The 126,613-nt window shown below is 45.2% G+C and overlaps 2 protein-coding genes and 2 long non-coding RNA genes across 7 annotated transcripts; 2 read left to right on the top strand and 2 right to left on the bottom strand.

Moving 5' to 3' along the window:
• The first annotated feature begins 5,074 nt into the window (after positions 1-5,074).
• Positions 5,075-40,950, top strand: FDFT1 (farnesyl-diphosphate farnesyltransferase 1). 2 transcript variants are annotated; one of them, XM_025462899.3, is made up of 8 exons: positions 5,075-5,387; positions 13,890-13,987; positions 14,893-15,076; positions 21,127-21,255; positions 24,603-24,794; positions 30,042-30,218; positions 31,671-31,823; positions 37,505-40,950. In XM_025462899.3, exons 1-8 carry the CDS (start codon positions 5,289-5,291, stop codon positions 37,724-37,726), a joined length of 1,254 nt encoding a protein of 417 aa, XP_025318684.1. In that variant the 5' UTR covers positions 5,075-5,288; the 3' UTR covers positions 37,727-40,950. The 2 variants fall into 2 exon arrangements, with proteins under 2 accessions (XP_025318684.1, XP_025318683.2); XM_025462898.3 differs by lacking the exon at positions 5,075-5,387 and having other exon boundaries at positions 13,608-13,987.
• On the bottom strand, positions 12,979-37,506 carry LOC125753661 (uncharacterized). 2 transcript variants are annotated; one of them, XR_007405984.1, is made up of 2 exons: positions 36,404-37,506; positions 12,979-15,152 (listed from the first exon to the last, which is right to left on the bottom strand). It is a non-coding gene; the product is annotated as an uncharacterized LOC125753661 (long non-coding RNA). The 2 variants fall into 2 exon arrangements; XR_007405985.1 differs by lacking the exon at positions 36,404-37,506 and adding an exon at positions 15,246-15,384.
• A 944-nt stretch (positions 40,951-41,894) lies between the features above and the next one.
• Positions 41,895-62,259, bottom strand: CTSB (cathepsin B). 2 transcript variants are annotated; one of them, XM_025462901.3, is made up of 10 exons: positions 62,131-62,259; positions 50,125-50,275; positions 48,704-48,789; positions 47,674-47,788; positions 46,542-46,660; positions 45,636-45,721; positions 45,035-45,178; positions 44,408-44,524; positions 43,270-43,398; positions 41,895-42,892 (listed from the first exon to the last, which is right to left on the bottom strand). In XM_025462901.3, the coding sequence occupies exons 2-10, from the start codon at positions 50,248-50,250 to the stop codon at positions 42,795-42,797; spliced, it is 1,020 nt and encodes a 339-aa protein (XP_025318686.1). In that variant the 5' UTR covers positions 50,251-50,275; positions 62,131-62,259; the 3' UTR covers positions 41,895-42,794. The 2 variants fall into 2 exon arrangements, with proteins under 2 accessions (XP_025318686.1, XP_048957329.1); XM_049101372.1 differs by lacking the exons at positions 46,542-46,660; positions 48,704-48,789; positions 50,125-50,275; positions 62,131-62,259 and having other exon boundaries at positions 47,674-47,747.
• A 3,588-nt stretch (positions 62,260-65,847) lies between these two features.
• Positions 65,848-69,280, top strand: LOC118355710 (uncharacterized). Its single transcript, XR_004818730.2, has 2 exons — positions 65,848-66,165; positions 69,084-69,280. It is a non-coding gene; the product is annotated as an uncharacterized LOC118355710 (long non-coding RNA).
• Positions 69,281-126,613: the final 57,333 nt, after the last annotated feature.

Raw genomic sequence — 126,613 nt, 5'->3', positions numbered from 1 at the left:
TTTAGAGCCACTTTGGGTTTCAGGGGAAGAGTAGTAGAGCCACACTGAAGATCCAGGCTAGGCTGCTCCACCTCCCAACTTTCTCCAGCTGCATCCAGAAGCCGAGGCTCAAGAACAATGAAACGGATTCTATATTAACCCACAGTTGAAGGTGGTCAGGGTAAGAATGGAACAAGGCCAGCGAGGTAAATGAGAATCCTTAATATTTAAAAAAATTTTTTTAAAGATTTTATTTATTTCAAAAGAGTCACAGAGAGGCAGAGACACAGGCAGAGGGAGAAGCAGGGTCCCTGTGGGAAGCCCGATGTGGGGACTCGATCCCAGGACCCTGGGACCATACCCCGAGTAGAAGGCAGACGCTCAACTAACTACTAAGCCATCCAGGTGTCCCTAAAAAAATTTTTTTAATATTTTTTTTATTTATTCATGAGAGACACAGAAAGAGAGACATAGGCAGAAGGAGAAGCCGGCTCTCTGTAGGGAGCTTGATGTGGGACTCGATCCCGGGACCCCGGGATCACGACCTGAGCTGACGGCAGACGCTCAACCACTGAGCCACCCAGGTATCCCTGAAAATTTTTTTATTATCTTTTAAATTACATATATCGGGGATCCCTGGGTGGCGCAGCGGTTTAGCGCCTGCCTTTGGCCCAGGGCGCAATCTTGGAGACCCGGGATCGAATCCCACGTCGGGCTCCCCGTGCATGGAGCCTGCTTCTCCCTCTGCCTGTGTCTCTGCCTCTCTCTCTCTGTGTGTGACTATCATAAATGAATAAAAATTTTTAAAAAATTAAAAAAGAAAGTTTATTTAAAAAATAAAATAAATTACATATATCAAAAGATTCAAGTGATATAAAAGTTTACAGAACATAGAAAAATAATTCTCACACCTGCTGTGTCCTCTCAGGAGCAGACTTCTTCCTCTGACTTCAGTGACTTACTAAAGTCTGTAGAATGAGGGGAAATAGAGTGCACCTAGCGGTTGAGTTGTTGGGGTCGCTGTCAGCACCATCGGAATTATAGCAGAATTACATGGACTTAGTGGAAGAAATGTGAAAGCAGGAACATGGGTAACTGACAGAAACCATAGCTACTGTGCTCCCTTTTAAGATTTTATCCAGCATGGCAGGAGGCACTCGGAAAGTTTTAGTCCTGAAAGGAGGGCAGGTAGGGATGGCATAAGCGGAGTGGATGGCAGCTAGAAAAGAGGTGATGGGGTGGTGTGGAGCAGTGGAAATTACTCATATTGTCCTTATGCTATTAGGATGGAAGGAAAGGTTTTTGCTTGACAGAGTTGCAGGTGAGGGATGGGATACATGGAGAGTCCAGGTTTCACTTAGAAGTAAGGAGAGGTGACACTTGTATTCAGCAGATTCTAGGGGAAAGATTTCTCTATCTCATGAATTAGAGTTTTGTGGTAATTGACACTGTGAAAAACGTGATGTGTAATGTTAGTGGCCCTCGCCATTCAATAAGTATTTCTGACATGCCTCCTAAATGCTGGGTCTGGGAACGCAAGGATAAAAACACAAACCCCTATAGGATAAAACCCCAAGGATAAAAGAAAACCCTTATAGTGATAGGAAGAGACTGGCTTATGACAAAGAATGTTAAGTGTTTCAGTAGGTTATAGAGAAACTGCTCTGTGAGGGTGGGGAGGCTAGAAGTGTGTCTAAAAGTTCCCATACAGTTCTAATTTCAAGCATTGTTACTCCACAGAAAGTAGTGGAGACTTGTTATGGGGCAAGCACTGTGCCAGATTTTATGTTTAAATGAGAGGCTCTGACCTTGAGTTCAGTGAAGACATAGAAAAGAGATCATTGGAATACACCAAGTTCAAGACAAGAGCATCAACTGAACATGATGGAAGTATTGAGGTTTGTGGAAATAAAGACTACTGAAATAAGAACAAATGAGGCTCTTTATTCAGAGCTTGCTAGAGCAAGGGCAGCAGCCATTGTCACTTGTCACTTGCATTTGGCAGAGACTCAGAAACAGGCAGGGGAGTGGGTAAGCTCTATAATGAACAAAAGGGGAGGAACCAGGTATGCATACTCTGGTTGGAAGGTTGGCATGGAGAAGCTGGAAGCAGGCTAACCAGCAGCTGGGTATCTTATGTAATTTGTTTGAAGAGTATATTTGGCTTTCTGTGATTGGTCCTGAGTTGAAAGTAGAGGAAAAATATGGGGAAGTTATTGACCTAGTCCTGACTACTCTGGGCCTGTTGCTGCACAGGTTGTGCATCAGAGTTTTGTCATGGTGTATGGTCTGGTCATTGTCTATCTGTGTATGCCATCTCCAACTGGGCACCTAGGTCAGACTTAGGAAGCTGGATTAGGATCCAACTCTGTCTCTAATAATAGCAACACCATTATATCAGCCATGTCTGTCTCTTCCTACTGTCTGGTGGCCCTGGAAGCTCTTTGAAATCAAACCTCGTCTTGCTTGTTTTTTTGTTTTTTGTTTTTTTAGTGTCTGCCACATGACTGGTGTCAAGTGGATGTTTGTTGAATCTAAAGAACAGATAAAGAAGAAGTCAGGGAACTTCAGAAAAGAATTTCTGAAGGAAGGGTATCCACGTAAGCTGTGATGACCTTAAGGCAGGTAGCTGGGTGAAGAGAAAGGAAGGACATCCTGGGTGTGAATTACTCTGGTGGAGACTGGGATATGTGGTCCTGTGGCCTGTTGGGGAACTGCAAGTGCTGCCAGGGCTGGATCAGGGCTATACAGTACAGAAGTGATGGGATAGAAAACGGCGAAAATCCAAAAAAAGGAAAACGGGTGCCAAACAATGAGGGAGTTTTTATTCAATGCCAGAATCTTTAATTTTATCTTGAAAGGCATTTCTTTTAAGGCATTTAAAATTGAAGAATTGTAGGCAAGAGAGTAATATAATCAAGTGTGTGTGGGTTTTTTTTTTTTTTTAAGATTTTATTTATTTATTTATTCATGAGAGAGAGAGAGAGAGAGGCAGAAAGGCAGAGACACAGGCAGAGGGAGAAGCAGGCTCCATGCAGGGAGCCCGACACGGGACTCGATGCCGGGTCTCCAGGATCAGGCCCTGGGCTGAAAGCGGCACTAAACCACTGAGCCACCCGTCTGCCCACAAGTGTGTGTTTTAAATTACTCAAGCTGTCAAATGGGCATGCATGGAGAGAGAGAGGTGGGAAGTTGACTTGAAAATAGTTGGGAGAGAAGATGAAGCTTAAAACAAGATGAATCAGAGAGGAGAGGTTACAATGAGAGATGTTTGTTTCTTAGGTTCCACAGACTTGATGGAGGGCAGGTGTAGGAAGAGAACGGAGTTAGGGATGACATCAGGATTTGATAATTAGGCAATGCTGCTAGTGCCATTCACCGAAGTGTCAATGGGAGAGAGATTTCAGTTAGGGATGTAATAACTTTGGAGGACATCAAAGAAGAGGAGGTACAGGTCAGTTCAGTAAATGTTCACTGTGCACCCAGTATGTACCAGGAACTGTTCTAAATGCTTGGGGGTGTGTTAGTGAACAAAATAAAGATCTGTCAACCATTGAGCTTAGGTCTAACAAGAAGAAACAGACACTGAACATACAAGTAAACTTAGTATTATATCAGCCTGTTATAAATACTAGGGCAGGGATGGGGGTTGGGGTGAGGGGTGGGTGGTGGTGGTGGTGGTGAACTAGAGCAGGATGGGGATCAGCAGTAATGGTGGGTGGAGGGCGAGCACAGTAAAGCACTGATCAGGAGAGTGGCTGGCTCAGGGTCCTGGATCGAGTCCAGAATTGGGGCTCCCCACGGGGAGCCTGCTTCTCCTTCTGCCCGTGTCTCTGCCTCTGTCTCTCATGAATAAATAAAATCTTAAAAAAATAAAATAGTGACCAGGGCTCATGGCTGGCTTGGTTGCTTAAGCCGCTGACCCTTGATGTGGCCTCAGGTCATGATCTCAGGGTGAGAGAGTGTGGAGGGGAGAGGGTGGGAATTCACATTCAACCTGGAATCTGCTTCTCTCCCTCAGCCCTTGGTGCACTTGTCCCCAATCTCTGTCTCTCCAAAAAAAGAAAAAAATAATAAAGATGGAGCTATAAATTTCTACATCAGCCTTTCATAGGTCGTAGAAACGCTTCTGATGCATTTTGGGGACAAAGTGGACACACAATTTAAAAGATCCTAGAGATGGGCAGCCCGGGTGGGTCAGCGGTTTAGCTCCACCTTCAGCCCAGGGTGTGATCCTAGAGACCAGGGATCGAGTCCCACATCAGGCTCCCTGCATGGAGTGGAGCCTGCTTCTCCCTCTACCTGTGTCTCTCAGGAATAAATAAATAAAATCTTAAAAAAAAAAAAAAAAAAAAAAAAAAAAAAGATCCTAGAGGTGAAATTCTAGGAGTGAGCGACATCATCCCCCGAGAAGTGAAAGGCTCTGCGGGCTGTGCAGCGGGCACGGGGTCACTGCTGGACGGGGTGCCCGGTGTTGCACGGGGCTGCAGGTGTGACTGCCGGCCAGGGTGCCCGGTGTTGCACGGGGCTGCAGGTGTGACTGCCGGCCAGGGTGCCCGGTGTTGCACGGGGCTGCAGGTGTGACTGCCGACCGGGTGCCGGTGTTGCACGGGGCGGTCAGCGCCTCCAAGCCCTCGCTCCCCGGGGCGGACAGTCAGCGCCCGCACCTCCATGGCCCGCCCGCCCGCCCTTTAAAAGTCCCGCGGCCTCGCGCAGACACAGCACGGGGAGGTGCACGCCCCTGAAGAGTCAGTGCGGCCGCAGGACAAACAGGACCCACCACGTGGAATGATGACTGACAAAGTCGTAGCGAACTCGCCCTCTGGGCTCGCACCAAAAACTCAGGACGCGGGAGCGAGAACCCGCCGCAGCCACCTCGCCGCGTCCCAACTCGGGTCTGAGGCCCCGCCCCACCCTCTACGGAGGAGAAGCGCAGGACGAGGCCCACCCCCCACCGAAGCACCAATCCCGCTCACCCGCCCCTTTCTCGTCCTCCAATTAGCTTAGAGGGTACGGTCGTCACGCCAGACTCCTCCTGCAGCCGATTGGCCGGCGTCTCCCTGGTGCGAACGGTTCTGGCCAATCAGAGCTCGTCAGTCCACCCCGCGCGCCCCCGAGAAGTGGCGCGAGAGCTAGAGCCCGTTGAGGTGGGCGGGGAGGTGGGCGTGGCGCCCCGCTCTGGGCCCGCCTCTGCCCCGCCCCGCCCATTGCGATTCCGGGGTTTAATCCTCGGCTGAGCGCCGGCCGGGGTCCACCGGAGGTATCCGGAGTAGAGCGCCAGCCCCGGGAGCCTGCCGCCTGCCGCCAGCATGGAGTTCGTGAAGTGCTTGGGGCGCCCGGAGGAGTTCTACAACCTCCTGCGCTTCCAGATGGGGGGCCGGCGGAAGGTGATACCCAAGATGGACCAGGTGGGCCGAGCATCCTTGCATCCCGGCCGGGCCGGCGGCTGCGCGCGGTGCTTTGGGGCCTGGCGGGCAGGCCCGGCTGCCGCGGGCGGGGAGCGCGGCGAGCGAGTGCCCGACGCCTCCGGCGCCCTCCTTCCCTCGGGATAGCAGACCCCCGCCCCCGCTGGCGGCCCCGCCCGCCCGCCTGCCCTGCCCGGTTCCGCTTCCCTTGCCCCAAATCGGGCCCAGCCGACCCAGGTCTCCTCGGCGGGCCTCGTCTCCCCTCCCCCCACCCTCCCCCGAGTTGTCCTGGTGCTTAAAATGTTTCTGCTCTTTGAAGACATTGGTTGTCAGGTAGGTTCTCTTCATGCTTCTGTCCTTGCGCATTGATGTTTATCTGTGTGTGTTGATGTTGCAAGATTGAGATTATATGGGTAGATTAAGTGGGAGAGGACGTGGGAGAGAATTTCATCAAGGGAATGAACTCTGCAGATGTTGCCACAATTATCTTTTCTGCAATGAAACGTTGCGCATCCTTCCAGTTTTAGGTTACCCTTCTTCCAAAAGCTTCCCTCCCTTCTTGCGGTCTGATCAGTCCCTACTCGTCAGCGCTTCCTCGTTTTGTTTTTTTGTTTTTTTTTTGGTTTTTTTGGTTTTTTTAATAACACATATTTACTCTTCCAAGTTCTCATTTGCTACCTGTATATCTGTCGAGTGGCAGCATTGTTGGCCCGTTGAAGGCCAAACGTGGTTTTATTTACTTGTATTTCATCTGCCTCATTCTTTGCTAAATGAATACTTACGAAGGTATTTATCACAACAAGAAAAATTATTCTTAAGTGGTTATTGAATGAATAAGACACATTCAACAGAATTAGTGGGTTATATCAAAACGTTTAAGTTCTCTTCTCCAGCGGTACATCACAGGTACCGTTCTTTGTTTTAAATGTACTTTTAATTGGTGTTCTTTATCAAAACACTTTCATTTCCATCAGGAAAAAAATTTTTCTCTTTCTTTCATAACTCAGGATCCTTCTCATCCTTCAAGGTATAGCTTCCGCCGTTGCCACCTCTGTTCACCATTCAGTGCACAGGGATGCACGGACACCTGTTCCTTGCTAGGTGTTATGCTTGATGCACCATGGCGGAATGGCATGGATAGACAGTTAAGACGTACAAAGAGCTCACCATCTTATCGGGTCAGTAAAGTAAGATTGTTCATAGAAAATTTGGGAGCACCATAACAAGTAACCTGTGAAACTTCCTCAGCCATTTTATCTGGTACTACTTTATATCAGCCCCATAGTCTTGTGTTGTGGTGATTTGTGTATTGGTTTTATGATCCCCAAATCCCTTTCAGGTTTAAGATTCTATATTTGATTCTGGATTTTTAAGCTATTGGGATATAGGAATCCTATTTGATGTCCCTTTAGTGAATTAATGAATAAAAGGCGGGGGCACAAGTTAAACTTCACGTGTCAGAGTATATAGTAATTGCCATAAGGAAATTTACAGAAGGGAGAACTCACTTCTGGCTGGAATAGAGGATTCATCTTTTGGGGAATGCTTAAATTGCTCACGTGTCTTGCTCAATAAATGTTTAATTAGAGATTCTTGCTAAGAGTTTTTGGAGCTTTCCTGACATTATTTGAAAATATTTATGTTGCACATCTGTGTGTTTTGAGGGGAAACAACGGCCCCTGTCCTCATATTCTGTAATCCGGTTTGTATAGTCTCCTGAACACCTCCTGTGACAGGTAGTTCACTACCCCTGGAGACTTGCCCACTCCATCCCCAGACAGTTTTGGATTTTAGGAAGTGTTACGTTACTCAGTTCTCCTTCTGAAACCAGAGTCAAATCCTTGTTGTGTGATACAGCGCTTGATGTGTTTTAAGAGAACTCTCATGCTCTCTCTGAGAATACTGACATTCCAGCCAAATGTTCTGTGTTTTTCCCTTAGTTATCATTATCTGTAACTCTTTCCAGATCATTTACCAGCCTGATCTTTCTCCTTTTGAAGTCCAAAGTTCAGTGGACCAGTGTTCACAGTTGAACAGTAACTACCCTTTCAGTGTGGTCTGGTCATTTCAGAACTTTAAATTCCTTTCTTATGGACGCTGTATGTCTATGTAACATAGATTAAGACTGCTTTCAGTTTTTTAAAAAAATACATTTTAACTATAAAATATTTTAAGGAAATAGAAAAATATTGAAAATACCATAACCAATTTGTGTCTATTTCCAAGATTAGATGGATAGTGTTTGCTGTATTTGCATCATCTTTTTTTTTCTTTTCCTAAGAAATAAAATGGTGATATATGCAACGAAAGTCCATTTCCCGATCCTACCTCACCAGCACATCAGTGTTCACTATCTTTTTGAAGTAGTCTCATCATGCTGGGGACTTGGAATTGTTGTCATTCAGGTCCCTAACTGTACTTGCTCAGAACCTTTTCTTCCATTTTGATGCTCTGTTGACTTTTTAAACTTAGATTTTCACCCTTTAGATAAAGAGTGTCCTGATAATGGCTAATGTTTATTGAGCTCTTACTATGTTCCAAGCACTATTTTATACACCTCCTGACATCTGTTATTTAAACCTTCCGGTATCCTTATAAGGAAGGTACTAGTTTTCCTGTTTTATAGATGCGTTGTGGCTGGACAGTCTGTTGGTTAGCAGGCTGGACTGTCAAGGGGATCCTGGGCCAATGTGTCTCATCATCCGCAGGCTAGCCCTGAGGTCCCATGTGGCAGCTGGAGTGTTTCAGCCTTGCTTGAATCACATTGGCTACTGTCTTATTGGCCAAAAAAGGGGACCTAGATTTAGGGAGGCAGAGAGAGACCCCCATCCTGTGATGAAAAGAGCCATAAGCTTTTGGGGCCTTTTTGTAACTCATCGCACTTAGTCAATCTTGACAACAACCCTAAAGTGACAAACACTATTATTACTGCTCTTTTATAGGTTAGCAAACAATGGCATAAAGTAATCAGATAATTTGTTCAAGTAGTGATTCCAGAGTGCCAACCCAGGCTAGTCTGAAAACCTCCTTGCCCCCAGTTTGGAGGCTGCCTGCAAGGAAGAGCTCAGGTTTGAAGGCCCCAGACTGCTGATCAGATCCTAGTGCTGTCACATGCGCTCCCACATGTGATACAGATACTCTCTAATTCCTAGTTCTTTTCTTCCTTTCCAAACCTGGTGTATATTAGCTTCCTTCCTTTAACAATTATGTGACCACCAATGTCAAGTACTATTCTAGATGCTAGAGATACAAAAGTAAACAGGATAGGTGAAGACCTTGCTTTAATGAACCTTACATTTTAGAGGAAGACAGAATGAAAAAAAAGCAAGTATGGTTGACCCTTGAACAACATGACTTTGAACTGTATGGATTTACTTATACATGGATTTTTTTCCTGATAAATACAGTCCAATACTGTAAATGTATTTTCTCTTAATATTTTATCAAGCTTACTTTATTGTAAGAATACAGTATATAATACATATAACATACAAAAACCTAAGTGTTGATCACTGTTTATGTTTTGGTAAGACTACTGGTCATAGCAGGCTATGAGTAATTATGTTTTGGGGGAGTCAAAAGTTATAGGCAGATTTTCAGCTGTGGGAGGTGGCCCATGTTCCTTATCCCCACATTGTTCAAGAGTCTAATATATGTAACATTTCAGGTGGAGGTAAACACTACAAAGAAAAATAATAACGGGGCAAAGGATCTATGTGTCTAAAGTCAGGGGACACAATTTATAGGGTTGTGATTTGGGTCCAGAGACTTGAATTCTCTGAGATTCATTTTTCTTTCTATAAAATAAGACCATTGGAGAAAACAGTAGCATTGGTTACACATAGAGAGAAAAGTAGTAAGGGCATAGGAGAAAGATTTCCATGTTATAATCTCTTGATTTTTTTTTTTTTTAAGTGAGACTCTTCTAGCTCTAAGATTTGATGAGCAGTAAGTACAATATTATTTGTTTTGTTGCTTGCAGTTTTTCTGAGTCCTTTTTAAGCCCCCTAGAGCCATTAAAAAAGAGAATAGTTGAATAGAGGAAGCATAGGAACGCATTTTCCTTTGCTTAACATGATCTTAGCTTCTCTCTCTTTTTAAAGATTTTCTTTGAAAGATTGAGAGAGAGAGTGAGAGAGAGAGCACATGAATAGGAGGAAGGGAAGAGGGAGAAGCAGGCTCCCCACTGAGCAGGGAGCCCATGTTCTGCTCAATCCCAGGACCCTGAGATCATGACCTGAGCTGAAGGCAGATGCTTAACTGACTGAGCCACCTAGGCATCCCCATTAGTTTCTCTATCTCTTTCTTCTACTATTTTTTTTTTTAAGATTTTATTTATTCATGAGAGACACAGAGAGGCTGAGACATAGGCAGAGGGAGAAGCAGGGTCCCTGTGGGAAGCTGGATGTGGGACTCTATCCCAAGACCCCGGGATCATGCCCTGAGCCAAAGGTAGACTCTCAACCACTGAGCAACCCAGACATCCCAGTTTCTCTTTTAAGTTAAGTAAAAACTGGGGAGAAATGTGCCTTTAGAAGATATTGATGGTTAGCTGTTTCTATCATGGAAGAACTTGGCTATAAAAATTCAGGGTTCAGTAAACTTGATTTATACTGAATTTTTAGAACTGCCATCTGCAAGTTGTGTGATCAGAGGGCACGTCATGGGCAGCCCTGGTGGCCCAGTGGTTTGGCGCCGCCTTCAGCCTGGGGTGTGATCGAGTCCCACATCGGGCTCCCTACATGGAGCCTGCTTCTCCCTCTGCCTGTGTCTCTGCTTCTCTCTCTCTCTCTCTCTCTCTCTCTCTGTGTGTGTGTGTGTGTCTCTCATGAATAAATAAATAAATAATAAAATCTTAAAAAGAAGGGGGCAGATCACGGTAAAAGGTGTTTTGTAATTGTGCATTTCTGGCTTCTTTCAAGTCTAAATCCTAACTCTTAGCTGAGTAACTTTTGGTAATTTAACCTCCAGGCAACAGTGTCTTCATCTATAAAATAGAGATATTGATCACAGGCCCTTAACCACAATTTCCCAATGCGTAAATGGTCTAAAGATGAGGAATGTTTTCATATCTACCTCAAAGTCATGTGGCAGCAAAGCTACCCTGAACTGAAGTGACCCTGGCTTAGTACAAATATTCAAAGATTTTGCTAAAGAAATACTAACAATTAATTATGGAATATTACTCTATAGAGGTTGGGGCCATATTTACATCTTATTGCCTGTTTTCTAAAACATTAAAAATTCTGAATTCTGCTGTACATCTGGCCATGAAGTTTGAATGAAAGTGGATGTAGGTCTGTAATATCTTCCTTAAAGGATTTTTTAAGGATGAAAGGTAATATTTATATTTTGCTTGGCCTTTAGTAGTTGCCCAGTAAGCGGTAGTTTGTAATTTTATTGTTACATAAAATTGGTTATGTTTGTGGGATTTCTCCCCATTCTGAGGAATCTGTGTTAAAGTCTTAAGGAAAGCTGTGGGAATGGTCAGTAGCCATTCTTTCAATTTGAGGCTAGAGTCCCAGTCCTGGGAGTTGAGTCTTTGTACTTCTAGCCACTGCACACTCTTCCTCCAAATGCCCTCCATCCCTGTTTCTCCCCCACTTGAGGGTTCTCAGGAGCACACTTCATCTCACACACCAGTGGAAAACATCAGAAGGCTCTAGGGACAGGCAAGCAGTTCGCTCCAGTTTTTTTTCTACATCCCCCCTCCCCCACAGCAGCTCATGGGAATCAAGCACTGGAAATTTTCACAGTGAGTGGAGTTTTCCAGTGTTTGATAGTTATACCTTCCTGTATCTTCTTGGTAGTTTGAGGAAATTCTTTGTTGCAGAGTGAGGAACTGAAACAGATAGGTGACAGAAGAAAGAACGATGAGGGAAGAAGGCAAAGGAAGGGATTTATTGACCTTGCTCATTTAAAGAGTGGAGGAGGTGTGTTGGTAAGGAGCCTTTGGTATTCCTTAAAATTGCTGTTCTTCAAAAACCTCACGTCTTTTGTTTCAGTTTATGGTTAGAAATCAGCCCCCAAGCCATTAATTATAGCTGAGGATTAAAACATTTGGTAGTGCAGTGAAAGGAAGCATTCTGGCCTGGTAACAACAGCTTAGGTGAAGACCTGCCATAGAGCTCAGTAGTAGCTGTTATTTTATTTTACTTGACTGCTAAGCCTGGCCTTTCCACACTTGAGAGGGAAGGAGTTAGTGAATGGTTTTTAAATACTCTGAACGTATTCATTTATTCATCAAACCTTCACTCAGTATAGTTATATGCCAGATACTGCATGAAATTATTTTACTAATTTATGGTGCTAAATATTAATTTTTACTAATAATTTTTTATTGACTATGGCAAGGAAATGAAATTCTCATGATTATGTGATTTTTTTTTTTAAAGCCTTACTTTCTTTTTTTTTTTTTTTTTTTTTAAAGCCTTACTTTCTTGATGTAGGATAGGCATCCATGATAAGAAATTCAGGCAATAATACACATATAAAAAGAACACGGGTCCACCAGGGTTCAGAGTTCACTGTTAACATTCCAAAGTGACTATAGTATATTTCCACCAGTGGATATGCCATATAGATATTAACCACTCTCCTGTTAGACATTTCAAATGTTTTCCTTTCCTTTTTTTTTAAATTTTTTTATTTATTTATGATAGTCACAGAGAGAGAGAGAGGCAGAGACATAGGCAGAGGGAGAAGCAGGCTCCATGCACTGAGAGCCCGACGTGGGATTCGATCCCGGGTCTCCAAGATCGCGCCCTGGGCCAAAGGCAGGCGCCAAACCGCTGCGCCACCCAGGGATCCCTGTTTTCCTTTTCTTAAAAAGAGTGAGGGAGACCGAATGGGAGAGGGGTTGGGAGGATATATGGGAACTTTGTATTTTCTAATGTTTTCCTGCTAACGTAAAAGAGCTCTAAAATTAAAGTCTCTATAAAACAAACACAGCCAGCAATTCTTTCAGATATACTTGCTTTGAAAATATGGCACCTTTTTTCCCCCCTGGAAAAATGATTATTGTTTTCCTTAGGGAAGAGTAGAGTTCAGGAAGCTGCTCATTACAGGTCACTCATTTGAAAGAAAAAGACAATTGGGGGACGCCTGGGTGGCTCAGCGATTAAGTGCCTGCCTTCTGCTCAGGGTGTGATCCTGGACTCCTGGTGATCGAGTCCCCCATCGAGCTCCCTACATGGAGCCTGCTTCTCCCTCTGCCTGTGTCTCTGCCTCTCTATCTCTCTCTGTCTCTCATGAATAAATAAAATCTTCTTTTTTTAAAAAAAAAAAAGGCGATTGGAAATGTTAAAAGTAATAGCATTCCAGAGGATAGAAGACGATTAACAGGTGTTAAAGAAAAGCCAGAGGTGAGGGATCCTAGGGTAGCTCATCGGTTTAGCGCCGCCTGCGGCCCAGGGCGATCCTGGGGACCTGGGTGGAGTCCCGCATCGGGCTCCCTGCATGGAGCCTGCTTCTCCCTCTGCCTATGTCTCTGCCCCCCCCTTCTCTATTTCTTTGTGTGTGTCTCTAATGAATAATAATAATAATAATAATAATAATAATAATGATAATAATAATAGAAAGCCAGAGGTGGTAGTTAAAGCAGTAAAAGTAGGTTTTATTCAGAATAGCCACTGCAATAGGGGAAAAGAGAGCTGCGTTTATAGAACTGGGCTCAGTTCCGAATACAAGGACAAGTGGGAATTTCTAGCTAAGGAGCAGAGTGGACGAGTCGGTGGATGGAAAATGACGAAGACGGCATGTCTGGGGTGAGGGATGTTTTCACCAAATGACCTAACCTGGCTGCATTCTTGCTGGAAGCAGACCGGGGCGATGGGATGACGGGGAATGGGGAACTCCGTCGGATAGTCAGGTGATCAGCAGCAGGATTCTTGCTAAAATTGGGCGATGCGGGAATAGACACAGAAGTACAAGAGTGGAGGGTTCAGAGGAGCCAACTCCAGTTTGGTGAAGGAGAGCTCTTGGCACCAGGAGGAAAAGCCAGCTTCCAGGAGAGGGCCGGGCTCCGCCCCCCGCCCGTGCTCGCCGGGAACAAGGGGAGGACGGACGCCGAGAAAGGCTCCGGTGGCCGGGGGCGGGGCTGACCCCGGGAGGGCGGCCCCAAGGGGGGCGGGGCGGGCAGCGGGAGCCGCCGGGGAGCCCGCCCCGCCCCTGGGGGGGCGCCTCCCAGCTCCGCTCGGGTCTATGGAGGAAAAACTGTCCGCGGGCCTTGCGCTCCCCATGGCCGCGGCCGCCTGCGGCACCAAGGCCATGTCCCTGTTCAAGCGGACCCTGGTGCTGAGCCCCGCCTCGGCGCCCCGGGCCACGGGCACCGGCTCCCCGCCGCGCGGCTGCCCCTTGCCCCCCGCCGCCTGGCCCTGCAAGGACCGGGCGCGGGGAGAGGGCGTGTGCGGCCGCCTGCGGAGCCCGCCCGCCGCCGGCCGCCTGCCCCAGTCCCACTCCTGCTCCTCCGCGGCCCCCAGCTCCGTGTGTCTTCTCTGCCCGCAGGACTCGCTCAGCAGCAGCTTGAAAACCTGCTACAAGTATCTCAATCAGACCAGTCGCAGTTTTGCAGCTGTCATCGAGGCGCTGGATGGGGAAATGCGGTGAGTGGCCGGACCGCTTCTTTTCACTTGGGGGGAGGAGGGCTTTTCCAGGGGACTTTGAGCCACTGGAGGCTGCTTTCTGACAGCCCCGAGCATTGCAGCCTCCGTTTGTGCCTCAGCGAGAGCATGCCCTAACAGAGTGGAAATGTCCTAGCTGGAACACCCATGTATTTACTGTAGAATGCTCTTCCGGGCACTTCGCCATCTAATAGCGTCCCTGTGGGCCCAGCTTGCAGGGAAGCGGGGAGGGGCGGGGGGGTGTTTATTAACTTTTTTTAGTCCTGGCAGCTGAACCTGTCTCCGAGTAGGTCATGCCTTTTTCTTGACTTCACTGTGCCTGCCACATTGCAATTCTAGTATATGGGGTCAATTCTAATGAAGTTGTTTTTTTTATTTTTTTACGTTTTATCTAGTTAAGTAATCTCTACAACCCCACGTGAGGCTCAAACTTAGGACTCCTGTGACTGAGCCAGCCCAAGCGGCTTCTGTGCAGATTGCGTACATGAACCTAGACCAATTGCCTTGGTGTATGATAGTATTTACATTGAGAAATTTTTGACTTTATTTTTTATCTACAAAATAATAGTTCCATGTAAACACTTGGTCTGTTGATATTTGTGCTGTTAGTTCTAAGTTAGTTAAATGTAACTCATTCTGTGAGCAGTTGTGACAGCTGGTAGGTTTTTTATTTTGTTTTTTATAAATAAGTCACTGAAGTCCATCGCTCCCATCTAAGACAGGAAAACTAAGATGTTTCGTTAAATACTAAAAGTTTTGGCTGTCCTTTCATAGTTTTTAGAAGTAGGGCTGTAGGAGGGTTTGCATAAATGACATTTTAAAATAAATATTTTGGAATGTTCGTTGCATTATATTAATGCATTTTTACATGAATTCCATTTTTACAGCCATGCGGTATGCATATTTTATCTGGTCCTCCGAGCTCTGGACACTCTGGAAGATGACATGACCATCAGTGTAGAAAAAAAGGTTCCACTGCTACACAACTTTCACTCTTACCTTTATGAACCAGACTGGCGGTATATGGAGAGCAAGGAGAAGGATCGACAAGTGCTAGAGGACTTCCCAACGGTAGTGGAATTACAAATCTCTTCTGTGTATGGTTGTGTTTATAATTGATGATATAGTTGTCAGCCAGCCCTCATACCTGTAGAGAACAATAAAATAAGCAGTCTGAGGGCAGTATGATATGATGTGATGGTTAAGAACTCTGGTAGCCAAAACTCTGAAGCCAGACTACCTGGGTTGGAATCCTCTCTCTCCCACTTATTAACTGGTGCATAGTGATGTGGCCTGTGTAAACCTCAGTTTCTTCATCTCTCTATAGATACCTGACTCATAGTATTGTTCTGAGGTTTAAAAGAGTCACTATAGGGGGATCCCTGGGTGGCGCAGCGGTTTGGCGCCTGCCTTTGGCCCAGGGCGCGATCCTGGAGACCCGGGATCGAATCCCACATCGGGCTTCCGGTGCATGGAGCCTGCTTCTCCCTCTGCCTGTGTCTCTGCCTCTCTCTCTCTGTCTCTCTCTCTGTGACTATCATAAATAAATAAAAATTAAAAAAAAAAAAAAAAAAAAAAGAGTCACTATAGGTTAGAATGGTATTAGCTCCTATTGTTAGCAGTATGTTGCTTAGAAGCCCAGTGTTTCTTCCTTTGGAAAGATACATTCTAATTCTAGTGGTATTAAAGATGGATTCTAGGCTTGCTCACAAAACTCATTGCCTATATAATACAGCTGAAGTATAGGGTGCTACTGGCTCCTGGTACCCTTAGCCTGGTAGCACGGGTATACTGTTCATGATGGGTAGGTAGCTGCTGGGTTGAGGACCAAAAAGCAGAGTGATCCTCTACCACTAACACTACATGATCCAGGACAAGTTCCTAAGTTTCTTTGCCTTAGCTTCCTCATTTGTAAAGTTAGAGCTCTGAGGATTGATAAGTTCATATATATAAAGTACTTAGGAGAGTGCCTGCTATATGCTAATTATTCTATCAGTACTAGGTATTTAGTCCCTTACGTTGGACTTAAGTGGGTTATAATTAAAATCCTGAGTTTTAGAAAGTTGACAAGGTTATGTTTTATATATGTGACTAGATCTTACTTTTCTGGTATTTGCATGTCTCATCACATAAATAAGTGCTTCTTTCATATCTTATAAATAAAAGTTTGCTTTAATGAAGTCTCTTGTTCAGAGACTTTGGTCTAACAGATCAAAGAAGCCCTTCTATTTTGTACTTGCTAGCATTTGAGGGGAAGAATAGTCCTCATGTGGCTGTTGCTACTGGAACAATCAGTATTTCTGAGTGGGGAGGGGAGGAATCCACGCTTTGCAAAAGAATGTTTTGAGGGCACCTAGGTGGCTCAATGATTGAGCATCTGCCTTTGGCTCAGGTCGTGATCCTGGGATCCTGGGCTCGAGCTCTGCATCGAGCTCCCTGCAGGGAGCCTGCTTCTCCATTTGCCTATGTCTCTACCTCTCTGTGTTTCTCATAAATAAGGATAAAATCTTTTAAAAATCAAAAAACAAAAGAATGTTTGAGAGGCTCCTTTTGGAGTAAGGACTATTTCAGATTACTGAGATTATGTCTTTTTTTTTTTTTTTTTTTTTATGATAGTCACAGAGAGAGAGAGAGAGAGAGGCAGAGACACAGGCAGAGGGAGAAGCAGGCTCCATGCACCTGGAGCCCAACGTGGGATTCGATCCCGGGTCTCCAGGATCGCGCCCTGGGCCAAAGGCAGGCGCCAAACCGCTGCGCCACCCAGGGATCCCTGAGATTATGTCTTTATTGTCAAAGACAAAAATAAAATACAATAAAGTTCAAACCAGAAGAAAAAGATCTGTGAGGAATAATTAGGTGGAGCTGATACAGTATAATGCAATTCAAAAGAAGAAAAAGGGAAAATAATTTGTGAAGCATGATTAGGTGAGGAGTTAAAGCACTTACCTAGAGAAGGTACCGGTGATTTGGTTCTCCCAGGACACCTCTCATATGACCAGAGAGGCTGGGTTTCCTCTGACTAGAAATCCATGGCCATTCACTGATGAGCTTGTGAAATTCTGCTAGCACAGGAAGTGCTGAAAGCAGGGTCCCATAGCATTTATAATTGATGTGTATTGTCACTTTAAAAAGTTATATTCTAGGGGCCTCTGGGTGGCTCAGTCTTAAGCATCTGCGTCAGCTCAGGTCATGAGGTGCTGGGATTGAGCCCCACGTCAGGCTCCCTGCTCAGTGTGGAGAGTCTGCTTCTCCCTTTCTCTCTCCCTCTGTGTTCTCTCTCAAATTAATAAATAAAGTCTTTAAAAAAAAAAAAAGTTATATTCTAGCTAGAGCCTCCAAAACCAAAAAACTCTTCCAAACTATTTTCGACTTGTGTAGATTCATAACAATTGAATAATGTCTAGTCCTGGGATAAATGTTATAGGTATTTTAAAAATCAAGGCAGCCCAACCCACTCAGCAAAAATGAAAGAGTATGAAAATATGTGAATGCTAGAATAATTTGGGGGCTATAGCTGATAAATGTTTAGATAATATTTCAATATGCTTAGAAAACCAGTCTTCTTTATAAAGACTGCATTCCAGTGGAAGAAAGTTTGTTCAAGAAAATGTCATCATTAAATCAGTCTTTCCTATGTTGGGTAGTAGGGTGAGAGCAGATAGACACCACCCTTCTGAGAACAAGAGACTGGTCCTGGTAGAGTAGAAGGGAGCAGAGAACACAGGCCAGGCATCACTGTTTTGCTGGTGTTAACCTTTTATATCCTTAAGAATGTGAACCATATGAAGCTATGTGTTTCATGAGGATGTAACTTTGATTGGAGGTCCTTATAGCCTGTCATTCCGATTGAGATAGGAATATATGGAAAGTCATAGTGCCTCATTTTCATAGGGAATGGTTTGTGCACATGCTGATCTATATCCCAGCACCTCCTTGAGAAAAGATGTACAATTTGCAGGGTAAAGCAGTCTCCTTGGGTTAGATGTACTATCAGTTTTGGGCGAGGTCCTGAGACAGAACAGATAACTTGGCCTCACTCACACAGTACTGCTCTTAGACTGAGGTAAGAAGGACCTTCGCCTCCTGGGCCCTCACTTTTGGGGGCCCCACTTAAAGAGATGAGGGGTCCCCAGGGCCATGGGAGTGTGTCTTCCCAGAGTTTATGCAGCTCCCCTTCTAGACTGTGGTCCTGGTTTCTGGAATTTCTTGCCCTCAATTCTCTGAGCCCACTTCCCGGGTTTGCAGTCTGTTTCCTCAGGCCTGTCTTCTCCGGGGGGACAGTGATGGTGCCCCTAGGCCTTCTGGTGCTAGACAGAGCTGGGAGTGGGAAGGGAGGGTGCAGGCTGGGAGATGGGGATCAGCAGTCTCTGCCCTACTGCATTTTGGAACAAAGCCCTGAGGAAAATTTAAATTCACTCCTGAGTCCTTCAGGATGTGGTGAAGGTATCTTTATAAAAGCAGGAGAATAGAGCATACTGTTTAACAAGTTACTAGTATGCCTGGTAATTTTAAGATTGTAAGCCAGTATGGTGTGTAGGCTTCCATTTGTACTCTTGTCCTGGGCCCTACAGACTTCAGGCATAAGCCTAGACAGAGTGTTCTAACCCAGGGAGCCCTTCCTCAATGTGTGTGCATTGAGATAATCTGGTGTTTTATGCTTTAGTGGTCATTAGTGGATATCATTTGAAGTCAGGCTTTCTAGAACTTTCACCGTATGTTATGGATTAGATTAGAGAATATCTTTTTTACCTGGTACTGGTGGAAACTAGTAGTCTTCGAAATCTACCCCTAAACACAACTTGAAGGGGCAGCTGGGTGGCTCAGTTGGTTAGGCTTTTGCCTTTGGCTAAGGTCATAATCCTGGGCTTCTGGGATTGAGCCCCATGTCAGACTTCCTGCTTCTCCCTCTGCCTCTGATCCTCCCTCTGCTCCTGCTCTCTCTTGTTCTCTCTCAAATGAATAAATAAAATATTAAAAAAAATACAACTTAAGGAATAACAGGGCTGTTTTTAAATGCTACTAGTAATAATAACAAACATTTATTGAGCTATGAATTAGTTATGAAATATTTCATTATTCACTTACTATTTGTATTTTATGTTAATATAGTTTTAACATTTAATCACTGGCATACTTTATTACCCTTTTAAAAATTGGTTAAAAACAGAATATTGCATATAAGTGAAGAAGGTAGAATTACCCAGTTGTTTTGATCATAACACCCCAAAGTTTATAGGGAATTTTTATTTATAGGTGAATAGAAGTGTCATGCTACCGTTGACCCCGACTTGGTGTTTGGCCATCCTCCATTATACTAGTGGATTCACCATGATATCCTTCCTCCATGTACTTGAGTCACCAGAAAGTGACTCATGGACCTATAAATCTATTATAGTTGTGAAACAGAATTACCTGGAGGGGCAGTAAAAAGTCACTCAGAGCTTGTTACTCCTACAGAGTATGTGAATCCAGGTACTGAGTGTGGAGGAGTCAGCAGTGTTCTCTCTCCACCCTACTTCTGGTGTCTGGGAAAACATCACTTTTTCCTAGATATTTTTGTTTCCATGTTTTGAATTAGATACTTAGTCCTCCAGAGTTGTTGAAGGAGATGTTTCTCCTTCAGCAGTAATGTGTTTACTTCATTTTGGAGTGCTTGATGTTAAGAATCTAAACCTCCTCTTTCCCTACCTCACTGATCTCTGTGCTTATAAATAGAGTGACCTAGTCAAGGGTCTGTGGAAAGAATGGGGTCTGAAGGCGACTCAGGGATTCAAATACCCTTTGGTAGAGTTGCTCATTTGTTTCAATCCACAAAGGAATGACTTTTTGGCTTTGTCTTGGAACCGCTATTCTGGAAAGATTGGATTGATTTTATAGATTCTAGGGGAGTTTAACAGTTGGTGCTGATCAGAGTAATCCTAAAATTTCTTAGGGTTCTGAATCCCTTTGGGGCTGTGCAATCAGCTGGTTTTCCCTTAGGTCCTTAAATATAGGTATTTCCTGAGGAAGCTTTTCTAAGCTTTCTGTGAACATAGACCAAGTATTTCTCACACTTTTGATGCTTAACAGAGTCTGCTAACTGTCTCCAGTATTGTGTGTTGGCTCTATTAATATTTTGTAGCATTTTAAGAAGTTTCGTGGTGTTTCCATATTGTATTTTGATCATCTATAGACACTTCTTTAAACTTAAACAGGATATTTGTGCAATAGCCATGAATTTAAAAACCACCAATATGACTTCTACATTAGAGCTTGGGCTATGAAAACAAAATGTGGGGTACCATGCCTCAGATTACACTAAATTGAGTTGTGTAAGGAATTAAAATGTGTAGTCTTATATTAGGGGAGACACTAACTTCCTGATAAAAATTTGAGAAGTGATGATAGAAAACAGCTGGCTGATCTTGGTAGAATGTAAACCTGCCAGGGGCTTAAGATTCGGCTCCTTTCCAGACTGTGCATCCCCAGTGTCTAGAACAAAGCTTGTTATGTAGAAAATGCCTAATACATGTTTGTGGGAATGAGTCCTCCCTATCATGAGGTTTGTCTGAAATGGGACATTCTTCCTAAAATTCTTACATTTATGTCCACTTTATGTTGAAGCCCTTATTTATACTGGAAAGATGAGCATAGAGCCAGACATTGAATTTTCTCGGGAGTCTAGAAGCTTTCACATTTTAAGATGCTTCTGTTCTAACAGTAATAAAATTTCTGAGTTTTTTTTTTTAAGATTTTATTTATTTAAAAAAAAAGATTTTATTTATTTATTCATGATAGACATAGAGAGAGAGAGAGAGGCAGAGACACAGGCAGAGGGAGAAGCAGGCTCCATGCCAGGAGCCCGACGTGGGACTTGATCCTGGAACTCCAGGATCGCGTCCTGAGCCAAAGGCAGGCGCTACACCGCTGAGCCACGCAGGGATCCCCAATTTCTGAGTTTATTATTGCATAACAAGCAATATGTAGAAAACTAGCATAACCTAGGTTTTAGGCTTATAGATGAATCATTTGGGAGTCTTAATAAGTTCTACTGCTGCTCTGTTTTATGATCTATACGTACCATGTTGGTTCCCAGTATAAATGCATGTTTCATGTTTTCTGTTTTATGATTTCCATTTCAGATCTCCCTGGAGTTTAGAAATTTGGCTGAGAAATATCAAACAGTGATTGTTGACATTTGCCGGAAAATGGGATTTGGGATGGCGGAGTTTTTGGATAAACACGTAACATCTGAACAGGAGTGGGACAAGGTTAGTGCCTACAAAGCAGTGTCGCATATTCACTGCAAAGTTCAGACTGAGGAATAAAGTTGTCTACGGTTCCAGGTTTTTGGTTTTACAACCCATTAATTTAGCTTGGCTGTCCCCTGATACACCCTTAACATAGGGGCTTATGGTTGAGTACTTGAAATAACCCATGCCCTAGGGAGTTTACCATTCAAGTGGACCAAAGTAGATAGAACCTGCCCAGGGGTACAAACATTAAGCTTCGCAAAGTGTCTGTGACCTGCAATAAAATTTTAGGTAAGTGGCCAGATTACTTCATGTAATATAGAGATATCTGAGGTTTTCAACTCTTAAAAATGTGTTTTTTGTTACTTATTTTTTTCACCACTGAGCATGTGTGTATGTGTACATACCTTAGTATCTGAATCAATCTCCAGTTCCATCTTAACACAAGATGACTTTTAAACTCAGTGCCCGCTTGACCCCATTTGTTGACAAGAAGTAGGTATCAGGGCACCTGGGTGGCTCACTCGGTTAAGTGTCTGCCTTCAGCTCAGATCATGATCCCAGGGTCCTGGGATGGAGCCCCACATGGGGCTTCCTGCTCAGCGAAGAGCCTGTTTCTCCTCCTCCCTCTACCCCTCCCCCTGCTCTAGCTCTCTCTTTCTGTCCCTCTCTGTCTCTGCCTGTCTCTCTCTCTCTCAAAGAAATAAATCTTGAAAAGAAGTAGGTATTACTTAAACTGTTAAGTGGTATATATGTTTTCGTAGAAACAAAAACAAGTTTATGAGAATTCAGAGGTACTAACTTTGGATCGTGGGTGTGTTGTGCTGAGGCGTGAGCGCTTCTCCAATACCTTACTACTTCCTTTCCCATCATCTCCCTACAGAATTAACACAATAGGAGAAGTTCCAAGTTTCTTAACCTCCCCCCCCAATTCATATGGTGGTAATAAGCAAATATGTATGGGGATTAGCAGTGGGAGACCCCACACAGATGAGGTGGTCTTCCTCAGGAGACCTGGAAAGGGATATGAGAGCAGATGATGAGGCAAATAAAATTATAATGGCTTTTATTTGGCCTGAGTTTACTCCTGAGCAGCAGCTGTGTAGGATATTGGCCAGGGTGGAAGTAGGGGGTCAGGGAGAAAGTGCTTATCTAGACAAAGGGACCTAATTGACTATGGCTATGACTAAACTAAACATCAAAATACAGGATAGGAAAGTGGGGTCTTGCCCATTTTCCATAGGAATCTTTGGCAGACTTCTTCATCACCCCAGTGGAAGCAAAGACATTTTAAACATCTGAGCTATGCGTGTATTTTGTATCTTTAGGAGTGTTTAAGTTAAAATCTCAGAAGAGAGGCTACTACATATATATTCCTCAGGTGAGTGTAAGTCCAGAGTCTGACCTCTTAATCCTTCAAGCCTTAGATCTTGCTGGCAACGTCTTTGGAACTGTTGGTTTATGCTCTCCAAGTTAGCATGAGTGTGGCTGCTGCTGAATTATCAGCCTATGAATTTAAAGTTAAAGCTGAAACTCCTCCTGGCCAAGAATCAACCCTGGTTAGCTGCATGGTATCTTCCTTTTCTGCCCTACAGACCTGTGTCTACAGGAAATATAATGTTAGGTTGTTGAATACAAATTCTGATTAGGTGAAATTAAATACAATTCAATTTTAATGATTTTTTTAACCCCCTTCAACTTTGGAGGAAAAGGACTACCTCCATTCTAGGAATATTTCTATCTAAAGAATTCTTCTTAAAATAAAATCTGCCTTTCCTTGGGTAGCACTAAGGAAATACTAATGTATTTTATTTTATTTTTTAAAAGACTTTATTTATTCATGAAAGACAGAGAGAGGCAGAGACATAGGCAGAGGGACAAACAGGCTCCATGCAGGGAGCCCGATATGGGACTTGATCCCGGGACTCCGGGATCATGCCCTAACCCAAAGGCAGAGAGTCAACCGCTAAGCCACCCAGGCATCCCAGTACTAATGTCTTAATGTCTAGTAATTCTTTTTAAATTTCTTGTAGTTGTCCACAGCTCATTTCTCTATCTCATTTAGCATATCTTTATGCTTTCCAGATTCTTCCTTTCCTAGCCATATTTCAAGTACTTTCTTTTTGGTGTTTCATTGGGCCCCTTGATTAGTCTCTGGCTTTATGTTACTTTTCAACCAGAGGCTCTCCTCTTTGGTCTTTCTCGAACTTTTACCCTTCCTAATGTCCACCCCAGAGGGTACCTTCCTTAACTGCTCTCCACTTCTTAAATTGTGTAATGAGCATTCATTTCATAAGAGTGTTGCATTAACTTGTCTTGGGAAACTCTTTTCAGGAGAGGATAGCTTTGACAAACCACTTTTATGGGGAAAAAAATCCTTTGATGATCAAAAATGACATTTACCAAGATCTCTTTTGAGAAGAGGCAATTTCAGCAAAGTTGTTAGAGCCTACCTCCTAAGCCACACTGCCTGGCTTTGAGTCCCTGGCCTCTGACTTTCAGATGAGTCAGATGAGTGATCTTGGGAAATTAATTGACTGACCTCTAGTTGCCCAGTTTATACATTTGTAAAATAGTGATAGTAATGATACGTGCCTCATAAAGGTATTTGTGAGGATTAAATATGCAGAGTGCTTAAAACTGGTAAGGACAGAGCCATAGTACTTTGTTCTTCTATGAAATGAAGATTTTGAGACACTGCAAGATCCTAAAGTATCTTTAAGACAACTCCACTTCGTATTCCAGTTTCTATTAGAATATTCCTCATTCCCTTATTACTATCACTCTCAGTTTTAGGTATCAGAAAGCTTACTGTACTAGTTTATTTTTTCTGTACTTTTTTATTTTTTCTGTATTTACTGTACTTTTTTTTTTTTTAAGATTTTATTTACTTATTCATGAGAGACACAGAGAAAGAGAGAGAGAGGGAGAGGCAGAGACACAGGCAGAGGGAGAAGCAGGCTCCATGCAGGGAGCCTGACAGTGGGACTTGATCCCGGGTCTCCAGGATCAGGTCCCGGGCTGAAGGCGGCGCTAAACCGCTGAGCCACCCGGGCTGCCCCTTTCAATGACTTTTTATTCTAGGAGTAGTACGTTTTCATGCTAGACAGAGAAAAAAACGCAGTTGAAAAAAATAAAACCAGCCAGAGATCAGAGATCACTTTTGTTCAATCTTTTGTGCCCATCCTTCTTGGCTGTTTTTTATTCCTTACATGTACATAGTGTATACTTGTGGTTTTTAATCAAAACAAGATCTTGTCCATTCTGTTTGGAACCTGTTTTTGTTTTTATAGCTAATGATCTCTAATATTCCCATTTTAGTAAATACTGCATTATTAAAGTATTTTAAAAATATTGTTTTACAGTACTGTCACTATGTCGCTGGACTGGTGGGGATTGGCCTTTCCCGACTGTTCTCAGCCTCAGAGTTAGAAGACCCTTTAGTTGGTGAAGACATAGAGTGTGCCAATTCTATGGGCCTGTTTCTGCAGAAAACAAACATCATCCGTGATTATCTGGAAGACCAGCGAGAAGGAAGAGAATTTTGGCCTCAAGAGGTAACAGATTTAGGGGACTTGGGAAAAATAATCTTAAATACTTTTCTGAAAACAAAACAAAACTTTTGGTTGGAAGTGATGGAAATGTCGGTTCAAATAGCTTATCCAAATAAAAGAAAGAGAAATTAAACTACCCTGAACAATGTAAGAGGATTTATAAAACAGGTTATGACTTAGTTTGCTTCAAGGTAGACTGGCTAAGTCCAGGGATTCAGATTATATACATAGTGTTACACAAACATACATACTCTTACACAGAAGCTCTCTTTTTTTGTCACCTCTAGGATAGGCTTTCTCCAAGTGATGGATATAACAACTCATGACTCACAATCTACTGGCTTAATAAAAAAGTTCTTAGGAAGGCCCAGTTGGTGGGGCTTGGATCCTGTGCCCATCCCATAATAAGTTACTATAGCCAGAGGGCTGAGTTCTCTGGCCAGACCTGGATTCTGTCTTCCTAGCACACATAGATTGGATTCTTACCCAAAAAGGATTCTATGGCAGGAGGGAGGAAGATGTTAGATAGGCAAAAACTACAGGATGTTCATTATAAGGGACAGGAGTTGATCTTTGACTTAATTTTAAGAAATGGATAGGGAAGGGCAGGGATTGGACATGGGCTTTATTCAGAAGGAAAGCTAGAAAATCCTATGACTGTTTCCTGATTTTAATAATCCAACATTTGCCTATTGCTTTCCATAAAATGGTTCTCTGAAATCAAGTGCTTTTAATTTTTTTTTGAAATATTGTATTTATTTGAGAGAGAGACAGTATGAGTTGGGGGAAGGGACAGACAGTATCAGTTGGGGGAATCCCAGGTGGATTCCTGTGTGGGCAGGTTAGCAAAAGAGCTTATGACAACCCTTCCTTTGACACCACAGCTCAGTTAAGGGAGGGGATTTGTGTAAGGACCCTCAGTGAGTCAGTGGCCACCTAAAAGGGTCACCTCAGTCTGCTGAGTCTCAGCCAGAGTCTCCCCCATACCACACTGCCTAACACACAGGGGCATCCCTCCAGTGTGGTCGTAAGCACCAGCTCTGTAGTCCTGCACACAATTTACTTCCCTCTTCTCTGAAATTGAATTGTTAGACCACAGGGTGGTGGTGTGAATAAAATGAGCTGAACTTTATCCAGACTGGTTACTAAACGTCAATTCAAATAGCTTGACCAAAACAGAGATTAAAGAGCCCTGAGATACTATTTCTTGCTTAGGATTGGCAAAAAGTCCTAAATTTGATAATCCCTAAATAGGACTGGGGACACGAACACTCTGTTTGAAAAAAAACATTCTGTTTGTGTGCTTGGTGAGAGTCCCCTGGTACAAACAACCCTGAGAGCTGGCCTCTTGGCAAGTGGATAATATGGGAAGTTATTGATCCACCTTTGTTTCTAATAGTTACATTTTATAAACCACTCAGATATTCATCTATACAGGACTGATTGAATGAACTATGGTATATTCACCTGGTGGAGGACAAAAAGAACTATACTACGATGGAGTAATCTCCAGGTTATATTATTAAGTGTAAAAAAGCAAGGTGCACAGCAGTGTAGTTTATTTTATTATTATTATTATTTTTTTTATTTTTAAGATTTTATTTATTTATTCATGATAAACAGAGAGCGAGAGAGAAAGGCAGAGACACAGGCAGAGGGAGAAGCAGGCTCCATGCCGGGAGCCTGATGCGGGACTCGATCCCAGGACTCCAGGATCATGCCCTGGGCCAAAGGCAGGCGCTGAACCACTGAGCCACCCAGGGATCCCCAGCAGTGTAGTTTAAACAATAGGAGAAACCAAAACATAATAAAATGTGATTAATTTACTGTTACTGAAATACTGAAACTATTACAGAAACTTTTGTAACTAATAGCAAATAGACAGTTGTGTTCCTGTCAGTTGAGGAGCCAAGATTTTTAGTCTAAAATAAAAGGTACAAATATAAAACTATGAGTTAAGTTAAACAAAACTCTCATAATCCTAAACTGAATTGGAAATATCAGTCTGAACTCCTGTTACAGATTCTCTTAAAAAAGAAAAAGTTCAGCTCTGTCTATGAAGAGGTATAGAAAGAAACCAGCAGTAGTATGTACTGCTGGTGTATCCGTTTGGTCTTTTAATACCATTTCACTCTATGGAATAGTGGGGGCAGGAAATATACAAAATGAGCTTGGAATACACTGTCATCCCAGGAAAGAAGGTAGCTATCAAAGTGAAGAGTACAGGATCCAATTTAAAGGGGCTTTCACTGGCTGCATATGGAATAGTTTGAGTATCAGAAGGGATAATAACTGCAATGGCTTAAAACACATCAAATGTATTAAAATCTAAAGAAAAATAAGCATGCGCCTCTTGAAAGATATTGGTGTGTTCCCTTATCAGGAGGTACGTAATGTCGATCTTTGCCAACTTTTGGTGTTAGCAGTTGTTAGGCTTCATGCCTAGTTCTGTTAATTTATTGTGATTACAGAACAGTATTTTTAAATCATTACTCTATTGAGACAGTTTACATACTATACAGTTTATCTTTCTAACATTTTTAGTGTTTTTTGTTTTGTTTTGTTTTGTTTTTGTTTTTCAGTATGTTCACTGAGTTGTGCTACTATCACCACAGTTAATTTCAGGACATTTTCATTTTTCCAGAAAGAAACTCCATGCCCACTAGCAGTCACTATTTTCCCCTGGTGTCTACTCCCCAGCCTTCGTTAACCAACCTTCTTCTTCCTGTCTTTGAGATTTGCCTGTTTGGGACCTTTCATGTAAAAAAGAATCATACAATATGCGACTGACTTCTTTCACTTAGCATAATGTTTTCAAGGTGCCATGTGGTAGCATGTATCAGTACTTCATTCCTTGTTATAGTCAAATAATATTCATTTGTATAGGTAGGCCATATTTTATTTATCCATGCATTAGGTGAGGAATATTTGGATTGTTGCCACTTTTTTATTATTAATAGTTCTGTGAACATTTGTATACAAGGTTTTGAGTGGACGTGTTTCCATTTCTCTTCGATATATACCTAGGAGAGGAAATGCTGATTCATATAGCTACCAACCTTTTGAGGAACTGTCAGACTTTTTCCCACAGTGACTGTACCATTTTACCAGTCCTGCCAGCAGTGTGTGAGGGTTCCAGTTTCTCCTCCTCTTTGCCAACACTTACTATCCTTTTTTATGTATGTGTATGACATCTTTTTATTGTGGTAAAGTTTACGTAATATAAAATTTACCATTTAAACTAATAGTTACACAATAACTACCTACTCCTTCTCCCTGTTATCTGTCTTTTTGATTCTACCCATCTTCATGGGTGTCAAGCAGTATCTCATTGTGGTTTTGATTTGCAGTCTCTGATAGCTAATGATGTGGAGCTTTTCATGTGTTGATTGGCCATTTGTATATTTGCTTTGGAAAAATATCTATTTGGGTACTTATCCTGAAAACTACTAAAATACTTTCAGATATTTTCATGATGTTGTTTGTTGTTATTATTGAGTTGTAAGGGTTCTTTCTACTTCTGGATAGAAGTCCCTTTTTTATCAGATACTTGACTTAGAAATATTGTCTCCCATTCTGTGGGCTAACTTTTTTCTTCTTTGATGATGTCCTTTGGAACATAAGAGTTTTTAATTTTGATGTGGTGTAATTGATTTAGTTTTCTCTTTTGTTATTGTGTTTTTGGTGTCATATGTAAGAAACCATTGCCTAATCTAAGGTCATGAAGATTTATGCCTACATTTTCTTCTAAGAGTTTTATAGTTTGAGCTCTTACATTTAGGGCTTTGATCCATTTTGAGTTAATTTTTGTATGTGGTGTGAGGTAGGGGTCCAGTTTCATTTTTTTGTGTGGGTGTCCAGTTGTCCCAGTACTGTTTGTGGAAAAGATTGTTCTTTCTTCATTGAATTATTTCAGCACCTTGTTGAAAATCAGTTGACCCTAAGTGAAGGTTTATTTCAGGACTTCCAATTTTATGCCATAAAGTAATTTTTAATTCTATAATTGTGTCTTCCTTTATTAGCTGGACTGATTTAACTCCCCTCCTTTAATATTTGCTTATTGAATGGTACAGTTGATGTATGGAAGGCAGTATATATATTTGATTCTTTTCTTTACCCAGCTTTTAAGATAATGAATTTTCTCTCATCCTCATAAGGTGACCAATTAGTTATTTTTTGCTATCATTATAAACTCAGGGATTAAAACATACTTGATTTGGTTTAATCTGCCATAATTATTCTCATTACTAAAGTTCAGAATTTCCCTCCTTTGGTCGGGAAGAAGTTCAGGTTGGCTCCTGAGTCCTCATGAGGGGACCCTTTGAGCGCTTCCTTGCCATTTGGTATGTGAAGATGTTCTAAGCTCATTTTGTACATTTCTTGCCTGAGCTCTGGATTCATCCAGCTCTTCAGGAAGCCTAGGTAAGACACCTGGGCTAATAGGAAATAGTAACCAGCACTGCACTTGGCTACTAGGAATAGTCATTGCTCTTGGGGTAGTCATCGTGTGTGTGCGTTTAGTTTTAAAACTAAAATATCTTGTAAGTTGGTACTGATATTTCCAGTTCACACATTCAGGACTGTCAGCTTGTTACATAATCTCCTCTGTATTACATCTCTACTTCATTGCTTCCTCATGGAGATTCAGAGATGCCAGAATTAGTATATGCCATAATTACTCATTTGCTTTTTTTCCCCACATTACAGATCCTGCCATCTCTTAATAGTGATGCTAATGCTACTGCCACCAAATATGATTACTGAAAATAATTGAAAAAATGTTTTTGCACATGCCATACTAATTCCCAATTTCTTATGATTGTGTTCATATCTGAATTGGCAGAGCAAGTAGCTATGGCAACCGTAATAATGTTTAATGTTTAGCTTGCAGTACTGTTATAGCTGATTTTGTATCTATCTGGTTACTTCTTTCAGGAGTAGACTAATGCCTTTCTGAATAACAGGAATCCTCTTTATCTGAAATCATCAAAGTATTGCTTAGTACACACTTACTAAATGTCCCTAAGAGACCATTTCCCAAATACTTAACTGACTCCTAGGCTGTGATCAGACCCTGACAGGTTGTCATAAATAGCTACCGCATGGAGCTTAAAACAGACTTGATCTTGGGGAAGGATGAGTCCGGAGCTAAGAAAAATGTTACTGTGTATCATAGTTCTTACTCATGAATATTCTCTCCTGTTGCTTGTACATCCTTCCCTTATGCACATGCTATAACTTATTTTTAAGGTTTGGAGCAAGTATGTTAAGAAGTTGGGTGATTTTGCTAAGCCACAGAATATTGACTCAGCCGTGCAGTGCCTGAACGAACTTATAACCAACGCGCTACACCACATCCCACATGTCATCACTTACCTCTCAAGACTTAGAAACCAAAGTGTGTTTAACTTCTGCGCTATTCCACAGGTATGCGGTGGAGCTATCTTGTAGATGAGAGGTGGGAGCTAAAAAGAGTGGCATGGGGGTAGTGATGGGGATAGAGAGAATGCATTTACTATTTTGATTTGCTTGCATTTAGGAATATGGTTCCTTGGAAAGATGACTGGTCTATTTTCTTTTGCCGAGGGGGAAGCAGGCAGTGTTTCACCACACCTTTTCTCTGCCCCACAGCCACTACACCCACTCAGCCTCATTAGGTGAAGGTTTGTCATTACAGAGAGTCTTACTTAATCACCTAGTTTTTGCTGTCCTTTTCTCAGACTCAGGATAATGGAACCTGATACTATGGACCTAGCCCCTCAGTCCTCTACACTTTTTAATTGCCTTACCAGTTATTTTATTTTATTTTTTAAAAGATTTTTATTTATTCATTCATGAGAGACACACAGAGAGAGAGACAGAGACACAGGCAGAGGGAGAAGCAGGGTCCATGCAGGGAGCCCAACGCGGGACTGGATCCCGGGTCTCCAGGATCACGCCCCGGGCCAAAGGCAGGCACTAAACCGCTGAGCCACCCGGGCTGCCCTTTACCAGTTATTTTAGTTTTCAACTCAAGTACATGCAAGTCATGAGATTTAACTGATTTAGAAACTTGATTTGAAAAAAAAAGACACTTGATTTGATTTTTTTTTTTTATAAAGATTTTATGTATTTTTTTGAAAGAGAGAGAGTGTGCAGGAGCCTGGGGGGAGCATCAGAGGGGAGAGGGTGAAGCAGACTCCCCACTGAGCAGGGAGCCTAACTTGAGATTTGATTCCAGGACTCTGGGATCATGACCTGAGCCCAAGGCAGATGCTTAACTGACTGAGCCACCCTGGTGCCCCTTGATTTGATCTTTTAAGGACCAATCTTGAGTGGTCATTGGAGCTAAATTCTGCATGCCTGACTTAGGTTCCCATTTACCCTAGAGATAATTTGCCTATGAGCATTGGGGACTATGCCCCCTTCCCATTTCCCCCCCATTCCCTCCATGTTATTTTTCATGTGTAATGGATATGTTCATTGTAGGAAAAATAGAAAATTCTTTGTAAATATTATTTTGAGATACATTTTTTGGCTCATTACTCTAGCATGGAAAATGACTTACAGGCGTAATGCTTGTGTTTTTCCAAATAAAAAGGGGTCCTTGTGGTTAAACCAAAGAATATTTAAGACTTCAAAGACCACTTGATTCTATGTGTAGTTAGAGAAGGGACGAGTGGGAAAGGTCCAAGTTTTGACATGCTTTTTTCTTTGGTATTTTTTCTTGGTTATTTATACCTTAGCCCTTTGGGCATGTTCTTATTCTACAGAAGATTTTTTTCACCTTTTCATAATGGTGATTGTTTAGAGTGCCATTTCATACTTTTTTTCATGAAATTAGTTGAATTAGTGTTTTGTTTTGTTTTTTTTCCTCTCTCTCCCTCCTTCTATCTGTAGGTGATGGCCATTGCCACTCTGGCTGCCTGTTACAATAATCAGCAGGTGTTCAAAGGTATAGTGAAGATCCGAAAAGGGCAAGCAGTAACTCTAATGATGGATGCTACCAATATGCCAGCGGTCAAAGCTATAATATACCAATATATGGAAGAGGTGAGTTTTCGTTTAATTACCTGGAGAATTTGTAGCTATTTTTAGGATTTAAATAATATCACTGTTTAAATAGTTCATATTTGGATGTTAGATCATTGTTAACGACTCACTGTGTTATGATAGACAGGAGTTGGTGTCCTGTATCAGGAAAAAATGTGTACCCAGGTTGCTGATGGTTCTGATCCGTACAGCACGATAGTGGGAGGGTATAAATGCAGTAAACCCTTAGGGTAGAGCCCCTCAGTAGGATCAGATTTTTGGAGGGGGATGATGGTGTTAGAAGCCAACCAGGCTTCTTGGTTTATGGAAGAAGAAGGTGAAGCCGAGGCTTGTGCATGCTAATATAGTATTTGACCGAGTGGATCTCAGACTCCAGGCCACGTTGCCTGACACTCAACCTGGTACTTCCCATTATTTCATGGGCTCTAACTGAGAAACCACAGTAGGAAATTTCAGTGAAGGAAAACCATCATGTTGCAATGATTTCTCAACTTTCTAATGCAAATCTCATTTCAAATGCCAAAACCACACTATAAAACAAAACAAATCTCCTGCTGTGGGAGATACAATATGACTAGGTTCAAAAAACTTTCTTAGAGGCTAAAACTAATCACCAGGCCTTAGAGCAGTAGTTCTTAATTGAAGGTGCACTCTCTCCCCACCAAGGGGCATTTGGCAATATCTGGAGACATTTTTTATGATCGTCACACTAGGGAGGGAGGTGGCTTCTGATGAGTGGAGGCCCTGCGGTCCTTAGGTATGTTCTACTGAAGATTGAACTACTACTACAGAAATACATGAAACCAAAAGACCTTCCACCTTCTCTCCCAGAGATAACCACTGCTGTCAATAGTTTTCTGCCTCCTTCCCATCCTCTGGTTATGCCTTTACAGGGATGTGATTTGTAATAGTGGTTTCCCCTACACAGAATTCTGCAAGACATTGATTTCCTCTGATTTCTATTGCATTTTGCACATTTTCCTTGGAGTTCCTACCTGTCTTCAATCTGACAAGCTTTGGACCTTGCATTTCTACCAGAGGCACCAGAGAAGACATAAGAGAAGATCCCATTTTTTTTTTTAATTCTAAAATTTTTTAGCGACTTCAACACTAGATAAAGTGTTCATTCGGCCAGTGACCAAAAAATTGCTACTATTGAGATTTAGGACAGTCCGGTTCATCGTAAATGGCCAGCATTTCCTCTGAGTTCCCTGTGTGCCTGGCATAGCAACTGAATAGTAGGTGGGTACTATTAATATCAAGGAAACCTGAGGCTGGAGCCATGATTTGGACCGAGATCTGGCTGACTTCAGAGCCTACGCTGTTCACTACAATCCTAAGGGGTTTGGATTACCCTTTCTGAACTGAATGGTGCCATATTAGACACTTTTCCTCCATTTTATATAAATTGGAAACCTTTTGTGTAGTTTGTAGTTCAGAGAAGATTTTAGTTCTGTAGTTTTATACTGACCACTAATTTTAGAGAACGATTTTTTTTTAAATGTTGTAGATAGTTCCATTACTCTCTTAAGATTCAGATTTTATCTGATGTTTTCTTTAACCATTGGAATTAAATCCTAGTTGTGATTCAGTTTGATTTAGGGTACAGGTAGGCAAACTACAGCTGGCTGCCCTACACCCTCATAAATAACATTTTATTAGAACACAGCCACACCTGTTTGCTTATGCACTGTCTACGGGTGCCTCATGATACAGCAGCAGAGTTGAGAGGCTGCAACAGAGGTGGCCCACAAAACTGAAAATATTTTCTGGCCCTTTAAGAATGTTTGCAGACCTCTGATTTAAAGCACCAGTTGTTTAAAAGTACTCCAGTGAAACTCAAGGTAATTTGGGGAAGACATTAATACTTGAGTTGATTTGATTCAGAAAAATCTCTGAAGACTTCCGAATGTGGAGGAATAAAATGTAATAATAGCTTTGATGTCAACATGAATGAAATTTCAAGTTAAAACTTTTTGTGTCAAGTCCACAAGTTGTCTGGCTTTTTTTTTTTTTTTTTTTTTTAAGATTTTATTTATTTGTTTTGAGAGAGAGCACAAGCAATGGGGAGAGGCAAGGGCAGAGGGAGAAGGAGAATGGGGCTCCATCCCAGCACCCCAGGATCATGACCTGAGCCAAAAGCAGACACTTAACAGACTGAGCCACCCAGGCGCCCCAGTTGTCTGGGTTTTTGCTGCTGTCCAAATTTTAACACTGAATCCTACTTCTCCTCACTGATCAAGTTTGTTCTTTATGGGAAGACAGGAAGGCACATTTATTCTCTCAGGTATTGGGGCCTAACTGGTGGTCACAGTAATGCACTTGCAGGGGACTTTAAAGCTTTCCTCACGCAACCTGACTGCTTAAAGGAAGGGTTAGAGTGACAGCCGAACTGGCTGAGTAGGTGGGCACTGCTCCTCAGTGTCCTGCGTCCTCTGGAGCAGCCACAGCTTCAAACCAGTCTGGACACCTGTCAGCTGGCGAGAAGCTCAACCAGCTATTTTGGGACCAAAACAAATGCTCAGGCCAACAGCCAGAAACTATTATTTCCTTCTCTGCCAATCCTCATTCCTTGGCGAGGGCAATATTTTTCAAGTTGACACAGCTTCCTGTTTCACCCTGCACCGTGGTTCATCTGGAGCATTGTCCTGCCCATCAAGCCCTTTCTGTGCTCCTGACTCACAAGTATGGTCCTCCGGTCAGCCACGTCAGTGGCCCCTGGCCACTTGCTAGAATCTCACCCCTACTCAAACCCATTGAATCAGAATCTGCCTTTACCAGGATCCGCAGGTGACACCTGTGAACCCAAAGTCTGGAAAGCACTGTTGTAATCCCCATCCTCTCCTGACCTGGCTCTGCCTTTTCACCATGTGAAGAAGTGTGAGCTAATGTGCTATGAAGCCCCTCCACACCTCTGTGTCCACCTCTGCTGTGGGAGCCTACCCCCTGCATGTCCACGCTCCTGCTCCCCACTGTCGCCCCCTCAGGGTCGGCGGCCTCTTTATCTGCAGCTCCACCAACCGCCCCACTCTAGTCACTCCTCTAGTGTATGTATGCTCAGGCCACTCTGCTTAAAAAGTGGGCACATCACTCTCAAAAAAAAAAAAAAAAAAAAAGTGGGCACATCGTGACCCTGGCCTGGCTTTGTTCTTCTTTACCTGCTCTCCTCCCCCTTCTCCCTCACAGTTAAGCTTCTCAAAAGATACATATACTTCATGTTATTCCTCCTTTTTCAACCCACCTCATGCTAGCTAGCTTTTGTTCCTATCTTGTCATTAGAACTTTCCTTACTGAACTGATTTGATGACCTTCTAATGACCAGTTTTTTAAGTGTCCCTGATCCCATTGTTTGACAATGTGGTTCTTTTTCACCTCGAAAGCCCTTTCCTCTCTTGGCTTTTGTGACACTCATCCCCGGTTTAACCTCTTACCTGTCTGTCTACTCCTTTGCCTTTCTGACTCCTTACACTGTTATTTCCCAGAGTTCTGTCTTAATTTTCATTTTCTCTCACTGAGCAAAAGCTTTCTGGCATTCTCTTTGGTGGCCAGGCTTCTTCCTCCACCACATGCTCATCACTCCTGACTTGATTACTCCAGCTCAGGACTTGGTCATAACCTTTTTTTTTTCTGGTTAATGACATTACCATTTGCCTGATCAAGCAGTCCAGATAACCCAGGGTCCTCTGTTATTCTCTCTAAGCCTGATGTATAGGCATCTCCCTATCCTGCCTGTTGTACCTGTGGACTTTCCTACTCCTCAGAATTTTGCGTGCATTGCCCTCTGACCAAGCAATTCTAGGACTTTACATACAAAATTAACCAGAAAATGTGCAAAGGTGCTTATCGTAGCATTTTGTCCTCAGTCCTCATTGGGAATGAATTGATTAAACTATTAGAGTACATTTGCATTATGCGGCTTGTGTTTAAAACTGGAATGGCATCATTTTCTAGGTTCTGGCATTAAGAGATGTCCATAAAAAAATTATGTAAGTGAAAAAAGTGAAATTGCAGCATAATATATTTATAGTCTATTTTTAAAATAAAATTGTGGGGGCTCATGACCTGAGCTGAAATTAGATGTTTAACTGACTGAGCCACCTAGGGGCCTCTCTATTGCTTGTTTTTAAGAGCATTACTCCATCATCTAAAATTTTTTTAAAAAGACAGTAGAAAGGAAATTGCAGTTTCATCCTTGCTTATGTTTTTCTCTCTAAAGCTACTCTTGGTAGCATAATATTAGGTATTAGATATCATTAGCATATTTCTTTCTTTTTTTTTTTTTTAATGAGCTTTATGCCCATTGTGGGGCCTGAACTCATGACCCCAAGATCAAAAGTTACATGCTGTCTTGATGTAGCAGCCAGCCCCTTGTAGGCATATTCTTTTATTTTCTTGTTATACTAAATTGCAGCTGGGCCTTTTTGGTGGGGAGGTAGGAGGGTGGCAAGAATATGAAATATGTCTGTGAAAAAACATGCCTATTATATAATGGAAATTTATGGAAAAAATTATTTAAAAATATGCCTGCTCTGTTGTCTGCTTCCTCTTTGCCTCTGTCTTGGATCATTCCCACTTCTCACCTCCATCATCTCTTAACTGCTCTGTCAGTTTGAGTCAGTGACGATTTGTGCAGGGCCTCTTGTGTGCCAGGCACAGAACTGGGCAGGAGGCAGAAAGATGAGGCGTGGTGCCTTTGAGTCTTGCAGTCTAGGGAGACACAGAGGATAGCTGAATTCAGTGTTAAGCGATAAGGCGGCACATGGCCCAACTGAGGGGTTCAAGGCAGGTTTTCTAGAAGACCTGATACCTAAGCTGAGACTTGGGCAACAGGTGAGAGTTGGCCGGGTGAAGGAGCATAACAGGGGCATTCTAGGAGGGGGGAATGATGTGAGCGAGGAGCAGAGCATCACACTTGTGAGACAACGGTCGGCAGTTGAAAGTTCAGACACTCAGCAGCTGATTGGGAGCCACTGAAGGTGTCAAGCAGAGGCCTTCAGTTTCTTTGGTGACGGTATGGAGAGCAAGCGAGTGGACTTGAGGGTTCCAGTAGAGTCAGGAGCTCAGTTTGGAGGCTGGTCATAGCTCAGCTGAGAGGCTTGGAGGGCCTAGCCCGCAGCAATAACTGTAAGCATGGAGGTGAGGCCTGGGTTCAGCAAATGCTTTGGAGGTTTGTGGAGGGGTAGGAGGGCAGGGCCCCTGAGAGGACTCTAGGATGACTACTCTCCGGCTTCCAGCTTCTGCTCTGGCCTTTCTGCATCTAGCCTGTGGCCTACACCGTAGATCCGTCTTGTTTGTCTGGCTGCGTTTGCCCAGTCTCTCCGGTATCCTTTCCCCTTTCCCCTCTCCATGTTGCTCTGCTCCAGCACAAACTCTGCGGGCGCAGCCAAGCTCTCCCTCTGTGCCTCGCTCTGTGAGGCGTTGTGGACATGAAGATCAGTGAGGACCTGGGGGCAGGTACTCCCTGGTGCTCCCGAGGACTGGCTGTGGGACGAGGCCAGCCTCATTGGACATCCTGTCTACTTGTCAAGTGGCTTTGGGTTATTCCTTTCATGTCCTCATTGGTAAGATGGACATAAAATACCTACCTGTTGAGGGTTATCATAAGAAGTAAACACAGAAGATGCTTATAAAGTTCCTAGCACCCAATAGTGCCGCTTACTGCTTTTTCCTTTCTTTCACAGATTTATCATAGAATCCCCAGCTCAGACCCATCTTCTGGTAAAACAAGGCAGATCATCTCTACCATCAGGACACAGAATCTTCCCAATTGCCAGCTGATCTCCCGAAGTCACTACTCCCCTATTTACCTGTCGTTTGTCATGCTCTTGGCCGCCTTGAGCTGGCAATATCTGAGCACCCTGTCCCAGGTCACAGAGGACTATGTTCAGACTGGAGAACACTGATGGGTATCAGTCCAGAAGCTACAGTTCATCACAGATCGACCTTTTCTTCAAGAGAAAGGATATCAGTACACCCCCCACCCCTTTTTTTCCCTTCCTGCTTTAATCCCTGAAAGAACTTGGTGGACTTGGGACTTTTAGAAACTGTGACAGGCAGTTGAGAAGCTAAGAATAAAAGGGGTGGATACGTCCCCCTCAGCAAGCAGGCACTTGTGGGCAGCACTCACCTCTGTGCGGTGGCAGCAACGGAGCGCTCCTGGCTGCCCGTCAGGGGAAATGGTTGCTTATGGGGCTGCCGAGAGATATTTAGGGTGAATCCTGGCTAGAATCATAATTAAATGTATTTAATTTGAAGCAACCTTGGAGTACATGTCCTTGTGGAAAGTGAAGTGAATTTTCTCAGTTGGATTCCCGTTTTTCTCATTTTGCTTTCTCCAATCGATCTGAATGTAGTAGGTGTCAGTGTTTGTGGGTCTAGGTAATGGCCTCATGTTTCCTAAGAATGCAGACTGTCTTCTACCCATGAAGACTAAGGACTGATTCTGGGAGGGGTTCTGGAATTGCTTCCTCATTTAAAAGTTTAGCTTTCAGAAAGACTGCAGGACTGCTTTGGGCCCCATCGTAGAAGATCGGCCTCCAGTTAAGGCTGACTTTTTGAGAAGACATCATATATAAAGATGTGTTTATAATAAAGAACTGAATTACTTTGTATTTGTCGAGGGCGGCTTACTCGAAAGCCTGGACATGCATGGCCAATAGGAGCTCAAGAATGGAGTTAGTGATGGAAGGACTGATGGCTGTCTGCTGCCAGCACACAGCCAGCCAGGGTGGTACCAAGGAGAAGGGTCTGGCTGCCTGGCCTCTGCGTGGCTCTGCCTGCAGGAAATGAGCACGGGGCAGCCTTGCTTCACTGGCCAGCTGGCTCTCACTTAGCTGCATGCAGATGTTATCACATCCAGGGATTGTGTTTGTGGGTTTTTTGGTCTTTTGTTTCTTTTTTAAAAGAATCTGTTTCTATACTGAAGCCTCAAGAAAGGCACAAGTGTTTTCAGGCGATGGGCTAGAAAGCCGAATGGCATTTAGCCAAATTCTTCCGGCACCACTGTTTGCCTTGTCTTTAGCCCCACACAGCGGGGCGGGTGTGAGGTGCGCTCACTCGTGACTACTGCAAATCAGCCTGGGCCCCGGAGGACACGGCCCCTCTTTCTACGGTGGTTTGAAAAAGCCCCTCAAGCTGAGGAATCCCCATTGTGGGGGCATTAAAGGACTTAATGGGAGCCGTTATGCTCAGTGTACATAGTCTATAGTCTACTCTCCTGCTGCAGACCTTCATGTATGGTGATTAATCACCAAGCTGAGGGCTTTCTCCAGCAGTAGTGCTGGCCTCGAATTGTACTACACAAACACATTGATTTTCTTCCTGCTGCTGCCACCTGATGCAGTGGCTTAGTTTGGGTCCCTGGAAGCTGCTGTTAACTGGTTCATTTGAAGCTCAGCTCTGGACAAACTGGTCACCACCACGCTGAAGCCAGTCATTTGCCACGTGGAGTACGGCTATGAGCCAGATTCCACAGTAATTTTCCAAGTATTAAGCATCAGAACTTGGTTTGAGATTCCAAGGTAGATTGTTAGAAATTTGTGTTGAGGTGCCAGATGAGTTCTGCTATGGCCCATGTAGGACAGAGGACAACCTGGTGGAGAGTCTTGGTCTGAGGTGGATGTATGGCTCAGTAATGACCTGTGGGACTTTCTGAGCTTCTGTATGGTTTAGAAGATCTCCTAGGTTCCTCCTCGCCATAAAATAACTTTTACTGTCACTGACTTCTGCAAAGTCTAAGCTCTTATGCCCACTCCTGAGTGCTTTAGATGATTTTTCTTCTAAAAATATTTCTCTTAAAATTGCCAGATAAAATACAGGATGCCCAGTTAAGCTTGAATTTTAGACACACTAGGTTTCTTTTTTTTTAGTATAATTATGATCCAAATATTGTAAGGACCTATTCCTCCTAAAAAATTACTTGCTCTAAAATTCAAATCTAATTGAGCATCTGGTTTTTGTTAAATCTGGCAACCCCACCCTCTGCTCCACACTTTAATCAAATGTATAGCATCTCTGGCCTACAGTCTACTTGATTTCTACTTACAGTGGAATATTTTAGCTTTTCCTCAGAGGAGTATTTGACCCATCTGAATCTAGGGCTCTAAATTTAAAACTCCGTTATGTTACAACAGACCGGAGTAGGAGCCCAATCTCCACATATTGGGAGCCTTCTAGAGCTCCAGGTTAAAGCTGCACATGTGCATCCCCATCTCCCTTTTGGAGCATTACCTGGAAGCCCCATTCAATCACAACCATTCCTCTGGGGCTGGCACACCCATGCGTGTAGGGGAGGAGGGGGCTAGCCATTTGTTAATTATCCTTAGTCATTTTGGAAGCAGAGCGCTAAAGCTGTGGTTCTCAAACGTTAAAATCGGAATTGCCTGAAGGCCCCAGATTGCTAGGACCATTTGTCTCTCAGGTCTGGGGAGTACCCCCAAACTGACATTTTTAACAAGTTCTCCGGTGATACAAATGCTGCTGGTTAGGAGCCCAGTTTGAGAACCACTGCTCTAGGCCTTATTTTTCAAGCTTTAACGAACATATGAATCATCAGGAGTCTTGTTAAATTGCAAGGGCAGACTCAGAGGTCTGGCCCAAACTCTACGTTTCTAACAAGCTGCTAGGCGATGCCCACGCTTTTGGTCTGACGCATTTTAGAGTGGAAAGGGTTCAAGTACATGCACAAACTTCTAAGTCTAAACTAAAACCGTGCCCTCCTCCAGATAGTGAAGAAGGCACAGTCCCTTCCATCGATCATCTCATTTGGACAGGCAACCAAGAAAAAGCACCCCACCTGTTGAACTGAGGTGACACGTGATCAATTAGGTAATTTGAGATTTAAGTATTGACATTGATCCCAACCCCAAATAAGCATAACTGGTTTTGTTTTCTAACAAAGAGTCCTAAACTAAGTGTGCAGATGCCCTGTAGTTCCTTTGGGTTCTTGTGGTAGCACGACTCTGCAGGCATCTCTGTGGGCTTCCCGGGTGAGTGCAAGCTGCTGGTGGGCACAGGGTGGAAATGGGATTATCCAACTGTCAGGGAGCAGGTCAAATTTATCAGAACTACACTGAGGTAATGAATGTCTCCTCATTGAAATTTTAAGAATAAAGTCATTGCAAATGTGTGGCTTTGGTAGCCTTTGTTAAGCACTTAAAAATTTGTGAAACCTAACTTCATCCTTAAGTTTTTCATCTTAATTCCAGGTCTCACAGCTTTTCCCTTTCATATTTACCAGGTGTTTAAGAGCTTATCTAATGAGGCAGTTTCTGAGTCCCTCCCCCCCCTTTTAAAGATTTTATGTGTTTATTCATGAGAGACACAGAGGGAGAAGCAGGCTCCCTGTGGGGAGCATGACTCCTGAGCCAAAGGCAGACGCTCAACCAGAGCCACCCAAGTGTCCCCTGATCCCTAACTCCTAATTCCCATCAGAAGTCAAACTTCCCGTGCTTCTGGAGCTAGCCCAACCCTAGGCTGGGAAAGAAAGTCAGGTGCTGACAGGCCAGTGGGATGGATGCAATCCTTCCACTTTCCTCTGTTCCCTCAAGAACTCCTGTACTTCACTGTTCAGGATTCTTAACCAGGACCATGCAGAGCAACCCTTCATAACCAGCATGTAACCCAGAGACAGGGAGCTCAGCATACAACACGCAGGCTCTGCTCCCACCCCATCCCAGCATCGGAGGGGACCAGGGCCACCTGGTGGTCCTCCACTAGGACAGCTGGGCTCCGGCATCATGCATAACCGTGCTTAGGTGAATCCTCACACACGTTACTGCTGGCTTGGAGCCAGTAAAGAACGGACTGCAACTATGTTCTCAGCTTTTTAAATTCAGCAGGAGCAAAGCTAATCGGGGCCTGAGACACGGTTTAGGCGATGAATTTACAGAGCCAGGGCCAATGAAAATGACAGGGAACTGGGAAGAGAGAAACCACGGTTTGAGGCAGGAGACTTCTGGTTAGAGTTTCAAGGACTCTTGGATCCAGGAAAACAGGATTCTGTGGGATAAGGACAGACGGCGCTACAGGCCTACAGATGGCGGGATGTCACCAGAACACAAGACTACAAGGTAAGGGAGAAAACGTTTTATTGGCATAGTCATTCCTTTCCTTGTTGAATTAAGAGAGTGAAGCAGTGACTTTTAAACAGTTAAAGCCGGTTTCTCCCCAAATGAGCTTCCACTGATTATGCTGGTAGGCCAGTCGGGTCAGGACCACCCAGTTTTGTTGTAAGGGGACAGACAGTCCGTAAAGCGAGTACAGCTCTTCCAGCTGTTCCTCTTTCATTCACATGATCAGCAGAGGTGCACAAAAAATAAAACGTATATTGAGAAAGGAATCATGCCAAGGACCAGACCGTTGAGGGTCTTTGAGGCTACTTGACTATAAGCTCAGGAGATGCAGGGGCCCCGGGAGAATGGCTTTCTCCCAAGGGCTGCTCCACTACCTTTCTTTCCAACCTCTTCCAAATCTAGTGAGCTACTTGCTTAGAAGTGCCGCCGCCGGTGGGGACTGGTCTCATTAGGAACTCTACTTTCTATGGCTTTGGAACACCTAACAAACCCTCTAGGGTCTCCGTCTTGCTTGCATGACGTGCATGGAGAGGGGAAGACGTGGAGGGAGCCACAGCAGGAGCTGAACAGGAGGGCACTACTGGCCCAGCACTAGTCTAGGGGGGAGGCCTTGCTTCACTCACGGCAGTGGTTCACGTGGTCTAAGTGTGCACTGGGACTGCAGTCCACCCCACGGGCTGGGGGGCAGCCAGGCCTTGGATGTGTCTCCTTGGAAGACAGCTCTGATGGTAGACACGAGGTTGGGCCCAATACTTCAGGCCCTGTCTAAAACCTCTTGTATCTTATCTGAACTCAAAGAATAAAAGACATTCCTTACCCTCCACCTCCTCACCAGCCCAACTGGCTATATTTAGGGGGAAAACTGCCCAAGGGCTGGCAGGGCCAGTCCCATGGCAGATTAGATCTTTTTCCAGTACTGGTCAGTACATGGGATTCCAGCCACGATTTCAGATTCAATTCCACAGTGATCCCGTCCTCTGAGGATTTTAAAGAAGCCTGGAAAGCAAAAATAATATGCCTTTCAAGTGTGTGGAGATTTGACCCTTGCCCACATACTCAGACTCACCTCAGAAAGACCTAGGAGTAGGAGACGCCAGACTAGCCCCACAGCAGTCACCAAACTAGCAACAACTTGCTCTACCGACTTCTACGCTGTTTGCCCAGAGCCAGACACTGACTTGAGGCCATGTCCCAATCCCTACCACCCTCTATCAGGATCAGATCTGCCCTGCAAGGGAACCCTCAGCTCACGAGCACCCAAGAATCTGGAGGTCACTGCTGAGCTCTAGGCCTAGTGTTTGGAACAGAGGACAGGATGAGCCCTCCGTCCTGGCTCACACACCCCATTAACAGGAAGAGAGAGTTCCGCTCACCATTGTCGCCCCAGTCAGTGTTCCAGGAGTTGCCAACCAGCCAGTAGGGTGTGCCATCCTCCACTCCCCAGCCCAGGATACGGACGGCATGGCCTCCCATCATCTCTCCAGTGACGTGCTGGTACACTCCTGAGAAAAGGACAGCCCATTCAGGTGGAGACCAGGCTGTTGCCCCACTTCCCAGAGCATCCCTCCAACTCAGCTGGCTGCCCTGGCAGGACAGGGTCCAGAGAGCCCACCGAGCCCTCCCAAGAAACTGTTTGCAAACAAGGTTATACAGAGAGAAAATGCTGATGTTCTCTCTGAAGGTTCCAGAAGCTCCCACAACATTTGGGAATTATTTCAATAGGTTTTTGAAAGCCCAACACTCAAATACGTTTAGTAAATATTAAAGTGGAGTCCCAACAAAATGTGCTTGGTTGCCTTTAAAATTAAAGTCATAGATTCTAATTTAAGAAGTGAATTTAACGTTAACATTCAATTCCAGTTATTTGTTCGCCATACTAGGACTCCACGTGAGGATCTCTTCATCAAAAGGGTTTTGTAACTTAAAGAGTTTGACGCTGCTGCCCTGGGATGCCCTCTGCAAAGATGAAGCCTGAGAGAGGCTGGGGTGGCAGCAGCGTTGACCAATGCAGAAAGCTACAGGCCAAGCAGGCCAAGTGCCCTTGGGGCCTGTGGAGCAGGCGATCCCCTCACTGATGAGTCACTTTGTCAAACTGGAAATGCCTCCTTCTAAACTAGAGCTGAGGACTGCTAAAAACTGCCAGCTTTCTAAGTTTTTCTTGCCAGCATCATCTCCCTCAATCCAATGATGTTTCTTAAGAGTCAAGAGCTTTGAAGTTTTCAATGTGGCAGATCATAAAGGAGACAGCACTGGGCAGTCAGAGGCTGTTCATGTAAATGGGGGATTTCTAAGGCAGCTATCGGGCCGGGCGCCTGTCCGATGGCCCGGGGGGAGTCCCCACAGCCTCGCACACAGCCACCTGCCTCCTGTTTCCCCATCCACTGAACCTGAGGCATGGTCTGGGGCGGCTCCAGCACAATGTTATGTCTTCCTCCTCGATCTAGTCCCGGGCCGTGCCCAGAACCCACACCTCCCTAGCCCCCACCGCTGCCCTTGGGAGCCCACACACACCGGACTTGTACAGCAGGAAGTCGGAGTACACGGTGAAGGCCGCCTCCACCGGGCCGTTTTTGTAGATCTCTGCCATGATCTCCTTCTCGTTATCGGACACACTGTAGGAACTGCATCCTGGCAAAAGAACCAGCCAAGCAGGGGGGTGGGGGGGGGGTGGGGTGAGGAGGGTGAGGGGGGTCAGGCAGGCCCCCCCCAGGGTTCCAGCTGTCAACTTATCAATGATTTATGGGGTTCCGCCAAGTGAAGACCACGTCTAGGGGGCTCACCCAGCCCAAGGGTAGGGAAGGCCTCCCCGGGGAGCAATGATGGAGCTGGACCGGGCCGAGAAGTGGGAGCGCACAGCTCTGTGGCGCAGGGGCAGCGAGCACGAAGCCCCGAAGAGTGGTGCCCTGGGTCCTAGGCCTGATCACTCTGCTGTCAAGTGAGACTGACGCAACAGGAATCCTGAGGCCGAATTCGGGAGGGAGGCAGCCAGAAGCAGCAGTGTGCTGCTCCCTGGCAGGACAGTCGTTCATGGCCTTCCTATCTCCAGGGAGAGTCGACTGCCCTGTCCTCTCTCTTCCTCTGGCTCAGAATGGGTGTCTGCGGGGCCCGGGGTGCTGGGGAGCCCAGCTGCCGCTTTACCGTAGTGTTTGTCTTCTTTGTAGGACGGCGAGTAGCCGGGCTCGCAGATCTTGCTGCACTTGGGGGTATCCCCCTCCCCTGTGCATGGGGGCCGGGAGCCGTTCACGTGGTGCTCACAGGGAGGGATGGAGTAGGGTCTGCAGCCTGGGGGGCCAAGTGGAAAGGAAGGGATCAGCTGACAGCCTCCTCAGAAGCCCCTTGTGGCAAGAGGGAAACGCTGGAGCAAGGCAGGGGAGGTGTTGGGAGGGAGGGAGGATCATCACATCTGCAGCAGGGACACTTGACACCGTCGCTAATTCTGCCCCCCCCCCCCCCCCAGGCAGTCCCCTCCCTCGGCAGTCCCGGGCAGTCCCCTCCTTCGGGCAGTCCCCTCCTTCAGGCAGTCCCCTCCTTCGGGCAGTCCCCTCCTTCGGGCAGTCCCCTCCTTCGGGCAGTCCCCTCCTTCGGGCAGTCCCCTCCTTCGGGCAGTCCCCTCCCTCGTATTTCTGTTGGATTCTTCAGTGGCCTGCTCTCAACTCTCAGCCTTCACTTTACAATGCGAGGCCCATTCTTACTGCCTATAAGCTCCATCTAGCCAGAGGGTGTGACGGCAGACACTCACCCACATGAGAGTCATAGAGGCCCCCCGACACCAGGCCTTGCTTTGTCCAGAAGTTCCAAGCTTCAGCAGGAAAGCCTCCATTACAGCTGAGGAAGGAGCCACTTGTTAAGTTCACTGTGAGAGAAACTCTAGCTGCGCCCAGACCATTGCCCATGGCCCCAGGGTCTCTTGGGGACCCCCCCCCCCCCGATAGTCACTTCTTCCAGGGACTCACCCAAGCTCCCAGGCCTGCCTGCCACCACCCTCAACAAGACAGAAGGACCCTCATATCCATGGCTACCCTGAACCAGGCTGTGCCCTTCCCGGAACCCAGATTATCAATCAGCACAGTGCAACTCCCTGGTGTTTTAATGCAGAAAATGTTAATGCCGGGGACTGGTTTAACTGTATGAGGTGAGGCCTGGACACTTTTTTAAAAACTCCCGGGTATTTCTAATCTATAGCCGTATCTGACAACCATGGTTGTAAAACCAAGGCCAGAGTGGGCAGAAAGGCAGGTACCCACGGTGGGAATTTAGTGTTTGGTGATCAAGCTGGGGACCCAACATTCTTCATTACAGAAAATAGGCCCCAAGGTTATTACATTTCCTTGAGCAAAGAAAGGGAACAAGGATGACAAAAACCAGGCCCGAGATCAGAAAGTGAGCCACATATTCTGAGACGGTCTCTGCTGTGCCTGGACCCCAGCCCCCAACCCCCAGCGCTGGGGGGGCGGGGGGGGGGGTCAGCCTGACTCTAGGCAGCTCACAGAAAGCAGCAGTCATACCACGGCCTGCCTCCAGACCGCCCAGTCCCCAAGCTGTCTCGCCAAAGGACCTTATCTGAGCTGGAGTACCAGTCCCATCCTCACAGAGGCCATTCCCAGGGGCCCGGCTCCCGCAGCGGGAGGTGCCGCTTCTGACTCACCCGTCCCCACACTGGTCGCCACAGCAGGTGAGCATGTCCTCGGCAGACACCTCCACGTTGACGTGCCCATTGGTGCGGATGCAGATCCGGTCAGAAATGGCTTCCACGGCCCCAAATGCCTACAGGGACAAGCCCCCCACAGGTGAGCCCCACTCCTGGACGGTGGCCTCTGCCAGCTACCACGTCAGAGGACCACACCTCAGACCTCCTGGGTGGCTACTCTCCCAATGTCAGGGAGGGTCCAGGCCCTCACGTTTGTCTTTGAAGCGAGAGACCAATCTACCCCAAATCTCTACCTGGACACTCGGGTCATTTCTAAAATGTGGTTTTTGTTAACCTAAAACAGCTCACACAAAGAACAAATACTGTATGATTTTACTAAAATGAAGTATCTAGACTGGTCAGTAAAAGAAAGTAGAAGGGTGCTTGCTGGGGTGGGGGAGGGGAAAGGGTCTCCATTCTCACAAGTTGCTAAGAGTTCTGTAGATGGGCGGTGGTGACTGCATTCATGTAATGTGAATGTACTTAGTGCCACTGAACAGTGCCCTTAAAAATGACTAAGGTGGGGCGCCCGGGTGGCTCAGCCGGTTAAGCATCTGCCTTTGGCTCAGGTCATGATCTCAGGGTCCTGGGGTCATCCCTGCTCAGCGAGGAGTCTGCTTCTCCCTCCGCCCCTCTCCCTGCTCATGCTCTCTCTTCTCTCTCTCTCTCAAATAAATAAATAAAATATATTTTTAAAATGACTAACAGACTTAAATTATACCCCATGTACTTTTACCACAGTTAAACAAAATTAAGATAGCGCCTTGATACAGATGGGATATTTCTTCGTGAAGCAGCGGAGGGGTCAGAACTCCTGGTGTTTGCTGATGGCCTGGGGCAGCGTGTAAAACGGGGAAGTAAAAGCAGCTTCACCGCTGCACATGGGCCAGGTCCATACACCACACAGGGCGCTCTGCACATCGGTTCTCCTGCCCAGTCCTGGCAGTAACTCACGACCACAGGGATCTGCATGATTTTTATGTTGATGGAACGGAGACTCAGCAGGTTTATATAACTTGCCTCCACTGGGAAGTCTGACAACACGCCCCACACCCAAGGCTCGGGCCTCTCCCCGCCAGCAGGGCCTCACCCAGCAGGAACCGCAGGAACCCTGGTCTCGGATCTCTTTGATGGTCGGGCAGTTAGGCCACTGTTCGCGGGCATCGAAACTTTCCGGCAGAATCAGGTTCTTGGCAAACTGAACTCTAGATAAAGGAAGGCCTCCGTGACCCGCTTGCCAGTTACCACCCTCCCCCACCCTGGCACCCAGCAGCAACTGCAGGCCGGGCCATCACCTGGGAAGTGAGACCCACGGAGGACAAGCTGAAGATGACATCTGCAGGGCTGCCCCAGGGAATTTATAAAATTAAACCAGGAATTCTACTGTTCAACACATCTTATCATTCCCTATGCTTCTTCCTAGTCTTCCTCTATGAGATATTTTTCAGGAGTTTGGCCACAAGATCCACACAACTGCATTTCTTACTCCCTTCACCCCACCCCGGGTCTGCCCAGGGTCCTCCCCTCATTTTTAACATTTTCACTATGGTGTGACGTCCCATAACTATTCTATCCACCTTGTTACTTTTTTTTTTTTTTAATTTTATCTATTTATTCATGAGACAGAGACACAAGCAGACTCCACACAGGGAGCCCGACACGGGACTCGACCTCGGGTCTACAGGATCAGGCCCTGGGCTGAAGGCGGCGCTAAACTGCTAGGCCACCAGGGCTGCCCTTGTTAGATATTTCTAATGCTTCCTACTAGAATAATAGCCACTTGACAATGCTCACTGTAGAGCTCTCTAGGAAAAAAAAAAAAAAATGAAACCTTAATGGCCAATCAGATGGCTTTTCTTAGATTCTCCTTCAATTATTAAAGACTGGGTCCATCCAGGTCATACAGAAGCAGACCTGGAGCTGAGACACCTGGAGAAGCACAGCAGGACACACATTGCTGGAGGCTGAGCCTGTCAGGTAGAGTCCTTGCTGCTCCGAAGGGCTGAAACCTCTTTCCTTCCTTCCCTCCTTCCCGCATCCCAAACATACACCCACGTGGGCATGGCAGTGGTGTGGGCATAGATGCGGAGCGTACCCACCCCCAGGCAGCAGGCACTCACCTCTGTGGCAGCTTCGGCCCACCCAGGAAGGTGCCACATAGCCTCCTCAGGTAGCTCGGGTCCACGTTATGGAAGTTGTGTCCAGCCTGGAAGAGAGCACCGGCCACAGCAGTCAACGGAGGGGGGATCTAGAGCTGGGAGTAGATGGGAGGCCTGACCAAGCCAGGGGGTGCCATCCAGCCTAGCATAGCAGGAGGTGCTGGGGAACTGCTAGAGAACAAGTGCATCCCCCCAAATTTATGTTGAAACCTAGCCTCCAAGGTGATGGCACCTAGAGGTTGGGCCTTTGGGAAGTGATTAGGTCATTAGGGTGGATACTTTGTGAAGAGGATCAGAATGGGGTTAGTGCCATTTTTTTTTTTTTAAGATTTTATTTATTCATGAGACACACAGAGAGAGGCAGAGACATAGGCAGAGGGAGAAGCAGGCTCCCCATAGGGAGCCTGATGCGGGACTTGATCCAGGACACCAGGAGAGAAGACAGACCTCAATCACTGAGCCACCCAGGTGTCAGATTAGTGCCCTTTTAAAGGTGGTATGAGAGAGCTGGCTGGCCCCTCCAACTAAGTGAGGATACAATGAGAAGTCACTTGTCTGCAACACAAAAAAGTGCCCTCCCTAGAACCCAACCATGCTGGCACCCCAAAAGTGTATTTCCAGCCTCCAGAACTGCAAGCAATACATTTCTATTTGTAAACCACCCAGTCGGGGATCCCTGGGTGGCTCAGCGGTTTGGCGCCTGCCTTTGGCCCAGGGTGTGATCCTGGAGCCCCGGGATCGAGTCTTGCATCGGGCTCCCGGCATGGAGCCTGCTTCTCCCTCTGCCTGTGTCTCTGCCTCTCTTTCTCTGTGTCTATCATGAATAAATAAATAAAATCTTAAAAAAAAAATAACACCCAGTCTGTGGTATTTTGGTATAGCAGCATGATCGGACTAAGACAGGCAGCCTCCAGAGCAAGCAAAGACCCGCCCCCGAGTGAACCACCTGGGCAGCATGCAGCTCCAAGACCGGTGGGTATCTTCTCGGATCTGCTACATTGAGAGGTGAAGACAGACCCTCTGCAGCCCTGAACATGGCCCATTCTTCATTTCTTCACTCCTGCAATCCAGGAGCTGCCTAATGAGCCTTACCAACTACCATGATGGGGGTTCAGGTCTTCCTGGTTGTGAACATTTCCAAAGCTCATTTCTCCCCACTGCACCACCATGCACTCATGCACACATGTACACACATGCACGCGCACACACACAGCACAGAAGCAAAGGAGGATGCTAAGCATAGTCCTGAGTGGCAATGACTCTCAATCAGACCAACTGTCTGAGACAGATTTTCCTACAGCTGCAGTCACCACCCTTCGGAATCGGAATGTACAAACTAAACCCCTAGAGAAGGGACATGCACAATGGTCCCCACAGCTCACCTTCCACGTAGTGTTACGTTTGTTAACATAGTCGACCAGCTCATCCGACAAGGCACGGAAAGGCAGCCTGCTCTGGGCACCGGTCAGCATCACCAGGCAGCTAAGAGTGGTTAAGAGCTGCCACATTTTGGAAGCTGGATCTTGGATTCACCTAGAAAAGACATTAGGACGCTTCAGTTCAAGTGCTTTACACAAGAGTGCCAGCTCCGGCAGCACAGTTTGCGGGCCAGAAACCACCCAGCAGCCGAAAGACCCATGTTCTCTTCCTGGCTCCGCCATTTGCCCCTTTTTTCCCTCATTGTCCTCTTCTGTAAAGCCTGGGTGTGGGTGCACAGAGCCCGCAAGGACCTCCAGCGCCCGTGGGCTCCCAGGCCCCACCTCATCCAAGTCCCAACCTATGCCCATAGCACACAGGGCCATGCTGAGGGCTGAATGTCCATCCACCCCCGTGCCACCATCCCCAACCAGTTCATGTGGAAATCCTAACCCCAGTGTGATGGAATTAGGAGGTGGGGCCTTTGGGGGATGACTAGTCATGAGGATGGAACCATCACGATGGGGCTAGTGTTTTGTTGTTGTTTTTTTTTTTTTAAGATTTTACTTATTTGTTCATGAAACACACAGAAAGAGAGAGGCAGAGACATAGGCAGAGGGAGACAAGCAGGCTCCACGCAGGGAGCCCGATGCGAGACTTGATCCCAGGTCTCCAGGATCATGCCCTGAGCCGAAGGCAGGCGTGCCCAAACGCTGAGCCACCTAAGCGTCCCGGGGCTAGTGTTGTTATAAAAGAGACCCCAGAGAGTGGTCTCACCTCTGCCATGTGAGGACACAGCTAGAAGGGTGTGTCATGTGGAAAGGGACCCTCACCCGGCCAAGCTAGCACCCTGACCTCAGACTGCCACATTTTGTCCCAAAATGAGAAACAAATTTCTGTTTAGAAGCCACCCGGTCTGTAACATGCTGCGGTAGCAGCCCAAATGGGCTAAAGAGGACTCCTCCAGATGCCTTGGAGCCAGGAGACAAAGCTGCAAGCAGTGAGGCCCCTCTGCAGCTGCGGCCTGGTGACTCATGCACACTGCTGGGTCTCCAGGGCTGTTCTCAAGCCGAGGCTGGGCTCCCGGCCTGAGGGGAGCAACTATTCCTTGGATGTTCCGCGGCTACCTCGGGGCCTGTGAGGATGGCACCAGCACCACCCCACTGTCGGTCAGAACCCCAAGGCCCAGGCCACAAGCAGTACCAACGACTCCATCCAAAGCAAATCAATAAACCCAGATCTTGAGGCTAAATGGACTTCGGTGCCCCACCTCCTGCTCTTGCCAAACTGCCTCTCCCTGGGTTTGTCCAACTACGTTTGAGACTCTTCCAAGTGAGCTCTCTGAGAGAGCAAACAGCCTATATGATTAGGTCCCAAATGGAGGACCAATCAGATAAGAAAAATGCAAATGAAAATATATTTTATAAGCCACATTCTGGATATAAAACAAGCAAACATGAGCCAACAAAGCCGAGCATGTGCCAATCTCAGAGCCAGGGCAGCAGAGCTGGTTTAGCCAGTGGCACAAGTCTGGGACTTTCTCTGTTTTTTCCAGCCAGCCAAGGGTTCTGTTTCAAAGATGGGTCTTCCAGGACGGGAAACTGTCACATTACAACCACAGTCCTTAGATCTTAAAATGGCCTGCAAGTCAGGAGACTGGCAGTTTCCAGCTCCGCCTCTGAATCATGCTCCTAGGCAAGCAGCTCCAATGAAAGCAAGAAATGTCCTGGATGCCATAGCACCCGGGGGCCTTGCAGGATACCCATGTGAGGAGTGATGGGTGGTGGCAGGAGGAGGGTTTTCTGTCCTTGACCTCAGGGGCTTCCAGAGTGCCTCAACTCCTCCCAGGTCACAGGGTTATGTGAACATGCTGCCCGCCTTCCACAGTGAATTCTACTTGAGGCAAGATTTAAAGTTGATGGTTGCTAAAGTAATAATTCATCCCGAAGAATAAAGGTGCAACAATAGCAAATGATTCAAGAGCAGGAATGGAGGCCTACCCTCTGGGGCAGTTAAGGAATTAGGAAACCCTGGGGAACACTGGCCCAGGGACAGTCCAACCAACAAAGCAGACCATTCAGAAGCATATCCACGGGGGAATTTAGCATCTGTGGCACAGGTGGGAGAAGCAGCAGTGCATATCAGTGATGGGGGCCGGCACCGCAGGCTCTGCATTTGAAACAAATAGTAAAGTCGAATCTTTACACCTGATTTCTCAGACCCAAGATGCGCTACACGGAACAACGATCTTGAATAAAAAGCTGCATGAAGAAAGTAAAAGCACTTTAAAAACTGTAATGTCAGAGTGAAAACCACTTAGGATTGACAAACAGAGCCTTAAAGGGACAATGTCTGATTACATGAAAATAAAGTCTCTCTTCTAGGGGAAAAAAAAAAGTGGCACACTGACAAAACAGTCCTCACATATACTTCAAGGTTCCTCTCCGTATTATGTAAAAGGTGCTTAAAAATCTAAATAAATTAATTTACAGAAAAAGACTACAAACAGCCAAAGGTATGAAAAGATGCTCAACTCACAGGGAAGTACAGATAAAATGAGGGCCTCGCAAAGGCTGAGTGGCTGGATGGTTCCTGGCAGGGGTTAGATGTGGGGAAGCAGAAAGGCTGTGCTGCTGAACCCTGGTGGCAGGTACAATCATGGAGAGGATGGCCTGGCCATTTCTAGTAACTTTTCGATCTCCACACCCTTTGACTCCGCAATTTGACATTTAGAAATGTATCCTACTGTATTCAAAGATATGGTATACATTTGTTTACAGAATATTCTTTGTATAACAAAAGACCAGAAACAAAGTGTCTAAGGACAGAGTAACTCTTACCTTCCGGTAAATGATTAACAGAATACATTAAGGATGCAGTAAAGTGAATCATACTGTACTGATACAGTCAATATGCCCAAGATTCACGGAAGTGGGGAAAAAGCAAGTAGCAGCAAATGAGTCACGGCACGCGTGTGAGCCCAATAAGCAATATACACGCATATTACCGTTAACACATGTGAAATATCAAGAAAAACACGAAAGTGGTTATGTGTGGCAGGGAGATTTATTTTTCTCCATCCTTTGTAAAAAAAATTAAGTGAACATATTACATTCAAAGTTTTGGTCTTTTAGGAAGAAGCGTAGCTAGGGCTACCAAATCCCTGGACCCCCAAATGCACTTCCAATTGATTCCCAGTCAATTCCCAGTGAGGCCTTCTCCCTAGTGACTTTCTGCTGAAAAGCCCCAACCTTCTCGTTTTCAGTGACTCACGGGCAGGCTGGTGCTCACATGACCACGGCAGGAACCCAGACGGCCTCCAAACCGTTCAGTAAAGGTCTTGCTGGGTCCTCGTGTGGCAGAAGGAACAAGGGGGCTCTGAGGTCTCTCCTAAAACATTTCCTGGGCAGAGAAGCAAAGCACTCGGGCTCCTTTCTTTTTATCCTGCCATCCTCGGACTTACACTTGGCGCCTTCGCATTTTCCCAAGATAGGAGAACCTCGCGTGAGCACCAGAGTGCACGCTGTGGGCACACGGGCGTTCAGACCCATGAACTGGACTCACACCCAGGAGGGCTGCTCTCCCCAGCTTTCACCACCACCTGTCAGGGGTGACGGGGCCGCGGCTGGGTCCCAAGGCAGTCCCAGGTGAATGCTCCCTGTGTGTGTCACAGAGGGGCACCCCAAGCCGACCCCTGGGGGCTCAGCCATCTGCTGAGAGGTCACACCACGAGCGAGTGGAGGATGGGAGCAATCTCAGGGTAACAGACTTTGAACAAGATCTCTCTGGCTTTTCTGGTGGCAGAGAACGCAGGCACCCCCAGGTCCCAGGCAGTTCTCGGTTTCTGTGCCGATGGCCACCAGGGCCATGGCCAGGCCCCCCGTGAGACAGTCATGCACTTTCCCTTCTCATCTCTGTTCCACCGGTCCTCCTCCGTATTTCCTGTCAACGTCATTCTCAGGGAGAACTAGGGGCTCAGTGAACTACAGAGCATAAGCCTGGAGGCCTGAGCTCAGCTGGAACCACTGACTCCAAGGCCCATCACTGAGCACTGGCGAAACTCTTCCTTTCAGCTTGCCACCCCAGGCCCAGGGCTGTGGCATCTGGGAGAAAGTCTGGTTTGGGGTTCAATGAAGAAATAGCTGCTGTGGCCTAAGGCGAAGGCAAGCACTGGACTTGGAGTCGGGACATCTGGATTAGATCTTGCACTAACTGTGCAGCCTTGAGTACCAATCTCCACTGAGCCTCAGTTTCACCACCTGTAAATGGGGCTGATGACCATTTATCCAGGTGGAAGTCAAGAGTGCCGGGATCCCTGGGTGGCGCAGCGGTTTGGCGCCTGCCCTTGGCCCAGGGTGCGATCCTGGAGACCTGGGATCGAATCCCACGTCGGGCTCCCGATGCATGGAGCCTGCTTCTCCCTCTGCCTGTGTCTCTGCCTCTCTCTATCATAAAATAAATAAAAATTAAAAAAAAAAAAAGTGCCATGACAGTGCCTGCTCTATAGTAAGAAAGCCATGAAAGGTTGCTCATTTAGGCATGCTCAATTCCCAGGTCCAACTTACCACCCAATCTTCCCTCTCTGTCCTCTTCCTTTCTGGCTTCTAGCCTGGGCCAGATTAACTCTAGTTCACTCCAGACCTGTCCACAATACCTCTATATCACAAAGAGTCTGAATTAAAATGAATGTTGTTTTGTTTTTTAAAGATTTTATTTATTTATAAAAGACATTCAGAGAGAGAGGCAGAGACACAGGCAGAGGGAAAAGCAGGCTCCCTGTGGGGAGCCTGACATGGGACTTGATCCCAGGACCCTGGGATCATGCCCTGAGCCAAAGGCAGATGCTCAACCACTGAGCCACCAAGTGCCCTAAAATGAGGTTTTAATTTCAATTAACTTCCAGATGGGAAGACTTCCAATGGGAGACTGCTGAGCCCAAAGAACATGAAGTCAGATTTCTCCCTCTAGAGGGGACGGATGCAGATATCCTGAGAGCAGTGGCAGTCTCACTCCAGTGGGCACCAGGAATCTTTCTGGGTCCACACAGATCGTGAACACTGGACCAACCACGACAAATGGCTAACAAAGCTGTATTCTGAACAAGCTGGCCATAGGTCCTTACAGCTTTACTTGAAACAGAACCAGTTTTCACTTCCCCTCTTTTGGGCAAACACTTCCCTTTTTCTCAGTCTTGTGGTTTTTTTTTTTTAAATTACAGGAGAGAATAAACAGAGAGTTCTTACTTATTCTATGAGAAAAGAGGTACCCAAATAGGAACACTTGTAAGTCACCAGACCGCCCTGCATGGTGTGGATGGGTGGGAGAAACAGCTGTGGACAGATTGGTACTTCTAGCCCTCCGTCAGCTGGTCTTCCTGGGTGGACGCAGGGTTCCACTCCACCCCTCCGCCCCTTTGCCAAGCCAACCTCTGGCTAAAAAAAGACAGGCTCTCGCATTTCTCCCATCTCCAAACCCCTACAGCATTTGAGTTTATATGAAAGGACATCCCACTGAAGATCTGTAGAAGGTCATGTGCAAAAGGGGCCTGTGGCCAGCTCAACCAACCCCCCCCACCATAGCATACATTCCCTAGACTACTTTGAAGCCATTCCCAGGACTACTATAGACCTTGGAGCCCTGGAAGGAGATGGAATTAACGCAGGAGAGGAGCTGATGCTAAGTTGCAGAAAGCTTCAGTCCTGATATTCTCTAAAGACATGGATTCGGCTTGGGCTGCCATGGAGTTTTTTTTTTTTTTTTTTTTTTTTTGGAGCTTCATTTTTAAAAAAGTTTTCTTATGTGGTTGTAGAGCCCTTAAGTAGACTGGATTCTAGATCTGTCTCAAATCTAAGGAGACAGGACATGTGTATGTGCGATTTCCAAATATGCCCCGCTGCAATTTTCTGGCCAACGCAGAAAAAGATGAATGCGTGCCCAGCACATCTTCCGTCTGGACTCCGCTCGTCCTTGCCCACTGCTGTTGTTCCTGCACGGCAGGACCGCTTTCACAGCTGGCTCTAAAGAATCAAAAACCGAGTGCCTCAATTTTGCCAAAAGCCACAAAGTAAGTGCCTTATACACCACCAGAGTGCCTACAGCCCAGGAGAAGGTGGACCAGTAGGAGGATCGTGAAGATTAGTGGGATCTAGCTAGAGAACTTGCAGAGACTTTTCTTGCCTCTTGCCATCATTCATGGCAGGTGTTCTTGAAGTTTCAACCACTTCGGTTCCCCACCCACACATCAGAAAGAGGCAGATCTTCATTTCCTCTGACTTGCCCACTTACCCCTCCTAGTTGGGACAACACTGAGGGGGCGGACACAAGTGCCTTTATCATATGCTCCAATCGAACTGAAGGACACCTGGCCTTTGAGTTTGAATCACAGCCTTGATGTTTCCTGTCTTTGTTCGTAATGGAAATATGTTTAACAAAACAAAAAGGGCTTCTGGTCGCCTGTCTCCTTAGAGCTGTGAGGATGAATAGGGCACCAGTTTGCGCTCTCTGTCCTCTAGAGCCAGGCTTCCCCCCCAGCTGAATGCCCCCAGGCAACTCCTTTGTGACCCAGAGAGGGCATCCCCTGCAGCTGGCTACAGCTGTGCAGCTAACAGGAGAAGCAGTGGGGGGCGTGAGGGGGGGCTCAACAGTTAAGCGGCTGCCTCCAGCTCAGGTCATAATCTCAGGGTCCTGGGATGGAACCCTGTGTTGTTCTCCCTGCTTTGTGGAGAGTCTGCTTCTCCCTCTCCCTCTGCCTGCACACACTCTCTCTCAAATGAACTATTAGAAAAAGAAAGAAAAAGAAAAAGAAAAAGAAAAAAAGAAAAAGAAAACTAGAAAAAGAAAAAAGAAGGCCCCACCTGCCTCACCCACCTAAACAGTTGAGGCCACTTAGAGGTACTCCCCCTGTTGCCCACTTGCCAACCATCTGTCCTCAAATCAGGGACTAATTTCCACCAGGTTGAGCAGGGTGGGCCTACACAAACTCATCTCCCGCAGTGCCTGGAAACCATCTAGCTGCTGTGCCCACAAATGGAACAATGCTTAAGATCATCCATAGCAGCCCACATCCTGCAAACAGAAAAAAATTACTACCTTGTCCTTGAAACAATGGACCCCAGGAAGGCCCGAGGCAGGTGAAAATTTTTGTATTGTTGAAAAACAAGAATACGGGAAAAGTTCTGGAAGCTTTTGCTCACCAGCTTTGCTCACTGACTCTGATACTGATTTACTGAGATGCTAAAGGGGGCATAACATTCTCATGTCTCTGTTTCTAAAGTAGGCATACCGCCCAGATTCTGAAGGACCTTAGGACTACTTTATGGAAGCTTTCAGAAATCCTTGGAGATTTAAATGAGATTAGCAGCCCACACCTCCCCAGCTTGCAGGAGCACGGAGGCTCTAATGCAACTGCAGGCCAGATCCCACCTCCCCGCGGGCTGGGTACTCTGGAATGAGATACTGGCAGTGGCAAAAGCAAGCAACAGAAGGGCCTTGCCTCTCCTGCTTACTCCTCGTTCCTCTCTTGAGGCCCTAGGAAGACATCCTCACCTCATGAGGCTGCTGGGAGATGTAAGGAGATGATTTGTCTTTTTTCCTTCTTAAAGATTTTATTTATTTGAGACAGAGACACTGTGCAAGTTGGGGAGGGGGAAGGGAGAAGCAGACTCCCTGTTCAGCAGGGAGCCCACATGATCTCAGGACTCTGAGATCATGACCTAAGCCAAAGGCAGACGCTTAACCGACTGAGCCACCCAGGTACCCTGGAGATGGTCTTTTTCAAAGTGCCTTCCATGCAGCCTGGCTTGGAGCACACAGCCCTTACAATGAACTGCCACCAGGAAATGGTTGTGTACTCACTGGTGAGGTGACTACACATCTCTCTACTCACAAACTAGTTAATGCTTAACATACCAGGCTAATCTTTTTATTCTCAGAAAAATTATGATCACCCTATTTTTATCAACCAAGGCCTCAAAAACTGGTTTATTCTATCTTGACCACCAGAACAAAGCACTCCTAAGCACCCACAGAGTTCAGATGGCTCCCAGCTGATGTACAACAATGCCTCCAACCCCAGAGTGGCCACAGCCCCTGGCTGGCACCACTTTCCCAGGCCTTGCGCAAGCCCAGAAACGTCGTGACTTATGTATGTGTAAGCACATCCTGCCCAAGCCCAGGTCAGAGGGTCACAGAGAAGCCCAGCCCCAGCTGGATCTCTTGGCAGAATAACCCTCACAGTACTTTATACTGGATCAGTTTACTCGTTTGGTGGTATCTAACCCCTCCTCCTCTCCTCATCTTCGCTAGTGACCAGGTTATCCTGAGGGCCAGACTGAAGTGAGTTATGAGCCTGGCAGAGACAGATAACACAGGCACAGGTATCTTCCTCGGCACCCTGCAGTCAACACAGTGACGTTGGAAAAAGACCTTTCGTCTCCTATAAAATGACTATTTTACAGCTGAGGGAAACTGGTTCTCGAGAAGACACCATAAGCAAGCAAGCTTGAAAGAGTGTATCTGAGTAGGTGTGGACAATTAAGAGATCAAACTCGAAAATCCCAATTATTTCAGTGATTCCTGCCATGTCACAAGCTTGCAGGAGCCTCAGTGTCATCTGTAAAGTGGAAGAGTCAAACTCCACTACTCATAACTCACGTGCATTCTGAAAATTAAAAAGTAAAAATAAAAAATTAGAAAAGGTTATTTAATTGCAGAAGCCCAGATACCTGGTAGGATCTAAAGAAACCTCAGTAAGTTCTTGCTGTTCGCAAACACATTAAAACTACAAACACTGGGCAGCTCCGGTGGCTCAGCAGTCTGGTGCCACCTTCAGCCCAGGACGTGATCCTGGAGACCCAGGATTGAGTCCTGCGTCAGGCTCCCTGCATGGAGCCTGCTTCTCCGCCTCGCTCTCTCTGTGTCTCTCATGAATAAATAAATCTTTAAACAAAAACAAAACAAAACAAAAACTATAAACACTGCGATCAACGACAAAAATACAAATCCTCACTAATCAATGACTTCTGAGAGCAAAGAATGACTTGAATTCCCGGTCCTAAAACTTCAAGCAGCAACACCGTTTCAAACGTATCAGGTTGCTAAAAATTGAAATCTGATAATATCTAATGGTGGTAAAGGAGGAATAGGTACCCTCAAGCACCGCTGGTAGTACATATTGGTAAAACTTCACTGGACAGCATTCTGTAAGTATCTAGCAAAACAGAAGATGCACATGTCTTATGACCCAGCAACTAACTGGACTTCTGCTTTTGCCCTGGAGAAACACTCAGGGGTGCCTGAGAGATATAAGGATTTACTGCAGCGCTGCCACAAACAACGAGAAAGTAAAAACCACCTGTCTCTCTGTAAATACTCTACGTTTGGTATGAATGAATGAACAAGACCTTCGTGTATCAACATAAATAATAAAGCTCATGAACAGGCAATGGAAAAGGATACAACCAGCACAATTACAGTTAATAAATTTTAATAGCATTGTTCATGGATTGATACAAAAGTATTAAAAGCACAAAAAAGAAAGACTGAGGGTGGGGCACCTGCAGTGGCTCAGTGGTTGAGTGTCTGCCTTCGTCTCGGGTTGTGATCCTGGGGTCCTGGACTCAAGTGCCGCAATGGGCTCCCTGTAGGGAGCCTGCTTCTCCCTCTGCCTGTCTCTCTCATGAATAAATAAATAAAATCTTAAAAAAAAAAAAAAAAAGGACTCAGGATTTATTGCACACACCCCCTTTCTTAGGCAGCTTCTGGAGTGTGCTCGGAGCTGAAACGAAGAGGTGAGGATATGGGATGGGGTATAAACACTGCTGACTGCCGCCCAGCGTCCACTGAGTACAGTACACAGCTGCACATGCCCCCACTACATTCATCTACTTGTCAACCCCCACCCCTCTCTGCATGTGAAGCTGAACCATAAAGTACCTGATCGCCACCCTTCTTGATCTAGAAAAATTCCCAAATATCATCTTAACATTTTCCTTGTGTCAAACTATCTAAAAAAGGCTGCAGACGTTGAGCCTTTGCTCCGAAATAGTCCAGTCCTTCCCTCCGGAAGAAGGGGATATCCCACACAATCACGAGGCCTTACCACATTTAAGAAAATCACCCAATGGACACTTTCTGACTCCCCTGAATGTGCTCTCTCTTGCTTCCCAGCCCAACAGAGATACAAAACATCTCTTACCCCTAAAATGTGTGCCAACTTACTACCCCAACTCCCAGGTCCTCTAATGGAGGAAAAGAAAGGACCAGTCTCTGAGAAAGGCCTCAGTTCAAGCTGCTGAATCAGCAGCACCTGGGCAGGTTTATCCTGAGGCTAAAGGGCTCCCACCCTCACCACCTGACCAGTCGGGAAACCAGCAGGGGAGTTAGTGGAGCCAGGGCTGGGCTGGCTTGCAAAGCCCCCAGATAAGGAATCTACATCCTTCCACTGCTGAGTGGCAATAACCCAGCTCTGGGACAGAGCTGCCCAAAAAGATGTGAGGGGAAACTTTCTCCAGGGCACCGTCAAAACCCTCTCTTTGGGAAAACCACACAGGGTGTGTGGGGGGATGCAGCTCAGCCCCTTCCTATATAAAGCTCAAGGGCTCTAGGTCACTATCACCAGTGCCAACAGGAAATAAGTCTCAGGGCGCCTGGCTGGCTCAGTCAGTAAAGCATGTGACTCTTGATCTCAGGATCCTGAGTTCAAACCCCACGTTGGGCACAGAGCCTACTTTACAACAAAACAAAACAATTCTCCATTATTTAAGGATGTTATGGAAGAAAAGCAGCCCCTACCAAACCAGACAGCCTCCTAAGCCTCTTCACTTTCCTATCATTCTCAAACTATAGAGTCAACTAGATAAATGCATCCCAGCTGCATTTCTGTCCGGTGGATGCACTGAGGATCAGTTTTTTCTAAGGTAACTAAAGATGCTAGCTGTCCATTTGAACCCCTCCAGCTCCCCCTCCCACCGGGTGTGAAGGACTGGGGGAGGGATGCCGGCGGCGGGGGTCCAGGTGCCTGAGGAAGAGAATGACCTAGACCCACAAAGGGGCAAATCCATTTCACATCTAATTGGATGGCCTGCTGAGCCCGCCAGACTGTTACCCCTAAATGCTCCCCATATGCTGCTCCCTTTCGCAGACCTCCGGGGTCATTAACTAAAGGAAGAGCTGAGGCCTCAGGGTCTCTGCCCTGCTTTCCCCTCTCCCAAACAACCCGGGCCTATGTAAGGCTCAGTCAAGAAGTAAGGAGTGGCATCTTCCCCTTCCACCCCAGCCTCCCGGGGAGGGGAATTGGGGCTTCCAATGCCTAGACTCCTAAGCACTGCTCAGTTTCTCTTCCCATCAGTGGATCTAACTCATCATGTGGCCTCCACCCTACACCACCTAGTTCCAGGTTCGTTTTCTGGTCTCTGTCCTCTGGGGTCCCTGGAACTGTGTGTTCGGTTGTGGGCTGAGAATTGCCCAAACCCTATGAAATAAGAAAACACCTAGAACAGACGTAGGGAGACACTATTATCTCGGCAATTTCCTGAGGAAACTGAGGCCCAGAAGCTCACCAGGGGCCGGGGAGCTAGATTCTGGCCGAAAGTCACCGGGATCCCAGCCCAGCGCTTCCCGGCAGACTACGCAGGCCCCACGCCGGAGCCGGAGCCGGAGCCGGGCTGGCCGCGGACACAGCCCCGGGAGGAGGCGGAGGCGGAGGCCGGGGTCGGGGCTGGGGTCGGGGTCGGGGCCGGGGCCAGGCCGCCCACCCGGAGTTGGGGGCTTCTTGCTTTTCTCACCGCGATGACTTTCCGGAGCGCGCGGGCTGCCACCCCCGCCCCCACCCCGCCTCCTCGCCCGCCCCGGGATGCCGCGGGGCCGCACAGGGGCCCGGGCTCCCGGCCTCCCCACCTCCCCGCCTCCCCGCCTCCCCGCCAAGGTCACCTCCACCGCGGGGGCGCCGCGCCCGGCCGCCCGCCCGCACTCACCGAGCCCGCCGCCGAGAGCCTGGGCCTGCAGCCTGCGAGCCGGGCCCGCCAGCGCCGAGCCGAGCAGCCGCCCTGGCTTCCCGGAGCCGCCCCGCGCCTAAGTACCGCCCGCCCCGCCGCGCCGCGCCCCGCCCCGCCCCGCGCGCCCGCCCACTCGCCACGTGACCGCCGCCGGCCCCGGCCCGCCCCGCTCCCCCTCCGCCCTCCGCCCCGCCCCGGCCCGGCCCGGCTCCGCACCCCTCCACCCGCCCCCGCACCCCGCCGCCTCCGCCCCGCACCCCCTCCGCCCTGCACCCCTCCGCCCCGCACCCGGACCCCCGCCGCCCTCCGTCCCGGCCCCGCACCCCCATCCCTCCGTCCCGGCCCCGGCCCTGCACCCCCGCCGCCTCGCACCCCTCCGCCTTCCGCCCCCTCCGCCCCCCCCCGCACCCCTCCGCCCTGCCCCTGCACTCCCTTCCGCCCTCCCTCTGCCCTCCGCCCGCACCCCGCACCCCCTCCGCCCGCACCCCAGGCACCCACGCCCCCACGGACCCTGCGCTCGCCTCTGCTCCCGGAGATCCCGCTGGGGGTGGGCTTGGCCCGGGGAAGAGGGACTCGGAGCCTCGGGCCAGTGGGGAGCGAGGGGAGATGAAGGTGGCCCGAAGGGTCTCCATCCAACCTGGACAGAGTCCCAGGGGCCGCCGCCGCCTGAAAGCAGCGGTTCGAAGCCTGCGGGATCCCTGCTTGCAGGAGGGGGTGACTGTCCCTCATTTCATCCATTCAGAAACCACTGAGTTGGGGGTATCATGATAGCAGGCCGCCCAGGGGAGCCTTTAGAGGCTCCTTTAGCGACGATAGTCTAAGAACGTGCCTATTAAAGCCTCCAGTTATGTAATAATAAATGGGTCTGACTTTCAGGACCTGCTTCAGGATTTCTAGAGAAGGACCTTAGGGGCAGAAATCCGTTTGGAAGAGGGGTCCCAATAGGCCTGTCCTAAAGGGACAGTATTTTACTTGGAGTTTATTTGGGGAGTGCTTACGGACGACGGTGGGGTGGCTCAAGACTATCTCCATGAATCCCCGTGTTTCGAATCCTTCTGACAACTTTGCAACGTTGGCATGATCCCAGTTTTTCTTCCAGAGGCTCAGGAAAGTCTAGTATTTCATCCAGTGGCTTTTGGTAATAATAAGAAAGCTATAGGCCTGGTGGACTCCCAGAAGCCCTGGTGATGTAGTTTTTTTGTTTTTGTTTTTTTGGGTTTTTTTGAGTAGTTCAGTCCGGAGACAGCAGACAAGAATTCTTGAGATATCTTTGGTGCAAAAAAAGTGATACTAAAGCATGGAGACATGACCTGTGAGGACAAAGAGCTGCTGCCCCAGGATTGTGGGGAGCTAGCCAGGGTTGGGTGAAGTAAAGAAAAGGGAAGTTCAAAAGGACTTTCATATGCTAAATAAGACTTTTTTTTTTTTTTAAGATTTATTTATTCATATGAGAGAGAGAGACAGGCAGAGACACAGGCTGAGGGAGAAGCAGGCTCCATGCAGGGAGCCTGATGTGGGACTTGATCCCCGGACTCCAGGATCACGCTAAAGAAGACTCTTGGATTCCTGGAGGCCTTGCTATTGTCAGGCTAAGATTATTTTTCCCAACAGCAAAACATTGACGTTAAGACAGCTGGGAGCTTCCTGGAGGAATGTTCTACTCTGCGGATCTCAATATGGGCTGCAGGTTATAAGGCCATTTAATTTTTCCTGCATTTCCTTCTGTCTTTGTCTCCCACATCACTGGCTGCTATCTGCTGCATCTTGCAGATACCTGGCCGCCAGGTGTCACACAGTCCCCGTGCCTGCCAGGGCGCATCAGAGAGCTGTGTAGACACATGTACCTCTTTGGTCCCAATTAAAGAAAGGAGTCAAGATGGCCCCACTACAAGCTTACCCAGTCATATCTTGAGAACCATGGACTCAGGCTGCAAATCAGTGTTTTGACATGTCCTCTCCCACATGGTGTCAATCGTTTTCAAACCCAGTAATGGAGCTTATAAAAGGAAACCCAAATGGGGAGGACACACGGATGACCATGGGAAATCTCTCCTCATCGTAACAGGAGTGCTGAGTACTTTACATGATCTCTCTCTCTCTCTCTTTTTATTTTTTTTTTTAAGATTTTATTTATTTATTCATGAGAGACAGAGAGAGAGAGAGGCAGGCTCCATGCAGAGAGCCTGATGCAGGACTTGATCCCAGGACCCCAAGATCACACCTGGACCCCAAGGCAGACGCTTAACCGCTGAGCCACCCAGGCGTCCCACATGATTTCTTTTTTTATGAAATTTTGAATGGGTGTCATTGTAGAGATAGATTATCACTTTTGAAATAACAGAGAAATAAACAAGTACAACTTCAGTAGAACGTAACCCTTCCTGCCTTAGCTAGGAATGCTTCATGGAGAAAGGAAGGCACCACATAATTTGTTTATTCTCGAAGCCCTCACTGGATCTTAAACTCCAGGATTTTTGCCTATAGTTAAAAAGAAAGCCCAAAGTAGAGTTGTTATGTGATTGCAGGGTTCTTGTCTCACGGAGTCCAAGAATGAATCTCACAGGGAAGTGAAAATGTATTAAGTGAAGATGGGAGCAGAAAGGAAAAAAAGAAGCTCTCTAGCGTGAGAGGGGCCCTGCCGTGTGGGTTGCCACTTGGGCTTTTACTGGCAGTCTTGTATTGAGAACTGACCAGGAAGCTTGTGGCCTTGACTTTTTTGTGCGGGCTTGGTTTGAGCAAGGACTATTGATAACATCCTTAATGGCTTACTTCTTCTTTGAGGTCTGGTTGTTTTCTGTGATTACAAGGTAGCTGACAAAAAAAATAAAAAATAAAAAAAAAAACTTCCCAAGCCTTCCCATTTAGGGCTAGGTGGTCTAGTTCATTCCCTTATCTTGGGTTTTGTCCACCTCAGCATTTTTCCACATTTGGGATTTCAACTCCCCTGTGGAGCCTAGTTAGAGGAGTCAGGGGCCTCCCATCTCCCCCTGCCTAGACCCTAACCCTTTCCTTACTCAGAGTCACTTGTCCCCAGGATAGTAAGCCAAGACTTAACTGCAGCATCTGTCTTCCCAGGAATGGAATGTTAAGCCAATGAATCCAGAATTTCTGGTCAGCACCAATGAGGTAATCTGTCAAATGGGCCCTTTCTAACCTCCCCATTCCCCAAGGAAAATCACATTACCCACCTAATAAGACCCCCTGCCTTTCTGGCTAAGGGAAAGTAACCTTGCCTGGAACGGTGTTTCTTTTGCTAATAACTTTTTGCCCCATCCTTTTCTCCATAATGCACAACACCTCTGAGCTCCCCTTACTTGCCAGATGGGGCGATGCTAGTCAACTCATAAATTGTTTAATAAAGCTAATTAGATCTTCATATTAACTTGGTGGAACTTTGCTTTTTTTTTTTTTTTTTTTTAATTTATTCTTGAGAGAGAGAGGTTGAGGCAGAGACACAGGCAGAGAGAGAAGCAGGCTCTATGCAGGGAGCCCAACGTGGGACTCCAGGATCACAGCCTGGGCCGAAGACAGGTGCTAAACTGCTGAGCCACCCGGGCTGCCCGGAACTTTGCTTTTAAATGCTATGTTGTTCTTTCTGCCTCCCCCCAGCCCCCCCCCCCCCCGCCCCAGCTTGTAGCAGAGAGCCTGGCACCTAGTACAGAATGAATATTGAGTGAATGTCTCCACGCATGAGGTGGGCCTTGAAGGTTGAGTAGAATTTTGCCTTAACCTGCCAAGTTTGAGGTCAGGGGCTCAGGGAATGTTGCTCAGAGCTTGCAGAAGGGCCTGGACCTGTGGCAGAAGCCATTTGCCTGCCGAGCTTCTGGAAAAGAGGCCTGGGTGTCTACTCAAAAGAGATGAAAACATATGCCTTCACAAAGATATGTGCTCAAATGGTGATTGTAGCATTATTTATAATAATCAAAATGTTACAGGACTTCCTTCTCCTTAAGGTGCCTGCAGTTCTTGGTTATACCACTTTGAAGAATGAAGAAGTAGACCAGACTAAGAGTGGTAAGCAGCAAAGTTTCAAAATTTATTGGTTGATAATAAAGTGATAGTACAAAACTCATGGAGAGAGAGGGGTTCTGAGAGGGTTGCCATCCATGTTTGTAAGTCTAGGGATTTCTATGGGTTTATTGGAGGGCTATTTTAATCTGATTAACCCTCCCTGCACCTGTCATCCAACAGCTTTTTGTCCTCTATCACATGGGAAAGGGTGGAGGGCTCCTTCCAGGGTGGTATAAAATCCTTCTGAGGGTGGTTTCTCTTGGGGGCAGGGCATCATTGTCTCTGCCTGCCTTTTTTCCAATTTTCCTCCATCAAAAAGATGGAAAAACCCAATGTCCACACACTGATGAACAAAATGTCATACACCCATACAATTCATAAAAAGGAAACCCATTCATAAAAGGGAATGAAATACTTGGGCATGCTATAACATGGATAAACTTTGAAAACATTTATGCTAAGTGAAAGAAACCAGTCACAAAGGTCACATTTTTTCCATTTATACTTAATTAAAATATAATGTATTATTAGTTTCAGAGGTAGAGGTCAGTGATTCATCACTCTTATATAACACTCAGTGCTCATTACATCACATGCCCTCCTTAATGCCCATCACTCAGTTACTCTATCCCCCTACCCCCTCCCTTCCAGCAACCTTCAGCTTATTTTCTATGATTAAGAGTCTCTTATGGTTTGTCTCCCTCTCTGATTTTTGTCTTGTTTTATCTTTCCCTCCTTTCTGCTATGATCCTGTTTTGCCTCTTAAATTCCACCTATGAGTGAGAGCACATGATGTCTTTCTCTGACTTATTTTGCTTAGCATTATACCCTTAAGTTCTATCCATGTCCTTACAAATGGTAAGATTTGGGTTTTTTTTATGGCATATATATATATGTATATATATATATATATACATATATATATATATATATATATATAGCCAGATCTTCTTTATCCATTCAACTGTGGATGGGCATCTAGGCTCTTTCCATAGTTTGGCTATTGTGGACATTGCTGCTATAAACATTGGGTTGCAGGTGGGCCTTCAGATCACTACATTTGTATCTTTGGGGTAAATATCCAGTAGTGCAAATGCTGTCATAAGGTAACTCTATTTTCAACTTTTGAGGAACCTTCATACTGTTTTCCAGAGGGCTATATCAGCTTGCATTCCCATCAACAGTGTAAGAGGGTTTATTCCTAGATACCTTATGGTTTTTGGTGCAATTGTTAATGGGATTGATTTCTTAATTTCTCTTTCTTCTGTCTTATAGTTAGTGTATAGAAGTGCAACTGATGTCTGTGAATTGATTTTATATCCTGCTACTTTGCTGAATTCCTGTATGAGTTCTAGCCATTCTGGGGTAGAGTCTTTGGGGTTTTCCATATAGAGTGTCATGTCATCTGTGAAGAGTGAGAGTTTGACTTCTTTTTTGCTGATTTGGATGCCTTTTATTTCTTTTTATTGTCTGATTGCTGAGGCTAGGACTTCTAGTACTATGTTGAACAGCAGTGATGACAGTGGACATCCCTGCCATGTTCCTGGATTAGGGGAAGAGCTCTCAGTTTTTCCCTATTGAGAATAATATTTACTGTGGGCTTTTCATATATGGCTTTTATGATATTGAGGTATGTCTCACACTGTGAGGTAGCCCTACACTGTGAAGAGTTTTAATCAAGAGCCACATATTTTTTAATCCTATTTATATGAAATGTCCAGAATAGGCAACTCTATAAGGTAGAAAGATTAGTGATTGCCTTGGGCTGACCTGGGAAATTTGGGAGGAGAAAGATAAAAGGCATAGAATTTCTTTTCAGAGTGATAAAAGTGTTCTAAAATGGATTGTGGTGATGGTTTTATATATATGCTTTTAAATTTATGTTTATATATGTATATATAATATACACTTATTTATTACATAGTTATATACAATATATAATTTGAAAATTATTTTGAAATTTAATTATTATAAATAAAATATTTCTAAATTATAATTTATAATTATATATTTTATATATACTTATATTATGTAATTGTATAATATTTATTTGTAAATATAAATATTAAGTTACATATAAATGTATTTATACTATATATTTACTATATTTATATTTTTTATACATAATGTAAAATTATGTATAAACCATTGACTTGTGCACTTCAAATGGGCAAATATTATGGTATGTCACTTTTATCTCAATAAACCTATTGCCAAATAAAGGATTGATAAGGAAAGTACTAGAAAAGGCTAAAGCAGAAATAATCCCTTTTTTCCTTTTTTTGGCTGTCCTTTAAGAATTCCTTTTCTGAAGGAATGCCTGATTTTTTTTAAATTTTATTTTATTTGTAAATGCCTGTAAATTTGTTTTCCCCTGGCCTCTCTCTGCCAGCTTCTAAAATCCCAGGGAGGGGATCCCTGGGTGGCGCAGCGGTTTGGCGCCTACCTTTGGCCCAGGGCGCGATCCTGGAGACCCGGGATCGAATCCCACGTCAGGCTCCCGGTGCATGGAGCCTGCTTCTCCCTCTGCCTGTGTCTCTGCCCCTCTCTCTCTCTCTGTGACTATCAAAAAAAATAAATAAAAAAAATTTAAAAAAAAAATAAAATAAAAAAAAAAATAAATAAAATCCCAGGGAGTTAGACTCTGTGGTGGAGATTTTTCACCAATAATCTGTTGCTATCTGGTGGGTTCTTTAGGAGTTAACAATGGTTTCTGAAGGTATTGTAAGCAGAAAGAGTTAGGGGTCCCCAGAAAAAGAAAGACAGATTTAGCTCTCTTGACATAAGAAAAATCATTTTAGGTCCCCAACTATCTTGTGAAAGAATGTAAGAAGAAACAGCCACTATCAGATCAGGAGGTAGCTGGATCATAGGCGAAAGTGGAAAGTGACCTGACACACACTCTTGAGTTATCTTTGCAGGATCTAAACCCTTCTGAGCACTCAGATACTGGACCAGCTGGAGCCAGGGAATTGATGATGGCCATTGCACAAGAGCCTTCATGAATACGTAGCTTAAAACCACCCCAGTTCCACTGTTGTTTGGGAAGACACTCTTTGGGAAAGATCCCAGGTGTTCTTTTGTACTTGCTGCAAATAAAACCCTTCCTTTTCCTATTCTTTGGCTTGGTTGTATCTTTGGGCTCAACACCCACCAAGAGGCGAACCCAGTTTCAGGTAACACTTTTAGCAGCGGTCAGTGTTTTCTCCTGTGTGTGGGCCCAACAGTGACATCTGAGGAATGCATCCCCTCTCTACCTTCTCGTTCCTCCCAACAGTGTTCAAACCTGTTAGTTCAAATTTATCTTCAAGCTCAGAGTTGCAAGGATCTTACAAGATCAGACCAACGTACTTACCCAGACTGATTTAAAAAGACAGAAGTGGGAAAAGAAGGTCCTACGCCCAGAGCAAAACCAGAACAACACGGAATTGTTTTCACAATCCTCAAAGGAACAGGAAAATTAAAAACAATAATTGATCATCTATTATGTGATCTGCTCTGTTATATAATACATATCTTTTAAAGAATATTTTCAACAATCCTGGCATGTGGGAAAGTTCTCTCCATTTTACAGAGGAAGGAAAAGGGACTCAAAGACATTTGGAAGATCTCTCTGGGCCCCTCATTCTTCCTTCAGGCCTTTTATGAGCCCAAGAGCTTCGTTTCCTAAGACCTCTAGCAGGTGGAGGGAAGCCAGTGTTTGGTGAAGGATTTTCTTCCCCCCTATCTTCTGTCCCCGGGTCATCCAAACCTACAGGGTCAGAAGCATGAGCTTCTAATATGAACCAGAACATTCTGAGCTTCCTTCCCAGAGGGCTGTAGTGGGAAAAGGTTGACAACACTCCTTTATACAGGGATCTCCCTTCTCAACACCTTGTTTCTAACTTAGATGAAAAAAAAAATGGAACCAGAAAAACCTGGGTTTGAATCCAGTTCCACAATGACCTCACTTCTCTCCACCCCTGAACAAGCTGTTAGAAGGAATAAATTTAAATTAGATTCTGTACAGTACAGCAACCATAGTACCCCCGTACTTGTGCAATGATGGCAAGCCCCTCCCATCTCCTGACATCCAAAGCAAGATATATAGAAAGGTCTGGTTTTATTAAAAATGCTGATGATACCAAATGTTGGCCAGGATGTGGAACAATGCGGGTAACTGTATATTGTTTGTGGGAGAATAAGAGGCTGCAGGCACCTTGGTTTGAGAAACTCTGGTAGTTTTTTTTTTTTTTTTTCTTTAATAACAAAACTAAACATACCCTTACCCTATGACCCAACAGTTCCATTTTTGCGTTTTGTGAGATTTCAAGAGAAATGAAGACATATGGCCACGAAAAGACTTGTACAAGAGTGTTTATATACTGGCCTTATTCAGAACAGCCAAAAACTGGAAATGGCCCAAGTGCCCATCTGTACAAGGATGGATCAACCAGCCCCAGTATATTTAACGATACTTCCCAAACAGAAAAAGAGGTCAAATTACTGCAGCACACAACCACAGGATCAGTCTCAAATACATTATGCTGAGTGAAAGAAACTGTAAGCAAAAGAATGTGTACTATATGAATCCTTTTAAATGAAGTTCTAAAGCAAACAAAACTAATGTATAGTGGAACACACTTATAATAGTTTCCTCTGGGCATGGTGAAGGCGGAATTGGTGGAGAGGAAGCTTGACAGCCTTCTGCAGTGGTGGTTATATTGTATATCTTCATAGGGGTTTGGGCACACAGGTGTGTGAGCGAGACTGATGCCATCTTGGACAAATCAGCCACGATGACCGGTCTGTGACCTGAAACCTTCTTAGGTGCACCTCTCCCTCCCCTGTTCTTTCCTTTCATTTAACCACATCCTTAAACACACCCTCAGGGCATAATGTCCTTGATTGCCCTGGAGATACCACTGTGACATAGGCCTATTCTTAAATATTCTCCTTTTGGGTGATCCCCCAACAAGTACTCCCAGCACCTAAGGGCTATAAAAGTAGGTCTTAGGGGGAGTGAGGTTGCAGACAGATCTTCTTTCCTAGGTTCCCTAAATAAATCATTTCTCGTCTCAGTGAACTTCTTAGATTTTTTCTTCTGTCACAGGGCTCCTTTGGCCTTTTAAATTTTATTTTTAAAAAGATTTTATTGATTTATTTGACAGGGAGAGAGAGCACACCCAAGCAGGTGGAGTGGCAGGCAGAGGGAGAGGGAGAAACAGGCCCTGAGCAGGGAGCCCAATGTGGGGCTTGATCCCAGGACCCTGGGATCACAACCTGAGCCAAACACATATGCTCAGCTGACTGAGCCACCCAGGTGCCCCTCCTTCAGCTTTTAGGAGTCTTTCTGCATATACCTCCCTTTCGCAGAACGACAGGTGTATATCCCTGTCAATACTCCGGGAATATACCCTTCAGGTTTGTGAATTCCATCATTGTAGATACATTTTACCTAAAAAGAAACCATCATGGGCAAATGCTGAATTCTGGTTAATGACAGGGATGCTGAAAGGGAAGTTAACAGATATCTGCAACTTTGAGATACATTAAGATGACGGATGGCATGAAGAAAGAGGGAGGGAGGAGAAACTGGATAGGTGTGCAGTGAAGCACAGTAAAATATTAATGATGGAATACTGGCTGCACATACCAGTGTTCATCATAAAATTCACTGTAAAGTTTTTTCCAGTTTTTTTTGTCTTTGAAATTTTTCTAAATATCACGATGGAATAAGCGTTCTGGTCTTAGAACCATACGTAACAGAGCATAGTATAAGTTGGAAACAACTCTGCCAAAACCAGATGTAAAAGGTAGACTCGAGTCTTTCTTTCTTTTTAAAGATTTTATCTATTTATTCATGAGAGACAGAGAGAGAGAGAGAGAGAGGCAGAAACACAGGCAGAGAGAGAAGCAGGCTCCATGCAGAGAGCCCGATGCGGGACTCGATCCTGGGACCCCAGGACCACACCCTGGGCTGAAGGTGGCACTAAACCGCTGCGCCACCCAGGCTGCCCTTTTTCTTTCTTTCGCACACACAATCTCTGGTGTCTCTTTTGTGTCCTAATCTTCTTTTCTTAAAAGAACACCAGTCAGATTGGATTAGGGCCCCCTCAATAGAATCATTTAACCTAATTACGTCTTTATAGGCTTTGTCTCCAAATGCAGTCACATTCTGATGTCCTGGGGGTTAGGGCTTCAACACATGAATTTTGGGGGGAGGCAATTCAGCCAATAACACTGTGTTGGAGGACAGGGCTGCTTTGGACTTTCCCAGAAGAGGCAGGCTGTTTGGCAACCCCAGAGAAAAAAACTGACTGGGGACATTCCTGACTATGTTTCTGAACTGGGAAGCGAACAGAAAACAATGCAGGAGCAAGGGTCAGTCATTCTCAGCAAATGTTCATACATACGTCAGTTATGGGACAGGTTCTCTGCCAGGTACTGGAAGTTAAAAGGAAACTTTGCTGCAAAACAGATTGGGTCAGGTTGCGCATGTGTTGGTAATCAAAATAAATTTCCTTGAAGACGAATGCAACAGCAAATGAGCTTTCCTCTATTCCTTTTAAAAGTGTCTTTGTGTTGTTTCCCGGCTTATAATCAGAGTCAGGATTCAGGTTTTTACATTGCAAATAAATAGCTTCATTATTTTCACATGAGTTACTGGTTTGGTTGCCTTGATGTTTAGAACTAACCTTATATGGTTAAACCATCCCAAATGGTAGTACCTACTTGCTGCCTGTGGCTCTAGTCAAGAGAGAGCTCTGTAGTCCCTGTTAAGAAGGATTCTTGGAGATGTATTAGTCGGGGTAAGTAATACCAACTGCTGTAACAAATAGACCCAACCCAACACCAGTTCATTTCTTATTGAAGTTGGAGACCAGTGAGGGTTGGTTGGGGGGAGGTATTCTGCTTCATGATGTCACTGAGGGACCCAGGCTGCTCCCTTCTTGTTGCAGGGCCATCTACCCATGGTCGCTGAGGTCCCTGGCAAAGGAAGGTGAGAGAATGGGGAAAATGTCCCTGTCCTCTTCACCACCCTGGCTTATGGGTAGTATACAGAGCTTTTGCATACATTCCACTGAAGAAAACTCTCCAATTAACAGGGCTGGGGAACATGGTTTAGTTGTGTGCCCAGGAAGAAGAAATGGTTTAGAGGAGCTTGGGCTGGTCTCTACCACAAATTCCTAATCGTGGTTCCACCACTTGGACAAGTTCATTAAACTCTCCAGGCTCCCTTTTTCCTCATCTGTAGAATGGCAGTGGTGATAGGATAGGGGTGATCGCAGGGTTGTTGGGAGATCAAGGTAACATCTTACTCAGCTTGCACTGCTATAACAAAATCTCATAGACAGGGTGATTTAAAGAACAGGACTCTATTTCTCACAGTTATAAAGACTGGAAGTCCAAGCTCAGGGTGCCTGTTGGGTTGGTGTCTGGTAAGTGCACTCTCCTTGGCTTGCAAATGGCTGCCTTCTTGCTGTGTGTGTCCTTATATGGTCTTTCCTCCATGTGGACAGGTGGAGAGAGAGAAGAGGCAATCTCTCTAGTGTCTCTTATGCTCATAACCTCACCTAAACCGAATTATTTTCCAAAGGCGCCATCTCCAAATACTGTGCCATTGGGGATTAGGGCTTCAACAAACGTAATTTGTGGGGGGACACAGTTCCATCTATGGCAGAGATTGGTACATGTAGAGCACTGAGTGCCCAGCACAGAGCTAGTTCAGTAGCCGTCCTGCTCCAAATCAAAAGCACTGACCATATCTGGAAGGGTGTTTATACTCAAAAAGCTTCTTATGGCTTATAACATATTCTCACCCTCAACCTTTTCTACTTGAAACCTCTAGCAGCCCTGTGAGGTGGACTTTTTCCAGATGACAAAACCAAGGAAAGGCTGGGCGATTTTCCAAAGTCACATGCACTTAAGCAGTTAAGCCTCCTGACTCAGTCCAATGTTCTTCCTCTCTCATTTTCTGAGGTCATAGTCACTACCTTCAGTGCCATGTGGTCCCCTGGACCCATTCCAAGGCTGCTGAGAAGTTTGACGAGAGAGTCTGAGCTAAGAGAATAGATGACCCTACCTTGGGTTTCCGACCTTGGGCTTTCATGGGTTGTTTCAGTGTATTTTTGTCCTACATGCTAAATTTCCTCTAGGGACAGACTTACTGACTTAGCTCTCTGTGAAAAGGCAGCTCCATGCTTCCAAAAGTGAATACCAGGTGTCCAACTCCTGAAGTTATCAGGAGGGGTGGCAATAGGGAAGTACCCAAAATTAGGATTTCTCCATCACTTGTGGCCTAGCCCATGGTAGGTCCAAAGAGAAAGTAAAGAGTAAACTGTTTCAATTTAAATCATTGCTCTGGCTCATTTTAGACATCAGTGAGACTGGCCATCAGAAGGGCCTAATTGCTACTATCAGTTAAGAAACACTGGCTCATTTGCTATATCTAGCCAATAAGTATTTTTCAAAAATTAATCTTCGAAGAAGCATTTTTATTTTTTGGCTATTCTGCTTTTGCTTGAGAATGTCTTTAGATTTGAGAAATCCAGGGTAAGACATAAAATCCTCTGTTTTCTCAACATTTACCTGTATGAGTTTTCCATCCTTGTTTGTTTATCTAGGGTTATGATAGATGAGAAGACCTCCTCTAATTGATGTGTGTGTATGAGCAAACGTATAAAGCATGCTTCACTCGTTAATGATCTCATCTGTGTGTGAAGGGAAGTAGTGGATCAGTCATCAGGGGATCAGGTGGGGGAAGCTGGTGAATTTTGTATCAAGATGAGAAGGGATTGGACATTCGGTGGGGGCAGGATATAGCCTCACTCCCAAGTCAGTTTACTGCCTTTCATTCAGCCAGACATGGCCTTTCATCCTGGAGCTTTCTGGAAGGTTGGCTAGGGTTATGGGCCCTGGAGCCTGTCAAAGAATGGGGCCTCCTGCCAATGAGGGGAGCTGACATGCAGGAGGCAGGGTTACAGCGTGACCAGACCTGTCATCAGAATGAGTTGGTAGCACTGAGCCAGATGTAGGTCAGGTAGCCTAGGGCAGAAGACAGTCTTTACTTAAGCCTGAAGCCAGCCTTCCTGATGAACCAACACATCAGCTGAAGACCACGGGACAGGAGGGAAACCATGGTCTGGGTATCTAAGATTAACTTGACTTAGTCAAAGCAAAAATATCTGTGCTCTGTTAAGTTGTTCCTTTTATGCTTTCCTATTTTTTTGCTTTTGCATTAGACTTTCAACTAGGGCTTCCCCTTCCTTTAGAACCGGGTAAAATGGATGGAAACCTTTTGTTTTCATGGCCCCTTTGGATGTTTAAAGCTGTACCTTTCATGTTTGCATATCTATAGGGGAGGAAGGTGTGCTGGTTTTCTGAGAACAGAAAACTCTACCCCATGCTTGATTTCCACACACATCTGCAAAAATCCTGGTGAGTTTAGTAGACCTTCCTGGAAGTTTGGGAGTAGGCATTGAGGGAGCCAGGAGGTGAAGGGTTGTATCTTGCAGAAATGCATCCAGAATATGAGGCATCTCCTTTCAGAAAATGTTCTTTAGTGACCCCAGCTGTGCTGTCCATTTACTCCCAACCTCTCCATCTTTTTGGCTCTTTTGCTTGTTCCCATATCTCTCACCTTTTCTTTCAGTGGCCAAACAACCCATTTCTTCTCTGTCTCATGCACAGCAGCCTCCCTGTTCTGTGAAGTCCCACAGGCTCATTTAGTCCAACTTGGCCTGACAAAGGAGTTCCAGCATCAGTCAGAGCTCTGGGGCTTGCTGTGTACTCTTGCTTTTCAATTTCACTTCTCTGAGAAAGGTCCTTTAGGAAAATCCAAACTTGCTCAGTCAAACTAAATGGGTCAGGGCAGGATTGCTGGTGGGATTGTGTGTGCATGTGTGTGTGTGTGTGTGTGTGTGTGTGTGTGTGTGTGTGTGACCCAGCATCATCCTGGCCACCATTCTGGGGTGTGCCTAGAGAGAGGATGAGGTGGCTATTGGGGAGCCCACCACTGGATTGAGGGTGGAGAGGTGCAGCTCCTTCCCAGTTGGCATAATGGTTTTGCTGGTGCTCCAGAAGCTCTCCTGGGAGACGGAATATGTTCTAGACACATCTACCCAGACAACAAACTTGCCCTGAAGTGTTTTTATTTTTAAATAGACTTTAATTTTTTAAGGCCTTTTTAGGTTCATAGCAAGATTGAGAGGAAGATACAGATGTTTCCTATGCCCTTCTTGCCCCCACACACCCACTGCCTCCCCTACTATCAACCTCCCCCACAGAATGGTACATTTATTACAGTGGATGGTACACCTGGGTGGCTTAGTAGTTGAGCATCTGCCTTTGACCCAGGGCATGACCCTGGAGTCCCCTGATTGAGTCCCATATTGGGCTCCCTGCAAGGAGCCTGCTTCTCCCTCTGCCTGTGTCTCTGCCTTTCTTTCCATCTCTCATGAATAAATAAATAAAATCTTTAAAAAAAAAAAGTCATTTGTTACAGTGGGTGAATCTACATTGACACATCATGATCACCCAAATTCCAGTAGGTTACATCAGAGTTCACTCTTGGTGTTGTGCATTCCATGGGTTTGGGCAAGTTTACAATGACTTGTATCCACCATTACACAGAGTAGTTTCACTGTCTTAAAGATCCTCTATACTCCACCTATTCATGCCTCTTTCTTTTGCCCCAAACTTTTCATCTTAGAAATGCATGTCAAGTTTGACTTTCATTCATAAGTGCATATTCATGTTTGTATTAACATAAAAATAATGTATTCTTCAGGTTTGCAGTGTTTATTGTATATTTATTCTGTCTACTATGTGTCAGGCACTGTACTAGGCTTTGGGAATTGAAGGCAGGCGTGACTAATGTGGAACTTGGGATCTAAGTAGAGAGACAGCCTAAGTAGTCAGCCTACCAACAGAAAACACCACAGCTCTGGTTTTTAATTTAGAGGCTGAATACTTTTAGGGGTCTGAAAAACCAGGTTACTAAGTGCTATTTTACTCCCTTCTCCCTTGCAAAGTTTTTCTGTAGCTATTCCAACAAGTCTCAGAGGAGGCACTTAGGTTAGGAGATGTTGGCTGAATGTGTGAATAAAGGGATAAATGTATGGATTATAAAGTTTGACTCTAATTCTCATCTAGGACTGTGATGGTTAATTTTATGTGTCAACATTACTGTCCCAAGGGATGTCCAGGTAGCTGGTAAAACATTGTTTCTGGGTATATCTGTGAGAGTGTTTCTGGAAAAGATTAACATCTGATTTAGTTGATTAAATAAAGAGATCAGCCCTCACCACTACAACTGGGCATCATCTAATCCACTGGGGGCCCAAATAGAACAAAAAAGGCAAAGGAAGTGTAAATATTTTCTCTCTTGAGCTGAGGTGATCATCTCCTGCCCTCAGACATCAGAGCTACTGGTTCTTATTCTTTGGACTCCTTGATTTATAGCAGTGGCCCTGATCCTTGGGTCTTTCACCTCAGCCTGGGACTTATACCATGGGCTCTCCTAGCTCTCTGGCTTTGCACTTGGACTGAATTGCACCACACGATTTCATGGTTGTCCAACTTACAGCAGATTGTGAGACTTTCTGGCCCCAATAACTGCATGAACCAACTCTTGGAATTAATCTTCTCTTGTCTATCTGTCCTTCTCTCTTTATATATCTATCCTATTGGTCTGTTTCTTTGGAAAACCCTGCCTAATATAAGGAGTTTGTTATAACCAGTCTGAGATAGAGATGAAATCTGAAAACCCCGGTGCTTTAATGATCTTTGGAGATGATTTAGCTTAACCCCGTAGTTGGAGCTCAAGGAGGATGAGGCCTAGAGAAATAACACAGGTGTGAACTATCTGGGCTAGAATGGACAAGACCCCAAGTTCTTGGGAGGCATTGTGGACCCAAATCCACTCCCCCTGCTGTCTATCCTTTCAGGCACATGCAGATGACTGGCATCACCACTTGACACAGATGTCAACAAACATGACAATGCATTCATCTGATAGGGATCATCATCACTGCTGTTTCCAGAGCCAGAGTTAACAAACACTAAGGTAATAGTGTGGATACTGTCTGCTTCCCCAACCTCCTGGTTGCCTGCTGCAGTGTGGGTCAAGGGCATGGGGTGGAGAGAAACGGGGTGCTAGGAGCTAGGGAAATGGCTTGGCGTGAACGTGCTATCTCTAAACCATCTTTGGCTGGGCTCCCATTTTATTAGGTGGATGATAAGCCTGCCATCCCTGGAGTTCTTCCTGTGTCTTGTGGTAAGGCTACACGAAGAGGCTTCAGTGGGCTCTTGAGGATGTCTTCTCAGGGGTCTTGGGAGTAGCACTAGTGGGCTATATAGGTGTGTGTTTTCTCTCAGCATGAGGCAGGGTGGTGGGGAGGAAGGGCAGGCTTTGGGGAGCTGTAACTCGGGCTCTGTGCCTTTTCTAGTTGGTGTCCCCTTGAGCAAGTCACTCAGCTTTCTGAGTCTTAATTTCATCCTGTTTCCTCTGTGATGGGGATAGTATTACCTTACAATAGGGACATCAAGTGCCTAGCATCGTGCTTGGTAGATGGAAGCTGTAGGCGGTGGTCATCATCATAATTATTAGATAAGGAGCCTGACTGGGACGCCTGGGTGGCTCAGTGGCTGAGCGTCTGCCTTTGGCTTGGGGCATGATCCTGGAGTTCCCAGACTGAGTGCCACATCGGGCTCTTTTTGCAGGAAGCCTGCTTCTCCCTCTGCCTATGTCTCTGCCTCTCTCTGTGTTTCTCATTAATAAATAAATAAAATCTTAAAAAAAAATAAGGAGGCTGACTCTCTGCTATCCATCAGAGAGGGGGGCTGAGATCAGGGTTTATGGAATAGTGCCTCTTTGAGAGGGTGCAAAGAATTTCTGCTCCTCTCCCGACTGCTTCCTGTTAGGTCCTGTTGGACACCATGTGGCTCTAATACCATGAGAGGACCTGATGGAGCTTTCCCCGTCAGGCTGTCATCAGCTCTGCAGGTCCAGATGACCTTACTGTGGGTGGTGATAAAGCATGTCCAGGAGATTAAACTGAGTAGAGCCCCATCTCCCATGGTACTGGCAAGAAATCCCTTCCATTAGAGCATCTTACATTGATTGGTCAGGATAGGTTCTAGAGTATTTTCAGTAAAACATCAGTTTTACTAGGCAACTTGATGTGGTGGAAAGAATACAATATAATGTATCATAATACACAAGCCTGATGTAAGGCAGATTTATTTATCTTTTAAAAGATTGTGTTTATTTATTTGAGAGAGCGGGAGAGGGACAGTGAGCGCAATTGCAGGGAGGGACAGAGGGAGAAGCAGACTCCCCGCTGAGCAGGGAGCCATCTGTGGGACACCATCCGTGCTGGGATCATGACCTGAGCTGAATGCAGACTTGTAACTAACTGAGCCACCCAGGCACCCCAGCTTTTATATTTATATTGCAAACAGTGCAGTATACAAGCCTGATATAAAACCCTGGCTCTGCCACTCACTCACTGTAAGAATTGGGGAAAATTCACTGACTTCTCTGAGCCTCATTTTTTTCTGCAAAATAAAGACAATAATCTGAGTAGTTATGAGGATGAAATGAAATGCCCCAGGCACAATAGTTTGCTAGGGCTACCATAACAACATATCACAGATTGGGGGACTTCAAAAACAGAAATTAGTTTTCTCATCGTTCCGGAAGCTAGAAGTCTGAGATCAAGCTGTCAGTAAGTTTGGTTTCTCCTGAGGCCTGTCCCCTTGGCTTGCAATGGCCAGCTTCTCTCTCTGTCATCACATGGTCTTTCCTCTGTGCTTAAGCGCCACTGATGTCTGTGTTCCAGCTTCCTGTGGTTATAAGGACACTAGTCATCTTGGATTAGGGTTTACCCTAATGACCTCATTTTAGCTAAATAACCTCTTTAAAGGCCCTATCTCCAGGGTGCCGGGGTGGCTCAGTTAGTTACACATATGCCTTCAGCTTGGGTCATGATCCCAGGATCCTGAGATGGAGCTCCATGTCTGGCTCCCCAGAACCAGGGAGCAGGGAGTCTGCTTCTCCTTCTCCCTCTGGCTCCCTGCAACCCCTCACTTGTGTGGGCATGTGCTTTCTCTCTAATAAATAAGTAAAATCTTAAGATGAATGAATGAATGAATGAATGAATGAATGAAAGCCCTGTCTCCAAATACAGTCACGTTCTGAGGAACCTAGGGCTAGAGCTTCCACATATGAATTTTTCGGGGATACAATTCAGCCCATGACACCAGGAGAAGCTTCTAGCCAAATAGTGGCTCCCATAGATGCTGACTATGAGGAGACCTGGACATTTCTTTCCCCAGCCTCTTTCTCCCTGCTCCTGGAATGTTTCTGTGGTTTGGGAGTTGGTAATTGTGCAGGGGGGGATAGTGATATTTTTCACAGAGTTCAGCAGTAAAAGCTGATTAATGGCAGGAAGGAAAACACAAAGAGCCTCCTCAGCGTTGCTCTCTAAGCAAAGAGTCTACCCTCATGCACTATTCTCGGGCTGGTATTCCCGAGAAATTATTTGCAAGTTCTAGAATACGCAGAAAATGTGTGGAGACCAGGTCGAAAACATGCTGTGGTTACCACCCACCTCTTGTGCCTTTTGTGATGGACTGCTCGCTGCCTGAGTGAAGAAAGGGTGGGCTAGTAGATATTTATATACCCACGTAAGTGGAGGCTCTTTGATGAGAAGGTCTCTCTCGGTAGCAATATTATTTATGTGCATAATCCCTGAAAGAGTCTAAGGAATCTTAAAACTGAAAGGCACTTCAAGCTGATTGTATGGGCCAGGTACGGTGCTGGATATTGGGGATAAGATCGGCTCTTGACAGGCTCTCTCCTCTCACAGAGGTCAGCTTTCCACAACGTCCCACACAGACACTGTCAAAAGTCCATGAGGCAGTAGCACTTGCCATACATCAGGTGAACTCAGGCCAGTGATTGCTGGCCCAGTGCTGGCACATTTGGGGGGCCGAGATCCTTGCTACCTCGAGGCCTCTCTGACTTCTGGATTTCCTGATAGGGGGTTGGACCTCTGCCCTACCTGCTCCACTCCTCAGGTTCAAATATCACTTTGTACCCGGGCCAGGCTGCCACCTCCTTTGGTGAAGAGCCAAATGGCTTCAGCTCCATCAGCTCATGCTCCGGGGGTACAGTTCCCAGGCCTGACATCATTCTGGGCGGGCCTCTTGCCATCTGCCACTGTCTCCCTAAGAGCAGAGCCTCCAGGATAGACCCAAGCCTGGAGTAGTAGAGCCCCCGGGGGGTGGGATGAGAGAACAGCACTCCCCGCTAAAACCAAGTACCACTTCTTCTGGAAGCAGTAATATCACAGATAGTTTTTTAAGGGCAAGAGTCTTTTTTCTCAAATTTCTTGTGTTCGGACTCCTCATTAAGTCACCTCATTTCTCTCTTCTCCACATTAGGGAAGCATGATGAAGCCACTTTTCTCTCATGTTCTTATTTTTATGAATAATAATGTTCATCTATTTATAAACCTGTTGACCAGCTAGGGAAAAGCTTGATGTAGCAAAAGCCTTGTCCTAAATATATTATGGATTTCTTTTTCTTCCTTTTTTTTTTTTTTTTTCTTAGCGAGTGAGCATGAGTCAGGGGGTGCTGAGGGAGGGGCAAAGGGAGAGAGAAAGAGAGAATCCCAAGCAGACTCCCCACTGAGTGCACACAGGGCTCAATCCCCACACGGGGCTCAATCTCACGATCCTGAGATCATGACCTGAGCTGAAAATCAAGAGTTGGATGCCTAACCGACTGAGCCATCCAGGCACCCTTTTTGGATTTCTAGAAGTCTGACCTGTGGTTGGAGCTGCAAAGAGGATGACAAGAGTTCCTTTGTCTTTCCAGACTAGTCCCAGGTCAGTATGAGCTCAAGGACAGGTCAGTGTCTTCTGCTCAATTTCAATCATTGAGGCATATTCTTACTTCTGGATTCCAGGTGAAAAGCCTTTGAATTCTCAAAATTAAAAATATGTTATATATTTAAATCTCAGATTGAAAAATATATGTTATATATACACATAATACATAAATATAAATGATAGTAATAGTCGGTATGCACTTTCAATGTGCAATGCCAGTCAGTGTATGAGGAAACTGAGGCAGAGGGATTGAGATTATCTGTCCAAGAACCCAGCAGTCAAGCCAAGATACAGACCCAGTTCATCCGGCCAGAATTCAGGGAATCAGTCAGGAGCAGTAACCAAGACCAACTGAAGCAGGAGGCAGAAAACAGAGGGAACCTCCACACCCACCCCGGGAGATAGTGGTATTCTACTTGGGGAACCAAATGAGTTGTACTTCAGCACACACACAGACACACATATACACATGCACATATGCCCCCCCACACACTGTGTCAGGCAGATGATGGGGCGAGAGAGAATATAACTGGAATTCTTTTATTTATTTATTTGACAGAGAGAGAGAGAGAGACAGAGAACAGAGGGAGGGGCAGGGGGAGAGGAGGAGAGAATCTTCTTGATTTCTTCCTGAAGAGAGCCCTACATGGGGAGCATCTCACGACCTTGAGATCATGACCTGAGCAGAAATCAAGAGTTGGATGCTCGACTGACTGAGCCACCAGGGTGCCCCAAGCATAATTGGAATTCCGATTTAGAGAGTCAAGGAAGGCTTTACCAAAGAGACTTCAGGGTTCAGACTTCTAAAGACAATAGAGTTTCAACAGTAGGAAGAATGGGGAGCCAATGCCTCAGATCCTTCTAGGGGTGGGATCAGCATGAACAGGGTTTGGGAGGAGGCACATGGCGCAGCACATCCCTGAGGAGGGCTGGATGTGGCAGGAATGTCAGACCTGGGGAGGGGAGTTAAGCAGCAGGGAGCAGGAATGACAGACTCAGCAGCCTTGTGAAGCTTATTTCTGAGGCACCCCTTGCTTCAAATGCTCTCCCTCTCTCCAACTCCATCTTGGAGTTCCAGGCTAAGAATAAACATGTTTCCCCTGAAGTGTTTATTGGTCCCTGTGGCGGGAAGGGCACTCCCCCTCTCCTGGGGCTGCTAGAGTGAGTTCGGTTCTCTGGAGTCACCTTGCCAGCAGCCTGTTGTTATTTGGTGCTAAGCACCCTGGGGAGCCCCAGGAAGGAGAGGTGGTGCCTGCTCACCTCCGTCCCTTCTCGGAACCCTGTTTCTGAGCCTGCCCCTGGGCATCTCAGTGCTCACGGCGGCCTCCTTCCTCACTCCTCGCTTCCCAATGCCCCTCCGGCTAAATTAGTCCATCGTCTTGCCCCTCAGCCGATCCCAAGAGGCCTTGGCACTCACTGGGCAATAAATTCATCATACTCCGGGGAGCAGGGGGGACCTAAGCTGGAGCCATTACCTGGTCTTGACCCCTCACCGAGCTTTGCACTCCCCACTCTCAGAAAATATGCCAGGCAGAGAAAGGAGGAAGTGTTACACCTGTAGAATCTCTTGCAGATCTCTTCTGGGTCTATCAAGCGGGCTTGCTTTTTAATGTTTCAACTGACATTTAAAAATCCAAAGCCCTTGCCCCACATTATTATCAGTGAAGTAAGTGAATTATGACGGCATGACTGTGTGAGCCCCATTCTGTCCTGCGGGGAGGGAAGTGAGGCTTGCAGCTATGACCCAGTGGCTTCCCCAGGCTTCTAAAGACAACAGGGGGGACCCATCAGGGGACCCATCAGGGTCACCCTGTGGCCGGGGGAAGGCTTCCCAGTGATAAGGAAATAAAGGGAATGCAAAGCATTTGGTCTAGTCTCTGTCTATTAGTGTCTAGAAACTTCTTTACTGTCATAAAAACCATCCAGTTGAGGCCTAATCTAGAGAGGTCAGGTATGCCTTGTTTGCTCCTGAGTCTGGGGTCCTCTGCCCGTCCCAGCTTCCAGACCCTCTGACAAGGGCAAGGTACACCTTGCTCACCTTGGACTTCAGAGACCTCCTGATGTTTGCCCTGCCCCCTCCCCTTGGAGGATCCAGCGATTCCCTGAAGATGAAAGCAGGAGGCGTCAAATGCGTCCATTTTCTCCTGAGATCCACCGTCATAACCAGCTCCAAGCCTTCTTCGTTTCTGTTCTTTCTCCTAGTAGCTGTGGAAGGGCTCCTTATGCTGCCCTTACCATCTCCCCCACCACCTCGTTGGGACCATATCCTGCCTGCTCTGTTCTCACAGCTTTGTGCCACATCCGTATCTTTCTCATGCCTCCAGAATCCACTGAACAGCTGTGCAGATTGCTCATTGCACAACCCTCGGGGCACCATTCACAGAGGCAATGAGGTGAGTTGCACAACAGTAATACTAGCTCTGTGGGCAGCCTCCATACTTCATACATTGTCTTTGTCACGTCAGAGTCCCTCAGAGGCTTCCCTGAGTCGGCAGCTTTGAGTTCCTTTCCCCATTTTTGAGAAAGTCTTGCTCAGACATGTATTTCTCTACTATAAGAAAAGAAAGTTCATTATGACAAGTGTACGTCTCAGTGTTAGGGAGAAGCATGGGGAATGGTGAGGAGAGGGGAGCCATGGAGCATACAGGCCTTACATAAAGGGTAACTTCTACTCAGTTCTAGAGATTCTTATCATGTAAGGGATGCCAAAAGAATGTGGCTATGCCTTCTGGTTTATTTGGTAGAAGTAGAAATCTGGATTTTTAGGGGGATCTAGTTGGCTCAGTCAGTAGAGCCTAGGACTTTTTTTTTTGCCTTCCTTAATTTTTAAAAAAAAATTTTAAATCAATTAATTAACATATAGTGTATTATTAGTTTCAGAGGTAGAGGTCAGTGACTCATCAGTTGCATATAACACCCAGTGCTCACTACATTGTGTGCTCTTCTTAATGTCCATCACCCAGTTACCCCATTCCCCCAACCCCTTTCCTCCAGCAACCCTCAGTCTGCTCCCTATAATTAAGAGTCTCTTATGATTTGCCTCCCTCTTTGTCCTCATCTTATTTTACTTTTCCTTCTTTTCCCCTATGTTCATTTGTTTTGTTTCTTAAATTCCACATATGAGTGAGATCATCTGATATTTGTCTCTGTCTGATTGACTTATTTCACTTGGCATAATATCCTCTAGTTCTATCCACATCATTGCAAATGGCAAGATTTCATTCTTTTTAATGACTGAGTACTATTCCATTGTGTATATATACCACATCTTCTTTATCCATTCATCTGTTGATGGGCATCTGGACTCTTTCCACCCTTTGACTATTGTGGATGTTGCTGAACTAAATATTGTGGTGCAAGTGACCCTCCAAATCACTATGTTTCTATCCTTTGGATAAATACCTACCAGTGCAATTGCTGGATTGTAGGGTAGAGTAGAACGTAGGACTCTTGATCTCAAGGTCATGAGTTTAAGCCCCACAGTAAGTATAAAGATAACTTAAAATTAAAAAAAAAAAAGAATTTTAAAAAATGAAATCTGGATTTTTATATTTTTACTGCTTATATTTTATTTATTTATTTATTTATTTATTTATTTATTTATTTAGCTTTATTTATATTTTAAATGGAAGTATTTTTATTTTATGTACAAAGAGCTAGCAGTAAGGTAGAAATCTTGCATGACCCATTCAGGCAGTTCACTTAAGCCAACTTAATGCAGTCTTTATTCTTTGCCAACTGACAAAAACACCAGTGGCACACATCGAGGCTGTGTTTCTGGATCAGATTGTGCAGGTCTGAGTACATACCCTGAGATGGTGAATTCCAGCCGAATTTTCTTGGATGGCTCCAGCAGAGTCACTGGTGACCCACCTTGCCTTCTTAGATGCAATGAGGCAAAAGGGAAGAGCTCCCAAATGCATGTGCTCTTTAAATTTGGGGTGGAGGGGAGAACACACAGTTTACCCAGAATGTGGTGCTGACAAGTGAGGCAGGCTTTGTGTGGCTAGCTGCTTTGCAGGAGTGAGAGAAATCTGGATTTTTAGATGGAGCCTCCAGCTTTTTAAATGTTGGCTCAAATGGAAAATAAATATCAGATGGGACCAAACAAAAATGATTGTGAACTGTTTTTGTCCTACCAGTTACAGATGGTAGTGTTCTGCTTTATATCTCAAAAGGCAAGATTGTCACAGAGGAAGAAAACTGTCACCAGGGGTTCTGCTATACATGATGGAGACTTTTTGGGGGGCAGCATCTTGTGGTTTTGAAGGCTATCTGACCAAGTGGCACCTATGGGATATGCAGGATTTTCCTGCTATGATGGCACTTTCCCCTGCCTGGTTCCAAATTTCCTGATGAACAATTTCCTGATTGTCCTTAAGGCAATGTGGGGGCATTTAATCTCCAGGGATGACAGTCGGTTTGGATATAGTGGTGTTCCCTTACCAGTTACAAACAGTGACATGGTTTGTAGTGGCAAAGAGTCCCTGAGTGCTTTCCCCACTTTTCAAGGCCTCTTTGGAACCCTTTAACCTAAAGAGTACCAAAGAGTTAATATCTAGCACAGCAGGAAACCTCCAGGCACCAAGTCAGTCACTAAATACTTTGAATATTATCCACATGGTATCCTATTTTTAGATTGAGAAAGGAAATCTAGAGGTTTTCTCAGTTTTGCCTGTAACCAGCTGCCTGCTTGGTGAATGGTAGAATTAGATCATCAACTCAGGTCTTAATTTGGCTCTCTCTTAATGAGAATACATGATTTTCAGATATTTAACAGCTTTGAGCATGAAATTTTGAAGGCCAGTGTAGCCTCCAGGTCTTCACAAAAGGTAAAGAAACAATGCTCTGAGTCAAAGGACACAGGTAGCAAAGAGCATGGTGCACACGTGAGAAGGTGGCCCTTCTTATGTAAGACACTGTTAGAGAACGTGTCCCTGGGAGTCTCTGCCTCTTCAGAAGGAACCTTAAAACAAACATGGAGCTGACCTGAACCACAGTGTAGCCTGTAAATTGAAGCAAGTCCCTGAACTAAGCTCAGTCTAGATTTGCCAAATAGGTCAACTTGAAAACCAGTGAGCAAGAGACCAAATACTTGTTGTTGCACGTCACCAAGATTTGGGGTGGTTTGTTATGCAGCATCATTGTGGCTGTAGCTGACTCACACAGAAATTGGTTAATATTTTGATGTGAGTCAGATTTAAGTTTGGCTTGGCTTCTACCACCCCCTGTGTGATCCTGACCAAGTTATTTAACTTCTTACTACCATAGCCTACAGCTTATTTTTGTGAAGATTAAATGAGACTATATGTGTAATTTGCTTAGAATATTATCCGGCACACAGTAGTTCTGAATATTCTAATTAAAAATAATGTCAATTGGGACACCTGGGTGGTTCAGCAGTTAAAGTGCCTGCCTTCAGCCCAGGGTGTGATCCTGGAGTCCCGGGATCAAGTCCCACGTCGGGCTCCCTGCATGGAGCCTGCTTCTCCCTCTTCCTGTGTCTCTGCCTCTCTCTCTCTCTCTCTGCTCTCTCATGAATAAATAAATAAAATCTTTAAAAAATAATAATGTCAATTGATTTTTTGGGGAGAAATGTACTCCCATTATCCTAACAACTATTCTCAAATTGCACATTTCTTTCCATTCTTGTCCACATGAATACATATTTCAGATCCTTTCAATCATAATGTACATAGCCACTTTCACTTTGATCAGAATTATTTCCCTTTGTTTCTAAATAGCTTTCATGATCACATTTCTTTACTGTTTACAGAAGACTTGTAGAGAAAGACTGTAAGTTTTTCATGATTTTATATTTCTAGTTTAAAAAAATATTGCCAATGCCACAATATGTACTAATTCAAACATTTTATTGGGCATCTGCTCTGTGCCAGGCACTGTGCTAGGAGCTAGGGACACAAGAGTAAATAAAAGCAGACAAAAATCTCAACTCCATAGAACTCATTAAAGTGGGAAGACAGACAATAAAAAAAACAAATACATAATAAAATATTGTGTCACTTGGTGATAAGCTATGGAGAAAAATAAAGCAGAGAAGGTAGATGGGAAATACCAATGGAGTTCAGGGTATGGTTTGCAATTTTATATAGGATGGTATGGGAATATCTTACCAGAGTATAGGAGGTAAGCAGTTGAGCCATCCAGATATTTGAGGAAGAGCATTTTTAAGATTTTATGTTTAAGTAATCTGTACACCCGATATGGGGCTCCAACTTACAACCTCGAGATCAAGAGTCTCATGCTCTACCAACTGAGCCAGCCAGGCGTCCCAAGGAAGAATATTTTTGATAAGAGAGATTAGTGAGGGCAAATGTCCTGAATGCCCTGTGTGTTTGAAGAATAGTCAGGAGGCTATGTGAGTGAAGTGGAACATGTGAGATGGGAAATAGTAGGAAATAAAGTCAGGAAAATAAAAGGGAGTCAGAATGCGTAGGGCTTTGGCTTTTTTTCTTTTAAGCCTATCTATCTTTTGTGTGGTAGATAGGTATGCAACCATCACCACCATCCATCTTCGGAACTTTCAGTAGTCCCAAATGGAAACTCTGTACCCATGAGACACTACTTCTCCCCACCTCCCCCCAGCTCTTGGCAGTTCCCATTCTACTTTTGCACTTTGGCTTTTACTTTGAGTGTTATAGGAACTACTGGTGGATTTTGAACAGACAAGTGCTATGATTTGACTTAGGTTTCAACAAGCACATCTGGCTGCTGTGTTTAGAATGATGCAAGGGAGAGGAGGGGCAATCTAGCATGGAGGCTAGATTGGTGGAAGAAGATGGAGCCTTGGACCAAGGTGGTTTCAGGGCAGGTGGTGAGAAGTGGTAGTAAGCTCAAGGCAGAGACAACAAGACTTTTGAATGAACTTGATATGGATTGTGAGAGAAAAAGAGAAATCAAAGATGAGCACAAGGTTTTTTGGCCTAAGCAACTGGAAGAATAAATTTGCTGTAAAGTTGGGTGGGGAAGACTTCAGAGGAGGTTTTTTGGGGGAAGATCAGGAGCTCAGTTTGGACATGTCTAGAATGACATACTTTATTAAGCATTTGAGCTAAGATGTTGAATAGAAAACTGAGTCTGGTATTCCCAGACACCAAATTGAGGATCAAGATTTGAAAATAAGCAATGTATAGATGGTGTCTAATGCCATAGAGTGATTGAGTTTACCAAAGTAGAGAGAATGGCCAAAAAAAACAAGTCCTGGGAGTGAACCTGAAGACTCTCCAAGGTTGGAAGGTCATGAATACAGGAGGAATTAGAAGGAAAAGTGAAGAGAAGCAGCTAGGGAAGGACAACCAGAAGGGTGTGTCTTGTGGAATTCCAGTGAAGAATGTGCTCCAAGGAGCTCTATGCAATCAGTAGGGGTTTGTACTTGATGGGATCTGTCCGTACACCTGCTGCACATGAGGGTCATTGGTAGGTCAAGGAGTGGAGTTTATGAGCCAGCATTTAGGAAAAGGGATTGAGGCACAGTTCAGGGAGGGCCAGGGAATGGGGGGAGAGGGCCCTGAGGAGTGAGTGGAATTTGTGGATTAGGGAAAACAGCTGTTCAGAAGTGTCCATTGTGGGCTCCAGATGCTTGGAGTGGAGCCCCAGAGTAAAGGAGACTGGGACTGTGGCAAGGCATGGGAATGCAGCAACCTTCCAGGTCCCTGGAAGCCCCCACACCCTGATAAGAGAAGGCCTCCAATGAGCTCTAGGGCTGCTGGTGGAATTGTCTTCAATCAGATGTGTTCAGAGGCTACCTGTCTGATGGTGAGAGGCAAGGATAGTAGGGCTGCTAAAATAAGATCTGGTCTATGTTATGGGCTTTGTGTCTCCCCAACCCCAATTTCATATGTTGAAGCCCCAACTCCCAGCATCTCAGTGTGTGACTGTATTTGGAGATAACCTTTAAAGAGGCGATTGGGTTAAAATGAGGCCTTTAGGGTGGGAGTCTGATTGGAGTCCTTATAAGAAGAGGAAATGTAGATACCAGACAAGCACACACAGAGGGGACCATATGAGGACACAGTGAAAAGATGCCATTCTGCAAATCAAAGAGAAGTTTCAGAAGAAACCAACATTTCTAACACCTTGATCTTGGATTTCATGGCCTCCAGAACCATGAGAAAATAAATGTCCTTGTTTAAGTCATCCAATCTGTAGAGAGGCCCATAAGGCAAGAAACTGAGGGATACTTCTGGCCAAAGCCAACTGGGAACTGACGCCCTGAGACCAATAGCCCAGAAGGATCTGAAGCCTGCTGACAGACACATCAGTGAGCTTGGCTGTGGATTCACAGCTGAGCCTTCAGATATGAACACAATCTTGACCAACACCTTGAGTGCAACTTTGTGAGAGACCTTGAAGCAGAAGACAGCAAAGCTGAGTCCTGATCCCTGACCCACAGAAACAATAGATTTGTGCTGTTTTAAGTGTTAGGTGTGCACTAATTTGCTACTCAATGGTAGATAAATAATACATTCTTGGAAAGGTCCTTGAGATTTAGCCTGAGGTTTCTCTTGGACCCAATTAGCTTTGGACTGAGGTGGCCTCCTTGAATGTAAGCAGAAATTTGAATCTCCTGGGATAAATCATCTTACCATTGACCCCCTCAAATTCCTTATGATGAAATGAGAAGTCTGCACAGATCTCCGAGATCTCTGTGAGTGCAAACTTTCTACAACATGCGTTAAGAGCCCACAGCCAGTACACCTGGATTGGTTGGCTTGTGGCAGACCATTTTTGCCTTACTTGAAAGCCAGTTTTTGGTGTTTCAGATTTTTGCAGAAAGCAGCTGGAGCGAGTCAAATAGTGTCTTCAAAATTCATATCCATCTAGAACCTCAAAGTGTAACCTTATTTGGAAGTAGGATCCTTGCAGATATAATTAGATTGAGATCATACTGGATTAGGACAATAACTGATGTCCTTATAAGAAGTGGTGAGGACACACAGAGACAGGAGAAGGAGATATGAAGACAGAGGTGAAGTTAGAGTGATTAGCTACAAGCGCCTGAAACCCAGGATTTCCAGGAGTCAAGAGGAGCTAGGAGAGAGGCAAAGAAGGAATTTTTCCTAGATACTTTGAAAGGAGTGTGATCCTGCTGACACTTTGGTTTCAGACTTCTAACCTTCATGACTGTGAGAGAGTACATTTCTCTTGTTTTAATCCACCTGGCGTGTGGTAATTGGTTATGGCAGGATTAGGAGACTAATCAAATGGCATTACTTATTTTCCTTGAAACTTGCATATACTATACAAAATTATTAGGACTCTTGGAATTTTCATGAAAAATTATAGATATCTAAAAAAAAAAGAAAAATTATAGATATCTCACTATGTGGCCATGTAAAAGAACGATTTTGAAGATTCTAGGTAATTTGGAAAGCTACTTCTGATTCAGTGTTAAGACCAGAAAGCAAAAGTATGTACAGCATGATTATAACTAATTTAAAAAGAAACCGCCTGCACAGGGAAGAAGAGGAGGCTGTGAGCTGAAATAGAAATAAGATGGTATTGGGGAGGATATTCTCTGCTTTAATTTTTCAAAATTCTTTGAGGTGCTTTATATTCACTTTTGTGGATAATATTATAGGAAAACTGAATAAAAGAAATCTAGATTTTGAGAGAGAATCTGAGAAACATACAGTTTATGGGCCATAAGACTGAAATGAAGTGACTCTGCCACTTGATCTAAGAATAACAATATTAAGGGCACCTGGGTGGTTCAGTTGGTTAAGCATCTAACTCTTGATTTCTGCTCAGGTGGTCATCTTGGGGTCCTGTGATCCAGCCCTTTGTTCAGCTTCATGCTCAGCATGGAGTCTGCTTAAGACTCTCTCCCTCTCCCTCTGCTCCTCCCCCCTCACCATGCTCTCTCTAAATATAGTCTTTAGAAAAAAAAAAAAAAGGATAACACCATTAGCCACAAAAGTGCCTTACCTGCACCCTTCCCCATCTATCCCCTCTCTTCCAGAGGTTACAGCTGTTCAAAATTGAGTACCTATCACTATTTTGCCTTTAAAATATATATATTAGATTTTATTTATTTATTCATTAGAGACAGAGAGAGAGAGAGAGAGAGAGAGAGGCAGTGACACAGGCAGAAGGAGAAGCACAATCCCTGCAGGGAGCTTGATGCATAATTCAATCCCAGGATCCCAGGATCATGACCTAAGCCAAAGGCAGACGCTCAACTGCTGAACCACCCAGAAATCCTAAAAAGATTTTAAAAATTATTTTTAAGTAATCTCTAACCTAGCGTGGGGCTCAAACTTACAAACTAGAGATCAAGAGTTGCCTGCTTCACCTACTGAGCCAGCCAGGTGTGTCCCTATTTTGCCTTTCAAAAGACAGTATTATTGTGGATTATGCATGTGTAAATGATCACTGTTTGATTCTCCTTTTTTTAAGGTTTATTAGAATGGTTGTACGTCCTAGTTTTGGGTTATGCTTTTTTTGATCCAATAACCATACATAGAGATTTATATTGTTATACTTCATTGATGGATGGCCTGGTCTTAAAATGTATGCATTTATAGCTTTGTCTAGATATTTTAGAACAATGAAGAAGAAGGGCAAAATCCATTTTGAGGCAGTAAAACCTTCTACAAGGAGGCATTTGCAGGCAGGATTGGACCAAGTCATGGTGGTTGTTTTCTTGTCTCTTTCTCTTCCCCACTTTGGTATTTCATATTTCCTGTCAGGCGTGATTGAGCACAGGCACCCACACACCAGTTCCCGTTCCGGGAGGTGGTGCAGGCAGGATGGAGGTGGGGGAGGGCACCATCCTTGAATGAGGAACACCTGACAGCTCAGCACAAGGCCCAGACTTCACAGCGCAGCAAAACTCTGCTGGTTTCTTGGAAGTCATTATGAAGTATCTTTCATTTTTGGCATTTCTGCTTCCTCTCTGGATCTTTGGTCCATGCAGTGACCTCAGTGCCTCCTGACTGTGGAGTCACATGTCTTTCTCTACTTTGGAGTTTGAGCTTTATAATGTTCCAACTCTTTGGCAATAGATATAGCATGTGGGCCTGATGTCAGCAGCAGGGGAAAAAGTCTTTCTGTGGATTTCCATCAACATCCACATGATACCAATGACTCCTCATGGACCCCTGATCTGACCCTCTGATAGAAGAGGTCACATTCTGCAGATTCTCCTGAGTCAGGCTCTAAAATGCTAATAACAGCATTTGTGAAGTACTTAAGAGTTTACAAAGCCTCTCCAAACACCCATTCCTGGTTGACTTGGCAACCACCCCACAGTTGAGCAGTTCAGGTCCATCTGACAGAGCAGATGATCCATTGTTAAGTGAGAGAATGGGGCACAGTGTGGTTAAAGAAGACAACCAGCATGTATTGTCTACCCCAGGCCTACTGCTGCAATAGGTGCTTTACACACCTTTATTTGAACCTTTAAACCAATTTGTGAGGCAAGTAGTATTTTCATGCTATTATTTTTTTTAAAGATAACTGTTATGGACTGCATGTTGGCTCAGCCCTCCGATTCATATGTTGGGGCTCTAACTGCCAAGGAAGATATTATTAGAAGGTGGGACTTTGGGAGGTAATTAGATTTACATGAGGTTGTGGGAGCAAGGCCCCCATGATGGGATTAGCCTGTCCACATGACTGGTAGAGTGAGAAGGCTGCTCTTTACAAGTCAGGAAGCAGACTCTCACCAAACACGGGAGCTGCTGACACCTAGACCTTGGACTTCCAGCCTCTAGAACTGGGAGAAATTAATGTTTGTTGCTTAAGCCACCTGGTCTGTGGTATTCTTACTATAAAATTGCCGGAACAGACTAGGACGGTAAGTCGGCTCAAAGAGTGGAGCAGCACAGAAATAGTGGAAGAGCAGGAGCTGAGACCTCAGCTCTGTCTCCTGTTCAGTGCTTTTGCCCATCACTACTTATGTTATCTGTTGCTGAGCAACTGATTACTCCAAATCTTAGTGGTCTATTTATTTATTTATTTATTTTTAAGTATTTAAAAAATTTGTTTGACAGAGAAAGCAAGGAAGCAACACTAGCAGGGAGTGGTGGAGGCAGAGGCAGAGGGAGAAGCAGTCCCCCTGCGAAGCAGAGACCACCCCCCCACCTACCACCCCCCCCCACCTCCACCTACCCCGGATGTGGGGCTCTATCCCAGGATCCTGGGATCATGACCTGAGCCAAAGGCAGACACTTAACCCACTGAGCCACACAGGAGCCCAAAACTTAGTAGTTTAAAACAACAGCAATTATTTGTGATTTTACAGTTTCTATAGACAAGGAATTTGGGGCCTGTTGTAGCTGGGCTGCTCTGGCTCAAGGTCCATCACAAATCCTAGTCAAGATGTTTCCTTGGGGCTGCTGTCAACCTACCTGAAGACTTGACTAGGCCCGGAGGATCTGCTTCTCAGGGGATCTCCAGCCTTCCTGGCTGACTCACACGGCTGGCAAGTTGGTGCCAGCTCCTGGCAGGTGGCCTAGTTTATCTGCATCTCTGCTGCGTGAGTGTCCTCATAATGTAGAGGCTGGCTTCCCGGAGTGGGAGGCCCATGAGAGAGCCAAGATGGAGCCTCAGTGTCTTTTATGACTTTGCCTCAGAAACCACAACTGTCATTTCTCTATATCCCATTGGCTGCAAAGGCCAGCCCTATTTGATGCAGGAGAGTATTACACAAGGGCGTGAGTACTGGGAGGCTGGAGTTACTGGGGGCCATCTTGGCATCTGGGTGCAATGCTACCTCTGTTGCCTAGCAACATGGAACGTTGATGTTGATTAAAATCCAATACAGAGATACCATTTTCAAGTCTTAATTGGCTTCCAGAATCTGACAGAGTGAAGATTTTAGGTTTCCATAATTTTTTTTTTAGGTTTCTATGATTTTTTTTAAAAGATTTTATTTATTTATTCACGAGAGATGCAGAGAGAGAGAGGCAGAGAGACATAGGCAGAGGCAGAAGCAGGCTCCCCGTGGGAAGCTTGATCCAGGACCCCAGGATCATGACCTGAGCCAAAGGCAGATGCTCAACCACTGAGCCACCCAGGAGTCCCTGTTTCTATCATTTTATAATAAAAATTGTACTTTTGCTTGCCGATAATGTAAACAATGGAAAGGATGAACATAAAACGTAGCATTTTTTTGAGGAGACATAATTGATGAATTAAAAATCCTAAACATTCAGTATAGGTTTAAAAAATAGACCCTCTCCCGATACACTCAAGTTAACATTATCACACTTTATAAAACAATAATTCCTTGATATTGCCTAATCCCCAATCCAAGTAGTCTCCTAAGCATCCTTTTCAGTTGGTTATACAGAGCTATACATTGCATTTCGTTGTCATGTCCTCAAGTTTCTTTTATTCAAAAGTAGGCCCTTTAATCATGACCCTGACTTGGAAGTTCCTGACCCAGTAGTTTTGCAGAATGGCTTTCTGGGCTTCTCTAATTGTTTCCTTGCTGGGAAGCTTAGGCTGTTTCTCTATCCCTTGCATTTCCAGTTAATTGAAAGTTAGGTCTAAAGATTTGATAGGTTACAGTTAACTCCCTAAACTAGAAGACATCATAGGAGACGGACTTTATGTTTCCATGTATCAAGAGACACATTAACCCTGTCTCCTCCTCCATCAGTGGTTGTGACATTGTAATATAACAAATATATATTTGGTCTGTGATAAAATAAGACATTTATGTTTGTTCTTCATCCCTGATTCCTGGCACAAGAGCTTCTTAAACCCTTGGAATTTCCTAAGTGGTGTGGGTGAGAGGAGTGTCTTTTGTTATTCATAGAAAAGCCCCTTTCAACCTTACCTGGGTTTATGCTAATGAAACGACTCTTGGCGGATCCCTACAGAGCTTCAGGATAGGAACTGCAGGCTGGTGGAATCAATCACGTGATCAGAAGTTTGGAATTTTCAGCCCAATCCCCAGGCCTCCAGGGACTTGAAGATCTTCCAAGTTGGTGAATATATCCTGGTGCTGCACCTCAACTCCACAGGGACAGAAAGTCCTGTACTAGAGCTCCTTCTGGTCCTCACTCTGTGTTCCTCTACACTTGGCTTTTCATCTGGATTCTTTGTAATATCCTTTATACTAGACCAGTAAACAGAAGTAGTTTTTTTTCTCCCTGAGTTATGTGAGCTGTTCAAGCGAACTATGGAACCCAAGAAGGGGTATGTGGGAACTCCTGATGCATAGTTGACTGGTCAGAAGTATGGGAGACCTGGACTTGTGATTGGCATCTGAAGTGGGGGACAGTCTAGCCTGTGGTGTCTGGGCTAAGTCTGGGGAGTTGGGGTCAGAGGACACCCAGTTGGTGTTCACAGAGAATTAGGGAATTGGTTGGTATGGGAAAAACAGCCCCACATGTTTGATGTCAGAAGTGCTGTAAGTAGAGAAACCGTTTTTTCTTCGTGTGTATAAGAACTCCAGGATTAGGAGTTGGCAGCCTCGTCACTTCGTCGGCCAATTGTGCTATTTGCCTTGTGGCTGGACAGTAATGAGTGGGTGTTACTTTGGCCCTACACAAAGTCCAGCTCCCCATTTAGCAATTCACTTTGCCATTTCAACATTAAGGAATAGTCTTCAAAGGAATCAATAATCTCATTAGAATTGGAAAGTATTGATTTTCCAATTCTGTCAATACTTTCATGTTTAATAGCTGACATTTTTCTGGAAGGTAGAGCTTTCTCTCATCAACTGAAAATACAGTTCCTGCTGGAAAAGTAGAATAAATGCTAATACTTTTATTTTACATGACTAATTTTCAAAGTAAGGGGCTGGTTTTATAGTCACGCCAATTAATAACAAATGAGTGTTTTTTCCATATTAGCTTGGATTTCTCTTCTTTGACTACCATCATGGATTTGTGGACTTTTACTGATTCATGTGTTTCAAGCAACTATATTCATAATGTTTTAATGCTCTCATGCATTTTTCACAACTATTTTGAGGTATAATTGACTTATGGTAAACTACACATGTGTATACAGTGTACAATTTGATGAGTTTTGACATATGCATATATCAATGAAACCATCACCAAATAAAGATAATGGATACTTTCATCGCCCCCATAAGTTTTACTCTGTGCTTTCTAATTCACCCTTATTTCCACCTGTTCCTGGACAACCACTGTCCATACACAGTGTCCAATACACTGTCTATTGCTATTTGTTTTTATTTCCAATAATTTTAAATAAATGGAACCACACAGTGCCTTCTAGTTAATGTCTGGCTTCTTTCATTCACATAATGATTCTGACAATCATCCATGTTGTTATGTGTATCAATAGTTTGTTCCTTTAAAAATATTTTGAAAAATGTAAGCAGCTTTATTGAGATATAATTTACATAAAACCAACTGCATGTGTTTAACATGTATACTTGGATAAGTTTTGATTCTTGAGTATATATGATAAAACATCACTATAATCAAGGTAACGAAATCATACATCACTCCCCAGATTTTCTTGTGCTCCTTGGTAATCCCTCCTTTCTGCTTTTCTGTCTCCATCCTCTCTCTACAGGTTTGACTTCATTTTCTAGAATTTTATATAAATAATCATATCTTGTGTGCTTTTTTTTTTTTGAGACTCATCTATGTAGGTGCATGTATCAATAGTTCACTTTTAAAAAATTGCTGAGTATATTTCTTTTTTATTTTTAAAAATATTTTATTTATTTGACAGAGAGAGAGAGAGATCGATCATGAGTGGGGACAGAGAGAGAGGGAGAAACAGACTCCCTGCCAAGCAGGGAGCCTGATGTGGGACCCTGGGATCATGACCTGAGCCTAAGGCAGATGCTTAACCAACTGAGCCACCCAGGTGCCCTCTGCTGAGTAGTATTTCCTTGACTAGATAGAGCACAGTTTGTTCAGTTGCTCACTTGTCAATGAAAGTTTGGGTTATTTCCATTTGGGGGCTACTATAAAGAAAGCAGCTATGAGTATTTGAGTATAGTCTATGTGTGAGTGTATATTTTCATTCATTTTAGGTAAATACCTTAAAGTGAAATGGCTGGGTCATATCTAGGTACTTTTTTTTTTTTTTTTTTTAAGTAGGCTCCATACCCAGTGTGGAGGCCAACGAGGGGCTTGCACTCATGACTCTGAGATCAAGACCTGAGCTGAGATCAAGAGTTAGACACTTAACCAACTGAGCCATGCAGGTGTCCCAGTCAGTGACTTTTTAAGAAAACTGTCCAAACTGGTTTTTGAAGTGGTCAAACCATTTTACTCTCCAACCAGCAGTGTGTGAAGAGTTCCAGTTGTTCCCCATCCTCAAAAATGGTGTGGGCAGTCTGTTAGTGTAATTATTCCAGTGGGTGTGCAGTGGTATCTCATTATGGTTTTAATTTGCATTTCCTTGATGACTAATGATGTTGAGCACCTTCTCATGTGCTTATTGGCCATTCATATATATTCTTTCCTGAAGTGTTTATACAGACCCTTTGCCCATTTTTGAAATTAGGCTGTTCACTTTCTGAGTGTATAAAACAGAAAGTATACAGAGTTATAAACATGAGTGTTATCTGCATGAGGACAGTGGGTTCTGTCTGTAGTTTGCCGCTCCTGTCGTGACCAGAAAGTGGTTGGTCAAAGGGAACTGTAAGCTCCTGGGCAAATGCAGCAAAGAGAGTCACATGGCAGGGGAGAAGGGCAGGTGGAAGAGAAGGAAAGATGAGGCTGGTGGGCATCTCATGGCACTAGAACCTCTAAGATGGGGTCCATGTGACTGGGAGGATCATTGTGTCTGGGCACCTCTTTCCCCTTTTTGGTCCCAGCTCATGGCTCCCAGTCAAAAATCCTTCAGACCACAGACATAAATTACCAGGAAATTTGGCTGCAAAGCATAAATGCTAGAGATTAATCCCATCTCCAAACTGATACTTGTGTGAAGCAAAAGAGCCAGGAGTATGGGTTTGGTGGTCTTTGCTCTGCTGCCTCAGAGAAGTTTTGTAAATCACTGGGTAATGATTTTGATAGTAGTGATGATTAAGATTGGGATATTCTATACTTTTGGTGCATGTAACAATTTTGAAAGTATGTCCTGGCCGAGTATACTTCTTCCCTTTGTGATGGGCAGGGCGTTGGTTAGTGTGCCCATTTGACAGCACAAATAACTGAGGTTCTTCTAAGTTGGGAGTAGTGGGGCTAGGAATCCTTCTCCAGTCCAGAGACCTGGGGGGAATCATTCCCAGGGCAGTGTCTAGCGTCCCACATGTTTACCAGCTCTAAAATCATAGATCCCACGTGTTTCATACGGAAAATTCAACTAAATACATTTCAGAGATGTAACTGATTTTGTGAGACAATTCATGAATCGGGCAACCTCCCATCTAACAAGTAGAGGTGTACAAAACGGAAGGTTTTTACAGAAGGAAGGCAGGGGGAGAAAGTTATCAGCAAGAGAAAAGGATCATTCCAGGCAAAGCTGCTCTCCCTCCGGGAGAAAAGCAAGGGGTTTCATCATGCAGATTAGTTCATCTTTTGGGGAATGGGGGGATGGAGAGGGCCCCTGTGGTGGACTCATTGGCTCAGGTGGAAAAATCCCTACCTGGCTGGTTAAGACTATGTTTCCGGGGGAGGTTGACCCTGCAATCACATGAGGTATCAAGCTCCGGTCTGGGAATTTGGTTTATGTTGTGCCCAAGATTGCGAATCCGAGAAGCCACCAAGGAGCGGACACCAATGCAAGTACACGAGGGTTTATTTACAAGCTCCAGCTTGGGCAGAGCAGGGGCTTGGACCCCGAAGTGGGTTACAGCTGGGTTTTTTATGGGCTCGTCTAGGGGATTTTCAGAAGGGGTGGAGGAATTTTTTTCCATTCCAATATGGGGGAAAGGGTGGGGGAGTTTCTTAAGATCTGATATGGGATTCTCTGCCAGAGGGGATTCTGAGCTTTATTGTCTTTCTGATATGGGATTCCCTGCCTAGGACCTTGTGCAGTTTTTCCTGTAAAGTTCAGCTCTGATTCCCAGGGGCCTAAGATGGCTGTACTTGGGCTAATGCTAACCTTGAGGTGGGATGGCCTTCATTTTTCTCAGCCTCCACAGTTTAAGTGACATCACTTGGGGCCTGTGGTTTTGTTTTGTTTCTATTTATTTATTTAATTTAATTTAAAGGTTTTATTTATTGACTCATGAGAGACCCACAGAGAGAGGCAGACACACAGGCAGAGGGAGGAGCAGGCCCCCCACCCGGGGAACCAACCCGATTCTGGGATCACGACCCGAGCCACCCAGGCGCCCCTGTGGTTCTGATTTTAACCGGCCTACCTTGTCTTCTCCTTCGCCTGTGGATTTATTGCACAACCAAGCACTGTTCACAAAACAAACAACAAAAAGAGAAACGCCTGCGCCTGCGGGCTTCGGAACCAAAGACCCAGAGGAGGTCCTGTAAGCTGCAGGGACCCCTTCCCCCACGACGAAATGGAGCCACCTGTCCTGCCCTGCCGTGCCAGTGGGTCCCGCGGAGCCCTTCTGAGCCCCGCTCGGCACCAGCCAGCGGCTCGGGCTTGTGTTTGTTCCTAACCAGGCCCGCAGGTGGCCCGGGTGAGCCCGGGTGAGCCCGGAGGTGCAGGGAGGGGGGCAGGGCGTGGGGGGACGGGGACCGGGTGATGGGGGCTTGGGGGAACAGGTGGCCCAGCCGCAGCTCCGGTGTCCCGCGGGGTGGCGGAGCCCAGCGGCGCCCCCCAGCGGCCAGCCTGGCGAACAGCCGGCCGTCGCCACGAGTGGGCGGTGCGGGCTCGGCGCGGAGCAGGTGGCCCCGGGGGCGTCCGTCCCGGCCCCAGTCGGATCCCGCGGAAGCCGGTCGTGCAGGGGCGCGGCCTGGGGCCCTGCGGCGGGGTCCCCGAGCCTGGGGCTAGAGGGCGGAAGCCTCCGCCTGCCGCTGCAGACCCCAGCCTCTCCTGGCAGCCGTCGCTGTTGTCTGTTGCCTGGGCGGGTGGGCGGGCGGGGTCACGGCGTCCCCGTGGTTGTGCCTCTCCGCCCCGGCCCTGGCTCCGGCCCCGTGGCCTGGAAGGCGTCCGCCCCAGCGCTCTCGGCCTGAACACGGCTCCTGCCTGCGCCCCCCCACCCCCGCCCCCAAACCACTGCGCCACCGGGGCTGCCCGATGCCCTCTGTTAATTACCTGGATGTTTTCTAACCAGAAGGGCAATATAGTTGCCGTTTTACACAGAAAAAAAACGTAAAGAAAAGGAATCATCTATTATCCTACATAATTACTAATTTTAAGACTAATTTTAATTAATATAACCCTCTAGACTTATAAACCTTTTCTCTGCAAATACATGTATTCTACAGATATGAGATCACATATATTAAGCATCTTTTAATGTGCAAAAGTGACCCTTCTGTGGTCGGTTATTGAGTTTTGAGAAAGCAGGAACTCCTACTTACCCTTCAAAGCCCAGGCCATGGAGGCACCTGGGTGGCTCAGCGGTTGAGCATCTGCTGTGGGCTCAGGGCGTGGGACCGGGGTCCTGGGATCGAATCCCACATCAGGCTTCCCTCGGGGAGCCTGCCCCTCCCTCTGCCTATGTCTCTGTCTCTCTGTGTCTCTCATGAATAAATAAATTTTTAAAATCTTAAAAAAAAAAAAAAAACCCAGGCCATGTCACTCTTCCCAGCAGGACTCTGATTGGCACAGGCCATAGTAACTACTCTCTTATCCATGACATGTTGATCATATTTTTATATCAGTACTTATTATTTTGTATCTGGTTTATGCATCTGACTTCCCCACTTGCCTGGAAACCTTTGAGAGGGGACCCTTCTGATAGATTTTCATATTCCTGACTGTTAAAGAGAAATTATTCTTTTTTATTCTTTAAGAGAAATTATTCTGATGCTTGTTAAAATGACAAGGAAGACTTAGTTTAAGTATATTGCAATAGGGGTCAGGACTCTGGCAGTAGGGGAGAGAAATGGGGTTAACGCTTGGTTTATAACAAGGTCAAGTGAGGACTCACAGCCAAGGAGCAGGGTAGGGTCAGTAGATGGAAATGACTGAGAAGAAACATCAGAGTAGGGGGATTCTTACTGGAGGCTTAGACATTAGGGGTGCTGCGTGGTGCGCTTGATCAGACATTCAGGGTGCTCCAGTATCAAGGGTAGGGGATTCTTGCTAACCTGACTTAGCAGGATTCATGCTAAAATTGAGCCAGGCAGTGGGAAGACAGGATCGGGCCAAGGTCAAGTTCAAGGCCTGCTGAGAGGGGGACTCAGAGGAGTCGATTAAATTCAGTCAAAGAGAGTTTTTTTTTTTTTTTAAGATTTATTTATTTATTTATTCATGATAGACATGGAGAGAGAGAGAGGCAGAGACACAGGCAGAGGGAGAAGCAGGTTCCATGCCAGGAGCCCGACGCGGGACTCGATCCTGGGACTCCAGGATCGCGCCCTGGGCCAAAGGCAGGCGCCAAACTTCTGAGCCACCCAGGGATCCTCCCAAAGAGAGTTTTTGTCACACTATATACATATCCTGGGTCACAAAGGGAGGTGGGAGGAGCTAGGAGACAGGCCATATTTTAGGGACCATCATTTTTGCTCTTGCTCCAGGCTCTACGAATATTAAGGACAGTCCTGGGAGAATTAGGATAGGGGCTTTTTCTGGGGTGGGGATGGGGGTATTATTACAACTTTAAGCAGGATGGTCAGGGAAGGCACATGGAGAAGGTGACATTTTACTAAAGACCAGAGAAAAATGAAGAAAGGAGTGATGTGAATATCTGTGGAAGACCATTCTAGTCAGGGGAAAATGTAAGTGCAAAGGTCCTGAGGCAGAAATGTGCCTGGCATGTTTGGGAAAAGTAAATGTGGCTGCCCCCCAAGCACACCTCAGCCCATGGGGACCTGCTGGATCTGTGTTTGTGCAAAACATAAAAGAAATAGGCCATCCATAAATGTCGTATTGCCTGGCTGAATGAGTGGGCCAGCCTCTTTGAGGAGCCACTCCCAACAGCACACAGATGCATCTTCCTTGCCTACTCTGTGCCAAAGGCTATTTCTTGGCCAGCTCTGATATCCTGATGACCAGGGACTACTACTCTACAGGCCAGGGTTTTCCCAAACCTGCTATTCTTACAAGCTTTTCCCAGTTCCTTCGAGACTCTCTCATCACCTCCACTTTCCTGTTTTCCTCTCCCGGCCAGCACCCTTAATCTCCCCATGGTGTCCCCGTACATCTGCTTGTCCTCAGAGACACCAGTGTCTCAGATGTGGCTGCAGACACAGAGCTGAGAAGGGGCAGTGGTGGTGGTGGTGGTGGTGTGTAGCCATGGCCCCCTGGCCGGGGGTGGGGTGGGGAAGGGAAGGGTTAGGGCCTGAGGGAGGAAAGACTCAGAAGTTGGAGGCTTGACCTGGTCTCAGTCCAGGGGAGCGTGTGTGGGTATTTACATGGTAAGAGGAAAAGAAAAGAAAGAACCTTAATTTTAGGAATAGGTCCAGAGATTTAGACCTAACATGGAGTCTGAGTCTTAGATTTTTAGCTGATGGCTTCTGAGCTTTGCTGCTCCTGCTCTGAGCTTCTATCCTCAGTCTCTGGAGATGGACATGCTTCTTGTGGGGAGAGGAGTTGTGGCCTCCTGCTTCAAGGACATGTAGATGCTCCTCCCACCCCGCCTCCCCAGGTCTGCCCTGTTTCCCTTTGCACGGGTTGTTCCTCTGGGCATGACCTTCCTGTCTTTTTGTCTAGGCACCACCTATTCATGGAGGACTCTGCTTAGGCCTTCCTGGCTACTGTCCTGGCCAGTGAGGCTGCGTGGGTACCCCCACCCCATGCTACTAGAGAACCCAGACTTTCTTGTTTTGTTCCCTTGGTCACTCCTGCCCCCAACGAGCTCATTTGCTTCCCTTGGTGGCAGAGGTCATTCTTATTCTATGTCCCCAGAGTCAGCTTGGACTGGATGTGGGCAGTAGGTGTTCAGACCATTAGTTTAGTGAATGAATGGGTAGAAGGTGAACCCCAGAACATGCTCACTGGAAATTTGGTGCACCCAAGGAGTCATCTAATGGTGAAGGGGAGTGCCACGAGAGGGGACACTTGTTGGGGTGAAAGTGGGGGCAGGACTTGGATTTGGCCAAGATTTTTCATGCAGTTTCTGGAGGTCGAAGAGGGTTGTACCTGCTATCTGCATCTGCAGGGAGGAGTCAGGGAGCTGGGGGAGTGCTTGGTGCATGTTTGTAAAATGGTTTAAATACAAAGGGTTCAAAATTACCATCTATACAAGGTCAAGTCCACTTGGGAGGTAGGTGGGGCAAGGACAATATGCTCAATATTTTACAGATGGAGAAACTGAGGCTCAGAGAGGCGACTTAACTTGATGTAAAGGCAGGGCCAGGGCTGAGCCCAGTCTTGGGTTTTCCTGGGCTCTGTCCATACCTTCTCACCAGCATCTTGTCCCTCTGTATAGCCTTCTCCCGGTGACAAATATTGACACAGCTGGTGCAGAGAGGATCCAGGGTGTGTGAGCTTGTGCCTTCCATAATGGTGTGGGATGCTGGGTTTGGACCACATGCTCCCCATGGCTTCTTGCCATGGTCAAAGCCTCTGACCTCTTCAGGGGACTTGTGAGAAGCACTCTTTTCACAACTGCCCTCAAAAGGTCCCTGTTGAAGGTATGTGTGTGACAGAGCTGGCTAGGGGGGCTGCCAGGAGGTGGTGTTGGAAGGCAATAGGATTGGCTCCTGTCCCCCATTCCTCCATTGCTCTTGCGTCTCCCGGGCCCCATTTTTGCAGTTGTTTGGTTTCATAACTGCCCTCATCTTTCTAGTCTCACCATCACTTGGGGGAGGGATAAAAGATATTTGCAAAATGGGACATTAAAATGAAGTTGACTAACTTGCATATATTTTATTCAGCATTCTTTTTTTTAATAAAGATTTTATTTATTCATGACAGACAGAGAGAGAGAGAGGCAGAGACATAGGTAGAGGGAGAAGCAGGTTCCTCGCAGGGAGCCTGATGCGGAACTCGATCCCAGGACCCTGGGATCACGACCTGAGCCCAAGGCAGACACTCAACTGCTGAGCCACCAAGGCATCCCTCATTCAGCATTTTCTCATATATTTTTAAAAGATTTTATTTATTTATTCATGAGACACACACACACACACACACAGAGGCAGAGACATAGGCAGAGAGAGAGAGAGACAGGCTCCATGCAGGGAGCCCAATGTGAAACTTGACCCCGGGACTCCAGGATCACTCCTTGGGCTGAAGGCAGGCGCTCAACCATTGAACCACCCAGGCGTCCTGCATTTTCTCATATGTTTTGAGGTAGATATTGTTATTCACACTTTGCAGGCGAGTCAACTGAGGCCTGATTAATAATTACAACTGGACACTTATGAAGTGCCCAGTACTTTATTTATATTCTTTATTTAATACTAGTGGCTTCTATTTGTTGAATACTTAGTATGTGCAGATACTGTTCTAAGCTCTGTACACACATGAACTCATTTGATCTCCACACAAACCGTAAGAGGTAGCCTGGATGAGGAAATGGGGGCGAAGAGAGGGTCAACAAAATACCTAAGGCCAGAGCAGGGAAGTAGCAAATCTGGGATTCAAACCAGGTAGTCTGACTTTTATTGGAAAATCCCAGCCCAAGAGACATGGTTAGTCACTGGTGGGGCTGGGATTTGAACCCAAGCAGCAGACTCTAGTGCCATTGGCAGAGCTAGGGTACAGACACTCTCCTCCAAGTGCAAATGTAAAAGCTTCTTTCTTTACATCATGCTTTAAGCTGTGCCAAATAGCTTACCTGCAAGGTCTTGGGAAGCAAGAATGGTATTTACCTATGCCTGGTTTCTATAAGGAGAGGTTTTTCCTCAGTGCCCTCTGGGCCTGCTCTGGCCCCCTGTTGGCTGGGATGGAACAAGCAAGACCATTTCATTTGGAGTTCCATTAACAGACCAGCTTGGTGAGTAGATTCAGAGCATAATATCCTTTTTGCTTGTTTATTTTATTTCTCAAAAATGTTCATAATATGAGCAGGAAAGTGGAGTTCTTTTTGTTGAGTATGTTCCTAGAGACCTCAGCATTTACACAGTACCGAGAACCAGGGGTCATGTTAAAAACATTTTACATTCAGAATGGGACAGAATAGAAAATGGGCTGTATGGCAGTGAAACTTGGCCCTAGGGGCCTGCTGTTGTGCCAGGTGTTATTCCTGTAATTGCCGAATTGTGCAGGGTTCAAGAAGTTCCTGAGGAAAATATCAGGAATACTGGGGTGGCCAGGGGACCTCCAGGAGGCTCAGGAAAGTAGGTATTTTACAAAACACGTTGGAAGTATTTTAGTGTTTCAAGAACTGGTTGGCATGCTGGCTAAATATTAAACTGCATAAATTCCTTGATATCTATTGACCTAGTTTACAGATGAAGAAACTAAGGTGCGAGAGAAATTTAAGTAATTTGTTCAAGATCACTCAACTATTATGTGATAGAGTCAGGATTCTCATCTGTCTGGCTGAATTCAAAACATGGGATTTGGAGCAAAATATTTGCTAGATGGAGAGGAGATGTCATACCAGCACTTACTGGGGCCATGCCTGTATCCACACATGAAAGCCTACTGAGAGGATGTTGCAGTAGACAGCCCCTGGGAAGGTCCTCATTCATCCCTGGTATCCCCTCTCTTTGAGTGACTTGCTTCTCAGTTCTTGAATACCTCAACATAGGGGGATGTCACTTCCATGATTTGATTACAAAGATTTTGACTGCTGTCTTGCTAGCTGACTCTCCCTTGCTGGCTTTGATGAAACAAGTTTGTAGGGCCCATATGGCAAGGAAATGAGGGCAGCATTTAGCCAACAACCAGTTGGGAACTGAGGCCTTTAGTCCACCATTCCAAAAAGAATTGAATTCTGCCAAAAACCACATATGTGAGCTTCTCCAGTTGAGCCTTCAGATGAGTCCCCAGCCCTGATTGACATCTTTGTTGCAGCATGCTGAGAGAACTTGAAGCAGAGGACTCAGATAAGCTATTCATGGATTCCAAACAACAGAAACTGTAAGATAATAAATATGTGATTTTAAATCCCTGTTTGTTATGGGAAAATAGGTAACCAATACAGATGTACATCCAACAACTTAAAAAAACAAAACAAACAAACAAACAAAAAAACAAACTATGGGAATTGTATTATCCAGATGACTTAAAGGTTGAAATACAACACTTTTAGTTTTAAACATCTTGGTAGAAGTCATAAAGACTGTTCCTTCAAAGCTGCAAACAGTTATCTGTCTTCATTTCTCTGAGAGATTGTTATTTGGTTGAGGGAAACCACCAAACTATTAGTTAAATAAATGTTAAATAACCTAAAAAAATCAGGCTGTGGAAGGTTAGGTTATTTGGACCAAATAGTCCATTGAAAACAAGAAATTATTTTTTTTAACTTTTTAAAAAAAAATTTATTCAGAGGCAGAGAGAGAGAGAGAGAGGCAGGCAGAGAGGCAGAGACACAGGCAGAGGGAGAAGCAGGCTCCATGCAGGGAGCCCGATGTAGGACTCGATCCCAGGTCTCCAGGATCACACCCCAGGCTGCAGGCGGCGCTAAACCGCTGCGCTACTGGGGCTGCCTGAAAACAAGAAATTATTGAATTTTTAAAAATCTTAAAAGCATTTAAGTATGGACATAGCAGTACTAAATTATCTGGTCAAAATTGGAGTGTAAACAAGTATCTAGAAATGTAAGCAGAATCTAGAAAGCACTTGGGCTTTGAAGGCACTTACTGATGCTGGCAAATGTGGATTTTCCTTTGGCAGCCTCATGGATTGGATGATAGGGCAGAGAAACAAAGGTCCAAGCCCATGTAAATTGGAAAGTCTAACAGAAAATTTCTCCCACAGTATGCTGGCCTCACAAAAGGGCTATATCCCTAGCGTAATGGTGAGCCAGATATGTACCTGTCCTACTGAGGGTGAGCAATTGCAGTTCTCATTGCCTGGGTGGACCAAGGAATCTTAAGCTTTGAACTTGGTTTAAGGCAGCTCTGGAGGTGCATAGCCCCTAAGCATCTCATAGAAACAAGCAAAACTCTCTTTGGAGAAACATATCTTTATATTGGATCTGAAATTATTACTATAAATATTTTTCAAGTATAATGAGTAGCTCACAATAAAAGATAACCTGGACCAAAAGAAAACAAGGTACCATCAGAAGAACAAGCAGAAAGAACAGACCACAGAAATAAATCTACAAATACTTGATTATTGGAATAATCAGGAAGAGATTCTCTTCTGTTGGTTATTTCAAACATATCCCCACAAAAAAATGTACTTAATATGCCTAAAAGAATAAAAGAGAAGCTTGAAAATCTCTGCAGGAAACTTTCCAAAGTGACATAAGATCTTAAACCAAATAAAACTTTTAGAAATAAAGTGTACACTAACCCAAATTTAAAAAGTTCAATGGCTGGCTGGCTTTAATAGCAGATGAGACACAACTAAAGAGAGAATTAGTAAGTAGGAAATTAGCCAGAGAAAGATCTCTTGGATTACAACACAGAGAGATAAAAAGAATAGAAAATGGAGAAGAAAGGATAAGGTATATAGAAGATAGAATAAGAGAGTCTATTATATGTTTAGTTAGAATCCTAGAGGAGATGAGAGAATAGAATAGAGACTAGATTTGAGGGATAATAGGTACAGATTTTGCAGAATTGATAAAAGACCTCAAGCCACAGGTTCAAGTGTAATAGAATAAATCCCTAAGTGAATAAAGAAACCCTAGCCACATCTTAGTAAAACTGCAGAAAACCAAAGACAGAGAAAAGAATCTTAAAAGTAGCTTGGGGGGGGGGGGGGATGACCACACCAATAATAATGGAATCTAGAAGGTCATCAAATATTTTCAATTGTGCTGAAAAAAAAATATAACCATTAATCTAGAATTCTATCAGTGATTTCTTTTTAAGGAATAAGAGCAAAATAAACAGATAGATGTTGTTATTTTCAGATAAAACCAGAGGAATTTTCCATTATTAGTAGCCATGTAAAGGAATCTTATGGGATGTGCTTCAGGCAGACAGTAAAACCATCCCAGATGGCAAGACTGAGATACAAGAATAGAGAGCAAAGAAAATGAGTAAATATACAGGTAAGTTTAAATTTTGTACCCTACATGGTATGAAACAGCAATAATAATAATTAGTGGGATTTAAAAAAAAACTGGAAAAATTGAATTATATAGCAATTGTGTATAAGCTGGAGGGGTAAATGGAATTAAAGTGCTGTAGGTCATTATATTGTCTGGGAATGGGATAAACATTTATTCAGCCTTAGACTTTGATAAGAAGTTAACTTTGCATGTTATGATTTCTGGGGTTATTATGATAAAAATAGGGATTATGACTTCCAGAGTAGTGGAGGAAAAAAAGCATGATGGAATCAATCAAGTTAAGTGATGGCAAGAGGAGCAAGGAAAAGCAAACATAGGGCAACCAGGACTGAAAAAAGTCATAATAGTCGTAGACTTAAATATGTCAGCAATTACATTAAATATAAATGCACTAAATGCTGCTGTGAACAAAGAGGTTAGGACTGTATAAAGTAACTCTATATGGCTCAGAGAGGGAGCATTAACCTGCCCAAGGTACCCAAGGGAGTTGAGTCAGGGCTAGCAATGGGGTGCCTGCTTCCTAGTCCTGTGTTCTGTCAAGCTTACCCAGTCCAGTTCAATGGAGCCCATTTATATTGAGCAGCCAACGGTTTGCCAGGTGGTGTCAGATACGGCAACACATAGAAGAGTAGAATAAGTTTGCTGTCTTTACGGCATTTTCCTGAAATGAAGAGAAAGTATGTCTTAACATGAATTCTAGGGCACAGAGTTCTCTAGGGATTTATGGTGACACCATGTCTACGTGATGGGAGTGGGGAGGATAGTGACAGTTTTGAGGTTGTGTCTGAGACAGGCCCTGCCTGTGTGTCTAGTGTCCATTCTAGCAGCACCACATGAAGGCAGAGGGGAGGGAGGGAGGGAGGGAGGGACGGAGGGAGGAGGTGCTTTTCTGAATGGGAATTCATCAATGTATTTCTGTCTGGGGCAGTTATCAGAGTTGCTATTTCAGTGAGTAATGGTGGAGCCTTCACCGGGCTCATGCCAGACGCTGGGGGTGGGGGCACAGGGCAGTGATATGGCAGGGGTCCTCTCTTTCGTCAGAAAACATGAGCTCATGCCAAGGTTTCCACAGGTCACCGAGATAGCACCGGCTCTCTGGAGACAGGCGTGACCCTCAGGTCGGCTCCTAGTCATTGAACTAAGTGGGCTCAGATAAGGGCCGGATAATGGTAGCCAAACTCCCACGGCCTCTTTGGGCCTCCCCCAGGGCCCTGAGGCCAGAGAGAGGGCAGGTCAGGGAGGGGCCAGTGGGTGCACGTGGCCTGGGAGCCTGCTTGGAGCCCCCTGGAGCCAGCCACAGGGGAACCCGGACCTCCTGGGGCTCATGGCCCACACTCTTGGTCTGTGCCCCAGTCTCCAGACCAGAGTTGTTCGGACATACAAAATGGGGGGTTCCCATTAGACATCCAATATCAAATTTGGAAAAATATCAAACTGGTAGCCCTTCCTTCTCTGGACTTCTTCCGATTTCAAATTTGCAGTATCTGTTGGCAAATTTTAGTGAGTGGGGAAGTAGGAGATGTTTGTATTCAGGGGCCTGCTATGGATCTGGGGTGGCCAGGGTTAATCTGCCCAATGTTTTCAGGGAAAAGCAAGGCCTGATTTCTCAAGTTCCTCAACCTCTGTGTCCTATGACCCTGAATTGGCCACCTATGATTTAGTGACCAGTGGCCATTAAGACTTCCTGGGACAAAAAAAAAAAAAAAAAAAAAAAAAAAAGACTTCCTGGGACATAAAACAAGCCACACTCATTTAAAAAGAAAATGAATAAAGTGAAATCTGTGTGTCACCCCGACAGAATGATGGTCATGGCCCCAGGCCTGCCAATCTCTGGGGGCTGCTAACGCAGTCACGTGGTGAGAGTAGGAGACAGATTTAAAGCTAAGGAGGGACTTCCATTTGGAAATTGTCCTCTAGGTTGGCAAACACCAGGCATGCGTGCTGCCAGTTCCCCTCTATCGCTTGTAGATTATGGAACCTTTTTTTTTTTTTTTTTTCTTCTGCCCAGAGTAGCCCCCAGAGAACCACTATCAAAGGACCAGAGTCAGCATGTGATAATGCTATGCTTTGCTGTCTCTGAAGGAGTCCAACTCCTGTATTCTACAGAGGGGAGCACTGAGGCCCAGAGAGGCTGGCACAGCTGCCTCTGAGGTTGGTACAGCTAGGACTAGAATGCAGATCTCCTCCTCTCTGCTCATGCCTTTGTACCCACCCTGCTTTTGTGAGCCTTCCTTCTAGGGCGAGGACTGAAAGAAATCATCTGAATCATCACTGCTTACAGGATGGCTCTTAAATTTTAAAAAATAAAACTCTAGGACCTTGCATGTAGACAAACTGCAAATGAGAGTTAATATTTCCACAGAAAGAAATCTGTCACTAGAACAGAAAAACAAAACAAAACACCAAAACAACCACAAACCAAACCCCAATATCCCTCCCTGACTGGAACGCTAGTGACATCTACTGGAATGTGCAGATACTGCATGGGGACAGGCTAACAGTCACCCCTTCATTTCAATATGATTTAGTATGCATTTTAAATGTATGTGATTCTATATCTTATTTATACACATGTAGAAAAAGTATAAAATATGCTTGCAAATGATAAATATAAATTCACTTAGCAGTTACCTTGGGGGAGGGTAGGATGGAGCGCATGATAAAGGTTTTAGCTCTATCTATAATGTTTTTCTCTTTTAAAGAGATCTGAAGCCAATATGACTAAGTATTTACACCTGTTAAATCTTGGCGGTGGTAATATTGGAGTCTGATTTTCTGCACCTGTCTCTTTGTTTAAAATAGTTTAAAATAATAGTAACAATGATTACATTTATTATGTAGTAATCATTAAATAGTATATATATTTATTATCCTCTATATTAGTTATATAAATCATCTATTCATTATATGTTGTATAATTACATTTATGTAAGGACAATAAAAAATAAGAATGTAAAATTTGGAGTTCAGGTTCTTGTCTCTGATATCAGGCAGCAGTTATTTATAGCATAAGTTATTCATACTTGCTGGCTATTATTATTATCATTAATAGGTTTACTGGAGTTGATGTAAGGAGCTGAACAGCATTCAAAGATTCCCATATGGGTTAATGAGCAATGACACTCTTCAAAAGAGGTGACAAGATGAAGATGACATATGCATTTGCTGGTGTGATATTGGGCAGACTCACTTCTTTGCTCTTGTTGAAGAATGGTCTATTCCCCATAAGGACATGTGTCCTGGAACATCTGGATGTCAATGGCATCTAGAATGAATCTAGACTTTGTAAGGAAGATCTCAGGTAGGAGACTGGTAGGTAAAATGGACAATCAGTATTATTTCCAGATTAAGGTTGCGGCCTCAAAATTAACTAGGTTACTTTCTAGTTAGGATCATAACCCAGAATCTGCCTGAGCAAGGCAGCGGGGCTAGAGCAGGTCTCACCCTATTTTGACAATTCAGGTTTACTTTCATAGTTTTTGCATATCCAGGTCCCTTGTGTATGATTGTTTACATAATGCATTTTTATTTAAATAAACTTGCTTTTGGTTACCAGAGATTTGAATGTGATTGGTCTGGGATGTGTCCTGGGATTTTTTAAAAAAAAATTTCACTTAATTCTGTATGAGCCCAGGTAGAAAACTACTTCTTCAAAGCAAGAAAGGGCAATCTTGGTGTTTTGGGGATGAAGAGGGAATTGAAAATGAGGATAGTTAGTGTGAGAGCTGATACTATGGGCTCTGGAGTCTGGGTGGGGTGGATTCTGAAAATGGGTCTATTTGGTAAACGCTTGATTTTAACATTCTCATAGGGACATATGATGAGGCCCTGGGCCTGTAAAGAAGGAAAGTTAGATTTGAGATACCCACATAAGTCAGGGCCCTTGAAAAGCCACATACTTAGTGCTTCCCCTTCCACCTTCACACTGGTGAGGGAGACTGTTTGCCTGCAGCTCTAGGTAGGAAAAACCTTCTAGGAGAATCCAAAATTCCAGCTGACAAATTCACTTTAGAATTAGTCCCAAACTACCCAAATATCTATTCCTGGGTGAATGAATAAACAAAATGGGGGCACATACATGCAATGGAATATTATTTGGCCTTAAGAAGGAATTCAATTATTTTCATTTATTTTCACAATTGAGATATAATTGACATATAACATGTTTTAGATGTACAAGGGATGAAATTCAGACACATGGTACAACATGGATGAACCTTGAAGATACTATGCTAAGTGAAATAAGCCAATCACAAAAGGACAGATGTTGTATGATTACACTTATATGAGGTACCAAGAATAGTCAAATTCATGGAGACAGAGTTGAACTCATACAGTGGTGGTTATCAGGGACTGAGGCAGGAGAGTGGAGAGTTAGTGTTTAATGGCTATTGAGTTTCTGTTTGGGATGAAGCAGTTCTGGAGATGGATGGTGATGATGGTGGCACAACAATGTTGAATGTACTTAGTGCCACTAAACTGTACACTTAAAAGTGGTTTAAAATGGTAAATTTATCATGTATATATTACCACCATAAAAAAAATTGGTCCCAAGTTTATGATGCCCCTGGAATTTTTGGCAGAATTCAATAAAATATTGTTTGGAGGAACAATCCTCTTTCCAAAGTGTATGTGGTTCCCTATGTTCACTGAAAATAGGTTCATAGTAATAAATTACAAAATGGGAAAATAACCTATCATGAAAGAGATTCATCAGACATGATAAGAAGCAGGATTGCCACCCCAAGAGTTGAGACAATTAAGCAATCTGAAAGAAAATAAACAGATATGTTAGAGATGAAGAAACAGTAAGAACATAACATACTTTTGTGCAAAATAGCAGCTTAGACACAGCTAAAGAGAAAATTAGCAAATGAGAATACAGATCTGCATGAAGCCCAGAACAAAAAAGAGATGGAAAATATGAGAATGATGTTATGAGACATGAAAGATGGAATGAGAAGTTTCACCCTAAATCGGAAGTTGATGTTGGCAGTGCCTTGTGCTAACCCTTTCGACCCATCCAACTAGTGCAGTTGTGGTGGATAACTCCACGAGTGATGCCTACATCCCTTTGTAACCACGTGCCACAATGTCTCTCTGTTCTAACTCTGGGCTTTTGCCAATATTGCAATATTGCTTTTTGTCTTCACCCTTTGGTCTGAGGCTCCCTGGCTCCCATCTCCCCAGCTAGTGAGATTTTGGATTATGTTAGCAGCATCGGTGAGTATGCTTGTTTAAGAGCTTCACCTTCATCTCTCCTTGGTGGGGGAGCGAACATCTTAACTGCTGTCTACAGATCAAATTCCCCTCATCTCCCCTACTGACTAGAGGGGAGAGGAGAAGTAATTATAGCACTGCAGGGACTTGTGCTCTACCTCTCCAGCCTCAGTTTCTGTATTGATAAAATAAAGGGGGTGGGGGGGAGATTGGCCCACACTGATGGATTTTCTGACTCTAACTCAATGGAAAAAACTTCTGACCACCCTCCCTGGTTTCTCTGCAGTGGTAGCTAGCTACTTTCCAGAACAACACAGGTGAAAATAACTTCCTCCTCCATTGTGTCCACGAGGTAGGCCAGGGTGTGGTGGTGACTGTCTCTCCTTTGGTTGCTCCTCCTGTTCCCTTCTCCACTCACCAGGAGGTTGAAAACCAGGCTGAATCACAGGTTTGCCACAGAAAACAAGATGTTTATTTTCTTTCTGGGTTTTGTTTAGATCATAGGGTCTATGGTGGGTGGATTCTAGTGTTGCTGTTTTCTTCTAAAAAATTAAAAAGTTTTTATCATCACACAAATTGTATGGAAACGTCCTTCCATTACAGAAGAATTCAGATAATGCTAATAAAGCAGATCATTTCCTCACCTTCAATTCCAGCTGTCTTTAGAAGAAACACTATGGTCATCCAGTGTTTTGCCTTCCCTGCCTTTCTCTCTTTCCTTTATTCTCTCTTTCTAAAATACAGGAATATGTATGAAAATATATAAATATACATGATAACATATGAATATAAATAATGGGTATGTATATTTAAAACATAATAAATATAAAAATCTATACACAAAGACATAGATATAGCTAGATATCTGATACTTATATCTATTTCTCTAGAAATGTATATATTTATTTATATAATATAATGTATATAAAGTCCACAATTTGTTCTTTTTTTATAAAGTTTTTTTTTAATGTTTTATTTATTTGTTCATGAGAGACACACAGAAAGAGAGAGACAGAGACAGAGACACAGGCAGAGAAAGAAGCAGGCTCCATACAGGGAGCCCGACGTGGGACTTGATCCTGGGTCCCCAGGATCACACCCTGGGCTGAAGGCGGCGCTAAACTGCTGAGCCACCCGGGCTGCCCTATAAAGATTTTATATTTATTCATTTGAGAGAGAGAGAGAGAGAGAGAGAGAAAGAGCAAAGGATTAGAACAGGAGAGGAGAGGGAGAAGCAGACTCCCCACTGAGCAGGGAGCCCCACGTAGGACTCAATCCCAGGACCCCGAGATCGTGACCTGAGCCAAAGCAGATGCTTAACTGACTGAGCCACCCAGGCTCCCCTTGTTCTTTTTTTAAACTTACATATTTGGGGGAATCTTTTGGCATGAAGATTTTTCTTGTTCCTTCTGACTGGTAGTTAGCATTTCAGAGTATTGAGATACCAACTGTAATATATTTAACCACTTCCCTGTCTATTGACATTTAGGATGTTTATAATTTTTGCTACTATGATAATTCAGCAATGAACATTTTTGTACATATCTCTGTGTACACATGTAAATATTTCTCTTGGGTAGATATGGAAAGTAGACTTACCAGTGACGAGAAGACACACTTAACTTTTCAACATTTTAACAATTGGAGATTGTTTTCCAAAAGGGCTATTTCACTATACAAGTTACCTAATCAATGTATGAAAGTATCCATTTTTTTTTCAGTCTTTCATGGAAATGGATTGTTTTCAATATCTTAAATGTTTTTCCCTGCTGTCATTTTACTCCTTTAGTATCTCCCACCCTTCGTCTCTCTTTGTGGCATCTCCTTTTCCAATGTATCAAACACAGACGTGCTTCACAGACTCCTACTTTGTACTCAAGTCATAAAATTACCCAAACATAATCCATATGGTCAGAAGTCATGGCGGGAAAAACACTCAAAAGACATACACGGGAGTTTGCAAAAACACATGTCTTCACATACAAACAGTCTTCTTTCCAGTCAAGATAAGAATATTGGTGGGAAAAGTGCTGCCGGACTATCTCACTTCCCGGTGTGGGTGTCCCAGATAAGTGGCCTCCCAGATCTGGACAATAAAACCCAGCCTGACAGCTTCTCCAGAGTCCTCCCCCGCCCCTCCTGAGAAGCCTCAGCCTCTCTGGCTGGGTCTGCAGCCTAGTCCAGGACAGGCAGGGGTGATCAGTTCTGAGCCAATCAGAGGGGTGGACAGTGACAGTGACCTAGGAAGAGGGGTCAAGCCCATGATTGCTGAGTTGCTGGGGATATGCTCTTGCCCAGAATCACTTATCACTGTGGTCTGGAAGGGAGGATGGCACTGTGGCTCAGCTTGAGGTGGACACACAAGTTTGTAAACCTCCTTCCTCCTTTTCTGCCCAAGGCACTCTAAGTGGGATGCCCTGATAAGGCTTCCCTCTCCTGCCAGCGTTCCTGTCCCATCCTACACCTCTCAGGTTGACACTGTGGCATCCTTCTGCCATACCTTAGTAAGTGCCGGGTCCTTTGCTTGTCCTAAAGAATACAAAAAACAGTAGGTTCCTATTTCTGTCCTTGAGGACCTCATGGTCTGGTGGAATGTCCCGGGTGCCTCTGGCATTGTAATTATAATTCTAGACCAGGTCTCCCCACTGGGAGTCTAAAATTAGTATAGTGTTCCTGGCTGCTGTGTCTTATGCATATGGTCTCGGTGCCTGCTGCTCTAGGATGTGCTTGGGATCCATTTTGAGTCCCTTCTTCTATATGTCAGGTACAAGCATGAAGAAGGGCACATAGGAGACTAGCAGTGATGGTGGGGGGGGATGGGGCACCCCGTCCCTCAAGGTGGTGGCAGCTCCATACTGAGCTGAGGCCAGAGGAATAGACTACTCCATGTCCCGATATTCAGGGCTGGGGACGAGAGGCCTCAGAGTTCCTCTGAGACTCTGGGTAGCGGGAGACCTTGTTAGGCTGTACAGAGTGTGAAGGTGCCCATACCAACAATCTCTGTTGGTCCCCACGACCTGGGAGGGAAGTGGAGCAGGGCTTCTCATATCCATTACAAGGGGGACAACAGAGCTCATAAAGGTTAAATGACTCACCCCAGCTTGCACAGCCAGAAAGTGAAGAGCCCAGCTGTCTGGGCTTGAGATTTTGGGGCAGGCATGGACCGTGTCTCTGGGAGCTTGGCAAGCTGGCGCCACATGACAGATCCCTTGGGAAGAGGGGGCCAGAGGCTCTCCAGGGCATTCTCGTGGTGCTCAGGCCCTGTGCACATCCTTAAGGAAGGGTAGGCCGAGCAAGTCACACTTATGCTCTACTCAGCCCCCAACATGAGCATGAGTACGAGATGGTTAAAAAGAGAAAAGAAGCATTAAGGGTGGACTTGAGGGCTAACTTCTCTGGAAGGTGGGTTTACACTTTGGTTGTATTTTATAGGCCTGATATTCCCAGCACTGGTTGATGAAGCTACTGGAATATTCCATTGAAACAGTTTGGGTCATTTGCTCTCCAGTCAGGTTAAGACCCAAACCCTCAGACTTTTTTGCTTTCTTACTGAACACTGATATCCTAACCACAGTCACAGCCAGGTCACTGGGGCCTCGTACTCTGAAATGAGGAGCCGTAACTCGGGAGTGTCCTAAAACAGTCTGTCCGGACTGGGAAGAGTCAGAGAGGTAGGTCCAAGGCAAAATTCTCTAAAAGAATTTAGGGTTAAATATCAAATGTTGGGAAAACCCAGATGTAAACAATGAGACCAAAAGCAGGAGTGGAGCCGAAGTTCAGAGCCAAGGATTTGGAGTTGGATCAAGAAGTTCTTGATGGGAGGTTTGAATTGAGAGGCAAGGGTCAAGGAGAACAGTAGCCGGCATATTTTGGGGTCCTGGTTTTAAAGTGTGACAGCCTTCCTGTTGATACTTCCTGTTGACCAGCACTCTTGATAATACTCATTATTATAACTAAAAAATGGCATGTCTGTGAAGGCTGTGGTCCTGGGGGTGGGGGAGGGGAGTTTAAGTGCCTGGGTGTTCCCAGTCCTCACACTAGGCCCAGCGCGTGGCAGACCCTTGGAAGGATTAGCAGGAGGCTCTGTGTGGTTATCACCCCAACACGAGGGCTATCAGGCCTCTGGAGGCCAGCCCCAAGTGGCCCTGCCCATCTGCCCCTAAAAGAAGGAGGAAGCCTCTCCTTTTGGAGCAGCCAGATGGATACAGGGCCTGCTCTTCAGAACCAGAGCCCGAAGGTCCAGATGGAGCTGTTGTGGGGGAGATAAGGTATGTTGAGTCAGGAAACGGAAAGATAAAAGCCACATAAAAATGCAGGAAGCTATCAGAGCTCTTTAGAAGGAGAGGGTACGGATGTGAAATCTGGGATGGGAACTACTATCCTCGGCCCTTCCTGCCCTCTGACCACCTGACCCACATCCAGTCTCTGGGTCCCTCCTAGAGGTGCAGGTTTACCCTGGAGGTGACTCCTGGCCAAGAAGAGACACCCAGGGTCTGCACAAAGGTTCAAGAGAATAAAGTGGCCTGGTGCTTCCAGAAGGGTGTAGGAAGTGAGTGGAAAGGGAGAGAGAGGGCCTGGGGGACTGCATTTATCTGGGAGCTGCTAGGACGGCATGTTGCCCACCTATTGGCACTTTCCCTCTGGGGTGAGGAAAGCAACTGTCCCTTGATGTTTGACAAATGTCTCCCTGACAAAGTCCACTTCTCTATCTAGCAATTTCTGAAATCAGGAGGTGATTGAGATGCCAGAAGTCACAGTGTGTCCTGAGGAAGGACAGGATGGAGTCCAGGGGAGCATAAGGCTCACATAGGTCCTGTGATCCAGCAGGAGGGAGCTCAGGGGCTCGGGGGTGGGGGGGGTCATAGAATCCCCATTTGTGTGCCCAAAAGATGGGGCAGGCTGTAGGGGCTGCGGGAGGAAGGCAGAAGCTGACCACCGTAAGGGACAGCACACGGGCTCTAGTAACAAACCACCGTCACACTTACCGAACGTTTTTTACACGCCAAGCATAAAGTACTAATGTGTTAATTTATTTGATCATTACAACAGTGGTCTGGGAGAGTAACAGTTGCATCCCCATTTTACAGAGGAGGTGGCTGCAGTCAGAGAGGGAATTTACTTTGCTTAAGATCATGTGGCTGTCGGAAGCCAGCGGCTCAGCTCCGGAGCCCGTCCGCTGTGGGTGACCACGAGGCTCACCTGGCAGGGGAAGGAACCGGCATCCTCCATCGGACTGGACGGGGGCACCAGCAGTGCAGTGACATAACCAGGCAGGACACAGCCCGTTCCCTGGGGCCGGGCAGGTCTCCCCTGAGCTCCCCATGGCTCTCTCCATAGGCTCACATGACCCTGGGCCAGGAAAGTACACACTGAAACTGGACTGTGACTGTGACTTTAATCCCTGAGCTGTATTCGTCACCCCCGATCTGGCCTGAGACTACCAACGTGGACAAAAATTAATGGTCAGCCTTGGCCTGGGGACTCAGGACCAGGAGTGGAACCATCGAGGGACAAAGGGAGACTCCTTCTTCCCCTCTGCGCCTGGCTAGGTGGTGGCTGCCAGTTGCAGCTGCCTTGCACCCAAGTGTAGCGCACAAGAGTGGGGAGGCTGGGCTGGGAGAGGGGGCCGCAAGCAGGGGCATTGCTGGCCGGGGGGCTGCAGGAACCCCCAGAAGGAGGTCGGGGCTCTTCCGATTTGAAGGCTGCGGCTGACACTCCCCAGAGCTCCAGCCTGTGCCAAAGTAACCAGAGCTGCGGCTGTCCTCTGCCTGCGGGCTCCCTCCCCCCTCTCCCCCTCGGCTCCCAGGGAGGCTGAGGAGCAGATAGGAGCTGGGCTCCGAGATGAAGTCATCTGTTTTGGTGCCAGGGAAGGGAAGGGCTGAGGGGAGCGGGTGGAGGGGCCACAGGGCCCGGGCTCTGTCTGCCTTTCCCTGGTTGGCGCCACAGGTTGGAAAGCCTGAGTCTTATCTGGGGAGTGCCCATAATGGGGGGATTGGGGGTGGGAATGGGGTCCCGGGAGGGCAGGGGACTGGTGAGGAGTGTCTGTGCATTGTTAGCAAATCTGGAAGTAAAAATGAGAGTTTGGTTGAAATGTCGGAGATGGGGGAATTTGTGAGTCTCTTGCAAATTTTGTCCAGCTGATAACTGTGAATGATTTAATCCGTGATCTGATAGGAGTCCTCCTCTGACCATATGCCATTCTACAGAAGAGGAAAATAACCTGGGGGACATTCCAAACTGTAAACGCTTTGGCCTGCTCTACAGACACTTCTGTTATTTGTCACTGTCTTTCAAGGAGCCCCATGCCGTTTGCTAGTTTTCTCCCTGGACCTCAGCAAAACTTGGGCTTCAGATGCATTCTTATGAAGAGACATGCAGGCACAATTTGCTACTGTCACATATCTTTTTCAAAGTAAAGTTTAGCATAGAGTGCACAAATCTTACGTGTACAGATCGATGATGCACTTTTACTAATGGATGTACCCTGTAGACAGTGCCCAGATCCAGACATAGACCAGTCTCTGTGCTCCTGCCCTGTCATTGCTCCCAACCCCCCACAACTGCAACCAGGACCTCTGCCACAGTTTTGTGTGTCCTTGAAACTCATACAAGTGGAGTCATGAAGCACTGTTCTTTTGTATCTGGCTCTTTTTCCCATCATTGTCTGGGAGACTCACTCTACTCTTGAATTGTGTAGCCACAGTTGACTCTTTCTCTTTTCTCTAAAAAAAGTTTTAAAGCATTTTATCTTAACAGTAAAATTGAGTGAAAGGTACAGAGAGTTCCCAGGTGCTCTGCCCCCACGCTCAGAGCCTCCCTTGTGATCCACGCATCTCTCCACCAGCTGGATACATTTGTCACCATGATGAACCCACACTGTCACACCATTATCACCCAGAGTCCCTACTTTACCTCACAGTTGACTCTTGGGTGTTGTACATTCTTTCCTTTTTTTTTTTTTTTAGAGATGTATTTATTTATTTGAGAAAGAGAGAGAGAGTTCCAATGTGGGGGAGGAGTAGAAAGAGAGAGAGAAAGAGTGAGAGAGAGAATCTCTTGCATAACTCCGGCTGAGCCTAGAGCTTGAGACAGGGCTTGATCTCAGGACCCTGAGATCATGACCTCAGTCAAAATTAGAGCCGGTCACTTAACCAACTGAGCCACCCAGGGGTCCCTTGGGTGTTGTACATTCGTTGGATTTAGGCAAATATATAAAGACATGTATTTTTTTTAAAGATTTTATTTATTTATTTATTCATGAGAGACACAGAGAGAGAGAGAGGCAGAGACACAGGCAGAGGGAGGAGCAGGCTCCCTGCGGGGAGCCCGATGTGGGACTCATCCCAGGACTCCAGGATCACACCCCAGGCTGCAGGCAGCGCTGCCCAAGACATGTATCTGTTATTACCGCAGTATGTAGAGTATTTTCTTCCCGTAAAAATCCTCTGGCTTCACCTATTCATCCGTCTTTCTCCCAGTTCATTCTGTTTAGTGTTAGGAATATCCCATTGTAAAAAAATATTCCAATATTCCGCAATGATCTATCTACTTACTTGTTGATGGCACTTCCAGGTCAAGAAAAAGCTTCTACGAGCATTCCTGTGTTCTGGTAGATGTATGCCCTAATTTCGTTTGCATACATACCCTGGAGTGGGAAAATACTCTACTCTGTTACTGTCTTAGAGTAATCAGTCCTAGGATTAGTAGATACTGGCAGTGTTCTACCGTGTGTGAACATGCGTGTGTGTTTTCAGCTTATTTATCATCATCATCATCATCATCATCATCATTTTACCTATATGCATTTCCTTCAAAAATAGGAAAATTCCAGTTGTGCATCCTTGCTAATTCTGGTATTGTCCATCTTTTTGGTTTTATCTATTCTGATGGGTTTGCATTGGTATCTCACTGTGGTTTTTTTTTTTTTTTTAAGATTTTATTTATTTATTCCTGAGAGACAGAGACAGAGAGAGGGAGAGAGAGAGAGAGAGAGGCACAGACACAGACAGAAGCAGGTTCCATGCAGGGAGCCAGATGCGGGACTTGATCCGGGATCTCCAGGATCAGGCCCTGGGCTGAAGGCTGCACTAAACCGCTGAGCCACCCAGGGATCCCCATATTTTGAATAACATTTTAATTTTTTTCAAGCCCAGTTTCTGTATAGAGTATCCTGAAGCAGGAACTGCAGCATGATCATAGCAGGAAGGGCAAGAAGCGTGGCAGCTGCTGGAGGGTCTGGACCGATCCCACCTGCTCTCCCGGAAGGAGGGGGTGGTTCTGGAGGAATTGTGCTGGAAGTCAGCCCTTCTCACCCAAATGAGACAACAGAGAGTGCTGCCGGGTAAGATTAGAGGGGTGATAGAAGTGTGAGCCATTGCGAGTGAGCTGTGGGTTTAAGACCCATGGGTGTAAGACCAGACAGACAAGGAATCAAGGCCGTCAAGATCAGAAGGACTATCTGAGCCCCAGGGTCCTGGGCCCTGTGGCACAGTTAAAGACTCTTAGGGAATGGAAAGGCTGGAGACAGGTCTTGATGGGAGGTGGATAAGAGCTGTTGGAGCCTTGGGAAGTGGAAGCAAACAACTGCACAGGAGGCATTGCTGGCTTAGATGCAGGCTGTGCATAGTGGAGGATAAGGGAAACTGAGTCCAGCACTGGCTATGTTTTTTGGACTGTTTTGAAAGTCCATCTGGGGCTTCTTGGCCAGGCAGATGTAAACATCTTCCTCTTCTGAGGAGTAGGATATGATGTGTGAAGGAGTCAGAAATGGAAAATTAACGAAAGCAAAAAACAAGCCCAGAATCCAGAGCGGCTAAGGCCAAGAGCTCACATCTCCTGCTATGATCTGAATGGTTGTGTCCTCCCAAATTCACATGTTGAAATCCTAATCCCTGAAGATGATGGTGGTCGAAGTAGGGTCTTTGGGATATGCATAGTCATGAGGGTGAGGCCCTCATCAGGGATTATGTCCTTATGAAAGAGATCCCAGAGAGCCCTCTCTCCCTTCCACCATGAGGGAACACAGCAAGGAGCCACTGGCTATGAGTCAGGAAGACACCCAATCTGCCAACACCTTGATTTTGGGCTTCCTAACTTCTGGAACCGTGAGCAATAAACTTCTGCTGTTCATAAACCATCCAATCTGTAGCATTTCGTTACAATAGCTTGAACAGGCTAGGACACCAGCCAACCGGGGTGCCTGGCAGGCTGATGATCCTTTCGGCCCTGGGCTGAGCCTAGGACAGTGGGGGCTCAGCCAGGTGACTCTTTGCTGTCCACAGACTCCTTCAGGGTGTTGGGCTGGGATTATGTGCACTCTGTGGATCGCTCTGTGTTACTGTGCAGAGCACAGCAGGAGAGGGGCTCCCTCCTGAGACCCACCCAAGCCACTAAAGACCCCGACCTGTCCCTTACACACTAGGGCCCACAGGGCTGCCAGAGGAGGAGGTGTTCCTTGTGCCCAAAGTATCAGGTGTCTTGCCAAGGTGCAGCTAAAGAGATGAGAAGGTGAGGCTTTAGATGAGAGCTCCTGGCGGGGAAATGGGTCTGGATGTGTCTTCATGTCTTCCACCCGCCTTTGCTGGGTTGCAGCTGGCATGCTCTAGAAGCGGCATCCCGACAAGTGGGCGGTGGCTATTCTCACGTTAGAGTTTCATCATTATTTTGAAATACAGGTTCAATGAGTCAGAGCATCATGATTTTGGAACGTTTCATATAGATTCAAAAGCTATTCTGTTACAAACTCGTTAAACACTGTATTTGTCAACTAAGGAAAAGAAAGGCTGCTAGAGTTTCCATGGAAAATCTTGATTGCTGCGAATCTTTGAGGAACCCTGAACGCGGCTGAGGTTGATTTTTTATCACCCACTTGCGTGAACAGAGTTTCTCATAGATGATGACTTTTAGAGAATGTGAGGATCTAATAATTAATAGCCTATCAGAAAAAGTCTGGGACTGATTGAAGTATAAAAATGGATAGGAAAAATATATATTCAGAGAAGTAATTTCAAAGGTCTTGTTAAAACTTTTAAAAGATTCTGGTTGGAAGTTTTACTTCAACTTCTAAAAATTTCATATTTACTATGTTTCCTAATTATGTTGCCAGTTTGTATTTGGTGTTTTGACTTTTACAGGCAGAAATGGTGGGTTTTGTGCGGTTTATCTGTTATTTTTAAAAAAGGTGTCTGTCTTAGTTTGGGCTGCTGTAACAAGATTCTTTAGACTACTCTGCTTAAACAACAGAAATTTAGTTGTCACAATCCCGGAGACTGACAAGTCCAAGGGCAAGATGGCAGCAGATGTGGAATCTGGTGAGAGACCACTTCCAGTTGTGGAGGGGAGAGAGGGAGCAAGCTCTTTCCTCATGTTCATAAAAGCACTGATCCCATTCATGACGGCTCCACCCTTATGGTCCCGTCACCATCAAAGGCTCCACTTCCTGATATCATCACCTTGGGGGTTAGGATTTCATCATATGAATTTTGGGGGCACACAAGCATTCAGGCCATAGTAGTACTGGAGCTTTATGACAGGTACACGGGTTGTAAAATAATTATTCTATGCATTCTTTTAGTACTGTCATGGATTCTTCTTAATATCTTTAAAAGTTTGATCCATTTGGACTTTATCTGAGCGTAGTGTACGAAGTAAGCATCCAACCTTATAATTTTGCTGATGGGTCTCTAATTTTCCCAACACTATTGAATAATCTTTGATTAGATGGCTTCTTTACCATTTCTAGATGCTCATTGTTATTGGGTCTGTATCTTCACTTCAGTGATCCGTTTAGTTCTTTGCCCTTATCACACTGTTTAATTATTGAGACCAAGTAATAGCTTTTCACAAACACCCAGAGAAGCTACTTGTCAATACTCTTCATTTTCAGAATTTCTGACAAGATTCCTACTTTCAAATGTTTGCCTGTAAGATTGAAAATGATTCTTAACCTTTTGATATTTTTAGAAAAGTCATGTTCAATTTATAGGTTAACTTAGGGAGAGCTGCTAGGTTCATCACGTCCAAACTTCTTATCTAAGAATGTGGCGAATCTTCCCATTTGTTCGCCTCTTTCGGGTGCCTCAACAGAGATTTAAAGTCCAGTTGACTCTTGAACAACACAGATTTGAACCATGCAGGCCCACCTTCTTATGGATAATACAGAACTGTAAATGTATTTTCTCTTCCTTATCATTTTCTTAATAATATCTTCTTTTCTCTAGCTTACGTTATTGTAAGAATCTAGTACCTAGTACCCATGACATACAAAGCATGTGTTAATCAGCCTTTTATGTAATTGGTAGGGCTTTGGTCAACAGGAGGCTATTAGTTAAGTTTTTGGGATTCCATGATAATTTCTGATTGCCCTGAGGGTGGCTATCCCTACCTCCTCCCCACTCCTCTCCCTCTTGCTCAAGGATCTATTGTACCTTCACGTAAGTATTTGCACATTCCTTGTTAAGTTTACTTCTATGCATTTTACTTTTTGTTTGTTATCTTAAGTAGGGTCTTTTGTTTCATTGTATCCTCTGGCTAGTCGTTGTTTGTATTGGCAAACTTAAAAAAAAAGATAGCCATCTGACTGAATTGTTTTGGGGATTAGAAATATTATGGAAGAAAACACCACGTACCTTGGAACACGTCTCTTCTGACCTCTTGTCAAATAGACTCTGGGTATAGACCTGCTACCTGCCATTGATTCTTATTATTAACTAATAGACTCAGATGTACCCAACATCTCTTGAACTTAGATGATGTGTCAGACATTGTGCTAACCATGTCACCTGATTTCTTGCCTCTTGGGTGATTACTATTTTTCCATTTAGGTTGAGTAGCTGAAATTGAGCGCTTTTCCTAATATCATTCTGCTAGTAAGTGACACATCGGCTTGTAAGTTACATCTGAGTCTGTAACTCTTCAGGGCTTCAATTCACAGAACCGTCCATTATATTTGTTTGGCCTGCCCCTGTTTTCCAAATAAGTTTCTTTTCTTTTATACACATTTTATGTACAATTAAAAAAAAAACTTCACCATTTTATTTGTTTTGCTTGCCCCTGTTTTCCAAATTAGTTTCTTTTATATACATTTTATGCACAATTAAAAAAAAAAACAAACTTCTTCACCTCCAGTTGATTCATCTTAGCAGCTTCTCTTTGCTACGGTTACCATCTCTTAAATAGCCAGAAATTGACTTCTTTTACAAAACTGGGATAAATATGCTC

This window comes from Canis lupus, chromosome 25, assembly GCF_003254725.2.
Source record: "Canis lupus dingo isolate Sandy chromosome 25, ASM325472v2, whole genome shotgun sequence".
Lineage (NCBI taxonomy): Eukaryota > Metazoa > Chordata > Mammalia > Carnivora > Canidae > Canis > Canis lupus.
This window is presented reverse-complemented; position numbering and strand designations above follow the sequence as displayed.

Excerpts from the sequence above, each read along its gene's own strand:
- FDFT1 (XM_025462898.3), top strand. The coding sequence starts at position 13,623 with ATGGCCGCGGCCGCCTGCGGCACCAAGGCCATGTCCCTGTTCAAGCGG. Across the intron at positions 13,988-14,892 it reads GCGCTGGATGGGGAAATGCG|CCATGCGGTATGCATATTTT; the intron begins GTGAGTGGCCGG and ends CCATTTTTACAG. Across the intron at positions 30,219-31,670 it reads ACTTCTGCGCTATTCCACAG|GTGATGGCCATTGCCACTCT; the intron begins GTATGCGGTGGA and ends TTCTATCTGTAG.
- CTSB (XM_025462901.3), bottom strand. The coding sequence starts at position 50,250 with ATGTGGCAGCTCTTAACCACTCTTAGCTGCCTGGTGATGCTGACCGGT. Across the intron at positions 43,399-44,407 it reads CTTCCTGCTGTACAAGTCCG|GAGTGTACCAGCACGTCACT; the intron begins GTGTGTGTGGGC and ends TCCTTTTCTCAG. Across the intron at positions 42,893-43,269 it reads CACTGACTGGGGCGACAATG|GCTTCTTTAAAATCCTCAGA; the intron begins GTGAGCGGAACT and ends TTTGCTTTCCAG.